Consider the following 144179-nt stretch of genomic DNA (forward strand, 5'->3'; position numbering starts at 1 on the left):
CAGTACTAACTCGACTCGAACCAAAACCCGACATGTCCTGCCTGGTTGCTTTTAGAACATTTTTAGCCACAACGGCTTGTTTTGTTTTCCAATTAGAGTGGTCGATTGGAAATCGGATTGCATACTGAGTTAGGTATGCTCTTATCATACTGAGTAAACTCAGTTGGGCCCACCTTGAATGTATGTGCCTATTAGAGTGGTAAATTGGAAATCGGATTGCATACTGAGTTAGGTAGGCTCTTATCGTACTGAGTAAACTCAGTTGGTCGCACCTTGAATGTATGTGGTATAACGTCCATCCGTTTTTCCATCTAATTTAAGGGGCCCAAAATTGAAGCATATCCAAAGATCAAGTGGATCATACCACTGGAAACAGTAAGGATAATGATTTCCACCATTGAAACCTTTCTAGGCCCGACAGTGATGTTTATTTGTCATCCAACCTGTTCATAAGATCATTTAGAAATAGATGAAGGGAAAACACAAATATAAGCTTGATCCAAAACTTCAGTTACCCCCAAGAATTTTTCATCGGTAGATGTTCAATTCAACTGTTTCCTGTGGTCTGGTCCATTTCAACATTGAATATGCTTCATTTTTGGCCTCAAGCCCTAAAATTATCTGTTAAAATGGACAATTCAACTGTTTCCTGTGGTCTGGTCCATTTCAACATTGAATATGCTTCATTTTTGGACTCAAGCCCTAAAATTATCTGTTAAAATGGATGGACGGAGCAGATAAAGTACAAAAATTATGGCGGAACTCATAGAGTTTACTCAGTAAACTACGTAAACTAAGTGTAGTGAGTTACCATGCAATCCGCTTCTGGTAAATGGGCCTTAATGAGTGATGATTATTTGATCTTATAATTGAGTGGTGATATCCCTTTCAATGATTTTGCTACATTTTTTGTTTCACCCACAAATAACTGAAAAAATGGTAATTTTATAATGTCAAAATGTAATTATTACAATTTAACTTACCTACTTTAAAAGTAGGTTTGACTGTGGATTTACGAGCCATAGTTCCTCTTTTAAAAAACACCACAATGATAATGATGGCTCATTCACTTTGCATTTCATAGTAAATTGAAAAACAAACAGGCCTGAAGTGTGTAATGAGCTTTCTATTAAGATCTCCCAGAGTCTCACTCAAAAAATATAAAATCTTTCTTTTTTGGAAAGGTATGTTTTACTGAAAAAGTTGCACCATTTTCATAATGTTTCCCTGATACTTTCCGCAGCCGGGTATCTAAAATATTATTGACAATATCAATATATGGGAAATGTTCCCATATACCAAGACATTGATAACAATAGTTCATGGAATTACCGATACTTTGAACACAACACTTTAACAAAATGATTAAGAAATGTGAGAACGAAACTTTGGAGACATATATATTTCTGTAAACCTAGAAATAACACTCAGCTATTCCAATTCCACAAATGGAATTAAGGAATGTGATCCACGACATGTAGGGACTAAAAATTTGCAACAGCTGCATGTGTACCTTATTTTAAACAGTCCAGATAGTAGACCCACTATTTATGGTTTACTGAAGTATAAATATACTCAAGTCCAGTCAGGATGGATTAAGTTGATTACAAATGGATGATGAACATGCCCAAAAAGGCCAGAAAATAATAATAATAATCAAATCGAATTATTCGAATTCAGCAAAAAGATTTTCATATGTAAGATGAATCTGACTCTAAAATGGGTTCCATGCATAAATCCTTGTACAGATGATGTGTTTATGTATCATCGATCAAAATCTGCCTGAGTATAAGATAACTCATAAACAAACTCCATGGATCAAAGCATCAACTGATACTCATGTTTGAGTAGGTACAGGATGAGTCAGAAGACCTACGGATAAAAATGATACGAAACGGGGCAAACCGTACCAGTCTTGCTCTCCAGGCAAAGAAACTGCTATTTAGAACCAAGCTAAAAGGAGGTTTGGTATTCATTAAAAACCACATACGAACCAACATTTCTGAACTTTCTTTCCATTTCAGTTCTCTTTGGGCATGCAAGCCAACGTTTCAGACCCAAAACCCAGATAGCAAAGTACAACTCCTTAATACTAGATCCTGGTATCATAGCACAGTCAACACCATTGATTATATATCCATCCCTATAACCACTAGATCACAAAGAATAAGCATCCCAGAATATAACCTGAGGGCTAGACTACTATCTGCATTTCCAACCATTTCTTGACAGCGTGTTTGGATGGTGGACTTTCCATAAAACTCACATCATTAGTCATACAATCGAAGCTGTCAAATCATAGAAATCCATCTTGGATGGACAGAGGTGCATTGACAGGGCAGAGTTGCGTGGCACCCAACGTGATGTGTTATATCCACACAGTCTATTCATTTTGCGAGATCATTGTTTGGAAAAAGAAAAAATTAAACCGCATCCAAAAAAGAAATTGACCACACCACAGCAGTCGGGATTGAACACCTGCCACTAAAAACTTCCTGCTGCCCACAGAAGTGTTGGATGAAGCTGATATTTGGGGTCATACCCTAAAATGATATTGAAAAATGGATGAACGGTGTGGATATAACACATATTAGGCAAGTAATATCCACATGTATCTAATCACCTCAGTACATTAGATAACTATCAAAAAATTAAAGCTATGAGAGAGGTATTGGTATTACATTCGGCTTTACTTCATACTGTGGTAGTGATAATCGTTACCTATTTACAGTGGACCACGCTTTACTTCGTACTGTGGTAGTGATAATCATTACCTATTTACAGTGGACCACACCACATTACGGTGGAACTCCAACCAAACAAGCCCTGAATGTTGGTTACTCATCCACCATACACAGCAAACGTGTACAAGTCAATGCAGACTGTCCAATTCATGGGACCCATAAATGACAATGGAGCATGTCCTGACTCATGACCGTTCAAAGGACAAGTGAAGAGCAATACTGAATGGCCCATATTTAACAACCAAATATCAAATGGTTCAGATTAATCAACCATTTCAATTTTTGAGATATACTCCATCAGAATTTGGGGGACCAGGCAGGACAGATTGACTTACATGCACACCATATACATGGTGGGGAAGCCACAGCCATTTAAGAAGTGGAGAACTGGTTTAGCAGCCTAGCCCGTTTTAAAAAAGAAAAGAAAGATTACCAACAGATACTAACTAAACAAATCAGTTCCCACTCCCAGACTGATTCACTACTACTAAAGCAGAAGAGTAAACAATCCATACCAAATCTAGCCAAAATTTCTATCTGAGATCAAGTCTAAGGGAATTTAAGTAGGCACTGAATCTAGATACTAGAAGTCTACAAAGTAAGCTAAAATAAAAGGAAATCTAACATCTCTAATAACTAGCAAATACAGCAAACACAGAATAGAAATAATCTAGTTCAGTTGGGTAGACAGTACAAGGAATGAAAAGAAATCTGATCGAGATCAGAAAACCTACCAGAACTCCCTGAACTCCCCTTTCAATAGACTCGTCTAGCATACACGGACCGCATGTCTATAGATAGATAGATAGAGAGAGAGAGAGAGAGAGAGATGTAAGATCCCACGGAGCTAGAAAAACCCATCGGCCGTCACCTAGAAGAAAGCTTAACCACTTTATCCTGCAACAGACTTGCCTCCTTTCTCTCTCTACCTTGCATACGGATGGTATCGGCCACCCCCACTATAGCCTCCCCTATTTCCAAACAACCCACCTCCACCATAGCCGGCACCTGGGCCAGACTCATAACTACCTCCATATCCCCCATAGCCTTCGCCGCCTCGGCTATAGCCGCCTAAACCCCCTCCTCCGCTATAACTACTGCCAAATCCTCCACCATATGATCCAAGGCGACTGGAGTAGCCTAGGGAAGATTCTCCTCTGTAACCCCCCAAGCCGCTTCCACCAAAACCTCCATATCCACCGCCAAAACCTCCATCATCATACCCGCCATAACCTCCGAGCCTAGCACTGAGACCTCCTGGTGTCCTATAGGAAGCAGGGCCAAAGCCGCCGCTGCCACCCCCAAAACCACCAAATGAGTCGCCAAATCCACCAAGACCATCACTGAAAGGACGTGCCCTATAGTCGCTACCAAAGGACGATGGAGGTGGGTTTGAGGGTTTCTTTGGTTCAGCCTTCTTGATCTCCACCTACAACAAAGCAAGAACATTAACCTACATCCTACCATCTGTAAGCTATTATGAGAGACTCGGCTTTGTAATACCTGCAGATCTGCAATAACCTTTTACCTAAAATAAGGACTCATGAAGTGCAATTGACAAATAAGATAGTATGCAGAAACCATTGAAAAATATCATTAATAATAAAAACCACGTGTGTTATTGTCAAAACCCAAACCACTAGATATACTGGCTGTTTGGGCAAAGGCTGCAATGAACTCACCTGAGTACCAGCAAGGTCAAGCATATTGCCCTTGGTTAACATTTCATCTACAACTTCTTCACTGTCAAAGATTATAAAACCAAAGCCTCGGGAACGACTGGTCGCATGGTCGCGAATTATCTGGTGATCCACCACTTTCCCATACTTGGAGAAGAAATTCTTGAACTCATCTAATCATTTCAATGTTCAAATGAAGATATGAAGAAATAGAACAAACTATCAGATCCCAAATCATGCAAAAAGTTGAACTCACAGATCAAACTTATGAAGTGCATTGAATACCTTCCGTGACCGTAGAAGGAATCCCGCCAACAAAGATCTTCTTTGTTTTGAAATCCTTCGATTGTACAGACCCTTTCGGGATAGTCCTTTTGATTTCAACCTGTCAGCCCCAAAAACATTCAAAAGGTAAGTAATTGGAATTTTGTAAAGTTTGGCAGGGGCTATAAATAGGAAGTAAACCTTCCTCAAAAAGTTCCTCAGCATCTTTCACATTAAAAATAAGAGGAATAAGCAACATGACTAATGATTTTCAAAAGGTGCTGCATTATCACCCGAGGTTCCCAAAAAACTTGATAGAAACTTATAGTAGAAAAGAAAGCTATTACCACATACTTACTTGTTTACCATTGATAACATGGGTTTCCTCGATCACTTTGTCAACAACAGAGGGATCTGCATAAGTTATGAACCCAAACCCTCTTGGCTGCCCCGTATAACGATCTTTCATTATCACGGAATCCGTTATTTCTCCATATTTGCCAAAATGCTTTGTGAATGTAGCTGATTTCATGACAATACAAAAATGGAAAAAACCAATCAGAACTTGAAAAACTACCCAAAAAAAAAAAAAAACAGAGGTATTATTGTTGATATCACCATCATCAGGATCATAGCCTTCTCCACTATTTGGGGTCAGCTTGATCGTGAAGATTGAGCAGACTGAAGTACTATAATTGGAACATTGACACCCCCCCACCCCCCAACGGATGGACTGGTGAATTGCAACAGCCGAAACATGTTACTAAGTCGCTGTGATGTGCTCTGTGTGTGTGTGTGGGTGTGTGTGTGTGTGTGTTCAATATTGTATCATCCAAGAATAATAACTAAAACAAGTAATCCCAAATACTTGAAATATAGAGCATCCAACACTCAAATATCATAGCAACTGCCAAGCACGCCGCCTAACCAACACATGGATGGGGCTCATTGAATAGCTGCTGCTTTGGCCAGCCCATGATACATAAACAAAACAAATTTTGACGATCTTAGACATCCATTCAATGGGTCTTCCTATTGATGGCAGATGAGCATTTTGGTTTTCCAACCATCCGTTTCAAGGACATTGGTTGGATTGGCTGGATGAGGTAGGCCCACATCCACAGCAAACTGTTGCAAAGTTTGGGGCCTATACGTCAGAGATCACATTTGCCATTTGTAGAAAATAGGAGGGTTGATGTGGAAAATATGAAAGATTTTGATAGTATTTGCATATTCCTTTTTGCTATTTTAGGCCAAATCTTTATCGATGAGATTTATATTATCTTAAATAAATTATAAATTGATTTAAAATTATTTAAGGTTGATTTCAAATCAATCTAATAATTGCAGGATTTTCATTAAAGATTCATAGCAATTGTCATTAGGGTCTGTAAAAGAGAGGTTGGTGTGAGTTTTTTCAAGTATTGTAAGAGAAGTTAGAATATCAATAAAGTTATTCTCCCACATTACTCTAATATTCCTTCTGATTGTATACTAATTCAGTTTTTTTGCGATTCAATAGTTGAGATCTAATTGATTTGATAACCAGGTTGCGCCTTTTTGGTGATAGAGCAGGTCATCTTTGGATATTTTCAACTCTACATGATGTCCTAATGGCTTCGAAGGGGATGACACACGAAAGGTTTGCCCAAGTAAACTAATTGATCCTCACACTCGTAGAACGAGTCGATCAACTCACGCATACATTAAGCAATTCCACCAAGTGGAACAGCTCCAGCCTCTAGCGTTAAGGGAATCAGGGGACCAAGGTTAGGGCATATGATCATGTAGGTCTCCACTATGGTACAAACAAACAATGAGGCCCCAGCTTGTGAAAACATTAATAACCAGGGTGACACACGATATAACGAACATTCATATTAGGATGGGACACGTGTTGGGGAAAATGTAGCTGATGTGTGTGGTGATAGGGGCGAGTAACTGATTATCCATTTAACTAATCTATCGACACCTTGAAGGGGACCAAAGAAATTCAACTTCAGTCACCCTGATCAGATTGACCCTAGAGGGTTTGCTTTTAGCCAGTAACAACCTATCCCTAATCAAATCCCAAGTAAGTGCATCCCCAACAATGGGGAGGACATTGCACACTGAATTATGCCACTTTCATTTTCTCACCAGCATGTGCTCTTAAAATGACACCTCATTGAAAAATCATTTATTCCCTCCCTTCCAAACCTCCCAAGAAAGCACGAATGAAGGATCCGCCCCAGCAACTCATGTCTCTCCTCAAATGGCCAAACCCAATTCCAAAAAGCAAAAAATTAAAGAGGTCACCAAGTTTCTCATTATGCGGCTCAACTAACCCGAACAAAATTAAAAAACAGCCCCCGATTCCCAAAGAGAATTCACCACCCTACAACGTAGGAATAAATGATGAATCGAGTGAAGAGAAAAAGCCACATCGACTTAAGATGATCGAGAGTCTTACCTACTGCGCTCTCTGGGGAGAAAGAGAAGCAGAAACATGCCATATCCCCTAAATAAATGACTTGAAACAGGACTTCAATGAGGAGATACTAATGGCATCCCTTCTCCATATCCAAAAATTGATCCCCTATCCAAATAGGACTCAACTTACACGCATCTGTGTGCTAGATAAGTAGAATTAATTTCTTTGAGTAGTCCACCAGACCACCAAAAAGAATCAATTTACATGCATTCATATGTCTTCTATACGTCATTAATTAAGAGGTGGAGTAAGTGAGCAGTTATTGAATTACAAGAGGAAAAAAATCGTAAAAAGAGAAATAAAAATAAGATGGAGCAAAAGAGAGAGTGGCAATGTTAGCATCCCATGTCAACAAAGGACTCTAGTTTTCTTTTATTATACTATTCATCTTAATATTTTTGACCGGTCACTTCTCTTATCTCGCATGCCACAGTGGGCGGCATCTAAAACACTGTTTGTTGAGAACTTTTTAGACAAAAATACCAGAGCTTTCAATGTAAGGAGAGAATGAAAAGTGTAATAAGTTCATAGAAATGCATGTGTGAGGGATTTGACAGGGATTTAACACTAGGAATACCTTGAACATGAATTAACCCAAAAGGTCAAGATGGTCCATTGAATGCAGGGCTAAATGTAAGATGAATATTGACTGCCAGTCATAACTTCAGCTATAGCTTCACATTTTCTTAACAATGGGCTTGATCAATGGACCAACCCAATTTTAATGCCTAGGAATTTTAATGATGTAACCCACCTAATGAACGGTTGAGATCTCCCACGTGTCCACTACACGTTTACACTTGACATCTCATGCAATCCTCTAGCAATTCACCATAGCACTTGCACTTTTCTCCCCATCACAATCACCACCCCAAACACAGGTCCCTAGATGACCCATTGTCCTGCAAGAGCTTTCAACATGGGATACTGATCTGGCAGCCTTCTCCTTTGCTATCTCCTCCTATTTTTTCTCTTTTCATGCTTCTTTTTGTAATTCAATAACTACCTACTTTCCCTCCCTCTTAGTTAAAGATATTTGGAAATCATCTAGGTTGCATGTAAAATAATTTTTTCCATTGACCCAGTCAACTACTAAAAGAAATTAGAAAGCAAAAAAATCAACATCAAACCATCATAATTTTGTACTAAGACACATACATGGAAGGGCAACCCTCGTTTCTTACTAATTCATCAAAAAAAAAGTTACTAGTAGGGTAGCAAGAACATAGAACATTGGTCCACTCTTCCTACCCAGTAAATTTTCTCATCTCTCATGGCATGCTCATCATGTGCATCAAATTTGTGTTTTGTGCATACTTTTTTCCACAGATATACTAGAGCAAATCATGCAAGCAGAGGTGTAAGAGGCAACATTTCTCCACATGAGGGATTGAATAATGCACGAATCCTGAATATGGGCTGCCCAAAGGTCAAGTCAATCCATTCATCGGAGGACCACACATACATGATGAACAAAGATTATCAGCTATAATTTTTCTAACCATCTGCTTGCTTATTCAATAGTGGCTCAATTGATCAGCAGATCAGCACACTTGATGCCTCGTCCAAATCTCCCACGTGTGCCACACGTGTGCTCGTGACATGAGTCGCCTATTGATTTTAAAAATAAAAAAATCAAAATCAAAAAAACAAATGAGTCGCCTATTGATGTCTCCATGAACAAATCAACATATCATTTGCACTTCAGTCTTGCCATGCTAAACCTAGGTTTTCCTCCAATGTCATGCCATGCCATCGCTTCCTAAATTGGTCGCTTGATGACACAACACAGTGGACATGGTAAGGCCATGTCATCGCAACGTGACAATTGGCTCACCACGAAAATCACCACAACAAGTCAATGAAGTTCATAGCGTACAACTGGCTCATCAGTACCACAAACATCACCACCTTTATCACTCTGGCCAATTGCTCGACCAATGCTAAGGTTCTTCATTACATTAAATAAGACATAAATAGACTCTTTCACCATATATCATTCCCCAAAACCTTATGATCATCACCTTAGTAAGCTCAGTTCTTCCACTTCAACTGTTATCAGCCATTGGATAGACTGCAGAAACCCTTACCAATCCATTTGGAACAATTTGGACTCTAATGTTGGATATTTGGACGGTCCCTCTATATCAGGTAGAAGTATTGACCATGCAACACACAAGGAACCACTTGAATACCAATAAGTGTAGCAGGAAATAGAAAGAAGAATGGAGAACCACAAAAAGTGAATTAGGAATGTCCATATCAGAATGGACAGATCACACACCCAGAAGGGGAAACACTCTCTCTAAGCATAAACTCTTATTAATATTTTTTTTAAAGGTTTAAATATACATGAAAGTTATAAACCCAATTTCTTAACTGTGTAACAATAAGATCCTAACTTTTAAGTCCGCAGGACTCATAAAGCAACCTACAAACCGTAGCTTTCAAGAACCTTATAGACCTACTACACACCAAAAGAGATTCAAAATTTGTGTCAAACTTCTCATGCAACCAAGATCTTCTAGAACTTCCCAAATAATGATATAACAAAAGAACCAAGGATGTGTCTAGAAGTTAATGTATTTGAAATTAGGCAATAATGACCATTTAGTGAAATTTGGTATGGAGAGGCATTCACTTACTAGACATAGTTTGACCCATAAACAAGCTGAAATGAGCCTTTCGAAAAAGCACCAAGACTTTTGAGTGAAACAGTGGTAACTGGTATTTTGGACTCTTTTTTTACAAACTGGACCTCTAAAACACCTTGATTGAATGAATTCAACCGGCAAATAACGTTAATATACATACTACCTATGCCACGCCACTTTTATAACTTCTCTACGCCACTTTTATAACTTCTCTACCGGTGTCTAGAATTTTGAATGATTCTATGTCATCATTAGTCACTTAATGGACCTGTCACACACCAAGGACATCTCATAACCTAAGAAATACACAGATCATGGTATGGTCGTAACGTGCTCGATAGTAGTCCGAATTGCCTAAGATCATTGAAAAGCAAAGTCTGACCCTCCAGTAGGGATCCATCATGATGAAATGGGTTACACAAAAATAACAAAGGAAGATTGATTGGGCTTCCACACGATATGGTTTAGGCCCATCTTGGACTACAGCATCATGTCAACTGATCAAAATATTCCCAACACTGACGATACACAAAAAACATAAAGGGCAGAGGTCTGCTAAACGATCCAACACATGTACATAAGGATGCCCATCTAGCCAATGTCATGTATGCCAACATGCAACATGGCTATTAGATCCAAGCCATCAGTCGCCGGTGACCCACCATGCCACCGATGCCACAGCTGGAAAATTATACTGGTCTAATGATCAGGTGGGCCACAGTTTTCTTCTAATAAAAAGAATGGAAAAGTTGAAAAGGTTAGCCCATTTCTTTAAGGGGTGCGCTCGGGTGGTACCAGACAGATGCATGGCCCTTGATGTGCATAAAGGCCATGTATATCAGATCTGTCACTCTATATTACCCCCGGCGCTAAAAACCAGACTGATCCAACAAACAAGTGGTCCACAACACAGGAAACAATATGGGAGGGGACACCCGCACTTGATTTACACAGCATCCCACATGAATCTCAAAACAGTGTGGTTTTCAGCCTAACCCTTCATCCAGACCAGATGACTGGTCTGAATGGCCTGGATCTTTTATACACAACACGGTGGCACACTCACAAAGCAAGGGTATGCGTTCCCCTTCCATCTCGATCCCCGTGGGGTGGCCCACCTGATGATGGGTAACGTGTGCTAGCATGTATGACGGACGGCGTCATGTGGGACCCTAGAAATGAAGCAAGATCAACGATGCAAAAACAAAATTAAAACCAGATAAATTAAAAGCTCAACACCGAACCATAACTCCACCACACCTACCACATCAACAAAACCAGATAAAAAAATGGAGAAGAAAAGGGATTCAAACCCTAGAAAGGAAATCAGAAAAGAAAAAAAAAAAAAAAAAAAACCCCAAATTAAAAGGGAAACCCATAATCTGACCCAATCAACCAAAGGAAACGAAATAAAAGCAGGAAATAAATATGCTATTAGGAACCCTAGATATGCAACAGCATCAGCTGAAACTAACCCATGCTCGTATCTTTTGCAAGACCTCCGATGAAAATCTTCCTGCAACAGTAAAATAAATCAGAATATACAAGATCATACATATAGAAAACAGAAGATTCAAGGAAAAAAAAATGACCCTGGGCTCGCTCCTTCGCCCGTCTTCGAATCGTTCGATTTCGAACCCATATCGCCTGAGAGAGAGAGAGAGAGAGAGAGAGAGAGAGAGAGAGAGAGGGCGGGGGGAGGGCGAAACTAGGTTTAGGGTTGGCGTCGAGAGAGAGGAAAGTAGGGTTAGGGTTGGCGTGAAGAAAGACGAGCGTTCGAGATGCGAGCTACGAAAGCTTTCCACCCTCCACACGAACCTTTATTAACCCGCAGGCACGTATGCAAACGCAACACGTGTTTAGCATATCGCTACCGGGACGCGGATTCCCTGCGCTGAGATGCTAGGTGGGGCCCACCGTGTTGTTTGTTAGAAATCCACACCGTCCATCCGTTTTGAGATCTCCTTCTAGTACATGCGGCTAAAACTGAGATGGATCCAAAACTAAAGTGGACCGCAGGAGAGGGAAAACATTCCCACCAGGACTGTTTATAACGTCATTCCCACAACACGTACATCCTCTTGTACGGCGCACTTGATTTTTGAATCGCCTTATTTTTTAGTGTCTTAAAGTGATCTCTCAAAATGGATGAATGGCGTGGATTTCTCACAAAAATCGCGGTGGGCACCACTAAGCATCCCCGCAGCAACTGGGTGCAAATGCTTTGCTGGAAATCCGCGTCCGTGTTGGAGTTGGCGTTCCCATGTGAACAATGGACTTGCCTCATCGATACGTGAGATGGCAAATGAACATAACATGGGCTTAAGATTTTTTAACGATGAATGTTCCATTACTACTTTTTTCTGGAACATGGTTTGCCTAGATTTGGATCTTCTTTCTTTTTTTGAACACATTAAAATAACCATCCAAAATGCATGGAAGGCATTGATCAAATGCACAACATTGTGAGGCCAAGAGAGCACCATACAATAGTGACCTCGCTATCGGCTATGCAATCATCAAAGTCAATGTTGTTGCCTAGTATCTTAAATCTTTTTATAACAGAGCCCATCCTCTAGCAGATGTCGTTGCCAACAAATGCTCAATCCCATTAAGAAAATTTTTAAAATCTATATTGATTGTTGAATAATTTGCAATTGATACTTGATGGTATTGAGGATTCTTCGATGTTGTCGATTGGTTCTCGATGTATGTTGATGCCATCGAACGTAACATTGAATGCGCGCAGAATTGCGAAAGTGCACAATTAATTTTCCATTTTGATTGCGATAATATATATATTGAGTGTAATCGGGATCAGGATAATGGTTAGCGTTCTTTAAACATGCTTAAGGGTTTAAGAATGATTTTGAAGGGAAAAAAACTTAAACTTTTCTTCTTAAAGCTTTGATCAGTAAAGTTTTCATATCTTGTAATTTCGTTACTCATTGTGCATTATAACTTTGTGGCATGGTGTTTTTCGAAAGGATTTTTCCACATAAATTCGGATTACCTTCTTCGTTGGAAATGTTTGTGTGATGGGGATTATCTTGTTCTATTCCTCTCAATGTGCTTCCGTGAGTCCCAACAAATTGTAACTCGGGTTAGACTAGGTGGCTATCCCTCGAAAGTGGATTGCCCGTTGAAGGCGTGATGAGTAAACTCAATGTGGCTCACCCAATCTATATATATTATCCATGTCATCCATCTGTATTTCTATATCATTTTATGGCATGAACCCAAAATTAAACCATATTTAGATCTCAAGTAGATCATGGCACGAGAAACAAAGGGGGAAATGATTTCTACCGTTGAAAGCTTCATAGACCCCACATTGATATTTATTTATCATCCAACTTGTTCATGAGTTCATGCCAACATGGACAAAGGGAAAAGATAAATATTAGCTTGATTTAAAAATTCTATGACCCTCGAAAATTTTCAATGGCATGTGCACCCAATTCAATCATTTCATGTGAAGTGGTCTATTTGAGTTTTGGATATGCTTTAAATTTGTGATTATGTATTAAAATCAATTATTAAAACATACAAACATAATGGAGACACATACATCACTGTGGTCCCAAAATGTTCACTCATACACACTAAAGAGCATTGAGTTACTTAGTACGCATTTGGCTTCCTGCTCCCCCTAAGAAGTAGATTGGGTGTTATCCTCAACGTGAGGCCCACCTTGATGATATTTTGCACATCCATGCCGTACATCCATTTCTTTGAACCATTTTATGACATGGTCCCAAATATTATGCAGATCCAAATCTCAAGTGGACCACACTGAAGGAAACAGTGCTGATTGAGTGCCTCGCCATTAAAAATTCTAAAGATCCTATTAAAGTTTTCATAATGCTTATTTGAATTCCAATATGCCGATAACGTCTAAAAGATATGAATGAAAGACAAATACAAAAATTAGATTGATCTAAAACTTGGCCCATAAAAAAATTAATGGTCGTACATCAATGTTTCCAGTGGTATGGTCCACCTTAGATTTGGATCTTCTTAAGGTTTTAGATCACATCCTAAAATATGATAAAAAAGCATATGGACAGCATGGATGTATATCAAATATATCAAGGTAGGCTCTACATAGTTAGGGACCCGTTATGATGTTTGTGTGAAATCTACTATGCCCATGATTATTCGAGCCCGACAAAAAATAAGATAGATAAAAAACTCAAATAGGCAACAGTAGAGAAAACAACGGGGATTCAATGACCAATGGCAGATAATTAGTACGGCTACAAAAGTTAATGACATCATAAGATATTTGGATAGCATATAAACATCAAGGTGGCGTCTAGGAAAGTTTTAATGGTAGGAACTTATTTTCCCAAATTCTCTTCTCATGCGGCCCGCTTAAGTTTTGGATACACCTCTTTTCTTCTTTTTTTTTGCCACATGCCTTAGAATGGACCTAAAAAACGGATGGACGAGATAGATTTCTCACAAACACAATGCCCATACTTAGCACCGAGGGCAAGAAAATCCGTATAAACCCAAAGCTCTATTTGCCCACTCGATATTCGTGCCAGTCCGTTTCATCAACTAATCAAGGACATGAACCCAAATACAGGGATGTCGCGTTGGTGGATTCTCACTGTGGGGCCCACCATAATGTATGTGTCTTATATCCATGATATCTATCTATTTCTCTATATTATTATGGCCATGAGCCCAAAAATGTAGCAAATCCAAATGTCAGGTGGCCCCATCATGGGAAGCAGCAGTGATTGGTTGTTAAAAGTTTCTTGAGGGCTAAAAGTTTTGGATCATATTTGTGTGATCTTACATCTAAATTTTTGTGACCATATAAACAAGTTAAATGGCAAATAAACATCTCACTTGTTGCAAAAATATTGATTTTAATAAAAATATTTTAATAATAAAATATAATATAATATAAAAAGCTGTTTTTTGAAAAACACTTTTCTACGGGTTTTTGGAATAGTCCCACATGGAAAAGAGAAGAGAAAAACCTGTGATTTATATGAAGGAAGTAGAGTATTATAATATTTACTTACCTAGTCCGTGGACTATGGACCTTGCGCGCGCGTGCTCGGGCTCCGGCACGGTCTCGGACTCGGGCTCGGCCTCGGTGCGAGGGCGTGGGCATGTGAGGCAGTGTGGCGGTGTGGCTGTAGAGGCGCTAGTGGCGCACTTCGCACGTCCGCATCGTGTCGCAGAGGGTCGCTCCTTCGCGACCTTGAGCGAACCGGAGCGAGACGTGTGCGAGTCGCGGTGCGACTAAGTGGCTATGGCGGGTGGCTGGTTAGCAGAGAAACTAAAGGACTAAGAGAGAAATCTCTCAGTGTAAATAGAGGGATTGAAAAGAGTTGTTGTAGCAGAAACTGTAACAGCTGAGCCATTAGTGCAGGGTCCAGCTGTAACTGCTGCATGGCTAGCCCAACAGCTAGAAAACGGCCAGCTGTTGTTTCACAACAGTCAGCATGCAGCAGCTTAATAGTCCATGCACAACAGTCAGAAAACGGCCATAAAACGGCTAGTTTTCCAATAGCAAAAAATGGCTTAATGGAATTTAAATCTCTGGACCATAACCCCTTAGCCACCATAGCCTATAAAAGGAGAACCTGGATGGGTTTCCAAACCATCTCAAGTCACTCCAGCAAACCTATACGAACTGAGACAGACAGCCCCTCTCTACTCATATATTATAGTGTTTCTAACAACATAGCAAGGCTTAAACCTTAGCTTGAAGAACAGAGCATCGGTGTGGTCTAGAACGGTTCAATTGAACCAGTGGCTAAAGATTTGAACTGACCTGTGCAGAAGTCAAAACTCTTTTTCTCTTCTTTTCTTCTTCTTTGGGATTTTTTCCTTTATACTGTAATACTGACAGAAAGTGTGTAATTGAGTTCCATTTAGTAGGCCTTCGTGTTTGTTGAATCCTAGAAGCTATTTACCTGTAACCTACCAGCATACTCAATTCACTTGAGTAGGGGCAAATAACGCTTTAAGGACAGCGTTTCAGACGTGCTTCAGCCTATCCTGATTTCTGATTAATTTTACACTTTTCGGTTTCCATATTATACAAAAGTACATTAATCTGTATAATTTCCAACATCACTAACCACCAATAAGGTTTTAATGGTAGTCATTTAATCACCACTAACCACCAATAAGGTTTTAATGGTAGTCATTTAATCACCACCATTTCGTAAGAAGTCCAATTGAAATTTCGATGTGTTAAAATTTTGGGCTCTTGCAATGTGCTAATTTCTTTAGAGAGCCTTTAGTAGGAAGTTCCTGCACAAGGATATTGGCTGGATCCCGGTGAGATGTCTGTGAGAAATCCACTTTGTCCATCTATTTTTCAAGCTCATTTTAAGACGTGATAAAAACTGAGGTAGATCCAAAACTCAAGTGAGTCACATGAGAGAGAAAATCGAGGAAAGAAATTTCTATCATTAAAACCTTCCCGGCCACGTTGATGTTTATATGGATATATGCCATCCAAACTGTTCAGGTGTTTCCTGTTAGGATAAAGTGAAAACACAAAACATTTTAGGATCGCAAAATGAATGAACAAAGTGGAATTCTTACAAATATCATGGTAGGCCTCTCGCAAAGCCTTCTGCATAAAATCCACTTCTCTAAACTGATATCGGAAACGGATAGATGGAGATGTGAGACACATATATTATGATTGCTCCACAGGATCCCTGAAGCGGGGTCTAAGCGTGGGGAGGACCAAAACTAAAGTGGGCCATACTACAAGAACTGATGGATGAAGAGACCACACAAATATCATATAGAACCAAATATTTTGTGGCCCACGTGAAGTTTTTAATGATTAATCACCACTGTTTCTTGTAGTATGGTCCATTTGGAATTTGGAACTGCTTCATTTTTTAGATCATGCCCTAAAACGGGCTTTCAGTATGGATGGACGGCATGGATTTAGTCACATACATCATAGTCCATAACACAGTCAAGGTCCCACCCACCTGGGTGGATCCGGGTCTCACTTAATACCCTTGCTTAATTTTTTGGATCATGCCCTAAAATGAGCTTTCAATTCAGATGGACGGTGTGGATTTAGTCACATACATCACAGTCCATGACACAGTCAGGGTCCCACCCACCTGGGTGGATCCGGGTCTCACTTAATCCTGTCCCCTTAAATTTTGGATTTCCATCATGTTCGGACTAATGTCTGAAGAAGAGCTGACAGAATGGATGAACGGGTGGATATGCATGCTTGTCTTGTCCTATGGTTCGGTAGGGCCAACGAGTCGGAGCATGGAAGATATAGCCATATCCTCGCACGTGTAGTTGCGTGTAAAGTGCATGTGGGACTCGCAGGACTCAGGTTAAGATTCTCAAATTGCAGAAGGCATGTAGAAATTAAAATACACCCTAATGGTCCACCTGAGATTTGAGTCTTCTTCTTTTTTTAACACATGGCATAAAATGATATTGAGAAATGGATGGATGGCATGGATATAAATTAAATGGATTAAGTTGGCCGACAAAGAGAGCTGCATCTAATCTGCTCCTACCATTGAAACGGAATGCCTCGTGGGCCCGTATATTTCCCATTAAGCTTTTCGTAGAACTCGAGAACTTAGATGGGGCCCATCATGATGCTTGTGAGAAACTGACCTGTTCATTCATTCTTCAAGCTCGTTTTAAGAGATGAGGAAAAAAAAATGACCTTGATCTAACACTCAAGTGGAGCACACGGGGGAATGGTGGGAAAAAATTAAAATGCCTACCATTAAAATCTTCATGGGCTCAAACTTGATGTTCCGAACCGTTTATAAAGTCATTTCTATTGGGATAAACCAAAAACATAAAAAACTTAACCTGATACAAATTTTTCTAGGAGGTATGAATGTTTCAACTGTGGTTGTTCAATCCTTGTTGTTTCCTCTTGTATGGCTCACCTGAGTCTTGGATCTAGCTCATTTTTTGTTGCATAATCTAAAACAATGTTGTAAAAAGGATGGAGATGGTGGATTTAGTCCTACTTAGTTCCCAACATATGAACTTATTGTTAGAAATGTAAGATACAACGGAGGATAGAAGAAAACGATAACGAAACGATCAGATCTATCGAGTTCTATGCTCAACTCGAATAGTCAATTTTTCAAGACAGATTTGCTACATTTTTTCTGGAAGTTCTAGCAATTGCAAATGAAGAAAATCTGCAAATTGTCTTCAGGATACAATGAACTCTCAATCCGATTTTTAACACGAAAATTTGCACATTTAAGTATTGAACAGATCTCTAGTTTTGACACTGATATGCCTTAAGACATTCAGAAAAAACTCAGCAAGAGATCAGATCGAGAGTAATTGCATAGAAGATGACATAATCTTAAGGATAAGAGTATCCACTTCTGGATTATAGTATCCAGGATTTATATCAATTGAAAGGTTATGGATTTCTTTCTAAAGAGGTGCTAAAGTGTTTCTTCAAGAAATTCATACTCATTCACAGCAAATAATTGTCTTCCATGAAAGGATATGATTCTCTGTCCTATGACTGTTATTTTTGTACCCATTCAAACAGGAGCAATTATCTAACAGGAAAAACTGTATCCACATAAGTGACACGTGACATAGGTGTCACATGTACAATCATGTCACAATTACTCTCAATCAATAAAAAATGTAATAAAATAGCAGGGTAATATGGCCCAAAGAGTTTGAACCGTGTGCCAAAAAGACTAAGACTCTTTTTGCTCCTTGCGATGGTACGCAAGTGCACGCGCGTGAACCGTCCTCGATGAGATTTGAAACCTGGTTGCATAAGCAAAAACCCTTTCTCTTACCGACTGGTTATACACACTATTTATGAAAAAGGTTAAATAATTAATATATTTATTTACTTTCTAAAAATAACTTTTATTTTTGAAATTTATTTTTATTTTAAAAAATACAACACTTACTGCTAAAGGCGTTTAAGGCAATCCGCGTCTGTCTGCCACATGCAACTGACCTTGGTGTTGTTGTGTTGCCCTCATGGGCCCGCCATGATGTAAGCGTTATATTCACACTGTTCATCTATTTGGCGAGATTATTTTATGGCATTAGCCCAAACATAAGGTAGATCCAAAGCTTAAGTGGACCACAACACAGAAAAACAATAGGAATTGAATGTATACCATTGAAAACATTGAAAATTTCATAGGGGCCACAAAAGTTTTGGATCAAGCTTATTTTTGTTTTTTCCTTTCATTTAGGTTTGTGTCAGAGTATGAACAAGTTGGGCGACAAAAAAACATCATGGTGGGCCCTAGTAAGTTTTCAACGGTGGGCATCATTGCCCCCATTGCCCTCTGTGGTGTGATTCATTTGAGCTTTGGATCTTCCTCATTTTTGGGCTCATGACCAGAAATGATATCTCTAAAAGGATAGAAGGTGTGGATATCACACATAATGAGAACTTGCCTAATAAAAAATAGGTGACGCTAGTTCCATCGGTTTTTGCCTTTATTTACATAGCCGGCATATATATAGTATATTTTTTAAAAAATATTATCCAATAATGGAAAACTGGATACAACTCCACTATATTTTAAGGTTACATGCACTTGACCACATAGTACAATTCCCTATATATGGGCAGGTGTAGTCACTTGTAGATGCATGTATACCTGCACAAACAATATGTAAAGGATAACAGAGGAGCATATTGCGTCTGGGACCCTCTGATGCCCGAGTCAGGCGGGCAGACTAAAAGTAGAAGCATGACTTGAGCTAGGATTTTTGTTCCTTACCTCCCGTCAATTGTAGTGGGTGTACTTATAGGATCTTTACGCCATGTCGAGACCTGCATATCCTAGTGGGATTCGTTAGATTTGATAGAGGGTCCCTATTTGGATGGGGATCTCCCTCAAGATCTATCGTCGAGCTCGCCTTAGTTGGCATGATCTTTGGCCGCGTTGGATTTGATCCCTTAATTTGAGGTGGGATGTTCACTTCATCTTGACTGCGGTCGACTTACTCAACTATGGGAAGGGCCCTTTGCACCTTAACTTTGTCTTCGAGGAGCTCGGCTCGAGAGCGATCTCTCTATCGGGAGGTTTATTAACAATATCTTCCGAGCTCCTTGAGTTCTATGCTTTGTTGTCTTGGACAACTCGCTCTATTGCTCTTCATATGGTTGGTTTATCTTTCCATATGGCAGACCAGTTCGATTTTTCCCATAACAGTTGCCCCCTTAAATTTCGAGCTCATCATGCACAAGCTTAGGAGTAGTAGGAGTCCAAACTATTATGGAAGCACTTAAATTGAATTGCAAACTACAAGTAACCCGATCTTTTGTTTAAAAAATAAAAAATAAAAACTTCAAGTTGAACCTAGGTTTGTCGTTTAATGATGAGGATGGGAGTAGAAAAGACAACGCTCAAAATAAGACTCAAAAAAGATACGATAGCAATTGTGAGATATGAGGGGGCGCCCATTAATTGTCATGCATCGTCCAACCCTTAGACGAATCACAAACAAAGAGTGCGAAAAGGTCGTCCTATTGGCCGAGGTCACCGAGCTAAAGGCACAGGCCAACAAGGCAGAGGCACGCCTAGCTGAGGTGGAAATTAGAGTTGTTGAGGCGGATGCGCTTTTCGGGGAGGCCAAGGATAGGGTGGCAGGGGGTCGAAGTCGAGATTCTCACGAGAGAAGCGGCTACTGTGGAGGGTTACAAGGCCTCTAAGGGGCACATGATAGAGCCGGAGGAGATGTTCAGCACTAGCTTCCATAATTGTTGGGAGGAGATTCAACACCAATACCCCGAGCTTGACTTGGGTTATCTGGACAATGATACTAATGAAGTCTCTGAAGCTGCCACTCCCAAGACCGAATAGCCCTCGCAAACTTAGGCTTCCACTATATTGTATTTTGATATTTTCTCTGTAGGCAATAGCCCTGTAACATTTTCTCTTATTAATAAAATTGAATTTTTTTTCTCGGAACTTTTGTGTTGCCTTGTGTTTATGATGTATAGCGTAGCTTGCATATCTTTATTTGTGTCAGTCCCTTAGGGTCAGTAGATCATAGTTAAAAAAATATTTTTTTTATTCATAGAGGGAGGTTTACGAGTAGCAGGGACCTGAGGTGCATTGTTAACTTCGTATGCCAAGGTGTCTTTGTAAAATTCATTGGATCACTGATAGTAGAGCTTTAGGTACTCGGCATTCCATGGATGGGCAAGGCTTGCCCATGCATGTCCTCCAACTGATATGTTCCTGGTTGAAATATACCAATCACCTTGTAGGGCCCTTTCCAGCTCGGTCCTAAGGCTCTTGAGCCAGGCTCCTTAATACTCTAAAAGATCTCTCGGAGTATTAAGTCCCCTGCTCTGAATCTTCACACTTTAACCCTCAAGTTTTAATATTGAGCAACTCTATGTTGATAGGCAACGACTCTCATTTGTGCTTTATCCCCGAGTTCTTCAACCAGGTCGAGATTCAACAACATCTGTGCATTGTTTTCCTCTGGGTTGAATAGCACAATTCACCCTAAGGGGATTCCAATTTCCATTGCGACTATTGCCTTCGCACCGAAGACTAGAGAAAAGGGGGTCTCCCCTATGGTCGAATAAATAGTTGTCTGATATGCTCATAAAACATGTTGTAGTTCATACGCCGAAGCTCCTTTGAATTTTTGAAGCTTGACGAGCCTTTAACTCGAATCACTGAACACATGTGCACTTTTGCGCACATGTCATGGACCCAAAATCTAAGCGGTCCATGTGATGTGGCACCCCATGAGACCCATAGGGACCAATTTTCACCTGGATCCAAAACTCTAGTGGGCCATAAAAATGAGATATGCAAATCAAGAGATGATACTATTTTCTTTTTCCATGGCCCACTAAAGTTTTTGGATCAAGGTAAAAGTTAGGCCATTGAGGTTTCATGAGATGTTGCATCACGTGGATTGTTCAGATTTTGGACTCAAATGTTTGATGAGTTATAAAAAAGAACCAGTGCGCAGCTTAGTATTCCTCTCTCTGTATATATGTATAAATGGTTTGGATAGCATATAAACCTCAAGGTGGAGCTCAAGAAGGTTTTAACCATAGGAATTTCTCTCCCCAATTTTTCCTTTTGTGTGATCTACTTGAGTTTTTGATCCACCTCATTTTTTGTCACATTTCCTAAAATGAGCTCTCAAAATTAATGGACAAAGTGGATTTCTCACAAACATCTCGGTGGGCCACATGTTGTTATCAAAGATGAGCCAACCCAAAATATGTTTGGAAGTTATCATACCAAACTATATACCTTTCTTTAACAGGCACGTGGCCTAATCCAATCTAATCCCACCGCGCCAGTTCATCATAGAGGCGAGAGGCGTCACGGTCACTGACCATCTGCGTCCACTAATCCATAAGGTGGCCAGTATCCTCCTCTCATAAATAAGGGACACAGATTATAGGGTGACCCTAAAACCACTTAGCTTAGTGGTGTTGGGACATAGCTTAATTATTTGGGCCAGCGTGGTACTATCAGAGATGGCATTAGCTGAGTACAAACTCCCCCGACAAGTTTCAAACATGTTTTGTCTAGCCCAATGAAGGATGATTCCCTGCAAAGCTTTTCACAGGAAGTTTCTAGGCTAGAAACCTAGGTGGGGCTACATTGATGTTTGTGAGAAATCTACCCTGTACATTTGTTTTGTGATATCATTTTAAGATTTGAGCTCAAAAGTGAGCGGGGTCAACAGTGATGTTTACATGCCATCAATGCCATTCATAACGTCATTCTTAGTAGGATGAATTGAAAATACAAATATTATCCTGATTCAAAACTTCCGTGGCCTCACAAATATTTTAGCTGTGGACGTTCAATCCTCACATTTTCGGCCCAATTGAGTATTGGATCAGGCTTAATTTTATCCACGTCCTAAAAAAAGCTCAAAAAACGGATAAATGGGTGAATTTCTCACAAACATCATGGTGGGCCCGACCTAGGTTTCAAGTGCAGAAACTTTATGCGAAAGCCTTTAGCAGGATATCCACCCACGTCACCAAACTTCGGGTCACCACGTAGTCTATAAGTCCATTGGTATTTAGCACAAGCACCATCCACAGGAGCCATTCATTCTAATGGCCATGCCGCCATTCATGCTCTAAAGGCATAAAGAGCTAGTGGTGGAGTAATAAGCCAGTCACATGCCTTTGTCAGTTAGACATGTAGCAATTCAAATCAAACCGTCCAAATATCAGGACCCATGTATTTTGTTGGTCGAATGCCGTCTGATTCTCGACTTCCATTCGATTTAGCCATCTGATTGGATGCCTACCAATAGTCCAATTAAGGCATCACTTCAGTTTATTTTGATTTACAGGTTTACCCATTTGCATTTTTAAAGTGCATATGCATGAATACGCGATTCGCCAGAGTATCAAATATTTTCTTTTTAAGTCCCAAGAGGAGATATCCAACTATCCAGGTATGAGATGGATGTCGTTGCCTGATTAGCTTACATATTCAGCAAGGAAAAAAAAAAATCAAAATGGGGTTTTACTAAATCAGGTAGACTTTTTGGGGTCCACCATGATGTGTGGGTTTTATCCATACCATCCATCATTTTCACCCACCCAAAAACGAGGCAAATACAAGGCTCAAGTGGACCACCGCACCATAAGAAGCAATGGTGATAGGGGCGCAAACCATTGAAACCTTCGTAGGAGCCATCATGATGTTTATCTTCCATCTAACCTTTTCATGATATCAGCTTGATCCAAAACTTTTGCAGCTTCCAAGAAGTTTTTAATGGCGTGCATTCAATCCCTACACAAACCGAGCTAGCTCGGTTAGCTCACTTGGCTCGACTCGAAAAAACTCGATTCGACTCCGTTCGAAGTTGAGTTCAAGCCGAGTCGAGCTGATTTTTTTAGCTCGAAAATGAGTTCGAGCGGGCCCCAGCTCGACTTGACTCAGATCGAACCTAGCTCGAATCAAACTTGGATCGAACCAGTTTAGTGACTCAGTTACTTTGATATTGATGTTGCTCACTAAGTGTTTGATGAAATGACTCAATGAAGTGTGGCTGTTGGCAAGGAAGGTATGCACACGAAACAAATATCCTTCTTTTATTGGTTTTTATGTTCCTTAGAAGGTGTTTGATAAAATACTTGTAAAATCATTGCCACCGTTTCACATACAGTGGGATTTTGAACGTGCAGTCCAGGTGTTTGTGGAAATGCTACACAAGTGAACTCGGCTCAATCTTGGCTCGAACTCGGCTCAAACTGGCCCGAATTGCTAACCAACCGAGCCGAGCTGGCCAATTAGGCTTGAGGAGCGAGTTCAAGCCAAGGTCAGCTAGTGGCCAAGCCGAGGCCATCTCGACTCGATGTACACCCCCCCTACTTTTAGTTCACACACTAAAATAATATGAGAAAATGTATGGATAGGCATCATGGATAAAACCCATACATTATGGTGGGCCCCATGGAGCCTTGCCTAGACAGGTTATACCCAGGCAGGACAGGATGCAATTAGCTTTCTTATAAAAGTATTTCTTTTCCTTTTTTAGTATTTTTTCTGATTTAACAAAGTATTTTAACTTGATTTTTTATTCATTTGTTATAAGAAAGTCATATATTTCTATTCAAAGATTATATTAGTGAAATTGATATTTTTTAGAAAGCCTCACGGTACTCTGGAAAGTGTGATGGATAATACACGTGCATGTAGAAGTTATTTGAAAGTTGCATGGAAGACATACAAGTCAAATCAAACTGGAAAATAGTGTCATCGGACATGATCTCATGTTGGGCCGGCCCACCCAATCAATGGCATTTATGTGTTTTAAATCTCAACAGCTACAGTTACTTTGGTGATCTAGTCAAGGAGATTAAAATAAAGGATAAAGATGAATGACTCCCGACCCTTTAACCAAAAGAAATTTTAAAAGCTCTTCATGGCTTTTTAATGAATAAATTACGTTGTTTACAACCGCCATAGCCCATCGAAATGCACCAACAACAATTGCTTTGCATACGCCGGCATAACATCCATGATTTGATTTCTTGGATGAGCTCAAGCATCATATTAGTAGCTAGAGAGGTCTAATTATTTACGTGGACCATCTATCATGTGGGGCCATATTTGAATGCTCTTCTCTCTTAAATAACTTTTGCAATCATAATCATCCAATCGGTGAGTTAGGGCTTGTTTGGGAGCGTGGATTTGGAACCCCTAGATTTGGAACCCTAGGATTGGAAACCCCCTGATTGGCAATCCTCCCAGTGTGTTTGGCATCTGGAGTGTGAATCAAATTTAATTCATATATATATATATATATATATATATATATATATATATATATATATATGCATGATATATTTACAGAGGTTTGAATTTAATTACTAAATCAACTTTAATATCCTTAATCAGTGAGATATATAATTTTTGACACTATGGTTGTGATAAGCCCACTGAAATATATGCTTTGCCTGAAAATGATGAAATTCCAAGTGTCGGATGGACTGCAATCACAAGATCATGTCTGAATGATGAACCAATGATTTTTAATCGTTGATTAATATGGACAATGTTTGGATGGTGATGGACAATGTTTAGACGGTGCTGATCATCATTAGTGGGCCATGTGCCCAATAGAATGATGGTGTACAGTGATATACATGTCATATGGTTGGTTTATCTTTCCATATGGTAGACCAGTTCGATTTTTTCCATAACAGTTGCCCCCTCAACTTTCGAGCTCATCATGCACAAGCTTAGGAGTAGTAGGAGTCTAAACTATTATGAAAGCACATAAATTGAATTTCAAACTGCAAGTAACCTGATCTTTTCTTTAAAAAATAAAAAATAAAAACTTCCAGTTGAACCTAGGTTTGTCGTTTAATGATGAGGACGGGAGTAGAAAAGACGGCGCTCGAAATAAGACTCGAAAAAGATACGATAGCAATTGTGAGATATGAGGGGTCACCCATTAATTGTCAAGCATGGTCCAACCCTTGGACGAATCACAAACAGAGAGCGCGAAAAGGTCGACCTGTTGGCCAAGGTCGCCGAGCTAGAGGCACATGCCAACATGGCAGAGGCCCGCCTAGCTGAGGTGGAAATTAGAGTTGTTAAGGCGGATGCGCTTTCCGGGGAGGCCAAGGATAGGGTGGCAGGGGGTCGAAGTCGAGATTCCCGCGAGAGAAGTGGCTACTGTGGAGGGTTACAAGGCCTCTAAGGGGCACACGACAGAGCCGAAGGAGATGTTCAGCACTGGCTTCCATAATTGTTGGGAGGAGATTCAACACCAATACCCCGAGCTTGACTTGTGTTATCTAGACAATGATACTATTGAAGTCCCTGAAGCTACCACTCCCAAGACCGCATAGCCCTCGCAAACTTAGGCTTCCACTATATTGTATTTTAATATTTTCTCTGTAGGCAATAGCCCTGTAACATTTTCTCTTATTAATAAAAATGAATTTTTTTCTCGAAACTTTTGTGTTGCCTTGTGTTTAAGATGTATACTGCAGCTTGCATATCTTTATCTGTGTCAATCCCTTAGGGTCAGTAGATCATAGTCAAAAAAATATTTTTCTTTTATTCATAGAGGGAGGTTTACAAGTAGTAGGGACCTGAGGTGCATTGTTGACTTAGTATGCCAAGGTGTCTTTGTAAAATTCATTGGATCACTGATGGTAGAGCTTTAGGTACTCGGCATTCCATGGATGGGCAAGGCTCGCCCATGCATGTCCTCCAACCGATATGTTCCTGGTCGAAATATACCGATCACCTTGTAGGGTCCTTTCCAGCTTGATCCTAAGGCTCTTGAGCTAGGCTCCTTGATACTCTAAAAGATCTCTCGGAGCATCAAGTCCCCTGCTCTGAATCTTCACACTTTAACCCTTAAGTTTTAATATTGAGCAACTCTATGTTGATAGGCAACGACTCTCATTTGTGCTTTATCCCTGAGTTCTTTAACCAGGTCGAGATTTAACAACATCTGTGCATCGTTTTCCTCTGGGTTGAATAGCTCAATTCACCCTAAGGGGATTGCCTTCGCACCAAAGACTAGAGAAAAGGGGGTCTCCCCTGTGGTCGAATAAATAGTTGTCCGATATGCTCATAAAACATGTTGCAGTTCCTACGCTCAAGCTCCTTTGAACTTTTGAAGCTTGACGAGCCTTTAACTCGGATCACTGAACACGTGCACTTTTGCACACATGTCATGGACCCAAAATCTAAGCAGTCCATGTGATGTGGCACCCCATGAGACCCATGGGAACCAATTTTCACCTGGATCCGAAACTCTAGTGGGCCATAAAAATGAGATATGCAAATCAAGAGATGATACTATTTTCTTTTTCCATGGCCCACTAAAGTTTTTGGATCAAGGTAAAAGTTAGGCCATTAAGGTTTTATGAGATGTTGCATCACGTGGATCGTTCAGATTTTGCATTCAAATCACGTTTGATGAGTTTTTAAAAAGAACCAGCGCGCAGATGAGTATTCCTCTCTCTGTATATATGTATAAATGGTTTGGATAGCATATAAACCTCAAGGTGGAGCTCAAGAAGGTTTTAACGATAGGAATTTCTTTCCCCCATTTTTCCTTTTGTGTGGTCTACTTGAGTTTTGGATCCACCTCATTTTTTGTCACATTTCCTAAAATGAGCTCTCAAAATTAATGGACAAAGTGGATTTCTCGCAAACATCTCAGTGAGCCACATGCTGTTATCAAAGATGAGCCGACCCAAAATATGTTTGGAAGTTATCATACCAAACTATATACCTTTCTTTAACAGGCACGTGGCCTAATCCAATCTAATCCCACCATGCCAGTTCATCATAGAGGCGAGAGGCGTCACGGTCACCGTACCATCAGCGTCCACTAATCCATAAGGTGGCCAGTATCCTCCTCTCGGAAATTAGGGACACAGATAGGGTGACCCTAAAACCACTTAGCTTGGTGGTGTTGGGACATAGCCTAATTATTTGGGCCAGCGTGGTACTATCAGAGATGGTATTAGCTGAGTACAAACTCCCCTGACAAGTTTCAAGCATGTTTTGTCTAGCCCAATGAAGGATGATTTCCTGCAAAGCTTTTCACAGGAAGTTTCTGGGCTAGAAACCTAGTTGGGGCCACATTGATGTTTGTGAGAAATCTACCTAATACATTTGTTTTGTGATATCATTTTAGGACTTGAGCTCAAAAGTGAGCGGGGTCAACAGTGATGTTTACATGCCATCAATGCCATTCATAATGTCATTCTCACTAGGATGAACTGAAAACACAAATATTATCCTGATTCAAAACTTCTGTGGCCCTACAAATATTTTATCCGTGGACATTCAGTCCTCACATTTTCGGCCCACTTGAGTATTGGATCAGGCTCATTTTTATCCATGTCCTAAAATAAGCTCAAAAAACGGATAAATGGGTGAATTTCTCACAAACATCACGGTGGGTGCCACCTAGGTTTCGAGTGCAGGAACTTTATGCGAAAGACTTTAGCAAGATATCCACCCACGTGACCAAACTTCGGGTCACCACGTAGTCTATAAGTCCATTGGTATTTAGCACAAGCACCGTCCACAGGAGCCATTCATTCTCATGGCCATGCCCCCATTCATGCTCTAAAGGCATAAAGAGCTAGTGGTGGAGTAATAAGCCAGTCACATGCCTTTGTCAGTTAGACATGTAGCAATTCAACGTCCAAATATCAGGACCCATGTATTTTGTTGGTCGAATGCTGTCTGATTCTCGACTTCCATTTGATTTAGCCATCTGATTGGATGCTTACCAATAGTCCAATTAAGGCATCACTTCAGTTTATTTTGATTTACATGTTTACCCATTTGCATTTTTAAAGTGCATATGCATGAATACGCGATTCGCCAGAGTATCAAATATTTTCTTTTTAAGTCCCAAGAGGAGATATCCAACTATCCAAGTATGAGATGGATGTCCTTGCCTGATTAGCTTACATATTAAGCAAGAAAAATAAAATAAAATAAAATCAAAATGGGGTTTTACTAAATCCGGTAGACTTTGTGGGTCCACCATGATTTGTGGTTTTATCCATACCATCCATCATTTTCACCCACCCAAAAATGAGGCAGATCCAAGGCTCAAGTGGACCACCGCACCATAAGAAGCAATGGTGATGGCAGCGCAAACCATTGAAACCTTTGTAGGAGCCATCATGATGTTTATCTTCCATCTAACCTTTTCACAATATCATGTGGTATGAATGGAAAACACAAATATTAGCTTGATCCAAAACATTTGCAGCTTCCAAGAAGTTTTTAATGGTGCGCATTCAATCCCTATACAAACCGAGCTGGCTCGGTTAGCTCACTCGACTCGACTCGAAAAAGCTCGATTCGACTCAGTTCGAAGTTGAGTTCGAGCCGCGTTGAGCTGAATTTTTTAGCTCGAAAATGAGTTCGAGCAGGCCCCAGCTCGACTTGACTCATATCAAACCTAGCTTGAATCGAACTTGGATCGAACCAGTTCGGTGATCAATTACTTTGATATTGATGTTGCTCGCCAAGTGTTTGATGAAATGACTCAATGAAGTGTGGTTGTTGGCAAGGGAGGTATGTACATGAAACAAGTATCCTTCTTTTCTTGGTTTTTATGTTGCTTAGAAGGTGTTTGATAAAATACTTGTAAAATCATTGCCATTGTTTTACATATAGTGGGATTTTGAACGTGTAGTTCAGGTGTTTGTGGAAACGCTGCACAGGCGAACTCGACTCAAACTGGCCTGAGCTATTGACCAAACCGAGCCGAGCTGGCCAGTCAAGCTCGAGGACCGAGTTCGAGCTGAGGTCAGTTAGCGGCCAAGCCGAGGCCAGCTTGACTCGATGTACACCCCCCCTACTTTTAGTTCACACGCTAGAATAATCTGACAAAATGTATGGATAGGCATCATGGATAAAACCCATACATTATGGTGGGCCCCATGGAGCCTTGCCTAGACAGGTTATACACAGGCAGGACAGGACGCAATTAGCTTTCTTATAAAAGTATTTCTTTTTCTTTTTAAGTATTTTTTCTGATTTAACAAAGTATTTTAACTTGATTTTTTATTCATTTGTTATAAGAAAGTCATATATTTCTATTCAAAAATTATATTAGTGAAATTGATATTTTTTAGAAAGCCTCACGGTACTCTGGAAAGTGTGATGGATGATACACGTGCGTGTAGAAGTTACTTGAAAGTTGCATGGAAGACATACAAGTCAAATCAAACTGGAAAAATAGTGTCATCGGACATGATCTCATGTTGGGCCCACCCAATCAATGGCATTTATGTGTTTTAAATCTCAACAGCTACAGTTGCTTTGGTGATCTAGTCAAGGAGATTAAAATAAAGGATAAAGATGAATGACTCCCGACCCTTTAACCAAAAGAAATTTTAAAAGCTCTTCATGGCTTTTTAATGAATAAATTACATTGTTTACACCGCCATAGCACATGGAAATGCACCAACAACAATTGCTTTGCATACGCCAGCATAACATGCATGATTTGATTTCTTGGATGAGCTCAAGCATCAAATTAGTAGCTAGAGAGGTCTAATTATTTACGTGGACCATCTATCATGTGGGGCCATATTTGAATGCTCTTCTCTCTTAAATAACTTTTGCGATCATAATCATCCAATTGGTGACTTAGGGCCTGTTTGGGAGCGTGGATTTGGAACCGGCCCCTTGGATTCGGAACCCCAAGATTGGAAACCCCCTAGATTGGCAATCCTCCCAGGGTGTTTGGTATCCTGGAGTGTGAATCAACTTTAATTCAAATATACATATGCATAGTATATTTACAGAGGTTTGAATTTAATTACTAAATCAACTTTAATATCTTTAATTAGTGAGATATATAATTTTTGACACTATGGTTGTGATAAGCCCACTGAAATATATGCTTTGCCTGAAAATGATGAAATTCCAAGTCTCGGATGGACTGCAATCACAAGATCATGTCTGAATGATGAACCAATGATTTTTAATCGTTGATTAATATGGACAATGTTTGGATGGTGATGGACAATGTTTAGACGGTGCTGATCATCATTAGTGGGCCATGTGCCCAATAGAATGATGGTGTACAGTGACCCATGTTACACCTGAAACTATTGAAATGATTTTAGTTGTAATCCAAGCTCTCACCGGATTGCAAACCCCCTCAATGACGGGATTAGAAACCCCTTGGATTTGAAACCCCCGATTATTTTATGCTGCCAAACAATCAAGGGAATTTAAAACCCCCTCCAATCTATAGTGCCAAACGACCCCTTAGTGAAGTGGATGATCCACATTGAGTCTATTCAAGTGGTTAGTAACTGATGTGGAACGCCCCTTATGTGGGGCCCACCTTTTGCACGTTCATCTTAAATCATTTTGATCCGATGAGCGTAATCACTGAATTAATGGTTTGAGAAGTTCATGGAACAAAATTGGAAAATAGATGGGATATGAATCATCAATATATGGTATCACACCAATGCATCACTTACCACGAATTTTGTAGAGAGATGGCTCTACCATACTACAAATATTCGATTCTATCGCATCATTCTCTATTGCACTAATCTGGATCCTCTGCTTGCCATGAACAAGGCACTCGTGTTTTCTTACATCATGATTGGTCCTTTTTTTTTTTTTTTACACGCACACACACACCCCACACACTCACACTAGTGGAATTTCACCACCTATGGGTACTCGAATCCTTGATCGAGAGTCCTTACTATCATTGATGTTGTCAACACTGGCCCAATTATATTACAATAAAATGAGAGTTTTCTTATTTCTGCTTGTAGTAAGCAAATGATTCGGATTTCTATTACACATGCGCAAATAGGAGAGTGTCCCTTTCACTTGTCAAAATAAACATACGTTTCCTCATTTAAGTCTAGAAATCAATCTTCGAGTGTCATTCATGTGCATGAAGAAATGAACTGTGGGCAAAGTTGACATCCAACTGTCATAATTAGCACACGTGTGTTTGCTCATATGATGGGGACATTTTACTTTTTACATAAGGAGAATAGGTTCCGTAAATGTTTTTTTATTGACATGCATGGTGTGCTTGTATTCAACGCTTACAGATTAGGCATCTCTTTCATAATTTTTCGAAAGAAAATTTTAAGGATTTTCACAGCTACGTCCTGTTTCGGAGCGTGGATTTGAAACACCCTGAATTCAAAACTGTTTGATTTGAAACTCTCCTCCAATGCTAGTCATCCTGTATTAGAATCCCTTATAATTCAAAAATAATTATGTATAATATATTTATGAGAGTTTGAATTTAATTATTAAATTAATTTTAATATCTTTAATTAGTGTACCTATATAATATTTGACACAATGGTTGTAATAAGCCCGTTGAAATATATACTTTGCCTAAAAATGATGAAATTCCAAATCTCTAATAGGTCACAAGCACAAGATCACATCGGAGTGACTAACCAATCATTTTTAAGTGTTGTTTTACATGGACAACATTTGGACTGCATATATCATCGTATTAAAGTAATTATAGTAATGTAATTAATAATCTAGTTATTCTGGGATATCATCGATAGGCCATGTGCTAAATAGATTAATAGTCCAATAACACACATGTTACACATGTAACTATTGGGCGGATTTTAAATGTAATCCAAGCTATGTAAAAATTTGTATGGTGGGGCCCACTCAATGATTGAATCCATCATATATTTGATCATCATAGTGGGGTGCTTTGTTGGACACCTAAGCTGTGATATAGATGCGTTCTTTAAGGTTCTCCACACCACTTGAACGGATGGGATGTCTATAAATGTAGCATTTGAACAGGGAATAAAGAGATGAACATGAAAGTTCACATGCATCATTTGTACATGGATAATATTTTACTATATACGTGATCTTTTAGTCACCTATTTTTTTTTACATAAACAAAACTCATTTTATCAATCTGGACTTCTATCTGTATGGACGAACCAATAAAGATGAAAATATTTTTACTTTTTCAGCTACTTTTACCTGAAAACCAATGGTATTTTCGTTTACAACCCTCTCTCCGTGCATGAAAATTTTACTTTCGTGACATAAGTTTTTCACTGTTAAGGAAAAAAAATACACACATAAAAGGTAAGCGTCTGGAGTGCTAATTTTTTCTTTGTAACTGGAGTGACATGTCTACCCAGGAAAATACCTTGGTACTCTGCAGAGTGTAATAGATGATACGTGAGCAGTTACATATTGCATCCATTCCGGGTAAATTTATCATGAACCAAGAAGTACTATAAATGCTCAGTTGTTGGGCATTCCTTGGATGGTTAAAAATGAGAAAGAAAAATCAATGATCAGAATTCAATCAACAAGTGTCCACGAATCAGATGACAGGATTGTCACCATTTTGATATTCGGCTTGCAATTTTGCATCATTGCGTTCCACAATTTCATTAAATTTATTTTTCGCGTGTACCATTGGCAGACCATTGTTGGGTGGCTGACTATCAAGCATCATAGGCAGAGTATCAAATAATGCTTTGATATCATCCATCTTGATCACATTGTAGGGTACAGATTAAACTAGCTGCCCTCATGAGAGGGGCGGAATACATATCAGATATCCAAGAGTATGGTACACGTGTCAGGGATCCAAGCCATCAGGTGGTGTGTTCCGTGAACATGTGATGGAGGCAGCAGCTGGGAATGGGCAGGAGCTTTTAGTGGCCACCGTGATGTATGGGTCTTATCCACACCGTCCATCCATTTTTTTGATATCATTTTAGGATATAAGCACGAAACGGAGACAGATGTAGACTATACAGTAGGAATTAAACTAGCACGAAACGGAGACAGATGTAGACTATACAGTAGGAATTAAACTCTTACCATTGAAAACTTCTCGGGGAGAAATTTTGGATAGAAGTAATATTTGTGCCTTCTCTGCATCCAGGTCCATGTAACTTTATTAATAGGTTGGTTGGCAAATAAGCATTACCGTGGGCCTTAGAAAAGTTTCAACGGTGATAATCATAATCACCGCTGCTTCTTGTAGTGTGGCCCACTTGAGCATTGGATCCGACTAAAATGTGATACTATCTTATAAAACGTTACGAAAAATGGATGGACGGCATTGATAAAACCTATTCATCAAGATGGCCACTCAAAGTTCCTGCCTGTTCCTAGCTGGAGGGAGGTGGGGTAGGACGCATTCTTCGTTCACATGCGATACACCAAAAATCAGTGGAGTGCACTCGCCAACAGAGGAATGTACATAGGCTTTGGACTGTGAATCACGACCTTACATTGATTATATCCATTCAATATCTCCAATCTACAGTAGGAACAATGGAAGTGGATTGGGCGGTATTGTGTGTTGTGGGCCACCATGATGTATGTCTTTTATCCACACCGTCCATCTGTTTTGCAGCTCATTTATGACATGAGCTCAAAAAATGAACCACACCGAAGGGAATGATGGTGATTGAGCACCCACCATTAAAAGCTTCCTGACCCATTATCGCTGCTGTTTCCCATGGTGTGGTCCACTTGAGCTTCGAATCTCCTTCATTTTTGGACTCATACGCTAAAGTTGGCTGGGAAAGATGATGGACGGCACGGATATAAAACACGTACATCATGAGCTTGTCTCACGTGCGAGTTTGCACACACGAACAAAAAGACAATTAAACCCTATGAATCCTCGGTAGAATGTTCACGTAACCCCATCTGTGTCGTGCCCTCAACAGGACCTAGCTAGAGACGGACGGTCCTGACAGGGCTGTGTGGGGCCTATCATGAAGTGTATGTTTTATCCACTCCATGACAGATCGTTTTGGGACATGAGCTGAAAAAAATAATAAATAAATAAAAAGTACACAGAAGACTTGAGTAGACCACACAAGAAGAAACATCGGTGACAATGATATCCAACGTTGAAACCTTCATATGTTCCACCGCGATATTTATTTGCCGTTCAACCTGTTTATAAGGGCAAAGAGATGTGCATGAGAGGAAAACATAAATCAGCTTGGTCTAAAAAAATTTGGCCACCAAGAGATTTTCAATGGTAGATATTCCCATCGTTTCCTGTGATATGGTCCACTTGAGCGTTGATCTGTCTTTGTGAATAAAATACATATATTAAGGTGGGCTTAAGAGAGGGCCTATCAAAACCGTTTGTTTGTAGCTAGGTAGTGGTAGGGGTAGTACCCAATCCACGTCCCTATGTCGTGGATTTTGTTGCGATCAACTGATCATGGCAATATTTGAGACATGCAATCCACAGTTTACCATTCTTAGCTAACGGACCACATGATTATATGTTGGTCCCCAAGTTGTTTTTAATGGTGGGCATTCAAACACCATTGTTTCATGTGATGTAGTTCACTCGAGCTTTTGATATGCTTAAATCATAGGATTGTGGCCTAAGATTAGCAGGTAAGATAGTTGGATGGTGTGGATAAAACTTATCCGAGCCACATGCATGTTTAAGACAACGCATTCACATGTTAAAATATGTATCATCGTAACATGCTATTACAAAATCTAAGCCATCCATGTGGTGAGTTATCTTATAAGATATCTATCCTGTCTTTTTTGCTAGGATAGATAAGATAAACCCTATCTATTAGGTATATTACTTTGTATAGTCTAAGAATCACTCTCATTTATGGCCTTCGTAATCAAAACAAATAAAGAGCTTTATAAAATTAATCTTCTATCATCCATTCATTTTAATATTATGGTGTATTGGATATAGATTATAGGTATTCCCCGATCTACTCTATCAAATTTCTCTATAACTTTCTTTGTCAAATCATCAGGTGAGTAATCCTAACATGTTTCATCTTCATATGATTAAAATAAATTGTTATAATACTAAGGTTGATTGTATTATGATTATGATTGTAAATGACTAGATTGAATTGATTATGTACTGATTAGTGCTGATATATTCTTTAATTATGAACATGTGAAATGACTCTCATATAGAGATATGCATGTGATTGTTTATATGATTAACAAGGCATTAAACATTTATACCTTGCATCGTTGATGCTCATGTATGATTACCTAAGGGACAGCCCGTTGTACTCACTAAAAGCTCACAATATGTGGAAGCTTGCCCAATGGGGGATACGGGCCTTACCCATGCCTACCAATGGTAGAAGCATGCCGAATGTTGATGCGAGTTGTCGATATCTAACTGAAGCAAGTGGATGGTTTCTATTTATACGTATTTGATGCATCATCAACATCATTCACAACATTTGCATTAATTACATTATTCGCATCGTATTTTTTATGCTCGATTGTTATGTTTTACTTGTATATATTATTTTAATTGTATCATACACGAATCATGATGGGTTCACTCACTAGGCCTGGCCAGTTGACGGTATATTGATGAAAAAACCATAAAGATGAAATTGAAGCAGATACAACGACTCAAGAGCAAGAACATGAAGCCAAACAAGTGGATGATACACAAGATTAATGGCCATATCTAACCGAAGATGAGCTTACTTTGCTGGATCAGTATAATAATTAAATGAGACATATGTTTCCTATTATTATTCTAATTTCTATTTCAAATAACATATAATTTAGATTGTATACTTATTGAATAACTTGATGGTTCTAAACAATGACTTAATGAAAGTCTTAAATTGGTGGACATAAATATTTTAGTATGTATTCTTAATTATCATGAATGTGTGGTGGTGAGCGTTTGTGAATGGATTACTGGTCAATATAAGTGTATTGATGGATGTTAATAAGAGCATAGAATTCATATTATATTATGCCTTTATTAAAATGATGTGACTCGCAAATTTAAGTACACTAAGTGTATGAGCCATTGACTGTAACTCAAGTCCGAGGGTGCACACTTAGTATCTAAACTTCGGAGTGTGATAGAAGCAGTCCAACTTAGTGAGACCGTTAAAAGTGTTTGTGATATTTATGGGACCAACAACACCTAAGGATTGTCCTACAATCCCTGCATTTCAAGAGGTGTTGGAAGTTCACACCAATGTCATGAATGCCTGCCAACGGCCATTCAACACCCCAAAATCAAATATATATAATCTCAATTGGTGAAATCACCCTAACTTTAGTTGCAAAAATGGAGCAACTGCTAATTCAAACACTCCTCTTCAAGGGCCTCCTACTCCTCAAAGTATACTTTACGTGCTTCCACTAAGGAAGACCCTTGAGGAAACCTTACATACATTCATGAAAGGACAAACACAAATAAATTAAACAACAATAAAAATCTCACAAGAGCTAAAAACCTTAGTGGAAAGAATTAAATCCTTTGTGCCCAACTCCAACCAAACCCCAAAGGCCAATACGAGGTGCCTAATATCAATTCTTTCAATCCTCTTAAAAGTGGTAAAGTGATAGATAAAAAGATTTCCAAGAAGGTTGAGAAGACTGAGGAATCCAAAAAATATAAGGGAGATGGTGAACTTAGCAATACTCCATAAGAGAAAAAAGATTGAGCCGAGTCGCAAAGTGGTCACTCTATTGATAACTAGGACATCTTATAGGTTTTTCAGCAAGTTAAAATCAACATTCCCTTATTAGACGCCGGTAAAAAATTATGTCATAGATTAAAATTCTAAAGTATCTTTGTATGACAAAGCATAACCTGAATGTATAGAAGAAAGCTTTCTTGGTAAAACAGGTGAGTGCAGTCATTAAACAAAACACTCTTAAAATACAAGGATCCTGAAAGTCCTACTATCCTCTACATCATAGGTAACTTCCAGATCGAATAAGTGCTTCTCAATTTAAGGTCGAGTGTTAACTTGATATCTTACTCGGTATATGAGCAATTAGGCTATGATGAATAGAAACCCACCTAAACAACTTTAGAACTCGCTAATCGCTCGATTAGAATGTAACGCCCCGTGCTTTAGAGTACTCAGGTGTTACCGTGTAATGTAACTTAGTATAAATACAAATCTAGCCTAAGCAAAAATCCACCTACATTCCATTGTAAATCCAACCGTTGAGATTGGTTGAATGGGCAAGGTGTCGAATGTTAGTAATTTGACAATTCATGCAGTGTATCCCAATTAACGTTTAAAGTTTGTTAGGGATTAGGTACATGAATCATGACAATTGATCCACCATGAGGACAACTCTGCTTAGAAGTAGGCCCTACAAATAATAATCATAAATAACAATAGTTCAATGTCTAATGATATAAAAACATGAAATGGATGGTCCTAAGAACCTATAGGGTGGGACCCGTAGCATGATAAAAAATGTGCACATATGTAGAGATAATAATAATAATAGTTAAGAAATAAATACTGATAGTAATAAGTGGTAAAAATAATAAGAATAATGTTAACATTAGTATATGGCTAGTAAAATATTATAAGAGTCATACGAACGATGCATCAAGACCTTTTAGCCATTGGTGCTCGGATTGAAGTTGATCCAACCGTTGAATCAACATAGTCAACACTTAAAGGACGTAGATGAACCTGTATGGCCCACCTAAAGCTTAGATCTTCCTGATTTTCGGTGAGAGGCCTTGATTGGGACCTTTGAAGTGAATGGATGGACTGGATTTATCACAAACATCATGGTGGACCCCACCTGGTGGAGTGCGTGTGCACAACTGGCAGTGCACCAGATTCCCAAACATGGTCAGACGAGCGCTGACCCGTGCTCGCCCAAAAAGAGAAGGGTTTCCCCTCCTTTTTCCCTCCCGATTTCAATTCAAACGGACAGGCGCCCGTGATTCTGATCGTGGCCCACCAATCACATCCCATCTCCATGATCGGAACCGTCCATCAGCTTCAGAGCGTGGGGCTAATCAAAACCCGACTGCTACAACAAGTTTTCTCGTACATATGGACACACAAACGTCGACGTAAACCGGACCCGGTAGCACAATGTTTTCTAAAATGGAAACTGTCTGCACGCCAGCTTGGCGATCCGCGTTAAGGAGAGATCCTCCAATCTCAGTCCTCCATTATCAGACGGATCCCAACTGTCCGTTGATTTCTCACGTGAGCTAGTGTTTCTTGTGGAAAAACCGAAACCAAAAACCTCCCATCCGCTGCTGTTTTCCAGAACACCGGATAGCAGAATCTAATCCTGGCCTTCCATCCTCATATAACGGTCCTAAGAGCAATGGAACTGCTATAAGGGAGAGATGGCTCGGACTGTAGATAGGTTTCTCTCCCTTTCTTAGAAAAATCCTAGAAAAATGCTCTCCATTCTTCATTCGAACCCACTGATGAGATGCCTTTAGAGCTTCGATCTGTTGATTTCCCAAGCTCCGTTTGAAGAACAAAGACAGCACGGTGGCTTCGTTTTGAGGAATGGGGCCGTTGTTCGAAAGCCACTATTGCCGCTGGTCATCTTCCTCGTTTGGGACCGCAATGAGTCACGGTTCAAGTTGGGCCGATTCGTGCCATGATGGAGTTTCCGCATAAAGGAGAAGCAGATGTAGAGAAGAAAAAGGAGAGAAAGAAAGAGAGGAAGGAGAGAGAATCTGGCAGACTCGAGCTAGTGCCCCACTAGCCACTGCACCTGGCAACTCGGGCCGAGTTAGGTCCGATCCATGCCAACAACAGAGTTGGTTTGGGCCTGGTTCGAGTACCACTGGGTATTCCAACCTAATAGGAAGAAAAAGAGTGAAAGGAAGAAGGGAAGGAAGAAACAGAGCAGTGAGAGAGATGGTGGGTTCGGGTAGCAACCCGACTCGTTGCTGAGCTGAGTTGGTTCGGATCTGGTTCGTGCCTGGGGGTCTGTTAAAGTTCTAGCAAGGAGAAGAGAAAATGAAGGGAAAAGATAAGGAGATGAGGAGAGGGGGAGAGAGGAGACAGAGAGGGAGAGTGTGCATTACCGCACTGACTCGACTCAAACCGAGCCAAGTTCGACTCACTGGTGAGTCTGAGCTGAGTTTAGGTTCATCTGAGTGTAAGCTTGGCCTAGTCCAACAACAGAGAAGAAAGAAAGAGGAAGAAGGAAGAAGAAGATAGTGGAAGGAGATGGGGTTGAGGCCTTGGTTGTTGCCGAGTCAACCGGGCTTTAACTCATTAACTCCTTGAGTCGGTTGGGCCTAGCAAGTTGCTGGTTGTGGTTATTCAGGGAATCGAGAATGAAGCAAATGAGGGTGAGGATGGTTTCTAATTGTGTTGAGCCGAGTCAACTCGACTCGAACTAAGTTAAGTTGAGTCAGCGTTTTCTTCCTAAACCAAACCTATGTCAGTGTATTGTTATCATTGTTGCACCATTTTGTTAAGATTATTAATATTAGAAATAGTTAGCCAATGTTGGATTATTTATGTGCAAACTAGATATCATAAGCAAAACTGTAATTACTAAGTGGTATTATTGTATTTATCGCCCTTAAATAGTAACATTAATAGTGTACCGTGATACCTAATAACATAACAATTATCAGGGTCATGTTAGCTTGTGATAATCGCTAGAACCAATGGCGGTTTTGCGATTATCAATATCATTAGTTTGGTGAATAATCGTACATCAATTGGCATATTAAATCCTATAACTTATCTTAGACTTAATTAATCTAAACCCTAGACCTATACTTAAAATGTAAATAGTAAGTTGAGCTTTGGGCCTAATTGTAGAATGTCATAATTCTTGATAGATCATAATATCTGGATTCATTAATAATAACAATTAATATTAACATTAGAAAATATTAATGACTTCCCTTATGGGATTAGTATAATACTTGTTAATATAATCATTAATATTAGCTCTTATTATATTTTCAATGGTAAATATTCCCTTATTGTTACCCATATTATTTAGAAGATGGTTGGTCATTGTAAGAATATTGGATAATGTGGAACGTCTAAATGTGGACCTACGAACCATCATTATTAATACTAAGAGATTAATACTCCTAATATGAATATTACTCAATCCATCGTACAATAATAATGATAATAATATTATTAATAATTTAGGATTAAAATCCTAAAGTTTAAGTTTAAGGCTAAACCCTATGATAGAAACCCTAAATTCTACATTAAAACCCTAAGATAAATAATCCAAACCCTAGGTTATTATCTTAAACTCTAGGTAGTGATTAGAACTTGGACATAATTGTACAAGTTCATGATTTGTGGTAGGATACAATTCTAAGGGCGCAAGCACTTAGTGACACTAGAAGGTGATTCAAAGTATAAGGTGATGATTCTTCCCCTTGAGCTTTCCATTTTCTCACTAGCCTAAGTTATAGTTTTTATTTTAATTTATAATTAATATATCCATTTCATTGTTACATGTGTTAATTGTTGGAATTAAATTGTTATATTACATGCTTAATATTTACCCTGCATACTTATTCATGCTTGTGGATTATTTGTGGATTGCTTATGAAACTTAAACCGGTACATTAGTGGGAAACTCCCACCTATAAATGTACACTCATACTTAGGATTTAACCCGACTGGTTGTGATTGTAATAGACCCTTGGCTTAGTTGTTATGGAATGATGGTTTAAATTGACCATTGACGTGGGCTTACTATCTAGGGTTGTTGTGTCCAATGATTTTTAAGGATGGTCTTTATTGTATTGTTTTGATATTTACCCTATGTGGCATATTTTGATACTCGCCTTATGTGGTTTTGTTTTGATATTTTTCCTATATGGGTTCGATGTTTTATATTGTGCAACCATGTGATGGTAAGCCCCATATACAGTAATTTAATTGGTCACTAGTCAATGGGTTTCCATTAAACATCCTAAGATGGTAGTCTCATGGCCGGGGATGGTGGTCATGGGATATTATGCCCAAGTCGTCAGCCTACGCTGGGTCATGTGTTCCCTGTAGTGGTCATGAGCCTATTTAAATTCGCTGGTTGCAATTGGACTAATAACAGGTTGGCTAATCATGTATGCATAGCAAGACCAGCATCTATTGTTGTTGTACGTGACATGAATTCGCCTGTCTAGATGTTTTACTCTTAGCACAGACCATCACCTATTGTTATCGTACGTATTTGTCTGTCTGGATGTTTTACTTGAGGCATAGACCGTCTTGATGTTTTACCTAAGTCGATGATTACATGGGTAACGACCCTAATGTCCATCTAGATGTTTTACCCAGGACAATTATCGCACTCACGCATCTATGCATATAATAAGACTGCATTTACTCTATTTTGGTTGTCTAGATGTTTTATACTATTTCTTACCTAATGAGGCGGTGTGTAATCTTAAGGGGAATTCACACTGAGTTGGTCACTCATCCATCAAATATGTAACCGTACAGGTAGTACAGGTGCTTTAAGTGATATGCATATTCAAACTGATGAGGAGCCGTTATAATGGTCAAGGATGCGTGGTTATACTTGTCGAGGAAGTTGCGCAATCTTGCGGCTTTCGTTTATATATTTTCTTTTATATTTCTCATGTATGTAAATTTTGTAATTGTTAATGGGGACATTGGTTTGTATAAGTCATTATGGGCAGCTCTTATATATTTAACTGATAATGCAAACTTTCCTCTATGTTTGATTTGTCCATACTACGCTCATCTGCTTACTCTGAATGAAGAAAAAAAATGTATACTCGAATTTGACCATCCTTTAAGGTTAACACTCGGGTTTTTAGGAAATAGGTCATGTACTCGGGTCCTGAAAAGTCGGGGCGTTACATAAAATACCGTAAGTGATGGTGCAAGACATGTTAGTCCAAATCAATAAATTTTACTTTCCAATAGATTTTATCATTTTAGATACGAGAATTGGTCACGAATTCTATCACTCAAAATCCCTATAATTTTGAGACACTCATTCTTGGATACTCCAATTACATTAATCAACTGTCGAAATGGAGTCATGAAGCTATCGTTCGAGAATATGGCATTGGAATTAAATGCACTTAATTTGTGTAAATAGCAAAGTGATGGGGATGAGGTCCATGAGGTGAACATGATTGATACACTCGTGGAAGATGAGCTTTTTCTTACTACTATCTCTGTCCCCTTAGAGGCATGCTGATGTAGAGAGGGTCGCGGACAGTTTCATGGCCAAGATGGATCAGAAAATGCCCGGTTGACGACATAAGTGATCCGGACTATCAGACCTTAGATCGAGTGTATCTCACAATCCAGAATGAGTAATCGAACGTAAAATATATGATTTTGGGGTAGAACGAGCTACTTTAGACACCCAAGCTGGCATAGCCGGGTTATGCAAGCCTTGTGAAATAACCTCGGATCGATGGTTGTTTCCCTATTTTAATTTCGTTTTTACTATAAATAGTAAGTTTTAGTTTGATTATAACTCTTCATCCGTTGGGCTTTACGAGTTGCGCCCATGTGAAAAGAGCTTAGAATAATTAGGAGAATAGATTGGTGAAGCCAAATAGGTCACTCACTATTTTTGGTCGAAAACCTTGCGCACTAGTAGATATTACGACCATCTATAAATAATAAGTTTACTATTTATAGTAAGTTGCGAATTCTAGGAGTTTTAATTATAGTTTGCTTCTGATTTCTTTCCATTGCTTGGTATCCCTATTTAAAAGGTTGTAAACTCATTTATTTTATTCATAAATCAAATTACGAATTTATTATAATTCATTTCTACTTTCTTGCTTTCTTTCCTCGTAGTTTCAAGAAGTCTCTGTGAGGAGTCCAAAGAACTCCATGGATTTGGAGTAATTATTCTCAAGGAAAACGATAATCGACCTTATCATGTTCATCCCCACGTCAATTGGTAGCAAAGCGAGGATTCCCCTCGGGCTGATGGCAAACAACGAAGGTATGAGCCAGAATTCTGTGGACGGTGATCTAGGGATTCATTATTTTATGGAAAGAATAGGAGCTTTCCACCGGGAGAGTCAGTTGACCATGCAAGGGTTGCAGACAACCCTCGACCATCTTGAAGATGCACTACTTTTGCCCCGAGCCCTAGGCGATGCTCCACCGCCCGTAATTGTTATACGACACAACCCTAATTTTCATAGGGCACTACCGGTGGTAAACCGTAGGACTACACTAGATGATTCAAGTTCTAGTGACAAGGGCCTCAACGAAGGCTTTGCCCGATGATCAATCCATGGAGGCAATCATCTAGATCGTGCTGAAAGAGAGTATCGAGGTAAGGTTGAACTTCCTAGTCTTAATGGTTTATTACGCATATTAGATTTCCTCGATTGGCTAGCCGAGGTAGAGAGATATTTTGATTACATGTACATGCTAAATCATAAAAAGGTGAAATTGGTAGCGTTTAAATTAAAATCTGGTGCTTCTACATGGTGGGAGCAATTACAACTCTCACGTGCCCGACAGAACAAGGCGCCCATTTTATCATGGCCATAGATGAGACACATTCGATCACGATTCCTCCCAAGTGATTATGAGCAGATATTATTCCAACAATACCAGAATTGTCAATAAGGAAATAAAACCGTCACATATTACACTGAAGAATTTCAGCAGTTGGCAGCATGAAACGATCTGTCAGAATCTGAGTTACAAAAAGGTGTCACGATTTATAAGAGGGTTACAATCGACAATTCAGGATCGAATTCAAATGCACCCAACCGGGACCATGGATTAAGCAGTTCAATTGGAAGGTAGGGTAAAAGCGCAGCTTGCAAGAGTCTCTAATTGGCCTTATCCTTTAACTCGACCTCTCATAACGGGTCCCGCGTATGACCCAGTGCTGACACGAGAAAAAGAACCATTAGGAGAACGTCCTCAACCTCCTGCGACCGCAAACTGTGATACAGAAAGCGGCTCATTTAGGCCTCAACGTGTAACACCCACAATAGCGGACCCGAGTAGGATTCTAAATCCTTAAGTTTGGCTAAGGTTGAACAATTGTTACCGTTGTGGCCAACCAGGCCACTTATCAAACACTTGTCCTCAACATCCTACATCACACTTAATCATAAACGAATAGGGCACTAAAGGTGAGGCCCTAGAAGAAGACCATAACTTTGATGAACATAAGCAAGCCACTTAGGAATAAGCAGATGACGATGAGCTGACGGTCTAGGATCACGACGAATATCTAGTTGTGAAGCGATTACTGCATACCCAGCGGAAGAAATTACATTTATAGCGACACAATATATTCCGTACACGGTGCACAGTCAATGGAAATGTCTGTAACATGATTATAGATAGCGGAAGTAGCGAGAAGATAGTCTCAAGAGTGATGATGGACAAATTACAACTACCAATGACAAAACATCCTTCCCCGTAATCAATTAGTTAGATTATAAAGATAAATGAGACCAATGTAACTGAACAATGCACTGTCTCATTTTCAATTGACAAAAATTATAAGGATCAAATACTTTGTAACGTGGTCAACATGGAAGCATGTCACATGTCACTCGGTAGACCCTGATAGTCAAACCGTGATGCGACCCATCGAAAACGAGACAATATCTATGTAGTAGTGAAGGGGAGTTCCCTCCTGACCATTCGGAATTTCATGGATGAATCCAAAAAAATCGGCGAGGTATACGCCGTAGTAGTGAAGGGTGAGGAATTGGAACTCTCAAACATTCCTCTAACTTTAAAACCATTGTTAAACGAATTTAAAGAAGTCTAGCCTGAAGATTTACCCGATGGATTGTCCCCCATGAGGGACATCCAACATGACATTGACCTCATCCCCAGGGCTAACCTGTCTAACCACCATCATTATCAGATGAGTCCGAATGAGTATGAGATACTTAAGGGGCAAGTGGAGGAATTGATCCGTAAGGGTCTCTTGAGAGAGAGAATGTGCCCATGTGTCGTACCAGCATTATCAACGCAAAAAAAAGGGAGTTGACGCATGTGTGTCAACAGTTGGACAATCAACAAAATTGTCATCAAATGTCAGTTCACAATACTATGGTTAGATGACATGCTCGATATGCCAAAAGGGGCCAAGGTGTTCTCTAAACTAGACTTAAGGAGCGGGTACCATTAGATTCGTATTCAACCTAGTGATGAGTGAAAAACGGCAGTAGAACATGGTGGTGATGCACTTAGCCGCCTTGCATCACTACTTGTTACGATGCGCAACGTGGTGGTCGACTTCGACTATCTCAAGGAACTGTATGCCGAGGACGAGGACTTCAAAGATTCTTGGATAGAGGTGGCCTCGGTGGACACCTTAGGTGGCCTCTTATGGAATAGCGGTATTATCGGCCGCAATTGGTACATGATGTGGGAAAAGTCGTACAACGTTGTTATGTTTATCAGACCTCCAAGGGACAATCTCAGAATACGGGTCTCTACACCCCATTACCTGTGCCTGACGGTCATTAGGAGGATTTATCTATGGACTTCGTGCTTGATCTCCCACAAACACAACACAGCATGGATTCAGTGTTCATAGTGATAGATCGTTTCTCTAAGATAACGCACTTTATCCTATACAAAAAGACCCTCAATGCAACACACATGGTGAATCTATTCTTCATGGAGGTCGTACGACTACACGGGATTCTCAAGACCATTACTTCTGATCGTGACACAAAGTTCATTATCCACTTTTGGCGGACTTTGAGGACTCGATTCAATACACGACTTCTATTCAACAGTGCATACCACCCATAAACTAATGGGCAGACCGAGGTTTGAATCCCACATTGGGAAACCTCCTTCGTGTATTTCAGGAGAAAAACCAAAGCAGTGAGATTTGTCCTTGTTTGAAGCAAAGCTTGCATTCAACACCATGGTGAACCACTCGACAGGGAAATCATCATTCCAAATTATCTACGGACGAGTGTCTCGCCACATACTTTACTTGGTCGCTCTGCCCAAGCTCCCAAGAATGAGCATTGCAGCAGAACATATGGCAGACGGGATCATGGGCATCTATTTGGAAGTGCAAATTAAGCTACATGCCTTGAACAAGAAGTACAAGGAACAAGCGGACAAGCATCAGTGACAAAAAATGTTCGAGGTGGGTGACCACGTTATGGTCCATCTTCGTAAAAAGAGATTTCCGACCGGGACGTACAAAAAGTTGAAGAATAAGAAAATTAGGCCGGTACCAATCATCCGAAAGATCAATAACAAAGCTTATATTGTTGATCTTCCAGATGATATGGCGATCTCACAGAATTTCAATGTCGCGGAGCTGACCAAGTATCGTGAATCAGAGCAGGACGAGAACTTGAGGAGGGGACTGATGTAGAGTGGGTCGCAGACAGTTTCATGGCTAAGCTGAATAAAAAAAGGCCCGGTCGATGATAGAAGTGATCTGAACCGTCATACTTTAGATCAGGCGTATCTCACAATCCGGAATGAGTTATCGGGCGTAAAATATATGATTTTGGGGTAGAACGAGCTACTTTAGCCACCCAACCTAGATTTTTCGGGTTACGTAAGCCGGATTTGCGAAATACCCCCGCATCGACGGTCGTTTCCCTATTTTAATTCTGTTTTTACTATAATAGTATGTTTTACTTTGATTATAACTGTTCATCCATTGGGCTTTAAGAGTTGCGGCCAACGTGAAAAGACCTTAGAATAATTAGGAGAACTACTTGGTGAAGCCAAATAAGATACTATTTTTGGCTGAAAACCTTGCGCACTAATAGACATATCACAACCGTCTATAAATAATAAATTTACTATTTATAGTAAGTTGTGAATTCTAGAAGTTTTAATTATAGTTTGCTTCTGATTTCTCTCTCATTGCTTGATATCCCTATTTAAAAGGTTGCAAACTTGTTTATTTCATTCATAAATCAAATTATGAATTTATTTCTACTTTCTTGCTTTCTTTCCTCGTGGATTCGAAAAGTCTCTATAAGGAGTCCAAAGAACTCCGTGGATTCGGAGTAGTTATTCTAGAGGAGGAAGGTGATCGACCTCAACATGTTTATCACTGCGTCGCATTCCCAACTTACTTCATGGACTTAGACGATCATATTATTCTAGATGAGGTGAATGCTTTATTAAAATCTACACTGGTACTCGAAAATAACCAGTGAAGGCCTTGGTTTGAAAAATTGCCCTTACCGATTCCAACCCTCTACCTTTGAGTATAGAAGCACCAAAGTTTGATCTAAAACATTTATCACCTGAGTTCGAATATGTTTATTTGGGTCAAGATGATACATATTTAGTGATTTTCCCCACATTGATGAAGAATAAGAGAGTAAGTTGATCGATGCTCACGAAGAACCTAAGATTATCATTAGATGAACTATTGCGGACATCAAGGGAATTGATCCCCTGATTTACACTCACCAAATACACCTTAAGGATAATGTTATAACCTCAAGACAACTACATTGTCAATTAAATTTAAATATAAAAGGCGTGGTTAAGGCCGATGTATTGATGCTATTGGATGTGGTTATCATTCACCATATATCTGATAGTCAATGGGTTAGTCCAACTCAGGTGGTGCCTAATAAATCTAGAATTACCATCGTAGCCAATGACAACAACGAACTCATGCCTACCAGAGTCACTACTGGTTGGAGAATGAGCATTGATTACAGGAAGTTAAACATGGTTACAAGGAAATATCACTTTTTATTATCCCTCGTTGATCATATATTGAAAAGGTTGTCATTCCTATTATTGCTTCCTTTACATCTACTCCGGTTATAATCAATAGAGATCGCCCCTAAAGATCAAGAGAATACCACTTTTACATATCCCTTTAGCACCTTTGCATACAAAAGTATGTTATTCGGTATATGTAATGTTCATTCATGTTACATTCTAGAAATGTATGCTCAGTATTTTCTCTAACATGTTTGGCCATTTTCGGAAAGTCTTCATGCACGACTTCTCCGTCTTTGGTTGTTCATTTGATGATTGTCTCATACACTTATGATTGATTTTGACAACATGTGAATAAAAAAATCTCGTGTTAAATTGAAAAAAAATGTCATTTCATGATTAAAAAAGGAATTGTCCTTAGACATGTGATTTCTACCAATGAAATTCAAGTATATAAGGTAAAAATGGATCTGATTGTAAATTTGTTGGCTCCCAAAAACATATGTGACATTCGATCCTAGATCATGCTTGATTTTATAGGAGATTTATCAAATATTTCAGCCAAATCTTTAGACCATTAACCAATCTCCTTCAAAAGGACTTCACATTCGAGTGGACTAATGCTTTTCGTGAAGCTTTCACAAAGCTTAAGGGCATGTTGACAACCACACTTATCATGCAACAACCTGATCAAAACATTCCTTTTGAGATCATGTGTGACGCTAGCATATATACCATTGGAGCGGTGCTAGGCTAAAGAAATGCCAAAAAACCTTACATCATCTACTATGCATGTAGAACATTGAACAGTGCCCATATTAACTATTCCACTACGGAAAGAGAACTCCTTGCATAAATTTTGCACTTGACAAGTTTAGATCCTATTTGATCAGATCCAAAATCATTATATTCACCGCTGATTTGGCCCTTGAGTATTTTCTTTCTGAGATGATTGATAAGCCCTGCCTACTCAGATGAATCATTTTACTACGAGAATTTGATTTAAAAACACACGATAAAAATGGAGTACATAACGTAATGGTTGATCATTTATCACAACTTATACCTTCAAACTCCATTAAAACAATACAAATCAAGGATACATTTCCAGATGAACTATTATTTTCACTTTCCCAACTACCTTAGTATGTTGACATTGTTAATTAACTACCCTGTGACATGTAAAATTTCAATTTATTGGACGTCACAAGATAGAAAGAAGTTCTTTGTTGATGTATGTTAATTTTTTTAGGATGATCCATTTTTTGTTCAAATATTACCCAAACCAAATAATAAAGAGACGTGTTGTTGACCATGAACAATCTATTATCATATCCTTCTGTCATTCCCAAGCATGTGGAGGTCATTTTTTGACAAAGAAACCTAGCGCCAAATTTCTACAATATGGTTTATATTAACCGACAATGTTCAAAGACACCCACGAGTTTTGCAAGGCTTGCGTGTGATGTCAAAATTTGGGTGAAATATCTCGTAGGAACATGATACCCTTAAACTCGATCTTAATTGTTTGAATTTTTTATTTTGGAGCATTGATTTCATGGGACCGTTGCCTTCCTCTTTTGAATATATTTACATTTTCCTAGCAACTATATTTCAAAGTGAGTGAAGGCGATTCCATATAGAACCAATGACCATAAGACAATTATACAAATTTTAAAAGAGAATATCTCATCTAGGTTTAGAATACTATGGGTCATCATCGGTGATGGAAGCTCCCACTTTCTTAATAGATTATTTGAGAACTCAATGAGAAATTTATGTTATTACTTACAAAGTGGCTACACTCTATCACCCACGAACAACTAGCCAAGCTAAAATTTTTAATAGGGAGATAAAATAGATTCTACAAAAGACAGTAAACCCGGAACGTAAGGATTGGTCTTTACGACGAACTGACTCATTGCGGGCTTACTGTACCGCATTCAAGACCCTTATTGGAATCTCTCTCTATGGACTTGTTTATGGGAAAATACGCCACTTGCCGGTAGAATTGGAACATAGACTATACTAGGTAACAAAGAAATTCAAATTTAACTTGGACAAAGCAAGCTCTCTATGTAAACTCCAACTCGTGGAATTAAAAGAGATCCAGAATGAGGTGTATGATAATTCAAGGATTTACAAAGACTAGATGAAAGTGTTCTATGATAAGAACATTTTTAGGAAATAATTCGAGCCAAATAAAAAAATGCTTTTGTATAATTCTCGACTTTATCTTTTTCTTGGTAAGCTAAACTCCAGATAGACCGACCCTTTTATTATTAAAATGATTTATTTGTAAGGGGCTATGAAACTTGAGAATCCAGCAAATAACAATGAGTTTAAAGTTTATGGACAGAGGTTTAAGTTGTTTGTTGAGAAGTTTGTTTCAAATGATATGTTCATGCCTCTGGAAGATCCTATGTATCAGGATTGATCTTCTAGTTTGATGGAGATCCATTTCCCTTACTTTTGTAGTCTAGTTTCTTTCATAGGATAGGTTATTTTAACTCAGATATAGGTTATTTTAACTCAGATAATTAGATTTGGGAATGAATTTACCATCAGATCAACAATAGTTGGCACTCAAAGGTCATATTCTAGTTGACATGGCCCACCCGAGTTGTGCATCTGCCTCAGCCTTGGTTAGACAATGCAAGCATAACCTAATGGATGGCATGTATTTGATTACACACCTTGGTGGACCCCATTCTAAGGCAGTGCGTGAGCACAGTTCATGTGCACTAACGATGCACTAGACTGCACGTCCAGTCAAAGTTGGGTTGACCCATCATTTACAAACAAAGGAAGGATCTTCCTCCCTTTTCTCTCTTCCCGCCCAAAAACAACTCAAATAGGTTGACATTGGCTGCGTTGTGGCCCACCATGATCACCAAACTGGGAGATCCAAACCGTTCTTTCGATCTAGGAGGTGGGGCCTACCAAAGCCACGCCGTCTGTGCGCATTCATCCACCCGTACATGCACACAATCAAGGGTCCAAACTAGCCGTGTATGGTGGATTTTTCTAAAAACGGAAATCCCGCTATGAGAAAAGAAAAGAAAAGAAAAACTTGAAATTTGGCTATCCTTAAAGGTTAACACCCGGGTTTTTAGAAAACAAGTCGTATACTCGGGTTTAAAAAACTGAGGCATTACAATATAATACTGGCATAATGAATTGCCCATCATTCAGTGCATTGAAGTAGACACGATGATCATATTTACTTCTGATAAACCCTTGACTCGCTATGAAAGCATCGAATTTCTTATAATATTACTTAGGCGATTATTTCAAGCCGTATAACGACCTCCTCAACTTATAAACCTTATTCTCCAACTCATGTATCTCAAACCTTTCTGGCATCTTCATGTAGATCTGTTCTTCTAATTTTCCATGTATAAAAGCAGCCTTTACATCCATCTGTTCAAGTTCCATATTATATTGGGCAACCAGCGCCAACACAAATATAATAGATATTTGCTTGATCGAGGGCGCAAAAATATTGCCGAAGTTGATACCCTAATTCCACGCATAACCCTTCACAACTAATCTGGCCTTGTACCTGTAACACCCTAAACTTTTTAATACTCGAGTATTGAAAGTTCTCGAGCGTTACCGTGAGATTCAACCTATCAATCTATTATGTACATGGATACAGTACCAATCTATTTAACCTGACCTTACATTGTATTCCAAATACGAATTAGACCATTGAGAATGATCTCCATCCATAAGACCAAGCCATCTGACCGTTGAATTTAAGACATGACCATCTATCAGGTGATTTGACGTATGCACGTTCCTCTGAATGATCTGACGAATAACTCTTTGTCTGTAATGATTTAGATATAAGTTCGCATGTAAGAGTTGCGTAGGAAGATACATACGACCCTATAGAACCACTAGATTTTCCAAAACTCTTATATCAGCAAAAATTACGAAAATGACATCAACCTAGACTCCTGAATTCTAGAACACCTAGTTTCCATGATCCGTTTCATATAAAAGTTTATATTGTGCCTATCGATCATAAATTAACCATAGATCAAAATTCAACCCTTAGATAATTGTATAAGTGGCCCAAATTAACAGATCAGCTGTAAACATTGATTTTGATGTCCATCGAGTGAAGAAACTGCATAGGCAGCTGTAGTTGGACATTTCCCTTCATATGAACGGAGTAGATTTCTCCAAAACATAACCGTGGGCCCCACAACTGATAAAGAGAGTAGACGTGTGCGTACACTAGTGGTGCACCAAACCGGATATCGGGTCAAATCTAGTTTGACTCAATAAAACCTGTATAAAGAAGGGAAATTCCTTCTTCCTTTCTCATTCACGGACAACCATCTGTTGGGATGAGTCGTGGCCCACCACGATCATCCATAAGGATGATATGAACCGTTCGTCGTGTTCAGAAGATTGTTCCAAATAAAACCATATCACCCCTACACCTTCATGCAAACACACGTGCCCACAGTGGTAATCGCATGTGGTTGAGATACCGTTTGCAACGCAAACAGATCGCTCCGTTAGGAGACTTCGTGGCCCACCATCAGCGGCCCCTTGAAAGATCTGGATCTTCCATCTTGTAGACGGGTTAAATCCGACCAACACCCCAACTCCTTCCTCACCAAATCCACTCAAACGATCGAACAGTTGTTGCCCCAAAAACTTCCTGCGAATTGCGCCCGGAAACCAGAGCAGTTTCCAACTCTATCACATAAGAAACCTAAGGAGAGCCATCTGAATCCAATCAAGGCCATCCAAATCCTACTAGAGGAGATCCGATCCCAACTAAGAATGCCAAGAAAGTTGGGAGATCTCCGCGATTCCAGGAACAGGATTTCTCCGCAAATGCACCAGTAGGAAAAAAGGACAGTCTTTCTCATGCTGGACGACCCGATTCTCGAACCTGGCTTCAATCCAAGCCGTCCAAGTTACATAGAAGGCGGTTTCGACCCTAGCCATACTGTCTGAATACACCATCTTTCCTCACGAAAATTGCATCTCCGAAAGATGCGTCCGTAAGAGTCTTGAGAATTTCATTCACAGAGGAGTTGCGTGACCGAATTATGATCGTTGTGGGCCAGGAATCATCAGCACCCGATCAATCAAGAGGGAGTGCGAGCGGTTTCCGCACAAAACCAAGCAAACTTGCGCAACCGTTCACGTAAGGTTTCCTCCGCGTACAGAACACGCAGGACCGATAGCACCTGCGTACGTAGAAGGTTTTGGATTTTCAGAACCTTATAAATACACCCCTCCCTCTAGCAGACGCACACGACGGAGAGAAGAAGAGGGAAAAAGAGAAGCAAGAAAGAGAAAGAAAATAAAAAGGAAGAGAATGGAAAGAAAGAAAGAAAGCGAAAGAAAAGAAAAAGGAAGAGAAAGGAAAGAAAGGAAAGAAAGAAAGAGAGATAAAGGTTGTGTGATGAGTTGACTTGCCGAGTCAGCCTTTGAGTTGCTACTCCACGTTAGTTCAAGACAGGAAAATGGGTTCTTATCCGGGGACTACTTGAGGCCTTTAAACTTATTAGCAGATATCAAATAATTTAAGGTGAGGGTTTTTCTTTTAAGCTTACCTTAATTTAAGTTGGTTTGGTTTATTCCAATTTTTTGCATGCTTTTCTTTATGTTATTATGATTCTTTCCCTCTTTTCATATAATTTTATCACCATCAATTGTTTATCATTGTGAAAATTTTAGTATGGTTTTGATTACATGTGATCTTTATGAATTTATGCGGGACGATGGATACAAGTCTTGCCTTTGCCTTATTAATTGTATGAGTTTGCGCTTGCTACTATTCTCTTTTAAGTTGGCCCTTGCCACTCTCCTTATTATTAAGTTGGCCATTGCCACTCTCCTCTTGTTGATTTAGTCATTGCTACTCTCCTTACTATCGAGTTGGCCATTACCACTTTCCTCTTGTTGAGTTAGCCATTGCTACTCTCCTTACTATTGAGTTGGCCATTGTCACTCTTCTCCTTATTGAGCTAGTTATTGCTACTCTCCGCTATATTTTGTTAGCCTTGTGCTATTTACCTTTAAGGCTTTGACATGTATCTCGATATTCCCAAACTTCCATAATTCAATGGATTTCTCTATTTGTTGCAAATACTATGTTGGGAATCCCTCTTATAGCGATCAAATAAATATCGCAGGCGTAATGCATTTTCGGTTGCGGCCCTGGGGTGACACATAATTCTATGTTTCATGAGTGATAGTGCACAATTTTGTGTATGTAAATCATTACACGTGTTACATCAATTCTTTTCTTTTTGGGGGTTGGATGTTGCATTTACTCGCTCAACTCTGGTCTTTTCTTTTGGGAGTTGGATGTCGCAATTAGTTGCTTCAATCCGGGTTGCGCGATTCACCCGATCATGTGTTGTGTTCATCTTGGGATAACCGCATAGATTCATATTAAACGTGGGATATACCAGCGAATCTCCGTAGTATGGGTTGCGGGGCGAATTGGATAACTATAATTGTATTCCACATTATGGTGATCACTAAGTGTGATAAATCGTATACATTTTGCTAGGCATGCATCTCATATAGATTGCTTGTGCATTGCTGCATCTTTCAGTTGTGGAGTACGAGACGTATAAGAACCTTTACATTGTTTTTATGAATCTCTTGAATTACTATTAATCTTAAAGGATGACCATCACTATGAGTAGGGCATTGGCCCTCTCCTAACCATATAGATGATGCAGGTGATGTACAGTTTGAAGATTTAAAGGATCATCTCGCTATACAAGACTATACTGAAAGAATATGAAGATAATTTATTATTTAGTTTTATACTTCCACTGCGAACTTGATTAATGTAATAAGCTTCTATTGAGAAGACATTTGATTATTTATTCAATTTATTTACTCTGATGAAATAATCAATTTAGTTGATTTCATTCTTGTAAATGTTACCTTCATGAATGTACCTGGATGTAATTCGAATGGAAAAAAATAAGGTGCGATTTTTAAGGCATCCAAGTTTTACATTATTAATACCCGGTTTTCTCAGGCACGAGTATAAACTCTGGTCGTGAAAATTCAGGGCGTTACAATACCTATTCCGTTTCTTTTGGTAAATTCATTTTGATCTGATCGTTTTTTGTATAACGAGTCCATCTCGTCTTTCATCACCACTATTTAACTTCTCAGCATCTTTTATCTTCTAATGCTTTTAAAAAAGTAAACAGATTCCCCTCATTTGTAATGAGAGCAAATGTAACATTTGAGTAATTTCTATATTTCACTGGTAATCTGTGATCACTTGGTGGATTTCTTCTCATATGTGGCTGCTTCACCTGCTTATATGCATCTTTTGTGGCTTGACTTCTACCTGCGTCTCATATTTTTCGATTTCAACATCAATTACCATTAATTTACCTATTTCATTGTGTTCATCTTTGCGAAATAAGGAATCCTCATAAAACATAACGCCACGGTTAATCATGATCTTCCGTGTGACCCTATCATACAACCTGCATTCTTTTACACCACTGCCAAAACCCACAAAGGTACACTTATTTGCCCTCTGGTCTAACTTATTATCTTGACGAACATTACATGAAAGTAAGCATTACAACCAAATACACATAGCCCCGATTAGTCTACATCATGACCACTCCACACTTCTTCTAGAATTTCACAGCTAATAGGCATGAACGTGGATCAATTCACTAAGCAACAAGCTGTATTAATGACATCAATACATAGTTCATTGCCCAATTACCATTACTCAATATGCTTTGGCTCTCCAAGATAGTCCAATTCATTCGTTCTGCCACACCGTTCTAATCTATTGCATACCTTACTGCATTGTGCTTAATAATCCATTTATCTTTACAAAATGAATAAATTCATTCGAAGCAAATTCACCACCATTGTTTGTTTTCGATACTTCCAACTCTTGCCATATCTGCTTTTCTACAACCGTCTTTCGCATCTTGAAAGTTGCGAAAATATTGGATTATGTTTCACAAAGTAAACACAAACTATTATAAAGTGAATATTTGTGAATGAAATAAAAAATGATGACCCTTCTCCATAAACAATAGTTGACGACTTCATACATCGGAATGCACATGATCAACTAGCTATTTACTTATATATTTTCAAGGCTCAAAAGACAACCGTGATTGTTTATTATATATATAATCCTCACATATATTTAAATCAACACATTTAATTTGAGAATTCAAACAATGATTAAAAAATACATTCATGCCGTGATCGCTCATATGGCCCAGTCACGCATGCCACAAATGTGCCGATATGGACTTCGTTATAAACGTTGCAGCTCCACCTAATACGGTATTCCTGATTAACTTGTAAAGGTCATCGCTCCACTATGCCTTCATCACAATGATTGTCTTTTTAAAGCTTTTATGATATGATCAAGTCTGGTGATCTTACACACAAATGTATCGAGAACTCCTAAAAATATCAAATTCTTCATTGAATAAAAAAACATGTCTTACACCCGTTAGGATACACTCCATCTCATTAGACATCTTAATGCATACTGATCTGACACCAATAATCTTACATGCAACATCATTACTCAAAAACACTTGACAACCATTACACACACTGTAACTGGCGAACTGACTTCGATGAAAGGTCATGTGGTATAAAGCTCCCGAATCTAAAATCCAATTGTTGCTGAGATATCCGAATTTGGATACAGTTAGAACGTCATAACCACTTGACTCCTCACTAGATTTCATTGTATGGACCTCTTTTGGCGAATTTTATAATTTCTATGCCTTTTAGGCTTTAGGATTTCGACGATCCTTGTTCATATGCCTCAACATTCCATAGTTATAGTACTTCATCTTCTCTTTACCTTTAGACTTGGACCTATATCAAGAATTTTCTCTCTCACTTGCACTTTCTTCTCCTAACAACCAATGCATTCGTATAGGAACCCCGCCGCTATAATTCTTTCTCAATTACTTCGAATGAAGGGTTGAGATAACAATTTCGACATCATTTATCTTTAATCGTAGCATATATTGTTTACGATACTCTCGTATAACTCTGTAAGAGAATTCAACAAAATTAGAGCTTGATTTTCTCCGTCGATCTTCACCTCCACACTCATTAACTTGCAAAGTAATTGATTGAACATGCTAACGTGTTTATTAAAATTAGTCCCTTCCACCATCTTCAAAGTATAAAATTGTTTATTCAGATACATATGCTTTGAAAAATATTTCATCATGTACATGCTTTATAGTTTTGTCCAAAGGCATGTGATGGCCTTTTGATCGATGACATTATAAAGGACATCATCTGTCAAATATATTTGTATCAAGGTAATCGCCCTCTGGTCAAGTTTTTAACTCTTCATCGTTCATAGTTGCATGATGCTTTGGTATGCCAATGAGTGCTTGTTGCAATCCTCAATGAAATAGAAGGCCTCTTATCTTCGTTTTATATAGTTCAAATTTATTTTTCCCATTGAACTTTTTCATTTCATACTTTGCATTAGATCATTTCATCATCATGTTGCAGATTCAAATTCAAATCTCAACATATATATATCTGATACCACTTGTTGGGGAACTGTGAAAGTAAACTTCGAATTTGAATCATATAACAAGAAATAAACACAAACAAAGCATACACACGAACGCATAATTTTACATGAAAAATCATTACAGGAAAAAGCCACTGTATACAGTGACAAGCAAATCTATTGTAAAAATGAAAGTACAAGAGATAAAATCACTTACGGATACAAAAACCCTTGTTTTATTCCTTTCAAACCCTATAATTAGTTTATCCCTCGTTGTTTTCTATCTTAATTTTGTATTACATGCATATATAGTGTTATATTCATGATAAGAAACAAATCGTGTAATTATGCAGAATCATGCGTGTCATCGATCTAAGCATCAATTGACATCGATCAATCAATCCTTATATTCAATCAATCAAACATGCTTAAAATGTCTGGAAAGTTAAAATGGATTTTTTGACACTTGCCGACGGACCCAAACATTCAAGGTTAATTGATTGAACCTATTCAAACTTGTCCAGAGACCATTTTATTCAATCCAAAGTTCACTTGATCAATCCAACAGCTTGTTCAAATGACCGAACTCTCCTATTCCTATACCCATGGAATAGGTATAGACGACAACCCATGAGTGCTATGCCTAATCCATCCATCAACTTGGCAACTTGGCACCACATTATATTCGTTTTCCTAAAAAAATCAGGTCCACTGAATACCGGGGCCCAATATTGGAAGCTGGTGGTTGGGTAAGAGAATTTCAGCCAAATTTTGTCTGAATCGCACACTTATGTTGCTAATTGTAACCCAAATGATCAGTGGATTAACCTGATTTTTGGGCCAGGGCATTAATATACTGGTGCCGCTCTGATGGATGGATTGGATCTCTGACCTATCATGCTGTGCGGGCACACGTGGCGCGTATCCACAGGCTTCATGCACATGCACGTGGGCTTAAGTACGTCTCACGTGATACCATATAAATATAAGCCGTGGCTCTGATGTGATTCTCAGATGAGCGGCTGTGATCACGACACACGTGCGTCGGAGATGACAAGTGCGAGACAGAAAGGAAAGACAAAAAGAAAAAAGAAAAAAAATTAAAAAAAGAAAAACCAGAAAACCCTACCCTCTCCTTCCTACACACTCCCTTTCAAAGGGCGCATTGTCTTTCGAGTCTTCCCATCTCCCCCCCCCCCCCCCCTCTCCGTAAAAACCACATTTTTCAAAACCCCCCCAAATCTCCCCATTTTCCTCTTTCATTTACAAAACCGCCCTCCCTCTCCCTCTCCCTCTCCCTCAGCAGGAATGGCAGGCGGTTTTAGGGTTTCGATCCCGAACAACGTGAAGAAGACGATCCAGCACATAAAGGAGATCGCAGGCAATCACACCGACGATGAGATATACGCAATGCTCAAGGAATGCTCGATGAATCCCGACGAAACCGTCGACAAGCTCCTCAATCAAGGTATCCTCTCTCTCTCTCTCTCTCTTTCTCTCTCTTTGTGTGTGTATCGTCTCCCTTGTCTTTGATCTGTTGTGTGTTTGATTATTGCTCTTGGCCTGGATTTGGAGGAGGGTTTTGGGCTTTCGGCCCAACTCGGCAATTAGAATGTGGAAATTGAATTGGGATTTGATTGGGTTTTTTTGGGCTTTCTGCCTAACTCGTTCTTGTTCGTTTATGTTGTTGTTGTTTTTTTTTTTTTTTTTTGGTTTGTGGTTTCCGGAAAGAAAATGGGGTTTCCCGTGTTCTGTTGGGTTTTCGGGTTCCATTGTTCCATGAAGATTTCGATGAACCACTCCTCTCTGTATTTTGATCTTTTTGGCGCGTGGTTCTTATTTTTTGCTCGATTCAGAGGTGCGTTTTGTTTTTAGTTGAAAAAATATGCTGATTTGGGTATGAGAATTGAGCTGGGATTTGATGGGTTCTTGCGTGTGATGTAGTTTCTGTGAGGAAAGGTTAGTTCTTTGATTTTGTTGTTCTTGGGTTTGCAGATTTTGGAGGGAAAGTGGGGTTTTGGGTTTGTTGATGTTGATGGGTTTTGTTAGTTTTTCAGGAGTTTCGTTGTTGTGCGTGGATGTCGATTTATCTCGATCTTGCTATGTCTGTCATTTCAATTCATTCAATCTACTGGGTCTTCCATTCTTGTTTTTGGGTTCGATTCAGAGGTGCTGCTTAAAAAAATAATAATTTGGTGGGAGCATACCTATTTGGCAGTGAAAATCGTACTGGGATTTGATGGAGTGTACGGCATTTGATTTAGTTGTTATTCGATCTGTTCGGTCTTTTGTTCTTGTTTTTGGATTCAATTTGGAGTGGGTTTCGTTTCTACTCTTCTTCTTTTTTTGGAAGAACACTGTGATTTGGTTGTGAATATTCAGTTGGGATTTGATGGGGATTTCAGCATGCGATTTAGTTTCTGTAAAATGTGTTTGTTATTGGATTACATTATTTCCGGGTTTGTACTTTTTTGGGCTGGAAAGGGCATTTACATTCTGATCTTGAACATTGTAATGAATCTTGTTCTCTCTCTCTCTCTACTTATATATATATTTGAGAATTACTAGTTTCTAATGTGATTTGGGTTGATTCGGAAGTGTTGCTGTAGCTTATGTAAGGTCAGGTTAGTTCTTGGATCTCTTTCTCTTTTCGGATTTTTCATTTTTGGAAGGATAATGGGGTTCTGGGTGTGTAAATATTGATGGGTTTTGTTGGGTTTTCAGCTCATGGAAATATACTTTACAGTTTTAATATTATAATATTGATTTCTGTTCTAGTCATTGTGTTGTTGGCCAATATTAGTAGCACTCGAGCTGTCTCGATTCATATGATACATTCGTCTTTTTTACAAGCAAAATATGATAATGATAAAAACTCTCTTTTTTGATTGCTAACTAGTGAATGGCTTTGCAGATCCTTTTCATGAAGTCAAGAGGAAGCGCGACCGGAGGAAAGAGGTAAATGTTTACCTTTTACTCTCTGACTTACCATTTCAAGCATCATCTGCTATTTTTTCCTGTTCCCTCTCTGCCAATGAGAATATCTCATTGTGCTTTTTTTTTTTTTTGGTGCTGCTACAGCTGCTCTAGTTATTTTATTGGCACCTTTTGAGTATTGAGACACACATGCTCCCCCCTTCATCATTTTAACCATTCCCTTTTATTCATGATTTCATCATATGCGTACTCACAAGGGATGTTGATAAAGCATACACTTTCTAGCTTCTTGATTATGGTGAAAACTTATCGAGTTGCTACCTGCATTTTGTTTGTGAAAGCTTTTTCATAGTTTCAAATTGCGCTTTCAATCAAGCTTGGAATGCTTTAGAAGTGATAAAGTGTGTTTGAGTTACAAATCTGGGATCTTACTATTTAGATTTTTAGTTCCACCTTGAAGCCCTTTTTAGATGAATCCTACAATTCTATGATTTGAATCGTATGGTTTACAATATAAACCCTGACTTATGATTCAAATCATAGTTGTTTTCTTCTATTTTAAGCTTTACTTGGCTTTCATTTTACATTTTTAAATTGGTGGGGGCTTATAATTGATGACTTCTTAATTGGTTGAAAAGCCAAATCGATGTGTGACTTATCTGGAATGTTTTTATGGATGGTTGCGATTATGTTGATTTACATGCATCGTGGTAATGATGGTTATAAATCAAATATCTTTTTTGGTCGGTCTACAAAATCAAATGCCGCTTTTCTAATGTGATTGTATGCTCAAGAAAGGTAAAAAGAACACACATTATTAGAGGATTCTTGATTTTTTAAAGGTAAATTTCTTGAATGATAAAAAATAAAGGAAATACGAGAATCCTCTATCTTGATATGGTGGTATTACTTGGTGCATATTAATGGGAATTGGATGATTGATGAGCTATTATTATTATTTTTTCTGATTTATTTGTGTTTTTGCAGTTTTTTTTTTTAAATTTTTATAAAGAAAATCATATAACATATTTTGATTTACATTACGATTTGTGATTCAGTACAATTCAACCCTTATTATGATTTGCAATACGATAGCAACAACGATTTTAACAACATCAAGTATAGCTGAAAATGAGGACGTTGAGATGGATGATTGGCAAGACAAGGATGGAATTAGAAATGAATGCTCTTGAGGGAACATAGGTGTAGCAACAATAGGTAATAAGATAAGGGGAAGTATAATGCGGGGGCATTTTCACAATGGGTTCGAGTGGGGTGGCTTGTGGGATGTAGGGGCACACTCGGGGTGGGCAGCCCGTGGAACCCATGAATTTGGGGCCCGTGTGAGGCAGGTGGCTCATGTAAGGTGGAACCCATGGATTTGGGGCTCATGAGGGTGTGGGACCCATGGATTTGGGGCTCATGAGGGTGTGTGACCCATGGATTTGGGACAATTCGAGCTTTTAGTGCAAGTGGTTAATTGCCCTGCATCAAAGTAGGTTTAGATGGTTTAGTCATGTGCAATGGAGACCAAATATTGCTTTGGTTAGGGGTGAGTTGGTTCTAGTTGAAGGCTCTAAAAGAGCAAGGGAGGGCCCAAAAGGACGTGGGTGGAGGGAGTAAGAAAAGACTTGATAGCCTATGGTCTAATTGAACTTATGGCCCTTGATTGAGTGGAATGGCAGATTGGATTCATGTAGCCAACCCCAATGAATGGGGACAAAGCTTAGGTGATGATGATGGTAATGATATTTTATCCTTGGCCTTCCATAGGTGCTGTGGTAGTTGCTGCTGCTTAGGCATTAGTGTTTGTGTTATTTCCTATTTCTCCAAACACTACAATACTTTTGTCAATGGGGTAGCTTGGATGCATAGAAAATAAAATCTGTTGGAATATTAATTCAGTGTTCTCCAGCTGGAGTAGCACAGCTGGTTTTGGATGGCTCCTTTGCTGTGGATGACCTTGGTTCGACTCTCCATGACAAGGTATTCTATAACGGTAACAGTGGCCGTAACGGCCACCACCGTTATTGTTACAATACGGTACGACCTTTTTTTTTTTTGAAAAAATCTGTTTCAGCCCTATTACAGACCTACACGTGTCAATTTTTTCCGAAACGGCCGTTACGATTGTCTTGGCCTTGTAACGCGTAACGGTTGCTATTGTTATGTAACAATATTGGCATACCATACTCCATGAGCTTTTGACGGTGGATCATAGGAGGAAGGGAGAGAAGTAATTAGTCTATAGAGCGAGCGAATTGAGAATGTGCCGGATCGGCACAACCACCAAATCAACGAATCAACTTCATTAATTGAAGGATAGTGAACAATGAAGTGATCCAATAGCCTGGCAAGTTCAAAAATCTCCATTTCCGTCATGTTCCTACAGCAAGGACTCCAAACAACTCCACCTCTGAGCAAAGTATAGCAGCCTGCCACCGAAATGAAGCGGTTTGGGGCAAGACGAGCGACTCTAGGGAAGAGATCCTGAAGCGTGCTATTCCCACATTATATATCCACCAAAAAACGGATCCGCCTATCATTACCTACTGAGAACATTATGCCTCCACGAACCAAGTATTTCGTTGTTGCGATCACCTTCCAACTACTTGAGGCTTTGTATAGGGAGGACCTCTTAATGAACCAATATCCTACCTCATATTTGTTGGCAATGACCTCCCTCCACAACCTACCAGCCTCAGTGCCAAATCTCCAAATCCTTTTCCCGAGGAGACCCCAACCTTCTGAGACCAACTCGTCTCAATTCCACCGGCTGACATACCTCATCTCACTTGAGAGATGAAATTTCCTTCCTTCTGTGTTTCCTCTCCACAAGAAACCCCTCTCAAGCTTCTCAACACTATTGAGCATTGATTTGGGACACTTGAAATGAGACATGAAATAAACTGGCATGTTTGAAAAAGCCATTTTAATAAGGGTCAAAAGACCTCCCAAGTATAGATACCCACACTTCCAGCTTGTCAATGTCCTTTCAATCCTCTCAATGAACTTATCCCATAAGTGTTTTGGTGGCTTACCAATACTGAGTGGGAGACCAAGTTATGTGGAGGAGAAAGATCCCGTTTTGCACCCAAATATGTTTGCCAATTGACCAAGCTCATCCTTGCTCACATGAATACCCAACATTTCTGATTTAGAAGCATTAATTTTCAGGCATGATGCTTCCTCAAAACAAACTGTGATTTTTCGAAGATTATCAACTGCCTTGTGCTCCGCATCATAAAATAACAAAGTATCATATGCATATTGAAGGTGGCTGGTGTGAGGATCAAGAGTTGAAGTCTTGAACCCATTGAAGAGACTGTTGACCACCCTTTGTTGAAGCATCAGACTAGGAGCTTCACCCACCACAACAAAAAAGATACATATTTTTATTCGTGGAAGGAGGATTCCAAGAAAGAAGGCTTTTTACTTGGTTGAGTGTTATTAAAAGAATCCAGGATATGTAATTTTGGTGTCGGAGTCTCAAATTCCATGTTTATGATGAAGGCAATTGCATACTAATGTGCCACATGTGTGAGATCCACGCAATGGATGATGTTGGCCAGAACTCTAACATGCCCCGTTGCAAAGTTGTCGCCTGTCCATTCATTCGAGTGGACTAAGAATGTCCCTTGAATATATGCCCCTTTATGCTAATTTCACCTATAGACCTCTTTCCTGTCGACATATCACATATGTAGGAAGCTTGATCCATGCAAATTGTTGCCCCCATAGTGCATATCATATGGCGTGAAAATTAAGTGGATCCAGTGTTTTTATGGCTATGATCATCCATGCTGAGAGATTCTTGTGGATCACTGGGCATGGTACATGTGTCCTACATGGTGTCAATGGATGATAATCAAAATGTTACACGTAGGAAGCTTGATCCATGCAGATTGTTGTCCCACAGTGGCTTTCACATTTAACAATGGTGGATGGGCTAGATTTGATTGACGCATCTCTCATATTGTCCCCTTTGTGCCAGAATTGCCCGTAAGCCAGACCTAGGGATGACTGAAACAGGGGGTTTACAAGAGGCTACCCATGGTCTATTTGGGAGGGAACTGGGAAGGGGGTGTTGGGAGGGAGGGGAAAAGAGAGGAAGAGACCCAAGGTTTGAGAAGAGGAAAGAAGAAGAAAAAAAGTTCGACAATTGTATCCTAGGATTTTAGAAAGAATGCAAGTTTCAAGATTTTCATGGAAAATTTCCTTTCCTGGATCAGGATTTGCATCCCTTAAAACCATGGAAAAGAAATTCTTTTGTAATTTTTTGTCATGCATCCAAATGACCCCATACAATATGATAAATTTCCTGTTAGTCCCATATTGTCCAAGTCTTCTATACTTAATGCTCTGATGTAGGATGGGTGAAACTAACCTAAGATGTAAGATGTGAGATCAAATACGCATCAATTTCAGCATTCAACATGTAAAATCAAACACATCCATATGATAAATTCAAAAAATTCAGATTAGCAATGCAAATGGCCTAAGCTATCACATACGCGGTGCACTAAGGTATAAAGTATTACAATAGTGGCCCACGTAAAAGTAGGGACTTCCAATCTAGTGTGGGTAGTGCAACATCAATGTGAGAAAACAATCACACCAATAAAACTAGATTTGGGGAACGGGTTTATTAAAAAAATATGATTTTCGTTAGGGGTTTTGGAGTTTAGAGATTGAGGTTTGGGGATTTTGGGAATTAGGGATTTAGGGGTTAATGAATCTAGGGATTAGGGCTTCGTTATAGGTAGGGCTTGGAGGGGACTCATGGAAGGAAAAGTGCCAAAAGGGGGGCCCACACATGGCAGCCTGTACAGATGCGCGCGCGTGTGCGTTCGTTCTTGTGTAGTTGTGGATGAGTAGGGGGAAAGAGAAAGGAGATGGATTGGGTTGGGTTTTGATGGGGTTAGAGGAGTTGTAAGGGAAGGAGGAGGAAAAGTGAAGAAAGGGTGTACCTTGTTGAAGAAGAAAGAGGAAGAAAGACACATTTGAGGAATCTACCACCAAGCAAGCTTCTACCCTTCTACAATTCAATTGGAATGGAGGGTTTTGGAGGGTTTTCTTACAAACCCTAAAAGAAGAGGAAGAACACCTTTTCAAAAGAAGGAAGACTCTTTATTTATTTATTTTTTCCCTCAAGCTTTCCAATAAGGTTGGACATCCCCCCTGCTTTTATGTTAAAACTTTAAAAAATCACAAACATGCCACTCACTTAAGTAACACGGTCCATCATCCAAAATAAGCAAACTAAAACACTTACCATCGATCTTAACCATCAAATAAATCCTCAAAAAAAAAAACATAAATAAAACAAGATCAAGGCCCCATCTGGAACTCGTCTCCCATCCATAAAGAGAGCTGCGTTGATGTAGATGGCCGCCTCCGTCTTTGGTACACCCAAGTAGGTCCTCTGATGTCCCCATCATGCTCTTAATCGTCTGATTTAAAAACTGTGGATGAATGTAACTTTGTTCAGGTTGTAATTTTTCTTCCTATCTTAGCATTTGCTTTGGAGGGTTCTCTTAATAAAATAATGTCACCTTTTGAAAAAAAAGTTGGAACTCTATATCTAGATTTCAAATTACAGTAACAAAATTCTTTATATTTCTTTCTAATTTTGGGAATTGAATGTTTATTAAGGGAAAAAATATTTTTTTGGTAATTAAGGGCCTGTTCGATCTTCCAATTTCCTATGAAATGCACGGTAAATGAGCCATCATTATCATTTCCTGGTGTTTGTTTAATAAGAAATTATGGCTCGTAGTTCGAGAGTCCAATACACTTGTGAAAGGAGGTAAAGTAAAATGTAATCGTTACATATTCACATTACACAACCAACATTTTTACAGTGATTTGAGTGTGAAACAAACTATGTAACAAAATCATCATTACAGTGTATGTGACAATGACCACTGAATTACAAGAGTGAATAATCATGACCCGTTTGCGACCATTTACCATTGTAATTGGAAAACCAAACGGGCCCTAAAAGGTATGTAAATGGAAATACCAAAATTACCATTTGCACTTTAGAAAAAGGTGCAGGCTTAAATCTTTATAAGCTCCTTAGCCCACCTACACAATACATTCATGCAACAATGGAAGAAAAAGAAAAAGAAAAGGATTTTTTGGTAATTAAAAGGAATGTAGATTTTTTTTTTTGAAAGGTGAAATTTTACTTATCAGAACGCAAAAACAGAACAAAGAAAAACAGGCCAACAACAAAAAGATACAGAAAAGAAGAAAAACCTACAAGAAGCTAGAGGAAACCTAAGGAGCTAAAAATACAACAACAGCAAGCGCCACAACTGGGATATCCCTCAATAGACATTACGGGGCCCAGTTCCACATAAATTGGAGGACCCTCATGAATACCCCATCCTCCACTCTCCTCTTGTTGCGAAAGCATCGGCTGTTTCTTTCAGGCCAAATTGACCATAAGACCGCTAGAAAAGCTACACGCCATTTCCTCCTCCCCAGCTTTCCCCCATCCATAGCATGCTAAGCCAGAAGGAGGTTATCAATAGATCGCGGCATAACCCAATGGACCAAAGCAAGAGAGAGAATCCCGATAAAAGGAATGTAGATGGAAATACCAAAAAGACCATTTGCACTTTAGAAGAAGTTGTGAGCTTAAGTCTTTATAAGCTCCCTAAGCTCACCTACACAATACATTCATGCAACAATGGAAGAAAAAGAAAAGGAAGAAAAAGAGGAAAAAGATCCATTTTCTTTCCCTGACTTAAATGCCACACTGAACATTCTTGCCAAAATTTTTCCAGAATCTGTACTTTGATCCATGCCTTTTTTTTTTTTTTTTTGTTTTAAAAAATATTTATTTATTTTTACCTTTTGGTGGTTATGGTTCTTCCAATTTATTTGGTTTGTCCATTAGTAACATCTTTTGCATTGTATATGTTGGCCTGCTGTAGGCTTTTTGCTTCTTACATAGGAGAGTGGCTTTCATTTTTGTTTCTGCAGAAGGGTCACCTCACCACTCTCTGTATGACTACATGACCATTGTTGATGCTAGTTAGGAGTCATTTTTCTGATTGATCAGAGACTGTTGGATTTTTTTACGAAGAAAAAAGAAAAGAAAAAAAAAAAAGAGTCCGTTGTGCAGTGCCTTGTCTTCTTGATACAGATGTGATTCTTTTGCATATGATGCTTTTTTTTTTCCTCCATTATTTGTTGTGAGAGGGAAGGATCTCTTCCACTCAGGGTTTAAATATCTGTTTTGATCAATGTTGTCAAATCGCATATGCCATTGTATGCGATCAGCATATGCTGTTTGCATATGCGATCGCACAATCGCATATGCCATGGCATATTTTTTATAAAATAATAAAAAAATAAAAAATGGAAAAAAATTTTAAAAAATGAAAAAAATCTTAAAAAATAGGAAAAACTTGCCTAATTAGTAAACATGATTGGATTGAGTTATTTTACTTATTTCATTATAATTTGAGTGTTTCATTAAGTTATATATTTAATTACTTATATTATATTATATAAATTTTAACAAAACAATCAAGCTACATTAAAAGAGAACTAATTATTATAAACTTCTAGCAAAGAAATTTTACTGATAAATGGATAACTTGAAACAACTTACAAGTTATAACTTACAACTTAATATACAAAAAGTAAGCACAACTTATAAAATACAAAAAATAAACATACTTGAAGTAATTGTAGAGAGAGTAGAGTAAGAGAGAGAGAGTAATAGATTTAGAGCTTTGGAGTAGAGAATAGTGAAAATGGAAGGGATATGAGTGCCTATTTATAGGCAAAAGTTATCCAAATTGAAAAAATAAAAAATAAAAAAATTGCTTCCACTCTGATTATTAGGAAATATGCGATCGCATATAAAAGTATGCCATGGCATACTTGCCAGGATCGCATATGCCATGATGGCATATGCGATTCGATCCGCAGTATGCGCATATGCGATCGCATTTGACAACAATGGTTTTGATCTTGAATGTGTCGTGTCGGTTTCATCCTTATGTGGCTTGATTTGGTTAGTTTCAGCCAGTTGAGGTTTTGACTCGTCTGACAGACTGAAACAGAGTTGACTCAGTTTTGTTCCAAAATGAGTCGCGAACTAGAACTGGGATTTAAAACCCTGCTTTCATTTTGAGCATTTGAGCATGCGAACAATCGTTGCATTTGTAGTATCATAGTTTTCTTTGTACGTTTCAGTTAATCAAACCATTTAATGCTTGAGTATTTGTTTCTGCAGAGTGTGAACACCAGAGAGCCTACTGATTCTAGGTGGAGATCGAACATGCAGGGGCGAGGTGGGGGTAGGGGTGGTAGGGGGGGCTATTCTTCTCGTTACGTCTCACATGGTATGGGTTTATCTTTTATTTTGAAACTTACATATATATATATATATATATATATATATTCCCTGAAATGAGTGAAATTTCTGAATTCTGATGAAAATTCGAATTAATATTTAAAGGCTTATAGTGTTTGGTCATCTTTTAATGTTGTAATCAGTCTTATGTTTGAATATTTATTTATTTTTTCATGGAAGATCGAAATCTTATCAGTTTGTGTTGCATTTATTTGACCTGAATTTCATGGTTGTAGTGATGTTCACATTTTGCATTTTTGCCATTGCTTTGAATTTGAACTGCTGTGATGTGCTGCCTTTGGAGTGTAGAAAGCTGTCCTCATGGTGGTGCAACCCTTCACAAGAGAGATCTCCTATGCCATGGGAGATGGTTCTAGGTTTAGGTTTTGGTTGGATAGAGATTCGAGGTCGATACTCTTTGCTCGGATTTTCCTAGCCTATTTGGGATAGCAGTTGAGGAGAACTTTAACATCTCTTGGGTGGTGAGTTCAGGGAGGGGTTGGTTCCTGAGCTTCAGGAGTAATTTGTTGGATGAGGAAGTTGACGAGTTTGTTCATATGATGGATTGCATCTAGCAAGCCAACATCTTGCTTCTGAGCTAGACAAATGGGTGTGGGATGCGGGCAAGTTGGCCAGATTTTTGGTGAGATCCTACTTGGTGAATATTGGAAATTCAGATTGTTGTCTAGGGATCTGCTTTCATGCTTATGGAAGTATAAGGGGCCTCCTTGCATTTATGTGTTTGCTTGGCACGTTGGCAAAAACAAGTTGCTGATGATTGACAACCTCAGGAAAAGAAGCCTTCCTATCACTAACGGCTGCCCTTTGTGCCTTAGAGACAAGGAGTCAATGAACCATCTTTTTATTTGCTATCCTCTGCTTTTGTTGTGTGGGGGAAGTGTACTAAGCTTGATTGGGGTTGGATTGGGTGATGCCATCTTTGATAGGAGATTTTCTAGGGGCCTGGTATGGTGGATTGAAGGGTTGCAAGAAGAAGTTGTCTCTATGGCCTCTATCTTTGCCTGCGGTCCTTTACGTGATTTGGGGGGGCCACAACAGTCGGACCTTCTGAGATAAGTCATGTCAGGTGGATGAGGTGATGTTTAAAGCGAAAAGTCTGATTTAGGAATGGGCATATGCAACCAAGATTCATGGGGATTTTCATTGGGATTCATGTTTCCTTATGTTGGATCTCTTGCACGCATCAATCATGCATAAGCTTATAGAAAGCTTAGAGGGCGGTGAAGGTGTGTGACAATGGTGCTCAGAAGAAGATAGAGGAGAATGCAAAAGGAAACATGAATGATACCAATGCCACTAGCTGTACTGAGGCTAAGCTATGAATGCAGTAAGCCGTACCAAGGCTATGCAATGCAATACATGAGTACTGGGCGCCATACCAAGGCTATACAATGCAATACATGAGTACTGGGCGCCATACCAAGGCGATGCAACATAAGGCTTATACAATCAAATGCCAATGCAAGGTGTAATGCAATCATGCCAGTCCTCATAAAAAGTCTACATATCAGTATAGTTCCTCTTTAGGGAAATCACCGGGGTCTAATACACTACATGCTAACTGCTGCTTTGCTAGCCACACAGCCTAGCGAGCGTAAGAGACATCACTACCCGCCTGTGGACAGCCAATCACCAACGAGGCTCGACGGTAGCAGACCCATTCACGAGCTGGTCAAACTCAGCCTAGCTATTGCCCTCTCTCTCAGGCGGGTAAGGCCACACCCCATCCTAACCGACCACGTTGCAGTGAGAGTTGCGGCCTAATGGTATAAGGCCCTCATGCGCTCATGTTTTCCACTCGGTCTCGGCGCTGGGGCGTCCCCTCGGTACCGTAGAAGTTTAGGGGCTTTCACACGGGGATATCCTATGCACCCCAATGCTCAAGAAACATTTCCGGTGTCCAAACCATCCATGATATACCTGTGGATGCTACTACCCTGATGAAGCAAATGCGAATATCCATATGCTATGCAATACCAGATGCATGATTCACACAATCAACCATGCATTAATCCCAAGCATCCACCGTGCTCAAGAGGGTAAACTCTATCCCTCGTGGAGATACCAACATGTCCTACACAATGGCATAACCATGGCCAATCATACCTCAACCAAGCATGCATATGATGCGTATGGGAGTGCGCCATGAAGATGAATAAGGGTGCCAATGAGGTGAATGAGAAGATGTAGTCTCTACCTAACCATGAAGGGTCTAGGCACTAAACCAATTTCTCATAAGGAATACAACCTCCAGTGGGAGCCCATTTACCTGAGGTAACCCATGAGACTAAGCATACAAAGCTAGGGTATAGATAATATGGAAACGGGCTTAGCAAGGGACTAAGGTGGGCATTCAACAACGCTTAGCAACTAATGGACCTAGAGGGGTCCAAATGGGGACTTTCAACCACCATTGCCCCAAGGCATCTAATCCACAAACCACATAAACATAAGGCCTAAGGCCCATATCCAAACCATATGCACATAGGTCCCACAAAAGGCTTAAGGAAGTAGGTCCAATACTACCTCTAACAATTATGGCCTAAGGAGGGGAAACAAGGCCCAAAGCCCAAGTCCCATTGGCCACAAGACCCATACATTTAGGTGAACTAAAGGGGCAGCCCATGGGCACAAATACATGGCCCAAAAACAAGTCTAAGTTGGGTGGAATGGGCCCCTTTGCATCAGCCCAAAAACTAGCACATTTAAGTGGGCAACCAAGCGCCCAAAACCACCTTTATCTAGCCCACAAGTCCATCTAAATGGTGGAAATCAGCCCAACAAATGGTTGGGCCAAGGTGGGACGTTCCAGCCCACCCTGGGTCCACTAGGAAGTCCCAAAAATCTGGTCATACTTGGGTCCACAAGGACCATAAAAAGGGGTAGCCAAACTATGCACTAATCAAGCCCAAAAAAAGGGCACTAATCAAGCCCAAAATATTACCAAAATAGGTGTGCATCATGCACCCCGGCTTTCTCAATAAGGTGGGCCCCACATCTCATACAATTTGAGTCCAAAATAATATTCATTTGTGCCCTTACTGAATTTTCAGTCCATCAACAATTTGGGCCTGCTGAAGCCCAGATACTTGTTAAAACATGTGGAAAATATTTCTATAAGGGCCAACAATATTTACAGGAGGGCCCTACAGATGGAGAAAGAGGGTGGTACACACAAAACAGGTGGGCCTGCTGCTGGGCTGCAGGCCCAGGAGCAGCCCATGGCCTGGGCGTCCTGGCCCATACACACATCAAAGTAGGCTCCATACATCTCTGAGGTGGCCCCACATAGGATGTCCACCTAGGGTGGTCCCACACTCCACGTGGGCCACCATAGAGGGGGGAACGGCGTGGACACAAAACATACATCATGGTGGGCCAACCCATGGACAGTCCACCTTGCCGGATGTCTAGTAGGGGACGCTGGTCCAGCTGGTTGGCCCCACATACATGGTCCACATGGACCTCAGATACATCAGAGGTGGGCCCCCAGTAAACATACACAAGTCTAGCTGGGCTGAGGCCCAAAATTAGCTACAACTCAAGAGGACAACAAGGTAGTAGAAAATTCCAGCAATGTATGTTGCTGTACCAACTTTGGGCATTCCAATGGAGTGGGTCCAGGGCCTCTAAAAATGTGAAAATTCAGGGCCAAGGTCCCTCATCATGTATATAACAAAGGAAAGTCCATAAAGATGACCCACCATCGGAGAATATTTTTAAATTATGGTTTTATGTGAGACAATGTTGCTGGAATTTACAGCAAAGAAATCCAGCATCATACCCATATTGGCCCACTCTTTTGGAGACCCAAATGAGATCAGTTGAGGCTGAAATTTGGCATGCTTATGGGTGGGACATACTCCTTCAAAAGACATATATTACTTGGTACAAAACTCCCCACCAAAAGCTCCCAAATCTGGCCTCAAGTTGACCCAAAACCTGTCCAGACAGTTCTGGATAGCAACATATAACTGGAAAGAATTAAATATAAACATTATTTAAAATGAGATTTAATCCCAAAAAATCATGGGATGGACCACCCCAGTGGGCCCCACAAACATCCAGACCTTCCTCAATGACAAAAACCCCTTACATGTGCCCCATTTAGGTGGATTTTTTTGGGGCCATATGTCCAAGGTGGACTGTCGTGAACGTCCAACCTTCATGGACGGTCCGGATTTTGTTGGTCCACAAGGTGGGCCACACACACATGATTAGAGGTTATCTACAAGGGAAAAACAAAGATCTGGCCATAAGCAGGGCTCCGCCACCATGAGCCCTTCAAAATCAATCACAACCATACATCATGCATACACTAACAAGTACATCTTAGATCTTAAACATGTATGGGTCTAGAATCAAAATCTAAGGTGGGGATGCCACCTTCACCAGGGATCTAGGGTCTAGATGACCCAATCATGCTATGCTATTAAGAAAACTACTATGATGGGGCTCATAGAGAATGGCCCCATGCATGGATCATGCATGCACATGGTGGGCCGTTGGCCACACCCATCGGATTATGTAGGATCTCCACCATTAATTGGTGGGTCCTACACCTCCCTCATGAAAGAAAGAAGAAGATCTAAGCAAGGGAATTAGAATTTCTATTCTAGGAGAGTACCCACCTCTTGGATCTTCAAGCTTCTACCATCACCATGTACCTCAAGCTTCAAGGGTCATGAATCTATGGCCAAGATGGGATTGTAATGGTGAGATGAAGGGGAAATAAGGAAGAAAAGGGGCTGGAATGGAGGGAAGATGGGCTGGACGTCCAAGGCTAGCAAGGAAAGAAAGAAGAGAAAATGAAAGAGAAGGGAGAGAGAGAAGTTGTTGTAGGGGAGTTATGATTGCATGTAAGGTTTTGGGAAGAAAAAAACAATCATGGATTTTCTTGTTTAGAGAAGCAATGATGGGTTTTGGGGAAGAAAACTCATCATGAGTTGCTAGGCTCTAGGTAGGCTAGGTATCTAGCTAGGGTAGCCTTTATGGTAGAAGGTGCATTATGGTGGGCCCCATGGGAAAACGTGTACACCCTACTAGGTGGGTCTCACAAACATGATCAAATACTCAAAATGATGCGCGCCTACAACTTATGATATACACAACTTGGATGGACGCATGGGACGCGGCATTGGAACCGCGGCAACGATGCGGACAAGATGGCATAGGTTTCGGGTCGATCCGAGTTGGGTCAACGTGACCGAATTCAAGGACGACCGCAAACACTATCCGAAGGTCGCGGGTCGCCAGGATTCGACCGGTAGGACCGCGTGACTCAAAGAAACGACATGCATACTTGTTATTGGGGAAGGTCTGGATGTTTGTGGGGCCCACTGGGGTGGTCCATCCCATGATTTTCTGCGATTAAATCCCATTTTAAATAATGTTTATATTTAATTCTTTTCAGTTATATGTTGTTGTCCAGAACTGTCTAGACAGGTTTTTGGGTCAACTTGAGGCCAGATTTTGGGGCTTTTGGTGGGGAGTTTTGTATCAAGTAATATATGACTTCTGAAGGTGTATATCCCACCTGTAAGCATGCCAAATTTCAGCCTCAATTGATCTCATTTGGGTCTCTAAAAGAGTGGGCCAATATGGGTATGTTGTTTGATTTTTTTGCTGTAAATTCCAGCAACATTGTTTCACATAAAACCATAATTTAAAAATATTTTCTCCGATGGTGGGCCATCTTTATGGACTTTCCCTTGTTGTATATATGATGAAGGACCTTGGCCCTAAATTTTCAGATTTTTAGAGGCCCTGGACCCACTCCATTGGAGTGCCCAAAGTTGGTACAACAGCATACATTACTGGAATTTTTTGCTACCTTGTGTTCTCTTGAGTTATAGTTGATTTTGGGCCCCAGCCCCCCCTTTGTATCTTGAATGATGCCTTTTCATCCTTTTGTATAGCTTTGTTTCTTTAATAGAATTTGCGTTAACCTTAAAAAAAAAACTGCTGTGATATTGATGAGGACATCACATTACGTATGCCTTTGCGTACGTATCAGAGGAGGCGGCCGCCCCGATTTCTATGTGGCTAGACGAAAATCCATGTTGAAGATCCCATGTGCATGTGCAAGCATTTGGAAGACCCCACGGCCCACACTGGGAAAATGTACATGGGTGGCTTTAGGGAGCAACTTGGACTGTTGGATTTGAGGGACGTGATGATCGGGCTGTTGTATCGCATGGATTACATGATCGGGCTATTGATCATGGATGATTCTTGTCATCATTAGACATTTATGTTTTAGGATTTAGTTTAAGATTGATTTATGCTGTGGACATGTTATAAGTGGTTTTACTTGATTTTTCATTAGACTAAGGTTATTTTGGTCAAAAGTCATTGAGGAGTTTGAACTCCTTAATGTTGAGTTTTCATTAAAAAAAAGGGAACTCGATTGTTTTCTCTCTCTAATCTTCAAATGATGTGAGGATATCTTTCATGTGACTTGGAATGAAGATCAGTGCAATGCCTATCTTCATCAACGGAAGTGCGATGCCTCCTCCTATCCCCACACTCATATATCTTTATCAACAATCGAGGTTTTTCTTTGAGTTTCATCTTTTCTTCTTCTCCTTTTCTCCAAAATCCATCAACAACCTTCCAATTCTCCCCCTTATACACTTTTCTCGACAACCTTCCAAGTGGGGTGTGTACTAACAAGCTAACCACACACACACAAAAACAAGCAAACAAACCCGACACTACGTCATAAACAAAGAAGAAACATCAGTAGGCTTTGCTGCTTTTACAAAAGATGCCCATTCTAAATAAGTTACATTTTGCTTCAGTTCTTTTTGAATAAATTTTATTGCTTGCTCCAAAAAGAAAGAAAGAAAAAAAAAAAATAGTAACTATACTCTTCTGATCTTTTATGGACAACCTCGGTGACTTAATTGTTAAGTTGGTACCATCGTCGAACATTTATTTTTTAATGCATGGTAATCTAAAGTTTACTGCTGAAAACTTCACATAGATTGAATTATACTCTTGTGATTGAAAATCTCTTTGTTGATACTGCTGAAGATTCAAACTCAATGTTGTTTCTGAATGTAAACCTTGCATCTTAATGGCCTCGGTCAGATGCTGGTGGTGGAAGGAACATTTATTCTGGAAAGGAGAATGGAGTCAATATAGAGAGAGGCAACACTTCCACTTCACCTGTTTCACAGGACACAGAAAATAAGGCAACGATTCCAATATCTAGGTAAACTTTAGTCAAACTTTTCCTTTGTATTGATTTTTCATTCCCAGGCAACTAAATCATGTTATTAATATTGTTAAAAGCTTAAAACTGTCATTCCTTGAATAAATTTGAGGCAGCTGATTTTAAGCACTTTGATTATGCATTATATAACTTGAGCCTTCATGCACTGTTTGTTGGACCAAGCAAATGGTTGATCTGACATCCCGTTTTTCATATATTAGATATTAGCGACTGATTTAACTTTTAAATGTGTCATCTCTTGAAGCCATGTAACTGGAATGGCCAATGGACTCACTAATGCAGCACATGGGAGTTCAACTCATGAGCACGGGTCACAAGTTTCAGGAAGCAGTGGTATTCCCACACCTGAAGAAAGTTCGGCGGTTGGTGACAGTAAGACAGGGAGTGCACCACCACCTGCCGCTGATTTGAAAAGCACCCCTGCAACTGTAACAGGCGGGCCACTCGGACAGCCTGCACCAAGTTCTGATCAGTTCTTAGCTACCATGATTCCTGCATCTGTGTCAGGAGTCTACTCCTCAGCATCTGATCCTGTGCTTGTGCCGTCTCTTGATACGCGCGTCCCTGGTGTTGTTGGTACAATCAAGCGTGAAGTAGGCAGTCAAAGGACAGTAGTCGAACTGACTTCTACTGTGACTGCCCTGAGCAAGTCTGTATCTCATGATGTAGCAGATTCTGAACAGTTGTCAGCCTTAAATGAAAAGGCAGCTTCAGAAAGCAGGATCCCCTTTATGCATGGGAAGATATCAAGCAAATCACAGGGAGTGGAAGGGAACCAGCTTGTTGAGGCATCTCAGGCTGTATCTTCAGCTTCTCATGCTGGCTTTTCGTCCAGTAGGCCTTCATCTAATTATGGGAATAGGTCCCAACAAGTTATTGGGCCTCAGAAAGGTAACACATACCCATCACGCATGACTTGATCTGCTACAGTATCTCCAGTTTTGCTCATCTTAATTTTTGAAGAAAGCTTGCAATGATGGTTCTTTTGCATATGGGGTGGTAAAATTTTTCATGCTGTATTTATGTTTTGTGCTTACACGCACGCACGCAAAACCCACCACCCCCATCAACTTCTTATTTTCTTCCTAGCAATTTGGTTTTGGCTTTTAAATGATAAATTGTTAAAGGTATTGCAACCGGCTGCCAATCAGACATCAACCTTCCTCTTTTACCTTGGCTCTTGGAACTCCTTTCACATTGAAACCACTTCCATTCCATCACGATCCTATTCACCCCCAGCTCAACTCACACATGCATGCCAGAGGGTGAGCAAGCAAAGTAGGGGGTCATGGAAAGGCAGTTTCTAAGCAAACATTTAAGAATAAAGCATCCACGCACACAAAGGTCATGGATGATACACCCATTCTGACTGCTACATATTTGAGAAATAAATATTGTTGTATGTTTGAGGAATTGTATGCTTATCTGAGTTAAATACATGGTTCTACACTTGATGCATCTGTATATTTTGTTCTGTTTTTGGAACAGTAGTTTGTTAGGCAGCTCCTATCTGCACCACCCTGTTTGTAACCACGCCCATCCTTTTCACTTTTGGTTTTAGAGTAGTACAAAGCTTGTACTACTATATAACGAAAAGTGGAAGGGATGCATGTAGGGGTGTACACGAGTCGATCCGAGTCGAACTAGGCTCAACCCGGCCCGGTCCGGTCACCAGCCAAACCAAGCCCCGAACCTGGCCCGGCCCGGTCACCGAGCCAACATGTCCAGCCCGAACTCGGCCCGGTCAACAATCGGGCGAGCTCGGGCCGAGTTCGGACCTTACAACAAGTTCATGGGAAGGGCTTTGGCAGGTAATCCGCGTCCCATTACAAGGCCCTCGATCAACAGTTTAGATAGTTGAACTATAAACTCCACAAAAAATCTAACTAGTCAGGACATTATAATTCCTTTTTGTATTTGGATGAATCTAGGCCGTTCAAGTTAGGCCGTTCAACCGCTGCCATTCAAGGTGAGTGGCACGCCTTGATCTGGTGTCTGGACCTAACAACAGATCATTTCCCCAAAAAACATAAGAGAAAAATTCTGAAGCATGTACTGGCCTGGTCCAGGATCGTCTCAACTGAAAAGTTGTCACGCATGACAAACGACTGGTGGTAGATGTATGCAAACACGGCCATCACCATCTACAACAAGAACAAACATAATAAATACATCACATGTGACAGCAGGAAATCAACAAGCAGGCATCATTAAATGATTCGAATTCCATGGCTGTGAAGTTAACCCATACAAAAGAAGAAGAAGAAGAAGAAGAAGAAGCATGCAAAAAAAAACTCAGGGAGTAACTAAATGGCCATTTTGCCTCTAACATGTCAGAGACCAAAAAGGAAGAAGTGGGAAGATGGATACTTTGCTGAGGAGCAGGGTTTGGTGGGGTCGGGCTGCTTGCTGTTGCTGGGGTCGGGCGATCTCAAAAAGGTAAAGGGGAAAGGGACGGGTAGGTAGGGGCTTGAATACACACACACACACACACATACACACACACACCCCACTCGACCGAGTCGGGCCGAACTGGGACCTATTCGAACTCGGCCCGAACTTAGTTTCGGGTTGAGGAAAATGGCCCGTCCCGACCCAAACTCAGTTCCGGGTCGGGCCGAGTCGAGCGAGTTAACCGGGCTAGCCCGGTTCGTGTATAGCCCTAGATGCATGTATCTAGCAGTCAAATTGGGTGCCGCTAGCAGTTCCCTTTTATAAAATGAATGTGTTTAATAAACTTTCATATTCACAATGATAGCCCGTGTTTCTCTTAAGGGGGAGTTCACTGTCCTGATGCATTTGGAGGCGAATAGTGCTCTGATGCAAACATTCTATGCCAGCGAGGCCCATGGCATGGTTAATCATGTGGATGGTGGATGCTCCAAAAGTTTCCAGATTGGAGTATCCTAGCCATCTAGTGATTCCAATATTTGACCTTTCTCCAGACCATTGCTGTTTTCACCTTATTAGCTTTTTGTTTGTCTCCAATGTTTGAAAGATTAGGACCTTCCAATTTGTAGAGTTTTGGGGCATAAAAATAAGAGCTTTGTTAAGCCTACACCCGTGTTCAATGAAGCTCATGTATACATTACGCATGTGCCAGCATGGTATGATGGGTCCAAGATCCAATCCATCCATCAGTAGCCAGAATGGCACCATTATGTTGATGTCCTAGCCTAAAAACCACGTTGATCCACTGTCAGGTGGGCCATAGTTTGCATTTGCAAATGTATGGTTATGAAAGACTTGGCTGAAGTTTTCTAACCCATCCACTAGTTCCCAGCCAGTGTTATCAGTGTCTTGCGATATCACTGTTACGTCCTGCGATATGTCTGTTATCTTAGTTGGGCGATACAAACCCAGCTTTAATATCCATTTTTCATGGTATCGTGCAATATATTGCATGATATCATGATATATCCACTCTACCTTTATAAATTCTTAATATATTGTGCGATATATTGATACTGAGTGCAATATCGAAAGGTATAAAAGGAAAATATGCCATTTTATATGGAAAATCCTTAAAAATTCACATAATCAATATTTCACCTTCTTCTTCTTCTTCTTCTTCTTCTTCGTTTTTTTTTTTTTTTTTTTTTGCAAGAAAAAAAAATTCCTAGTACATCGTATGGCCATTTCAACCAGTCCACTCTAGTTTGCTGGAAGATTTTTTTTTTGAAATTTCTCCGAAATCGTGATTGGAAGCTTCTTGGGGCTGGGTTTTAGAAGGTGCATATTTTTGAGTTTTGATTCATTTATTTTATTTCAATTTTATATGTTGTAGATAGTGTCAAATGATAAGAAATCCATGATTCTTCATGTTTTGCATGAAAAATAGCATGAAAAGTTACGGATTCAGAGCTTCGATTTTGAGATTTAGGAGAGATGGGCCAAGTTGCAGAAAATTGGGTAAAAATCGAAATTTTGCCAAATTTTCCCAAATCGGTTGCATTCTTAGTGTCCAAACACAATATCAAACAATTATTAACTTGATCTAATACATTCTTGGCAATTTGGGGATTTTTTTGAAAACAAATTATTTTTTATTAAAAATAATTGAAAATGTTAAAAAAATATTTATTTTTTCGAAATCCACAGGTATATTTCTAGTTTTCTACCTTATTCTTTTGCTTTTGAATGTAATGCTTGTGTTTCTGCACATGTCTTCTTACATTTATAACTTTTATGAATTGACTTTGAATATAGTTGCACAAGTGATTGCACTTTTCTTATTTTTTTTTGAAAATTTTAAAAAAGAGGAAGAACAGAAAAAAAATCGGCACAAGTGATCCAATTTGCTTTTTAACCTATTTCATTATAATTTGTGTAATTAGTACCTAAGTTTCTGTTTTGTGTTTGGTTGTTCTTCCCCTTCTTTGTTTTATGTTTTTGGCTTTGCCTAAAATTCTTCATCTCTCAAAAAAAAACTTTGAAGTTCTAATTCACAAACAAGTAACAAGTAAACAAATAACAACAACTTCAAATCTGTCACGGTTGGGTGAATGGCTTGGGTTGTGGGTTTTCTCCCCACAGGCACGAGTTCCCGTGGATTACCCGATGCACGTGGTTGGCGGGTGATTGTGTGTATCCGCAAAGAATAGTCTCGCCTCAAAAGGGAGGCGGGGACACCCTGTCGTCATTAAAAAAATGACTTGTTAAAAATACAAAAAAATTTATTGATAAATAATAACTTGATGAGTTACTTTATTTGATGTATAAATGGCAAAAAGTACAAATAACAAACTAAGTAATAAAAAAAAACTGTAAGTTACACCTTACAAACTTACAATTATAATTTACAGTTTACAACAACAAGTTATAAAATACAACTTATACTAATATATACATTGATCCCTCTCTCTCCCACTGTGGCACATTGCCACCACCATCATTGTCATGTCATCATCATTACCATAAAAAAAAAAACAACTTGTCAAAAAATAAAAAATGAAGTATAAATGGCAAAAAGTACAAACAACAAAGTAATAAAAAAAGCTATTAAGTTACAACTTACAAACTTACACTTATAATTTACAGTTTACAACTACAAATTATAAAATACAACTTATGCTATTACATGCATCTTCTTCTTCTTCAACATATACTTCATCTTCTTCATCATCTCACAGAAGTTGCTCATCCACATCCAATGGTCGATCATCTTCTTCTTTTATCTCTTCAATCTCATTCTCATCTTCTTTGCCTTGACTGCTACTAGGCATCGTGCTACTGCTCGCCCCTTGACTGCTACTAGGCCTCGTGCTACTGCTTGCCCCTTGACTACTACTAGGTCTCGTGCTACTGCTCGCCCCTCACTCTTATTATGCTCATCTTCTTTGCCTTGACTACTAATAGGCCTCGTCCTTTGTCCTTTACCCTTTGCTCAACCACATCTTTGGGATGTGGTTTACACCACCTATCCATTGGCTTATGTCCATGGTCTCTTTTGGGTGTTGGTTGTTTAGATCGCCTTGCGCATGTAGGTGGTGTAGTAGCATCTAAATCAACAATATCAATTTCTTCATATGCTTTTCGTTCTGTAAACTCTTCTTGGATAACCACAATGTCATGCCTTTTTCGAGCATGCTTGTCCATGTACTACAATATTCCATGATTTCTTTTTAGACCTCTAGAGTAATATTGGAACGTGCACTTGCATTTGATCCAGGGGTGTGCAAGTTGTTGCTTGTGCTAGCCAATTCCACCGGAACTTACAAACCTGCATAGATCACATACTATAAATGATTTTTCGGTAGCACTACGATAGCGCCCGTACTTCCAACCCAGGTCATTGGACTTGGGTCTCAAAGAAGAAGATTGGGAAGAAGACGTAATGAATGAGCCGATGTTGAGTCAACTAAGTAGATACTAAATATTAAATAGTAATCGAAGAACTTTTGTAAATACTACTATACTTCTATTATTTTCAACTACTAATGTATTAGAAACTTCAAACGAGAGAGAGAGAGACTATAGTGGTGTTATACAAAGTTGTGAGAGAGTCTCACTATAGTGGCGTTACACAAAGTTGTGTGTGTGTGAGAGAGTGCATATGCGATCGCATGTGGCAGTATGCCATAAGCATGTGATTACGCGAACGCATACTCATGGTATAAAGCCATATGTGATCAGATATGATGCACATGGCTTATGCTATCAACGCATATGCGATGTGGTCCACTTTATGTGATTGCATAATCGCATGATAACCCACTGATCATAATCGAGTTTAATTGAGCTACTGTTGAATAGGCGCATGCAAATCTAAGTTACTTATTGTTGGGTTTGGGTCTAAACGGTGATGACTGATGAAGTATTTGTTGTTATTTAATACTTCACTCAAGGTTTTTTCTTCTCTATTTCTCAATAATACCTAGTCTAAGCCCAGCGGATTTGTTACCCGGCATCATTTTGAGAAATTTCATGCCATGTCTCTTGAATCGATGGAAAGTTTATGGTTTCTTGATATCTATAATCCTATTATCCCTGCATAAATGGGTTATACAAACTGTGTACACTCTGTCTGCTGTGTACACATTGCTTTCATCCAAGTGGTCCAAAAGTTCAGTGCATTAATAAAGCATTCAATCTGACTCTGGTGGGGAGCTAGTTTTAATGCATCCCAGACAATCTTTGAGGTTTATAGGGCAATTTTATAATGGTCTTGTTCTTGCACTCATTAGAGAATGTTGTTCCAGAACTAAAATATTGCGAATTGTTTTGAAATCTGTAATGACACTGACTGTTTTGGACTGGAATCTGCCCCCAAATGGGTTGGGTCAGTGTAAATGCGGTCAAATATGTGGTTGTTTATTGTTTGTTAAAATTATGCAAGTGTGCTAATTAAATCTCACCCATAGCCACTGTACTAGTATCAGATTGGCTAATACCACTGTGTTGGGATCCTATATTTTTAACTTAAGTAGATTTTTGGGGTGAAGGGGGTCCAACTGGTTGGATTGAACTACCCATGGAAAACAGGTCGGATCCAGTCTAGGTTTTAAGACAATGTTACTGGCAGTATTTTCGTACAGTGGCGACTGTGCGATTCAATTACTTAAATGGTGATGCAAATTCACTTCCTTATTATTATTATTATTTTTGTTAAAATAAGTAGAACTAAATGTGACTGAATTTTCACATAGTATGGTATATACTGGATTTTGTCATCAGTTTTAAAATGCATATCAACCTTCTTGCTTTGTGTAATTGCTGTACTTCCTTTTTCAGATTTTTTTTTGGTGTGTGTGTGTGTCTATTTTTCCCTTTGACAAATCTCGAATTTTAGATTGTGTAGGTGTATTGTTCCATAATTTTCGTGTCTTATACCTAGTACCTGTAATTTGATCTGCATGCACTGGTCTTGGTATTTTTTATTTAATTGTTAAACTGCTTATAAAGATGTAATTGTTTGAACTGCTTTGAATCCTCTGTGGGTAATATTGACTGTGGGAAGTTTGATTCGGGAAACATTCTTTTCTTTCAGGAGTTGGTCCTAGTAAGGAGTGGAAACCGAAGCCGACAAACCCCAATATTGTTCAATCCTCAACTGAGGTTGCACCAGTCACAGTAGAAGTCAGTGCTCAGTCACTATCTGCATCCAGTGCTGCAGACCTAGAAGTAACAGCGAAGCTGCAAAAGAAGCTAGAGGATTTGCATTTCTCAGACAGACAACATGTCATCATTCCGATCCATCTTCATGTCCCTGAAGCTGAGAGAAGTGGATTGAGTTTTGGAAGCTTTGATGCTAGTTTTGGGCTGAATGCAAGCTTCGCAAATGGCCCAGATACTGACAAGAGCCCTACACCTTTGTCTGAGTCGTCTCAGGTGATCGAAGAGTCAGTTGAGGAGCCTTCTTCAAGGTCTGAAACTTTTTCCCACCTATTATCATTTTTCCTATCATGTGTAGTGTACTTTCAGCTCTCTTGGCTCATCGTATTTGAAGGGATATTTGTTCATCTTTCAGTTCTTTTGAGAGGTGGATTCTGAAAGACCAAACGTCCTGAGAATCGTAGATTGATTATGGGTTTTGAAAGACCTGATCGATGTCAGTTTAGATGCAACTGTGTAAGATAGGTCCTATCGCAATTCTAATGCAAAGTATGAGTATTTTAAGTCTTGGCAAGAGAATATCGGCAATAATTTCCCAAATTGTGGCAGCTAGGTATAATTTCCCAGCCACCAAATACTAATGCAAATATTTAATCACGAATACTAACATTCCAAAATAGGATCTGAATACCTCATCTATTTTGCCAGCAAGTTATATAAATCTTCATCAGATTCGTAACTTCCAACAGGCAGATGGGGCTTAAACTTAAATATTTCCATATCAATACAGCATTGTAGTCAGCAGGAAAGCCCTCTTGTCTACCCCCCCAAAAAAAAAAAAAAAAAAAAAGAAAAAAGAAGAAGAAAAAGAAAAAAACGTTAACTTATCTAAAAAACTCTCCTAGTACATATGAAAACCCAAATATACTCTTTGAATGAACCCTAAACTATGCTCCTTTTTTTTTAAAAAACCTCAGCCATTGGTGAGATTCAATCTCAACCTTTATAACTAATGTTAGCTAAATTGCTAACGCCCATATGTTTTCTGTTTTGAATCCTGCGGTCCTGGTTATAGGTCTTTTGCGATCTGGATTGCTATTTTTACCATTATGAAGTTATGGTCCTTCCTTTACTCCTAATGTAAGAACAATAATGCCTTCTATATTCAAAGCATAGAGATTTATACTTTAATTTATGCAACAACATGCATGTATATATAACATTATGCATGTGGTATCTATAATATTATATTTCTCATTTTATGTATTAAGTACGTTATCATCATCGTCATCTTAGCCTTATCCCAACTAATTGGGGTCGGCTACATGAGTTTTGTTTTGCTCAACATATGCTCAGTCAAACCATAGGTCATCAATTGTTTCTTATTACCTAATGTAGGGGCATTTTCACATCGGGCTCGAGTGGAGTAGCCCGTGGGATGCGGGGACACTCGGGGTGGGTGACCCATGTGATTTGGAGCACACAGGGGAGGTCTCGTGTTCGAGACTCCTCACCGGGGATAATTAATGCGCATTTCACACCGAGCTCAAGTGGGGTAGCCTGTGGGATGCAGGGACACTCGGGGTGGGTGACCCATGTGATTTGGGGTCCATGAGGTGGGTTCGACTGAGGTCCTAACCCATGCGATGTGGAGCCTGGGCTATGAGATAAAAGGATTAATTCCCCATGCTCTAACAGTTCGAGCTTTTAGAGCAATTGCTTAATTATCTTGCATTAAATTTGGTATCAGAGCTTAGGGTTTTTATAGGAGAATGCATTGCATGTTTAGGGTTTAGTCTTTTCACGTTTATTTTGCACCAAATTTCATCATATAGGGCTGTTTAGGACCCATCATTCACAACATGGACTGTTGAATTTTCTGTTGTCAGAAAATTCCAAATTTTTATGGCTGAATTTTCTGTTAACAAACTCTTTAGGTAGCCATGTTGCTGGAATTTTAGTATTGTGTAGTTTCCCTCATATAGAGTTATATAAGATCATTTAGTCTCATTTAGACGCATATAGTTGCATTAGAGGATCTTTAAGTGAGTGGTATCCCCGCATGTACTGGTCGTGGTTTTGGTTTGCACCCTATACTAAACATGGAGCAATTGCAAGAGTTCGTGAATGACCTAACCTGATAGTTTGAGTCTTCGGGTAGACGCTTGGAACAATGTATCGACCAACGCTTGGATCAGTTTAATGTGCATGTTACCCAATTAGAAACCACCATTGAGGTAAATGCCCAATCGCAAGCAGGTGGTTAAGAGGATAGACCTAGGAATGGAGGTGGCCAAAGAAATGATCATGGGCGCACACCCGTGCACCCACCCCGTGAGGGACATCATGATTATTATGACCCAGATGCACAACTCCTTAAGGGAGTTAGAGTAGATGCCCCTACGTTTGATGGCCTCTTGGACCTTAAAACTTTTCTAGATTGGTTGGTGGATATGGGCCACTGTTTTGAGTGGTATGACATGTCAGTTACTCGTCGGGTCCGATTCGCCAAGATGAAGCTTGTGGGCCAAGGAAAGAGGTTTTGAGCTACTGTTGAGCGAAAGAAATAAGGGTCGAGGGAGCTCCAAATAGTCCATTGAGAAGAAATGAAAGAAACTCTTAAGGAGAAGTACCTCCCTTTCTTTTATCACTTGAGGTTAGTTGAGGAATGACAATCTCTTCGACAAGGTTTAATGAGTGTGGCGGAATACATTGAAAAGTTAGAAGAGTACATGACCAGGCGTGAGGTTGATGAGGATCCTGTACTCTTGCTCGATTTAAGACGGGCCTCCGTTCTGACGTTAAGAGAATTGCTTGCCGAGGACATAGACATTCTTGAACAAATGTATCAAGTAGTGTTGGAGGTCAAGCAATACCTCAAAGCATCTGTGGGAAGATGGTTTGAATATCGTGATTTTGGCACTAGGGACAACCCTTCTGGGGATAAAACTGACATTGGATATCGGTACAAGCCTTCCAGTAGTTCTCAGTTTAGGTCCAAGGATGATAAGGGTAAAGAAGTTGTCGGATCTAGCTCGCGTAGAAGCGATGCGACTAGGTGTTTTAGATGTTAGGGGTTTGGTCACTTTGCCCACTAGTGTGGTATGAAAGAGGGCACCAAGGTATTCCTTATTGAGGGGCAAGTAGAAGTAGTGCCCCCAGAAAGTGACTGTGAGAAGGAAGAATATGAGCTAGCAGAAACCCCTAGTGATGAGGAAGGAGGAGCGCAAGAGTCCGTGACCCTTGCAGTTGTGCGTTGCGCCTTTGCACAAGCAAAGAATACCGACGATTGGTGCCGCAACACGATCTCCGATACTTACATAAAATGTGGTGATAAAAGCTGCAAGATGATCATGGATATCGATAGTTGTGCCAACGTGGCATCAACTGGCACTGTGAGCCGTCTGGGCTTGAAGCTTGAAGCCCATCTTCAACCCTATACTGTGTCTTGGGTTGATGAAACTTTCATTCTAGTCTCGCACCATTGTCTTGTTTCTATTCAGTTTAGATGATATAAAGACACATTTTGGTATGATGTTGTTCCTATTCAGTTTGGGACATAAACCTAGGAAGCCTATTGACCTTGTCCCTATGTCCCTTTCCCATAGGCCATCAGAGTAAGCAGAGCCATTTGAACATCATATTCATTCATTGCATCAAGAAATTAGGTAAAAGATCAATACTAGTAATGAACATTACAAAATTTCTTCAGACCAACATAAACGATTCAAGGAATTCAATGTAGGGGATTCTGTGATGGTCCGCATCAAGCCAGAGCGGTACCCTCAGGGAGCCGTATGTAAATTATACGCACGTAGCACTGGACCATTCAAAATTATAAGACGAAACGGTCTCAATGCGTTTGTGGTAGATCTTCCACCTTCTATGAGAATTACTTCTACATTCAATGTGGAGGATTTAGTTACATTTCAGGGAACCACTGATATATTGTCCAGCCTTTTACTGAACCAACCCGATTCCCCATACTCGTCCTTTGATCCATGGCCTCTTCCCGACCCATCTTCCCAGCCTCTACCTCCCATGCCTACCCTTCCCACACCCAGAGAGGAGATAGAGGATATCTTGGACCATCAGATAGTATTAACGTCGGACGGCGGGTTTTAAAAGAACCTGGTCAAGTAGAAGTCACGCCCAGCTTCAGATAGTACGTGACTTATTGAGGAGGAGCTTCAACGAGTTGATCCTGACATCTTGGAGCGGTTTAGGAGTTTTGTTTCGCCAGTGGTGAAATCTTCGCAGCTAGGGAGAGTTGATGGGGACATCTCGCGCACATGCACGCCCCCCTACGCACGTACGCAAGGAGGGCCCCACTTTCGATCTGGATCGATGACGACGTCCATGGAGGGCCTCCTAGTTAGATGACTGTTTTGGTTCCTTGGGGTGGACCCGATCATCATTTGGATCCCACCATTAGATCTCATGATCGTGGCCCACTACCATAGATGATCTAGGACTTTTAAGTTTTGCTTATTATCATTATTAGGAACATCATGAATGATCTAGATTGCTTTGGTTGTTATTTTTGGTTACTTCGTCTCTAAGTAATTGTGTGCGCACATGGCGGAGCTTTTGGGGTATAGGGTTTTCTTATAAATAGGCAACCCCTTGTAGGTTTTTATTCATTGAAGATGATTAATAAAATTCTACGTTTTCTTGCTTCACTAATTCTCTGAGTTGTGGAAATCTAATTGGGTGCAAAACCTTCCCTTCTTTGAAGGGCTAATTGCCGTGGTGCGAAGCCACACCCATCCCAAATCGCCCCCATTTCCTACTCTCCATATTCCTCATCTCCTACAACCATCCCCTTATCAAATCCACCTACGTTTGCAGCTAATCTTTCCCCTACAATATATTTCCAGAATCTGGCCCTGCAAGAGGGTTGAAACTTCGACGGAGTACTGTGTTCAAACTGATCATCTGTTTGGCCTGAAATTTGGAGGGAAGGTGGCCCATCCTTGACTAACCAGGCCCTAGCTGGTTGATTCTAGATTTGTGGGCCCCACACATGTGCGAGCCGCCATCCACGCACGTGCGTCAGGCCAGTTTGCTGTCCACACGTGCGGGCTGATCACAGGTTCCCTCTCGTCTCTATTTCACTCTTATTTCCCCTTGTTTCCATAACCTTAACCCTAGATCATCTCAAATCCCTAAGTCCTATTCCACTTTTGAAACCCTAGATTTTTCCGAATTGAAACGAGAGAATCCCTTGGATTGAGAAATAATCCTTTGTTTGTGTGGATGAATCTACTATCCTTTGAGTATTGTTTGGTCTATAATTTTTAATTGATTCAGCCCTAACATGTGTAGGCTTGGACCCTCGTAGATTCCCCTTGTTGAATGCTCGACTTTATGTGGGATGTAGAATTATTGTGATTGTTTCTAAATTATGACGATCTAAAGCCTGAAATCTTGCACATCATATCTAATTTTTGTGTCCTGCATCAAATTTGGTATTAGAGTGGGAGGTCTCGTGTTCGAGACTCCTCACCGGGGGTGATTAATGCAGGGGCATTTTCACACCGGGCTCGAGTGGGGTAGCCCGTGGGATGCGGGAACCACACTCAGGGTGGGTGACCCATGTGATTTGGGGCCCACAGGGGAGGTCTCGTGTTCGAGACTCCTCACCGGAGGTGATTAATGGCAATTTCACACTGGGCTCGAGTAGGGTAGCCTGTGGGATGCAGGGACACACTCGGGGTGGGTGACCCATGTGATTTGGGGCCCACGAGGGGGTTTGGCTGAGGTTCTAACCCATGCGATGTGGGGCCTGGGCCATGAGATAAAATGATTAATTCACCATGCTGTAACAGTTCGAGCTTTTAGAGCAAGTGGTTAATTGTCATGCATCATTACCTCTACTCATGTCCTTTTGGGTCGTCCTATTGCCTTTTAGAGCCTTCTACTTGAACCAAGTCACTCCTGACCAATGTAATTCTTGGTCTTTGTCATGGAATCCCAAATCGGTTACATAATGGTCATAACCGCTACGCATTACAAGGTCAAAACTGCCGTAATTGCACTGTAACAGTTTAAAAAAAGAGTTGTAATGGCTGTTACAGCCCGTATCATAACGGTATCGGTCGTGGCAGTTACGGTGACCATTACCGTTATGGAACACCCGGGTCTCTGTTACACATGGCCAAACTATCTAAGTCTGCTTTTCCTCATCTTATTTCCTATTTGTACTACTCATAGGTTCTCTCAAATGCAATCATTTCTAATTCTATCCTTCCTCGTCTTGCCATGCTCATCTTATGAACATGTTGTTCCTTAACTGCCTAACATTCTGCCCTTGATATCAATTTGCATAAAGCAGTATAATGTGCATTTGTAATGTATGTAATGGAGTGACCCACATGCCTACCTGGCTACCCCTGGTGTACTACAAGTTGGAGGAAGTAGCTAAATGCACATCCGTTTTTGTACCACGTATGATGTACAAGAGTGACCTGTTATCCATGTAACCTTGCTCCCAACCAGAATCCTCTTGAACACTGCTTTTGCCTGTATCACTTCTTCCTTTTTGTGTTTGCAGTGTTCTTACTCTTTATTGATGTATTTGTGTTTTATATTTGACTAAGAGATTTTATTTATTTAATTTTGTATTATTTATCACTGAATCACGATAACAGTTTGCAATTTGTTTTAATTATTAAATGCTTCGTAATTTCTATCTCGACTTAGCTATTTGCTTTCAAAAGAGATAATCTTTCTCCCTAACAATTTTAAGGTTCTATTATTATTATTATTATTTTTCCTTTTGTTAAGCAAATAGCTAGGACATTGCTATAATGATGACAGCGATGATTGTTTTCTTGGCTTCAGTAACCAGAATGCATCCTCAACAGCACAGGAAGGAGATTATTCTGATAATCCACAATCCCCCCCACACATGCCGGAGAATCTAACATCCAGTGAGGCTGATGCTTCGGCTGGTATCCCTCCAATGCCAGAATACGATCAGTCCAAGCCTGAGACAGTGTTGCCACCAGGAGGTACTCAGAGCTCGGTGGTTCATACCAACCCGAGCTATTCTACTTTCGGGGTGGTGCCACCTATGCTTGGGAGCCAATTCCCTCCATTTGAAAGCTCTGAGCCTCAGGCACGTGATGCCTCTCGCGTTCCAAGCTTTGTTGTAAGCCTCCATTTCTTTTGGTTCTCATGAGAATCTTCAATTCTCTCTCTCTCTCTCTCTCAAAATTTTTTTTTAATGCATTCTAACAGCCGTGTTTTAAGTTTGACTGTTGGCTGCCAACTGTATATTGTCGTCTGGAAAGAAATAAGGCATGAGACATGGCTGGGCCAGGGTACCTGAAGGGAGAACCTACTGACCAAAATCCCTCATTGTTATTATCATAGAAAAGCAATTAGTTTTCTGATTCTCATATTTTTTGTATACATTTGTAGACTATAAACACCTACATAAATTGGATCTGGTCATCACCATGAATGTATAATTTAATAAAATAAAGAGATAAATTGTATATGACAAGTAATTACAGTACATTAGAGCTATTTGAATATCATATGGTGCTTTAAAAATGTTGAAGTTTTTCCCTATGTTTTTGACATGTCTGAATCAGTGCTCCCCAGCACAGCAGTTATTTATTTTAATTATTTTTTAATATACAAAATTTTAATTTTTTTTAATTTAATAAAAGAAAAAAGAAAAAAAGAAAATGGATTGTCCTTGTTAGATAAGCAGTAGCTGTATAATCTGTATCTAGTTGAAGTCACTTGCCAATTGTTAGTGTAGGAATTGCAATTGGTATAATTTAAGGGTTTGTTTGGATGCAAGAAAAATCGTGTCCTGGATAAGCTGTCTGGTTTAGGCTAGCTTCCCATGGGAATTGAGAAAACTAAGGACAACCCGCTCTTTCCTTAGAACTTGCCTCTCAGCAAGTATATTATGACTCTTGGAAAAATGTTGAATAAAGGTGAGGAAAGCTTATCCCCAGTTTGGCGCATGTAGGAACAAAGTGTTCAATGCATATGCATCACTCACAAATGCGTAATGTGTCACTGTCCGTGTTCAAGCATCCCACATGTTCAATGTGTGTCACCATAAATCTTTTAGTCCCCCATGTGATGTGGTATGGTTATTTTGTGCTACATGTGCCACCCTCCATCTTTAAGCTTCCCAAATGTGCCACATTCCATCTTTACTCCTGTTCCAGCATGTTTGACAAACATTGTAGTGACTAGCTAGTCCAAGAGCATGATATAGATATACTAACCAAGACATGACCTAGAGAGTATCTAGAACACAACTTTTCTTGCAACCAAACCCAAACAGCATGATTTCAGGCATGAAATAGTTAACTCGGATTTGCAACTCGAGATTATCAAGAATATGTGGTATCATTATAAATTCCCCCCTTTTCCCCCTCCTTGTGTGTGGTATCCTACAACCAATCAGCTGCTATGCTAGCAATCACAATCCCCTGCTCTGTTTACCATGGGCAATCATGCCAAAGGGAAGCAACTCATGCTGTAACCCAATCAAAACAAAATGGAAGAATTTTGATTTGTAGACGTACATTTTCTTGAAGGCTCATATTGTTAAAATTAAAATTCTCCAGAGATGCAATGGAATAGTAATCTTAGGACTAGTAAATGCATGGTTGTACGATGAAATGCATGTTTGTATGTGTGTATACGTATGCATGTATGGATGGATGGATGTATATAAGAATGGATGGATGGATGTATATAAGCATGGATGGATGTGTGTGTTTGTGTCTATATATATATATATATATATATATATATATATATATATATATCTGTGTGTTTAACTGTTTATGTGTATGCGCACTTGCATGGATGGATGGATTGTGCATGTGTGTTTGCATATATGTATGTGCATGGATGGATGGATTATGCATGTGTGTTTGTATATATGTATGTGCATGCATGGATTGGATGGATGGCTCCACCTTTTCCCCATGTTTCCCCAATGTTTGCCTAAGTCAATAATACATACTTTTAGGCCCCATTAAAGGGAAACTTATTATTTGATTCTTTAATATGCAAATATGTGTATTTTGCAATTATATGATTCCTCAATATGCAAATATGCGTATTTTAGCATCTCCTGAAGTTTCAATGAAAAATTCCACCATTTCCTCATGTTATCCCAATATTTCCCTCAGTCAGCGATACATTCGTGGGTATCAACGATACCATCGGCGATATCAATTCGTGTCTGTATATTCCCAGCCAGACGTATGTAACGATACTGATACTACGAACATTGCTCGTGGTAATAATAATAATAATAATAATAATAAAAAGACTGGATTGATATCCAACAACCTACGAGCTGCCATGCTAGTAATTTTTATCCGCTGCTCCTTTTACCATAGGCATGATCTCATGCTTCAACCCAACCAAAACAAAAAGGAAGAATTTTGATTCATAGATGTACCTTTTCTTGAAGATCAAATTGTTAAAATTCTCCATGGATGCAATGGAATAGCAATAGCAACTGCAGCAGCAGCAGCCTCAGTAGCAGCATCAGCAGCTGTAGTGTTTCTTTCTTTCTCTGTTTTTTCTCCCTTCAGAAAATTATTTCCCTGTAGGTGTTTATGTTCAACCCAAGTTGCATCTGTGCTAACAGATCATATGTGTATAGCATCTGATCCAACTGAAAGGTTGGTTCCACCATGAAGATCACCTGGGAAAAAAAGCCAGGGTGATTCAATCATCAGGTTGGCCACATACATAATCTGGATCGGATAGGTGGTCTTATATTGTTTGTGTAGAGCACATGATTATCGTGTTGGCCTGATATTTGTGAAAGGTCTTCATGGTAGGTCCAGCTTTTGAACGGTTGAAATGTTATACATGCATTTTTTTTAAAAAAAAATTACCATTGTCATTCGCATAATTTTCCACACTAACGTGCTGGTTGGACCAAAACTTGTGGGCCAACTAGTTGAATTAGAGCACTCTCCTTTTGGTACTTCTTTTTGTTGTTCTGTAGATTTGCTTTATGTTTATGATCAAGTACTCGATGTTTTTTGCAATGTCTTGTTTTATTTTAAATTTTGTTCCATATATTGGCAACTCACTATTCTATTAATTAGGTCCAGCAACCCTTTGACCCATCTGCAAGCTATTATACCCAATTTTATCGACCTGGTGGTGATGGTGATGGTCGCTTCTCTCCCTTTCTCTCACCTGGTGCTGCCACCAAGTATAATGGTAACATTACAGTGTTATCTTCTCAGACCGGCCAGTCTCCTCAAGAGGTTTGGAAATTTCAGGCATTCAACATTCTTTGTTCCTTTTGTTGCAAATATCTGGAATGCTTTGTTGGGAATACTTTCAGTTTTCAAGGAATCTGCGTGTTATGCATTGAGGAACTAACTTTTGACACAACCCAATTTCTTTAGGGCATGTTTGGAATCGTGGAATCCGAGGGAAAAGAAAGGAAAATATTACTCGACGATTTCCATGAAAACTATTGAAACATGGATTCCAAGTTTAGAGATCTAGTTCGATAACAAATGGAAGTGTCATATTCCTCTCACTAAACGCATCTAATTTCTTGTGCCAAGGATCCAAATTATGGAAAAGTGTAATGATTGCTGGCTGGAACCCACCCTTTTCTCTGTCCAAACAACACATTGTCACATCAGAAGAAAAAACACTTCCTTTTCTCTTGTTTGGCATGGAATCCATATTTCCAAAATGGTTTTAGATCTCTTTCTTTCGAGAGGATCCAATTGCTATCAATTATGTTAGTCACGAAGCTGTCAATGACTGTACTCTTCAAAAAAGAAAACAAAAAAGAAGAAGCTTTCAATGTCTGTGTTCATGGTACACATGGACCTTTCATCTGTTGGGCCCTATTGTGGATAGGCTTACCCAAAATATTACAGGCTTCATAATGATCTTATGATCCTAGCTACCGATGGGAAGACTTGTGGATTACAAATGGGTGGTGAGGATAAAGCCAACCAATGGATGACATTCATTGAGAAAAACGAATCCTTAAATCATTTAGGATCATCTGACTGTCGTGATTTCTGATGTATGACCTATCCACTATGTGGTATACTAGATTGATGGTCTGGATCTTGTACATTGTGTCCGAATTCCCATGGTTATTAAGTGCTTGAAGCATTGGATATTTCTCTTTTTCCTCTTCTTCATGACGATGCAATCATTCACGTACCCTTGAGTTGTTAAAAAATGGCACATGTGCAATAGAACTCGTGTAGACGGCACACATGTGCCAGCATGGCACATGGGTGCGAGATTCATCAGGTTGGTCCACACTTCTACATGTTTTCCCAAAAGTAAATCTGATCAACTCAGCATATGGGCCCCAATATTCGAAACAGGTTGATGGGTTAGAAAACTTCAGCCAACTTTTTAGAACCGTACATTTGTTTTACAAACTGTGGGCCATCTGACCTGTGTATCAACCTGATTATTGAGGTGGGGTATCAATATAGTGGTGCCTTTTCAATGGATGGATTGGATCTTGGACCTATCGTTCCATGTTGGCGCATATGTGGCTTGTCAAAATGGTTATAAATTTCTTCAAGCCTTTTTATTTATTTATTTATATATATATATTTTTGGAAAGTTAAATTTCTTTAAGGCTATGTAGATGTTATGAGAAAATTGGAGATGCGTACATTTGGCATGGTTTTATTGTGCTTGATTTTACCTGTCACTCATTAGAGCAATCACCACTTTGTAGTTTCATTTTTCAAGAGAAAAGGCCTAAATTTTCACGGTTGTATATCCTTAATGTTTCTATAGGGAAGTGGAGCGTGCCTACTATTTCTTTCCTTTTTGTTTCATTGTCAGGGACTCTAATCTAGTAGGTGCATCTCATCTGTATCAGAATCTGGATATTTCATCAAGCCCGTCCAACTGCAGATGGACCATCGTCCAAAAATCCCTCCTATCAGATGATCCTATCTGGTAAGAGGGCTAAGCCTAATTGGAACATGGAAATGGTTGAGAAAGAATTCCGATGGACGGTTTTCGTTAACCCAGTGATAGGATTGTCCTGTCGGAGTGATTTTTGAATATGGCCATCCACGGTTAAGGCCCACCAGATGAACATCCCGGATCTCGCATGTATGTGCAAGTTCTATTAATTTAGAGGTGCCGATGATGAAGAGAACAAGAAGCGTTAAATTCCATATAGTTTACCACTTGAATAATTTTCTCCAATAAATTTCTTTCTGCCTTCCAGTTCAGTATTCCATCTTTTATGTCTGTCTTTTATATTCTTTACAAGCAGGCACTTCTGACTACCAATGTTCGCATATCCTTTGTCTGATGGCAGAGTGGGAACTCTCTTGTTCTGTCTACGGCGGGCCCAACTCCTCTCGTCACCCAAGCTGCTGGGGTAATGCAAAGCACCATACCTGTAACTCAACAACCGGTTCCTGTTTTCCGGCAGCCTGCCGGTGTACATATTTCTCATTATCCTCCTAACTACATCCCATATAGCCAATACTTCTCCCCTTTCTATGTTCAACCGCCGACAATTCATCATTTTTTAAACAATGCCGCTTTCCCTCAACAAACCAGCAACATATATCCATCTCTGGCAGCTGCTGCAGCAGCAGCTCCCACTGCTGTCAAATACTCACTTTCTCAATACAAGCCCGGAACCAACGGTGGAAACTCACCCCACATTGGAATGCCAGCTGGGTACGGACCATACAGCTCCAATCCGTCTGGCTACAGTCCCAGTCCTGCTTCGACCACGGGTAACTCTGCTGGCAATGAGGATCTTGCTACATCTCAGTATAAGGAGAATAATGTCTACATGATCGGGCAGCAGGTATTTATTTCTCTCTTTTTTTTTAAAAAAAAAAATTGGTGAAAGTTCTCTGTTATTTAGATGTGGTAATATGCAGAAATCGGTTTTATTTTGAGGTTGTTTTATATGAGAATTGATTACCTACAACTGCATGTAGGATTACCGAAAACCTCCTTTTACAAGAATTGTCCTTGAAATATATGATATTTCCAAGGGCAAGCTTGGAATGCCAAAGTTTGAAGGCATATAAAAATGGATTGTAGCGTACAACTTGTAGTAGTTGATCAGTCATTCTGTATGTTGGAAGCATTGTTATGTTTAAAGGATTAATGTTTGCATACACCTTGATTGATGTTATACACCTTGATTGATGTTGAGTTCCTATCCACCTTGTTCCATATACTAATATGACTTTTGTCTGACATCAAAGTGATTCAAAAGGCAGGTCTGACCATGAAGGTCACCTGGCAAAAGAATCAGGTTGATCCACCCCTCCGGTGGGTCCCATGCATTTGCTGAATCAGACCGTTGGCTGCTGGGTGGCCCACCTGTTGTTCGGATCAGCATAATTTTCCCAGGTATCTTCATGGTGGGGCCTACCTTTTAGATAGCTCGAATTTCATACACATGGCACTGTATCTTGTGACCATCCATTGAGGAATGTGTTAACACTCGTCTGGAAAAGATGCGTGATGTGTAACAAGACTAGACATGGCAAAAAGTAACTAATGCTTTAAAAGTCAGGGTTCTTTTTTCAACCTGGCTGGAATGCCAATCTAGTCATGGTTTATGTAACAACTTAGACATGGATCTAAGCTGGTCTCAAACTTGAGTATGAGGTTTATGTAACTTAGATATGGATGTTTTTTTTTGAAAGATAACGATTTATATATTAAGAAGGAGAAAAAGTACAAAAAACAGGAGAGAAGATCCGCTGAGATAGCAGAAACTCCTAAACTCCTAGAAAAAGCAAATCAGAATCCTTAAAGGCATCAACATTAATGGCCCATTCAATCACCAAGCGTTTAGCTTTGGAAGCTACAACCTCGGCAGGATGTGAACAATTCCCAAAACATCTATCATTTCTTTCTTCCCAAACGGAACACCAAATAGCAAGGACAACCATTCTCCAATCTGAGTCCTTTTTTTTTTTTCCCCTATTCTGATGCCATGCCACGCTTTGAGAAGAAGATCCGCCGAGCCTGAAATACACCAGTTGATTGTGAGTATTTGGACTTAGACATGGATGTTAGCCGGTCTTGAACTCGAGTATGGGTTTGAGACATGGAAACCTGACTTGTTGACACACTGTATAATGATATGGAAGGGTATGAATGTATCAAGGTGTGTTTGGTCTGACGTTTTCTTTTTCACCCAAAAGAGTTAATAGTCTGAGAATTTGGGATGTTTGGTCTTACCAATGCGTCTGTGGAAACCTCAAGCAACATGGTTCTTTTCCAATTGGGTATCCTATCCGATTCAAGTGTATTCAGATAAGACAACTATGTTATAATTCAAGTAAATGTTACAATAAATGTACTTGAAGTCAACTAAGGAATTACACTAGTATAAATTGTTCATACCAGAATTTCTCTAGTTTTAGAAAGTTCCCGATTTCTGTATTGACTCGGAGGATCAGTTGTAAAAAAAAAAAAAAACCAATCAAAGCCTGTGGATCCGATCTGTGGAACCGAACTTAGAACCGTGAGTTTACAATATATTTTAGTTGTATATTTGACTCATGATTTATGGTTTACAATGCACCCTTTGCTTGTTTTCATAAATGTATTTTTTCACACCATATACAATATCTAAACCATTCAAGTGGATCACAACACGAATGGACATGGGCTAAATTATAAAATAGAACATGCAATTGGGCTGGATTATAAAAAGCCCAGAACCGTGGAACCGATCCGGAATCGAACCGGTTTTCACAGTCTGGTTCTGGTTCGGTTCTAGGGTGCTAACGGTCCGGTTCTGAAAATCCTGGAACCGTAAGGAACGTTTCAGTTCCGGTTTCACCCCAGAACCGGACCGAACCGAACCGAACCGTGTGCACCCCTAATAATGGCTGGAGACTATACATTGTTCTTTGAAAAGCCCTAGTGTGATGTGTACCAAAGGTTATCCATCATCCACCTGGCCAATTTCTACTACAAAACAAACACATTGTTGCGTTGGCCCAATCCCCAAGCCTTGCATGTGGGTTGATTTGGAATGGAGCTTTAGTCAGGAACCTCATTAGTGGTCTAGGGTCTGATACTCATTGCTGTCAAATGGTCCTAACTATCCAACGTGTGACTTTTATCCAATAAACTTGAGTACTTGTTTATTTTCCTCATCACTTTTAACCGTCCATGTGTTTGACATAAGAACGTGACTAAGAGAATCCTATTACCATGAATTTTGGCCTTTAGATACTCCATGTGGTTGGTTATCGAATTAAACCCATTTTCAATGTATATGTTAGATATGAGACCATGGCTAACCAAAGTCCATGAGAAGTACAATTTATATGGGCACTTCAAAAGAAATATAGTGTTAACTTTAAGTATATGCTCTTTACTTGAATTGTTGCTCATTAGCGCTAATATGGTATTGAATCTCGTGTACAGTGAAAATTGTTAACCTTTTATCTGCATCTTTTTTTTTTTAAAATTGAATTTTTTAGTAGAAAATGATCTAGTGAGCTGTGGGTGTGGATGCCTTGCCATGCACATAGATGCATTTGGACTTGGTATCTTTCACATCACCTATCTGGTTTGTCCATTAGATCTATAGACTTTTTTTTTTCTTCTTTCATTAGTGTGCGAAAACTACAAAAATCGATCAGTCCTAAACACCATGGCTGGATCTATCTTCTATGAATGACCCTGTCCATCAATATCTGCAAACCATCAACTGGACAATTTGGGTCATCTGATTTGTATGATTTTTTAAGGCAACCTATGAAGAGTGGGATTGGATGTGATGGATGGTCCAAATAGGCGATGTGGATGCCAATGAGTCCAAATGCAACTTATTGCACGGTAAGGTTCTGAAACACTCAACCAGTAGATCATTACATTGGTAAACACCACCACCCCCCCCCCCCCCCCCCCAAAGGCATATTTGTAAATAATCCCGCCCTTTTCATTATTATATAACCACTCTCCATTTACCGTTAGGGTTATTAATTTGGAAGTAACCATGGTTAGGTTAAAGTCTAAAAAGGATTGTCTATCCCTTGCCTACAAGCATAACTCTCTCTCTATGAAAGTTGTTGCCCATCTCTTTATCCATCTCCACCTTTTGTTTGCAAGAACCCTAATTTCTCATTAGCTAGGTCTCACTGCACATTCCCTGGATTAAAAAGTAGCCCAGCACATATACAAATGTTTTGTTAGGAGATGGGCAAACTAGGCTCACACGGGTTGCATACCCCACTTTATTTGTCAAAGGATTTCCGTCTGGATGGTACCCCCTCAACGTTGAAAGGATATTTGGCAGGGCGGGGCCGGTCATGGATGTAGTCATGCCCCGGGATCGGAATACCGGTGCTTACCGAGGATTTGCGCTTGTTCGTATGTCTTCCGAGGCGGAGCTCGCAAGAACAGTAACAATGTTGCATGGTGTTCGGTTCGCGGGCTGTCCCCCCCCCCTCTGGTTTATCAGCCTAAGCCTGTCCTTCCCTCTCCACCTAATCCACTTCCCCCTCCATCTCCTCCCCCTCCACCGCCTCCCCCTAACTTTGCGAATCCTTCCTTTAAGGAGGTTCTCTTGATCCAGCACCAACCGCAGACTTTCCCTCCTCGTCTCACAACCTCCTCTCCCAGTCATGCCCTTACCCCTACACTTCCTCTCCCAGTCCCGCCCCTTCCACCTCTAAGTTGGGTGTCCCCATTATCATCGATTCAATGCATTTTCACAGAGCCAAGGAAGATTTAAAGGATTTGGTTGTGCTGGTCTGCAAAGAAGGAGCATCGATCTCTCGGGTTAAGGGACTGGTTAGCAGAGACTACGGGATTCCACCCAGGGAATTACAAGCTTAAACCGTTGGGATATAATGAGCTTTGGCTCAAGGTATGTCTTGGGATCAGTTCAGAAATGGGCGATTATGGCCGCTCACCTGCACTTTGGAGGTCCAGTGGCCACAATTATGAGATGGGAAGAATTCTCGATATTCGGCATGGAATGTGTTTGGTTCCAAGTATGGGGAATTCCATTAGAATTATGGTTTGACGAGTTCTTCATCGCAGTGGCCGATTATCTGGGTTCATATGTTGAACTGGATGCAAAGACGAAGCTCGGAGAGGAAGTTGGTGTGATTAGAATCAGAGTCAAAAGAAAGAAAGGTTCGGATTCGCCTTTGTTGGTGAAGGTCATGGTGGAAGATCGCTACTTCGATTTCCTGGTGATTAAGGAGGCACGGGATGATCCGCTCCCTCATTGTGGCGATCTGTGGAGAATCCGCGAAGGCCCATCGCCGGAGCAGACAATGGCTTCCCAGTCTCCGCGGCAAGAACGCACTCAGATCCCATACTCCTGCGGAGCACCATCCATGCAGCCTGACAACGCCTTCTCTGTCAGCAGAAGCTACGACTCGGCGGTCGCCCCAGTCACGACACGTGGAGCTGATCAGACACTTCAGCTGCCTACTCCAGTCCCTCGTCTGGTGAGCGAGCTGATGGGATTGTATACTGCGACGCGTGGCACGCTTCATATTACCCATAAGTCCTTCAACTCCTGTCGAGCCGATAATCCCGCAGTCCCTTCGGTAAGACCGCCGGTCCCTCCCAGGAACCAGCCTTTTACCTAGAAGACTCCCTCTCTGTCGTCAGGGGTATTGATGATATCTCCGAATTCGAGACGTAGTAAGGGACGCGTGGCGCATTCAAGGAGAGCAAGAGAAGGACGCGTGGAATTTGGGGAGAGTGCCAACCCAGCTGCATTGCTGAATGAACGACTCTACGAGGGACACATGGAGGGTGACACGGAGGACTTTCGGAAGAATCAGGGACAGATGGCGATCCCCCAGATTACTATCCCCCTGCCGCTTATTACGTCAGGCGGGTCCAACCCGGATGTAGACTCGAATGTCGACTCTGTTTCAGCCGTCCAAACTTCCCTGCTTTTACCCTTACCACTCCCCTCCCCTTCCTGCTTTACCCCATTGTCCCCTTATGATTTGAGTCTATTTTTGGGTTCTGATCGTCTCTCGGACTCTCGTCCTAGGTCCATTTGCAGCTTGTTTGAGACCCAATCCCGGACTTCTTCACTTCTTTCTCCTTCTGCCTCCCCCCCGTCCGGCAACGCACTGGACATGGGTCCGATCACCCTCTTTCAACACAGTATGTCTTCCAAGCTTTTCATGCCGGAGCCGTTACAAATGATAGCCAATTCTCTGAGTGCTCCTTCGACTTCCGAAACCAATAGATCGGATCTGTTGGCCAAGATACAGAAGAAAAGGTGGATCCGTGAGGCGATTGGTAAGGTGGGACGATCTCTAGGCTTATTGTTCGGGGATAGATTGGAAGACTATCTCGCCTTATTTCAATGCATTGAAGACAGAGGCAGACCAACAGAGAAGCGAACAACGTCAGCAAAACAGTTAGTCAAGATCTCATCCTCTCGTGAATTGCAATGGCTGGAAGCTAGCCCCGGGTTCATCGTAGCTGCAGTCTCTAAATCCAGGAGACAGGGCAATCGAGGAAGTGTAGTGAATCCATGAAGATTATCTCTTGGAATGTGAGGGGGGTTGGCTCTAAGCACAAAAGGAGCCTCATCAAGGCAACAATTAGTAGTAAAAGTCCTGATGTCCTGTGTATTCAGGAAACTAAGGTTTCCATATTCAAAGATTATCCCTTGGCTTCCTTATGGAAGGCCAATGACGCGAAGTGGCTTACGGTAGATGCAGTGGGGAGTTCGGGTGGTATTCTTGTCGCTTGGAAATCTTCCAAATGGGATCTTATCTCTTCTTCTTCGGGCAACTTTTCTTTGACAGTTACTCTTCAAGATAAGTTTTCTTCCACTCAATGCCTTTTGTCGGTCATTTATGGTCCTAACACACGAAGGCCAATGACGCGAAGTGGCTTACGGTAGACGCAGTGGGGAGTTCGGGTGGTATTCTCGTCGCTTGGAAATCTTCCAAATGGGATCTTATCTCCTCTTCTTTGGGCAACTTTTCTTTGACAGTTACTCTTCAAGATAGGTTTTCTTCCACTCAATGTCTTTTGTCGGTCATTTATGGTCCTAACAATCCATCGCTTTTGGAAGCCTTCTGGGATGAACTGTCGTAGGCTAGGCAATCCTTCCCAGGACCTTCGTGTGTGGTGGGGGACTTTAATGTCACGTGCCTTCAGGAGGATCATTCCAGAGTCAGAAGACCTTCTGCTGGTATAGCTCAATTCTCCAATTGGATTCAGCAAGAGCAGCTGATTGACTTGCCGCTTCTGGGGTCGCGATTTACTTCGACCAATGGTCGGGCGTCCCCTATCCAATCCCGCTTGGATAGATTCCTCGTCTCTCCGGAATGGCTCGAGACTTTTCCAATTGTCAAACAAATCGCCATGCCGAGAACCACTTCTGATCATTGTCCTATTATGTTAACCATTGATGAAGTTAACTGGGGCCCGAAACCCTTCCGTTTCAACTCCTCTTAGCTTCGCTCCGAAGGGCTTCGTCAGCAGATCACCGTCTGGTGGTCTTCTTTTCAGGTGAAGGGTTTTGTGGGCCACAAGCTTCTTTGTAAACTCAGGCTTCTCAAGGAGAAGTTGAAGGAATGGCGTAAGGAGGAATCTCAGAAGAGGGAGGCTGAAATTGAAGATCTTCTGAGCGAGCTTCAGCGCATTGACATCAATTCTGAAGACTTTCCGATGTTGAAAGAGGTCTTGACCAAGCGCATTTCCATTATCCAAGTCCTGTCTAACAAAGCTTTGGAAGAAGAAGCGACATGGAGGATTAAATCTAGAGCCAAATGGATTGCTGAAGGGGATAAAAACACTAAATTTTTCCACCAAATGGCCAATATGCATTCTTGGGCTAAGGCTATTCTTAGTATTTTTGATCAAGGCAACAGAATTGAGGACCGAAAGGAGATTGAAGATCTTGCGATCTCTCACTTTAAACACCTCCTCTCTTTTGATAACTAGGTGAGGCCGACTCTAGATAACATTTCCTTCAGCAAGTTGCAGACTGAGGATGCTAATTTATTGGAAGCTCAATTCACGGAAGAGGAGGCAAAGGCAGCAGTGGATGCTATGGGAGGGGATAACTCTCCAGGTCCTGATGGATTCCCGATTAGCTTTTATCACGCATTATGGGATGTTGTTCGGCAGGACGTTCTTTAGTTTCTTCATGAATGCCACACAAGAGGCAGACTGTTGAAAGGTCTGGGAGCCACTTTCATCTCTCTTATTCCTAAAATGGCGGGTGCCTCCTCTTTTGCCCAGTTTCGGCCGATCAGTCTCATAGGGAGCCCCCAAAATTTTATCCGTTCGTTTATCTAAAGTCATTGGAAGTCTCATTTCCAACACTCAGAATGCCTTCATCAGAGGTAGGCAGATCACGGATGGTGCTCTCATAGCCAATGAAGTTCTGCACACCTATCATAAGTCGTAGCTTAAAGCTATTTTCTGCAAACTTGATATTGTCAAGGCCTATGATCACGTGGACTGGGAGTTCCTTTCCTATATGTGGAGTCGGATGGGCTTCGGGGTCAAGTGGAGAAGCTGGATCGCTGCTTGCATCGGATTGTCACACTTCTCCATTATTTTAAATGGATCGCCTTTTGGTTTCTTCCATAGCTCCAGAGGATTGCGCCAGGGGGATCCTCTTTCCCCTTTTCTTTTTCTGATAGTGGGTGAGGCTCTATCCCAAATGTTAAAAAATGGCTAGGATCAAGGCCTCTTTCATGGCATTAAGATGCGTGGTATATCTGATCATCTTACACTTATTCAGTTCGCTGATGATACTCTTATATTCTCTGAAGCCTCAGATGTGAATATCGAGCACCTCCTCATCGCTCTTCACCGTTTCGAAGCGATCTCGAGCTTAAGGATCAATCTGAACAAATCGAAGCTTCTTGGTATTGATGTACTGCAGAAGACCATACAGAATTTTGCCTCCACGCTTGGTTGCCGCATTGAGTCTTTTCCTTTGTATTTCGTTGGCCTTCCTCTCTCTGTGGGTCCCCCGTCGAAGAGCATGTGGGAGAGGGTTACCAGTAAATTTCAAAAGTACCTGGCATCCTGGAAATGCAAGTATCTTTCTTTGGGTGGTCGATTGACGCTAATCAAAGCAGCCCTCTCCAGTCTCCCCCTCTATTTCATGTCGTTATTTCAATGTCCGGGGTCGGTGCTCAAGATCATGGAAAAATCTCGAAGGGAGTTCCTATCGTTTAGTAAAGAGAATCAGCTTAAATTTCATTTGCTTGAGTGGTCTCAAGTGTGCGAAGGATTCACTGAGGGCAGCGCGAATGTTAAGATCCTGAAGCTTATGAATTCCGCTCTGTTGGGCAAATGGGCTTGGCGATTCGCTTCGGAAAAAGATGCTTTGTGGAATTTGATAGTTAAAGGCAAATACGGTGCATCTCATGGGAATTGGTGGCCTAAAGACAGTTCATATTACAAGGCGTCCCACATCTGGAAAGGCATACTTAAGACCAAAAATCCCGTCATAGCTAATAGTCGGTATGTGTTGGGAAATGGTTCCGCTACTCGATTCTGGGAGGATCTTTGGCTTGGAGAACAACCTCTCAAATTCACTTTCCCGCGGATTTACCGTCTCTCTCCTGACAATCACATCCTCATCCGCAGATGTGGTTTCTCCTCCTCTACTCAATTTGCTTGGTCGATTGATGCTGATCAAAGCTGCACGATTACATTTCCAATTCCAAGATCATCCCCTCTCAGCCTGACAGTATTGAGTGGATGCTTGACAAGTCAGCGACGTTCTCAGTCAGATCTCTATATGCCGCTCTTTACTCTGCGGGCAGGCCTCTGTGCGATGCGACTCCTTTTATCTGGAAATTTCACGTTCCTCCTAAGTTCAGATGTTTCAGGTGGTTAGCAGCAAGGAATATGATTCTAACTATTGACAATCTGGTTAAGCGTGGCATGCAGATAGTTAACATTTGCCTGTACTGCATGTGTTAGGCGGAATCGGTGAACCATTTGCTGGTTCACTGCTCCTTTACTTCTTCCATCTTCTCTCATTTTTGCGATCTCTTTTCCCTATCCTGGTGTGCCCCGGAGTCCGCTGCGGAATTGTTAGTAGCGTGGAACGCGGTCAAGCTTTGAAAAAGCAAATTGAAGATCTGGCGTATGTCTATTCTGGCGATTTGGTGGGCGGTTTGGATGGAAAGAAATGACCGCTGCTTCAAGGACAGATCGTCTTCTGCTAAAGCGGTGGGGGCTAGGGCTAAAAAGATGATTTTAGAATGGGCTGTCAATGTTAAGGATTTGAACAATGTGGATTTTTCTTTTTTAGGTAGTTAGGGGCTTTCTGCTATCTCAAGCAGTTCGGCGCCTTTTGTTTCTTTTGCTTTTCTTGTTTTCGTTTTTTTTTTTTTTTTTCCTGATTAATGAATTTCAGTTTCGTTGCTTTTTTTTTTTTAAAAAAAAAACTAGGCTCACACGGTGTGTGGACTGGCCTGCAATTTTGGGCTAAGGATTACATATGGTGGGAAACCTGATAAATGGCCGAATTTCACTAGTGACATGATGGCACTAGTGACATGATGGAATGTAGCAAGTTAGTACACATGAATCCCTGCTGTTTCGTGACATGCATGTTGGTGCGACTCGGTTATTAAGCCAATGACATCTCGATGCCCGAATTGCAAAAAACTGTATACCCACGATCAATGTTTTCAATATCAATGATATCGGCCGATATATCCCATGATATATCTTGTTTCCCACCCGTGCGATACAAAACGCACAGGTATTGCCGATATATCCCACATGTTCGATCCGGTAAGCATTTTCAATTTCCTATCCCTTTTTTTTTTTTGTTGAAATTATGTTAAATCAGTGTCAAATGGTTACAAATCCATTGGCTCTTCATGTTTTGGATGAAAAATCATGGAGTTGGAGCTTTGATTTCAATATTCATTGCTTTTTCATGTTTTTTTTTTTTCGAAAATTTCCTTCAACCAATTGTCAATTGAGATTAATTTCAAAGTATCCAGGAGTATTTGATGAAATGATTATCATATACACTCTAATTTTGAAATTTGAGTGTAGATGGTCCGTTTTGATAAAAAATTGAAAATTTTCCAATTTCTCCCAAATCGTTTGCAATGTTGCACTCCAAACATGAAATCAAGCATGCATGAGGGCTAATCTACTTATTTGTTAAGACCTCGTCAATTTTAATGAAAAAATTAATAAAAAATATTAAATTATTATTATTTTTTTCGAAATTTCCCCTCAACCAGCTGTCAATTGAGACTAATTACGAAGTATTTAGGAGTTTTTGATGAAATGGTCATCACATATACCCTAAATGTTACGTATTCAATTTGAATGTAGTTGCATTAGTTCATTCAGACAACGCATAGCTTAGGACCCCATACAAAGGAAACCTATTATGTGCACTTCTTTTTTGAGATGTTATGATTTAAAAGTGTGTAAAGGTCTTTTTTAATAATCCTTAAGTGTCATTGAAAAATTCAATCATTTCCCCAATGTTTCCCCATGTTTCCCAAAAAGTGTGATAAATTATCCGATGTAAACAATATATCCCGTGTGATAACTGATACATATCTATATCCGAAGGCTGCAATACATAACACTATATTGGTATTTCGAACACTGCCTACGAGAATGGAGTAGCGAGGGAAAGAACTTGTTGATATCAACCCTGGTCTCTTTCAAAAACTTTCAGAAAACTCACACACTGAAATATATTCAAATGACTAACTCCACCACCATCCCCTTTTGTAGATCTTGAATGAATCTTTAATTGAAATCCCCCCAACTACGAGAATCAATTGTAATTTATTACGAACCAATGTAATATTCCTCAATGTGGTAAAAGCTTAATAAAAAGCAAAATTGGAAGGTGATTATATTTCTAAAATCAACCCATATATGTAATCATATCAAGTACACCCTCATCACATTTTTAAATCAGTCTCTCATCTCTCCCCAAAACAGTAAACTATAATAATTGATTTAGGCCCTCAAATTTGTAAATGATCAGCCCAAAAATCAGCACATGTTGGGCTTATGGTGGGCTATGGGCCATACAATGGGGCCAAGTGGGTTGGGCCCTGCTTTGGGCGTAATTGGGTTGTGCGCCTACATTATTCCCCTCGGGTCGGAAAGAAGTCGAATCCAACGAGTTGGACGCTTCATACAAGTATTAGAGGTTCGGATTCAAGTTTTTCAATTTATCGCCTATGATTGATGTGCATTCAAAATAGGGCTTGTTTTTCCATTTCACCAAGTATTGCCTGTCTTGGCTTCGTCGAGTGTTAGTAGTCTTCATTCGCAACACTTGTTCAACTTCTTCATTTTTTTTCCTTTGGGAGTTGTTTATCCATATTGATGATGGCTTCATTTTGCACGTCAGATGCCTCACCATGATACTTGAATAAGTCTACCACATTGAAAGTTGGTGAAATATTTAAGTCATCTGGCAACTCAATTTCATTGGCATTGTTACCCAACTTCCTCGTGACTCGGTATGGACCAATCTTATCAGACTTGAGTTTATTCTAAGTTTCCCTTGGAAACTTTTCTTTGCGGAGATAGACCATAACTAAGTCATCTTCGTTATATATCTTCTCACGCTGATGTTTGTTCATAGCTTCCTGATACCTAGTGTTTATGTCTTCAATCTTCTTCTTTATTTAAGTTTGCAAGTCTTGGACATGCTTGACGAAAGCATCAACATCTTCGCCCACTTGATCATGTATTGGTGATGGTACTAAGTCAAGTACATGATGTGGACTTCTCCCATTTACAATCTCTAATGGAGATTTTCCAGTAGTATGATTTATGAAGTTGTTGTAGGCAAACTCGGCTTGATATAAAGCCAAGTCCCACTGAGATACGTTGTTGCTTACGATACTCCTCAAGACATTACCAAGGCTCCTATTGACTGCCTCGATTTAGCTATTTGTTTGAGGATGATATGCGCTAGAGAATTGAAGGTTAGTCTCCAAGCCTCCAGAAAGTGTGCCAGAAGTGGCCCGCAAACTTTGAATCACGGTTCGAAGAATTGTCTTTAGTGCCCCGTGAAGTCGCACAATTTCTTTGAAAAATATGTTGGTAATATGTGTAGCGTCCATCGTCCTTTTGCATGGAATGAAGTGGGGCATCTTCAAAAAATGGTCCACCACAACGAAAATCGAATATGCTTCCCTTTGAGGCTTAGGAAGACCAAGAATCAAGTTCACAGAAATATCCATCCAAGGCACCACTAGAACGAGAAGTGGCATATAAAGGTTGCTATTTTGGACATGACCTTTGGAAACTTGGCATCGTAGCAATATTGTGTTGCGAACCATTCAACGTCACGCCACATACGGTGCTAGTAGTATTTTTCTTTCACCATGGCCGATGCTTTATCCCTTCTAAAGTGTCCACCCAGTCCTCCATGTAACTTAAATATGATCTTCTCTCACATCGATCCTTTTGGAATGCATATGCGAGAACCCTTGAATAAATATCCATTGTGTGAGATGAATTCACACTTTGAATCTTGGCAATCTACGCACCTATTGAGTACTTTGCCAAAAATGGGGTCCTCTTTGTATTGTTCCTTTAGTGCCTTGAATCCAACTACCTCCATGATGAGAGTTCCTAGTAGAACCACCCTTCTACTCAAAGCATCTGCCGCTTTGTTCCGTCTTCCAGCTTTATAATGCGAAAGGAAGGTGTATTCTTGTAGGAAAGCCTTCCACGTCGCATGACAATAACTCAGCTTCTTTTGGGAGTAGAGATATCTCAACGCCTCATGGTCTGAGTATAGAATGAACTCCCGATGAATCAAGTAATGTCTCCAATGTCGTAATGCTTGAACCACTGCATAGAATTTGAGATTATAAGTGGAGTAGTTCTTCCGTGCATCATTAAGCTTTTTGCTAAAGAAAGCGATCGGCTTTCCTTCCTGACTCAACATTGCACCAATGCCAACATTTGAAGTGTTGCTTTTCACTTCAAAGACTATTGAATTCCGGAAATACAAGAACCGGAGCTTTTGTTATCTTCTTTTTCATGGCACCAAATCTTCAATCTGCTTAGTGAAAACTACCTAAGGTTGGTTGGACTTTCTCTGGTGAAGGATATCACTATTGCACGATGTTGTTCGGTTTCCAGGCCGGGAGCTGTGTGGTCTCCACCTTGTAGAAGGAACTTGTCGGATGCGTAGGTGGATGATTTTACCCAACTTCTACCTCTGCTCCATAACATGACCCTCCCCTAGTGAGAGGGATGCAATGGCATGGCGAAAGGAAAAGTCTACAATTTTCTCGCTCTTCTCATTCTTTGAGATGATAGCTCTTCTTCAGCCAGTGCGTTTGGTAGCCACACTGCCTTAGTGTGGCATTACGGTGCCCCACCTAAGGTTGTGGCCTTTACTTGGCTGGTTGGAAGAAACAGGGTTCTCAGGATTGACAACTTGTTGAAGAGGTTGATGACCATTATTAACGTTTGTAACCTGTGCCTTCAAGATGAGGAAACGATGAATCATTTGTTCATTCACCGTCCCTTCGCCAAAGTGATATGGCAAGGTTTCTTTGATCTGTTGACATTGATTGGGTGGTACCGGTAATATAGAGGGGTTTTTTCCCTTCTGTGGCACAGGGATGGAGCCGGGAAGGAAGGGAGATAAGTGGAGACTGGCACTTTTTGCCTGTCTTTTAGCCCTTTGGGGCGAGCGGAACAATCATTGTTTTAGGAATTTGAGCGGCTTGGCCTTAAAGGCCTATAGGAAGGCGGAATCTAATATGATAGAGTAGGCTTCCAGAAGTTGGAATGTAGTATAGTGCTTTGGTTTGGTCTTGGTCTTTTGTATAGTTTGCAGGTCATTCTTGGGTCTCAGGCTTGCATAGTCATTGCTGGGCCTAGGCTTGGTGGTGTTTGTTCTTTGTTCTGTAGCCTTTGACTTTCTTTCTTTAATAATATCTCATTACACTTCCAGGAAAAAAAAGTTGCTTGAGCTATTCTAGAATTCCACTCATGGTCCAGGGATGTTGCCTCGATGTGGATTTATGAATCACTGTAGAAAGAACGCAATGATTGCAAGAGCCTAGGTCTCCAATCAATGGACTTATTTCTCAGCTATGTTCATTCTCTTTTAGCTTCCTTTTGAAGGTTGTATATTTGACAGAGTGGAAAGTCTGCTAAGTCTGGTTTCTCTACCACATACCATTTGCAGTCTGGCCTGCCAGATTGGACAGTTGGACCAGTGTGGGTTCCCGGCCACATGTACAACTTCTGAGTGCTTGTGTACAAGCGTCATCCATTCTCTGCCAGAATAACAAGCCTCTCCTTTCGAAGATGTTTTTTCCCCCCTTTGTTTTTTAGAGCAAAATTTTTGTAAAAAACCCACAAAGCGAAGAAAAAACAACCCCATGTTACCCGGAGTAGTGAAAAGATCACCGGGCACACACTACCTGGAGGTAGCGAAAAGATCTGCTTCTGAAGAGAACGTGAGGTTTAGTTCCTTTGTTGCATGATCCTTCTAAGTAGGTGCTGATCCCACATTGAATCACTTTTGCGCTTCCGCTTTTTAGCCGTTTATACTTGGTCTTCAAAAGATGCTTCCACACTCCTGCACCCGAATCTTTTGCTGCTTTGCTTCACTCGTCATGCAAACTATATATGGTTCACATGCCCTTTTATACAGCCGTAAGGGGGGGTTTTGCTGAGGAACCGTAAAGGGGTTGCAAATACTGGAAAGGGAGGTTTATATATATATATATATATATATATATATATATATATATATATATATATATCACACACACACAACATAACTAAAAGGGAGGGGGTTAGATGCAATGCTCTAAAATTTTTAAATAGTTGTACCCAAATAGTTGGGGCAAGACTTTGATGATGATAATGATTAGGAAATATTTAATGATTTTTTGAAGGTATATAGCTTTTATAGGAAATACTTGAAATCTATATATCATATCGTATTTCCAGATTTTTCATTTTTTATTATTTTATTACAAGGGGGCAACTTCTACAATTCTTGATTGATTAGGGTGCAAATGGGTAGGATTGAGCAGGGTCCTGGACCTGACCCATTTTATATCAGGTTGGAATTCTGGATCTAGACCACCCATTAAAATTTGGGTCGGCTGGGCCGATTCCAAGTCAAGAAAGCCGAGTCTAGGTATTCCTGACTCATTTATATCAGCAGAACATTGTCCTATGCAATCTTAGATAAACTTGAGAAGAAGTTAAGAACAAATCCCAGTATAAATGGTCTTGAATAAGCCATCCTCAAAGTAGATAAAAAAGACAAACATCCATGAACAATATGTAATAGTCAAAACACGTAAGAGAAGATTTAATGAAACTGAGTATTCAGGTGCATTGTGTTGATATTCTTTGTAAGACCTCTTTGTTTTTTTATTTTTTATTTTTATTTTTAAAGTACAACGGTATATTTTCTTTTTCTTTTTCTTTTTTTGGGTTGTAATATCACAAGGGGAGGATGTTTGTAGCTAAACAATGGGTTGGTTGTTCCTGTAATATGCTAATGCCACCATCCCATTTTGTATCACTCTAGAAAACAGACAGTTCCGCAGATAACGATCATGACCCTATTTTGATGCAGAGCGAAGGTTCGGCTGTCTGGATCCCTGCCCCAGGCCGTGACATTTCCAGCTTGCAAGCAAGCTCTTTCTACAACCTCCCTCCTCAGGGGCAGCACATGGCCTATGCTCCCACCCAAGCAGGCCACGGTGCCTTTGCTGGAATCTACCACCCTGCCCAGACAGTGGCGGCTGCAACAGTCCACCCGCTGCTGCAACAGCCCCAGACCATGGCTGGAGCCGTCGAGATGGTGGGCCAACCTGCCGGCGTCTACCAGCAGCCGCAGCGTGCACAGATTGGCTGGGCCAATAATTACTGAAAGGAACTTATTGGGGTACCGCCATGGAACAGGAAACATACGGCAGATTCACCAGGAGGCCAGCCAAGAAGAACAAGACACCGTCGGTCTGATCTGAGAGTGTAAATATATATTACATAAATGGTGGCCGAAGAAAAAAAACAACAGGAGAAAAATAAAAAGACAGAAAAAAAAGGAAGTCGTCGGTAGGTTCGCATTTTGGAACTTCAGATTTGCTTTTGGGTGGGAGGTCGAAAAAGGGTGAAATTCACCTAGTACTGATATTGACCATTTTTAAGCATAGTTGAAGAAGTTAATGTGCAGGTCCTTTTCCTTGTGCTATGCTGTTTTTTTCTCCCCCTTTTATCTCTCCTTGTTCTTCTTTTTCTTTTTAGTTTTTTGAATTACCGTGTGTGTGTTTCTTCTTCTTTTTTTTTTTCTGTGTTGGGAGGTGTTAGGAACTTTTTGAAGGTAAGATATAAGGTTGGTGGGGTTTTTCATTCATTTCCACTTGTCTTGCCTGTAAAGTAAATTTTGATAGTAAGGGAAATGTATTTGCACTGTTGTAATCAGTATATGAGGATTAGGATTTCATTCCTTCTTCGTCTTCCTTCTTTTTTCTCTCAACTGACGGTGGAGCATACTTTTACCTTCTTTTTCCTCTCGACTGATGGTCAAAGGCATGTCTTCTCCTTCTTAAATGTCTGTTTGGACAGCCTCAAAATTGCAATTTAATTGCCAAATTGTAATTTTTCGTATTTCGAATTTGGGGTGGTTTTCGTTTAGATTTTGGGATTATCTTAAATATTGGCAGGTTGACAGTACTAACATGACAATACGGATGCAAGTTGTCAAGATCAGAGATTGTTTTGGTGGTCCCACAGGGACCTCTATGCCCGTTTTGGACATCCGAGCTGTTGATCAGGTGGGGACCATGTTTTGGATGGTCAGCCCAAAATTCAGTCTGTTCATTGTTTCAGAATGTGTGTTGACAAGATTGAATTTAGGTATTCAGCGCATGGGCCGTTCGGCTGATGGACCCCTTTAACTTAGATCTTTCATGGGCTCCGTTGTGTTGCTCAAGGAAATGTTATTGCGCAATTGTAAATCTCCCAAAGCATGTAAACAAGTGATAAACATGTTTGGCTAAGGGCCTGTTTGGTAAAACTTATTTTCTGTATTTATCACTGAAACATGTTATTTTTAGTAATTTTCTTAATTCAGACTGTCTTTTAAATCTAAAATCTCAAGTGCTTAATTCAAATTCTCACTGAAAAGATTTGGGTATTTTTTTAAGCTTGCAATATTGTTTCAAGTATTTATTTTTATAGAAGTAATGTTTATATGGCAAAGATCTTTACTCATGATGTATGTGATATATCCTCCCCGCATACCTATTTTTGGATCATATCAGGGTGTGAGCCAAAAAATTGAGGTCGACCTAAAGCGCAAATGGACCACACCACATAAAGTCGTGGGGATAGGATAATGATGCCCACCATGATATTTATTTGCCAAAAAATAATCTGTTCATAAGGTCGCTAGATGAAGGCAAAACAAAAGTTTGAAGTTAATCCATAACTCGTGGCCCCCAAGAAGTTTTCAATATGGTAAAGTTCAAACCCCACTGTTTTCTATGGTAGCGTTCAAATCCCACTGTTTTCTATGGTGTTGTCCAATTGAGCTTAAGACCTGTATGTATTTATTTATTTTTATCTCATGACCTAGAATGTTCTGAAAAACATGGAAGAACGGTGTGGAGCTAGCATATACGTCATGGCGGGGAGCTATAGCGGATTGAGATCGCCTTTGATGCCTCCAGTAGCAAGGTGGTTAGTGGATGGTTCTCTGTGGGCTTCATCATAATGTATGTGATTTATCCATGCCGTCTATTCATTTTTGGATAATTATTTTAGGACATGAGCCCAAAAATGAGGCAGATTCAATTCTCAGGTGGACCACAACACTGGGGAAAATGGGTGATTGAACACCTACCGTTAAAAACTTCCTAGGCCCACTATAATGTTTATTTTCCATCCCATCCTTCGATTAGGTCACACATATCTGGATGAATGAAAAACACTAATATTAGTTTAATCCAAAACTTGTGTAGCACCAAATGAGTTTTTAATGGTGAAGGCTGAATTACTGTAGTTTCGTGTGGTGTGGTCCACCTGAGATTAGGATCTGCCTCATATTGGGCTCATTTTCCAAAATAAGATGGAAAATTGGCTGAACAGTCTAAATTTCTCATAGACATTAAGGTGGGCCATCTCGTTTTTTTCCGATGGCCAAAGACGCATATACGGATTGCATCAAGATGGGATGGCATATATAGGTGATGTGGGTTTGGATACGGTGGTGAGATTCATCCCAATGATGTGCTTGTTTATCTACGCCGTTCATCTATTTTTTCAGATTATTTTAAGGCATGAGACAAGATAAGAGGTTGATCAAAATCACAAGTGAACCGCGGCAAACGAAAAGTGCTGATTGAATGGCCACCGTTAAAAACTTCCTAGGGCTCACTATAATATCTATTTTCCATCCAACCTGTTGAGTAGGTCACACAGCAATGGACAAAGGAAAAGCACAAACATCAGCTTGATCCAAAAACTTTTGTGGCCCTGGGAGGTTTTTAATGGTGGGTGCTCAATTACCTCTGTTTCCCATTTCCCATGGTGTGTTTCTCCCAAGGCGTCTCATTTTTGGGTTAATGCCCAAAAATAAGCTGGGAAAATGGTTGGGCCATCTTATGTTTTTTGGATGGCCGAGGAATGGCATACACACCTAGGTTAGGTTACATGGATGATACATTCTGGTGTTCTATTGGCCCCACCATAATAAATGTGTTTTATCCATGCTGTTAATTCATTTTGTTAATTTTTTTAAAATCATGAGACAAGAAAAGAGGCCAAGTCAAATACCAAGTGACTACAACACAAGGAAAAATAACAATTTAAGTCATACATGGGATATTGTGATTGCCTGACTTGACAATTGTTGAATGATAGATGATAAAAATGGGATATTGTGATTGCCTGATCTGACAATTGTTGAATGATAGATGATAAAAAATTGGTAGCACAGTGAACCAATCATGTAAAATATTTGATATTTGTGGTTCATTTATTTGACGGGACATGAATAATTTTTTCAAAGCAAAGTATCTTTTTAAGTTACCGAATAAAAAGCATGCTGTAGGTGAGACCCTAGAGATGAATGACCCAATATCCACTAGTGTGTCGTGTATATTAGTGCACTGATTTATGTACTTTATTTATCAATCACGTGACTTTTGGTGTCATGTAGTCGGTTGAGTCCTTAGAAGTTGAAGACCGAAGACACAAGTGGATGTCATTAATGAGCAAAAAATAGGTAAATGCGATGCCTCGGTGACCTTAACCCTTGACTCAAAATAACCTAAACATATAGATGACATTAAACATAATAGCTAAACCTTTTATTGATCATTTCTTGAGACATATGAGCCTAAATTGATCATCCTTAGATTGACTTTAGAAGTCCCGTGTTATTGAAAAAATTGCACAATTTCAGCAACTTTTGGTCCCACCAAATCCACATTCGGTCTAACTGAAATGGTTAAAACATGATATCGGGTTGGGATAGAATTCTGGGTATTTCAGTTGTAACCAAGTGCCACCTTCGGTCTCACCGAAAATCACTTTCGATGCGATCGAAGACTACTTTGCGACTGAAAGTGCCAAAGTTTGCCCGACAGTTTTCCTGTCTAATTCAGTGCGACCGAAACTAAATTCGGTGTGACTGGAGATTAGTCGTTTCCGTTGATTTTATGACCGTTGGAATTTGATTTTTTTATAAATTGGATCTAGATTTTAGGTGTTTGGATGAGTTTTGGTGCAGTAGAAGTAGGTGATTCCGTGATCATATCCCTCATCTCAAGTTTTTAAACCAATGAGTTATAAGTCATATTCAATTCCTTAAGATTAACACTCTAATGAGCATTCTAACTTCCTCCTAAAAGATATGCTTGAACTCAACAATTTCTAAAGATTAGACCTAAGCATATTGGTATTTGTCTAAATCCTCTAGAAGATCCATCTAGGTGAATCCCCTAAGAATTATAACTTCTCATTAGTTGTAAGAGATTCTACCCAACCTCTTATTACCTTGGTTATTAAATGCAAGCTGTTTGATCTTGGTTCTAAAGCACCGACAACGTATTAACATCATGATCGATGGAGCAATTGAGAAATAGATTCAAACACTTGATAGCTTTGAAGAAGTGACTCAAGTATGACGTATCAAAATGGGCTCAATCAGACAAGTTGTCAATTGTAAGAGTTTAGGTACGCTCATTTATTTGGTAGGATTGAGTATAGAATTTGAATTGTCAACCTCAACTAAGTTCTTGTGCAGTACCTAAATCAAGTCCTTGTCTAGGCCACTGGACATGGATGTGTATATGTTAGTTTACGAGTGAACCTCCGACAGGAGTAAACATAGGTCGACAAGAATAAACATAAGTTATTGGATTATGACCGAGGTTGGTGGTTAGTTGATAGAAAACCTACTAAAGCCTCTTACGGGAGTCTCCAGTGGAAGTGTACATCAGTAGATTTTTGTGCAGGACCGGTGTTCGTGGCAAGTCCATAGAAAACCACGTAAACTCTCTTGCGGGAGCCGGTCCTTGTGTAAGATTTAAAGGTTACAGGTGAACCTGATTTAAAACCTTAGATAATTAAATCCAGTATACTCATGGGTTGAGTGCGTTCGCTGAGAGTGGAGAGAAACCGAACCACTATATATGCTTGTGTTTGGAATTGTCTTTTGAGCATTTGTTTAATTATGCTTATGTAATGATTGTTTAATTATATGTATGCGTGATTACATTAATATTAGGAGTTGATAGGTAGCACTTCCCACATACACATGTACACTATAATGTTTATAGACTAATTGTTTAATTGTTACATACTTTGTATTGTATATGATTAGATCTTTTAATGGCATGGAACTCTTATAGTTAATTAGTTTACTTAGATGAGTTTGCATATTAGTTCAAGTAGACAATTGTGTTTAAAATACATAATTTTTGTTTGGTCCTAATCAACCCCCGTAGGACATAACCATCATTCCATAGCTCCACCAAGCTTTTGCGCATAGCCATGGTATCATATACCATGTGTAATTTCAACATCATCATGTGTTGTTAGTAATCTCCCGATAAGAAAAGTTATATGATGTTATACTTAAGTATGTGTCAAATCTCAGGATTTCTTTGTCCAAGTGGGCCCATTGGTTTTATTATCAATAATATTGTCATCACAAGGCTACTTTGGATTGACAATGCAAAATAATAATAAATATTATATAATTATAACATTCAAATTGGCCTTTATAAGTTAAAAATGAAATATTGTTGTACTTTTCTAATTAGTTATCCAATTTAAAACACCAATTAAAGGGTTTTGATTATTCTATTAAGAAGAATATAGTACAAGGTCCCTCAATCAAAAAATTATGTTTGTGAAATGTATATGTATTAGGCATTACGTTTGAAAGATATATATCAATTGGGCATAGTGTGCCAAAAGTTGGGGACATGACAATAACATGTTTTGTTTCATAACCTATAGAAGATAGAATTTGAGACATTAGGCGCAAATATGACAATTATTAATTTTCAATTATTTATGATTTGTGTTAACCAAACGTACTTTTGTAAAAAAAAAAAGTACTTAATTTCAAATGTTAGAACTTTTTTCAGACAAATTACCAAACATATTTTCAGTATTTATAAGTACTACAATTCAACACTTTAAGTTTTTAGCAATTAAATTAATTTTTAGACCTAATATTTCAATTTACCAAACGACACCTAGGGTCAAGCAATTCAACAACAAAGACCATTAAGCTTGCATCCACCTATGAGCTCTTAGATTAGTAAGGGGTGTGCAAATGTTTGCCTGACATAGGTCCAATTAATGGGCAATTTACCTTTTTATCCCGTCCAAAAAATACTAAGACTTGTTCAAGTAGCTGTCAAAATTGCATAATTAGGTATATTTCTAAAATAAAAAATTATTGCAAATGTGGAAATCGTTCCATCATCATACATTTACGTCTCCTAACGTTTTCCCAAGAGATGCTTCTTAAGCGGCACACATGTGATTGTAGTGTGCATGTTGATGATGGTTAGGTGCATTTGCCCTCTGGTTTAAGATTTCTGCCTTAAGCTTGATCGAAAAGTATATACTCTTATAAAAAAATGTGGCTAACTTTGATGATGTTGATGTATTGTCTGTTAATATACTTATATGCCTTATGGTCGGAGTAAAATATGAACGCATACTGAATGAGGCAGTGCAATTGTTGCTCAACTCTGAAAACTAATAAACTAGAGTATGTCAGGGGCATAATGAATTTTCGAACGAGAAGAGAAATGTATAGAGACTAGAAAGAACACTAACGAAAGCATTGTTGGGCTGACAATGATATTTAGAGATGAAAGGTAAGGGAGCGAATTACATTAGACACCCCAAAAGTCTCAATCATAATTAATAGATATTAGGCATGTATTGACTCAGTAGTCCCAACTATAAATGATGGATATTAGATGTTGTGCCTACGGACTCTTGTGGAGTGTTGTAGCTAATATGTGAATCATTTGTACCTTAAATAATTGAATAAATATACTAGCGGACCCTCTTTTCTAAATATCATGTCAACAATACTTATGTTACATGTGTGCCAACTTTGAACACTATTTATATTCGACATAACTAGGATGTGTCTTCAAACATTTTCTTCATAACAAGTCATGAACTAGTATTTACAACTTTGATTCAATGAAATAACCCCTTATTTATGCACTTGGCAATGGAAGCTATCAATATTTGAATTAACATTTTTAGATAACAAGCTATGAAAACTACAGACGTCATTGGCATTCCTTGATATAGACATGCACTTTTCTTTGATCAATTATGATGGTCTAAACAAATGTAACCATGGCCCTTATGAATGTAAGACCTTCATTAAAGGTGGACAAAATTTCAGAAGCATTGATTTAGAGAATGATTTTAAAAAACATCACTATGCTAGCTATTTGGTCATTGTATCGTCCAATCATAGGATATGAAACTGATTTTTCACTAAGGCTGTTAGCATGCCAGTTTGGAGTTGAGTCTTAGTGTACCCATACTCGGACATATCTGACTCCGGGTGTTGTGAATTGTAAGTGCTATAGTTTATTGCCCCTTTTTGTTATCAAATTTGTAGTGCTAAAGACACTGTTATGAAGCTTGCATATGTGAAGAACAAAGCTCTACTCAAGATCAGCTTTGATTGACAAGCACTGTTCACAAGTCAAGACTCAAGAAAGTGAGATTGTTCGACTTAATTCAGGATAAGGATAATGCAAGATCTCAAGCAACTTTCAAGTTCATCCTCAAGATCTCAAGAAGCTTTCAAATTTGATCTACATCAAGACTTCAAGCTTCATTACTTTCAAAGGTCACTCGTCTCTAAGTTTCAATGTCCTTACTTCACTACTGAGGTATGACTGACCTTAGGTTGACCTTTAGAGTAGGCCATTTTGGATACATAATTCATATGTTTTATATAAGTGAGTTTATTCTGTTCTAAGACTAGTCCTGGACTTTGTTCGACTAGTCCTAGCACTGCTTCAACTTGTCTAAGAATTTCTTGGATCAGTCGTAAGTTTGTTGCAAAATTTGAAAATTTTCTGTTAGGCTTCGACCAGTCTTAAGGACTGTTTGACTAGTCGTATGAACAGTGTCAATTATTTCTTCGACCAGTCGTAGTCCTACGACTCAAAGTAAAGTGTTGAAATTCGGCTAGCTTCGACTAGTCATGAGCAACCTACGACTAGTCGTGAAACCGCCAGATCTTATTGCGTCTGAATTTTCAAATATCTGTTGGTTCTACGACCAGTCGTAGAGATCTTTAGACCAGTCGAAGACGTGATTTGCTCACCTATAAATAGAGCACGAATCTCAGAATAAAAGATGAAATTCAAGCTAATTTAATTCGGCCTTCTGAGAGATAAGTCTGTGCTCCATTTAAACTAAGTATGCATGTTTAATATTCTCTTTCTTTAGTTTTTAAAATTGATTTTGTTTCTTATATTCCAATTTGATTTAAAAAAGAGGAAGTTTCATTTTTCCTTTTTCTGGAATCAAAATCAATTAGAGCTAGCCCCATTTGGTTTAATTTAAAATTTATTAGAGCCTAGAACTATTATAAAGTGAGTATTGGACATTGAATTTTGACATTCAAATCTCTACTCTGATTTGGTTCTTCTGGGCTGCTACAATGAAGTAGAAATTCAGGTATTTTATGTTTATGTAATTTACTTTCATTTGATTTTTTTTTGGGATTTGCCAAAAAAATTTCATTGTATTGGTTATCTGAGAAGAGCCAGGAAAACTCAGAAGAGAGGTTTTTTAATCGTGTAAGCCCACAGAGAAAGACACAATTGTGAAGGTTTTGGGTGAACCTGAAAAACCTATCTTTGATAGTGAACGCTGATATCCCCTGTGTGAGGATATTAGGAGTGGAATAGCTGTGTGGCTGTTTATTAACAGTTGGTGTACACGCAGGTGAACCACTATAATCCCTTATGTTTTGTGGTTGTGTGATTTATATTTCATATATTTAATTATTCATTTGTGGGATGTATATGTGGATGTGAATGTTTTAATCATTTCATTTCAAGCTTAGTGGGGAATGTTGTAATAGTTTAGATTTATATTTCTACAATTTATCTCTTGCTATCTCTTTATTAGTTTGAGCTTCAGTTTCTCTATTTGTTCTAGTAAGGTTGCCCTGCCATTTTTATGGTGCATAGTTGTCCTTAATTATAACAATCAATATTTTGAGATTGCATTGAGCATTGTGTATTAATTTATTTATTTGGCTATCTCTCTTTCTTTATTTCCGCTGTATTTATTTTAAATTTGGTATAGTCCTTTAAGAGAAATGTATAGAGACTAGAAAGAACACTAACGAAAGCATTGTTGGGCTGACAATGATATTTAGAGATGAAAGGTAAGGGAGCGAATTACATTAGACACCCCAAAAGTCTCAATCATAATTAATAGATATTAGGCATGTATTGACTCAGTAGTCCCAACTATAAATGATGGATATTAGATGTTGTGCCTACGGACTCTTGTGGAGTGTTGTAGCTAATATGTGAATCATTTGTACCTTAAATAATTGAATAAATATACTAGCGGACCCTCTTTTCTAAATATCATGTCAACAATACTTATGTTACATGTGTGCCAACTTTGAACACTATTTATATTCGACATAACTAGGATGTGTCTTCAAACATTTTCTTCATAACAAGTCATGAACTAGTATTTACAACTTTGATTCAATGAAATAACCCCTTATTTATGCACTTGGCAATGGAAGCTATCAATATTTGAATTAACATTTTTAGATAACAAGCTATGAAAACTACAGACGTCATTGGCATTCCTTGATATAGACATGCACTTTTTTTTGATCAATTATGATGGTCTAAACAAATGTAACCATGGCCCTTATGAATGTAAGACCTTCATTAAAGGTGGACAAAATTTCAGAAGCATTGATTTAGAGAATGATTTTAAAAAACATCACTATGCTAGCTATTTGGTCATTGTATCGTCCAATCATAGGATATGAAACTGATTTTTCACTAAGGCTGTTAGCATGCCAGTTTGGAGTTGAGTCTTAGTGTACCCATACTCGGACATATCTGACTCCGGGTATTGTGAATAGGTTGGATACTACATTTGATATGATTCTCTTTTAAATACTAATGACCTAAATCTTATCAGAGTTGGATTCTCGTCGGGCACCCATCAGGTCTCATGATGGTACTCTATAATTATATTTTTAATTGTTGTGATGCCCACTGTTGTTAAATCAAATATTTAAAAATGATCTTGGTTGAAGGTTAGTCGAAATAAGACCATTTAAAATTTTTAACTGTCCTTTAAATGTCCACAAATCCAATAACCAGATAATCAAATAAGTAAAAAAAATGGGTTTGTAGTACATATAAGATATGATTAATAATTATGACCGTTTAAATTAAGTCACTTGTATTTCATGTATAAATACCTATGTATCATTTGTTACACTCCCAGATGGTATTAAAGTTTTTCTCATAAATTTGTACTTTATAAAGTCGTTTCTTCATTCTCATGCAAATAAGATATACTATCAATGTATTCATAGCTCAACTTAACTTGTTTAAATGGTAGATCTACCGTGTTTGGTTAGGAGTAAAAAAGTAACAACAAAAGAGAGATATTACATGGAAAATTGATGTACATTTGATGAACATGCAGCTTAAAAAGATATCCAACAATCTGAATTCAATAATGTCCAATAATTATATGTTAGGTTTTATAATATATATGATTTTATTAATATGCCATCTCTAGTGTGTTTGACTATTCTGATGGCTTGGATTAGTTGTATATCTATAACATTTGTACTATATCTAAATGTATGCATTTGACAGGTAAACTTGTATATGGACTTATACTATTACAAGTGTATATGTTTGCTAGGTCTATTCTCCTTTAACATGAAGAGAACTTCCAATAGCCATATATCATATTATCTATTTAGTATTAATATGAGATACCTAATTCATTGGACTCGATTTTTAACGAGAGAGTTAAGATATTTACACATCATTCACATGTTAATGTATTATTGGATTAAAATAATTTCTTTTTTATTTTTGTTAAAATGCGTATATGTCAAGATTTTTTATAAAGTCTCTCACAATTCTCTTACATCATTTAACATGGTATTAGAGTGTTATTTATAATAAATTACGAGATTAGAATTTTTTTTAAAAAAAGATATGTATCTGTTAGGAGTTTTTACAATCTCCTATAGTTCTCTAACCTCATTTATAGATTACGTCAAATAAAATAAACATGAATGCAACATCTTGTTATTTAACATTGAATCAAGGTAACAATGCTGATATGTCATGCTCACTAAAACATCACGATCTATTCTCATTAACCAAAATATTAACAATTATTCCATTTTTTATGATTGTTATTGTTTTTTCAAAGATTCATTTGAATCTTATTAGATATGTATATTATTCATATTTGTTAATAATCGCAAATTTTATTTTATAGCACTGGTTATATGATCAACTACATATGCTCATCAGATTATTTGCATCCGTTCTCATATGTGATATCTTTAGCATCGGCATATATAAATATATAATGATCAGATAGAATTCATATCTCCACTGAAAAAATCCGCATTCTCTTCATTTCTGTCTTATTGTCTGAATATATAATTGTTAACAGAATTCATCAATCTTCTAAGAAAAGCCGCCATATGTTCATTTTCGTCTCTGACTTGCTCACCATTCCTCATATATGAGATCTAGTTATTGTTCATCTCTAGCATCCTCACCACCACATCATTTCCTTTATGAGCATGTTAATGTAGAATCCAAGAAGGCCTGAAGTAGAGTAAATCAGTTAAATATTAATACATTCACTAATTTAAAGGATATGAGTTCTTCCTAAGTTGGTAGGATTTTTTCATACATACTTGTAGGAGATATTTTTACTCTAAAATTAATCAATTTTAGTAGACTTGGATATCTCATTTAACTGTAGGCCTGAGTACCTGCTAATAACAAAATTTTTAGTTGTGATCTTATTTTTAACCTAACTATGTATGAACATCTAGTATAAAACATATTTATTTAATATAAGAAAATTTTTCAGAATGAGCTCGTGATCCTTTGAGTGTACTTCCTATTCATGAATTCCTATATACAATTATATGCACAAATTTAATTAAAATTAATAATTTGGTTTTCTCCAACATCTTATGCATTGGTTAGAAAATTTTAATCATATGCTGTATGATTAAAATATAAAAATAATAAAAAGTTTATACTATATTTTAAATTAATTATCAAATACAAGTAAAATTAAATAATTTATAGGAAGAATAAGATACCAAACAATGATGATAAAAATGATACAAGAAATCATGTAAAAAGCATGGACCATGCAATTTATTTTGGGTAGGTAAAAATGTATTTGTTATGACTTCTAAATTTATACCATTTTCATTTTGTAAGTATAAACACTTCTATTACTTTATTATACGAAATTTAATTTATATATATATATAATATATATATATATATATATATATATATATATATATATATATATATATATAAGCACTTTCAATATTATGCAAGATTACTTTTATTTTTTTAACATAAAGCCTCTAAAAGATGTAAATATTCTTATATTTTTTCTACATTTGTTCATTTAAATTAGATTGATATAATAATTTTTATAATATGAATTTAATTTTTTTTTATACGTCATTAGATACTAAAATTATGTAATAAAAATAGTATAATTGAATGCATTTGATAATTGTGTCTTCAACTTATATAATCTAACCCATAACACAAATTTAGATGTATCGTTGATGCCACCAGAGTTGATATTTTTGTATAGATCATGTTTATCTATACTGACATACTTTGTGGTATGGTGCAGAAGGTCAAAACAATAATATGTAAGATATAGTTTTTTTTACCTCGATCGAATTCAAATTAATATCTTGAATATTTCTAGTATGATGAAAAAATGTCATATATGAATATTACTTTTCTTTTAAAAAAAATTTCCTTTGTATTTATTTTTAGATTTGAATAACAATTATTAATGCAATATAGTGGATATAATCAAAATTTGATTTACTTAGTATTCGTGTTGAGGGCATTGTTTGTTAAAATGCAATTAATTTTATTTTTATTAAATTGAGGTTGCATTGGGATGCACTGTTATATTGACTTGCAATTATTAGTCTCATAAGGTAGAAACAACTAAATTATAATTTGCTTGTATCGTATTTAATTTAAATGTTTTGCCTCAAAATGTTACGCCGATTCAATAATTCTTAGCATCTGATTAATGGTTCTAAAAAAGACAATTACAATGAAAATTGTTAGGGTCCCTATTTTAATATATATGATATGCTCTTTGTAAATTACTTAATTCAACTACTATGTGTTCCACCTGATGCACTAACATGTATGTTGACTCTAAACTATGTTTGGTATTTCTCTAACTAGGAAATCACAACATTGCATATCACTACCAAAATTTTCTAGTTCACTAAAGTAACTTCTACTTTAGCCCAATTTTCACCACATATCTCTCTATATTTGATCAATTAGCATTACCAAATTCATGCGTTTGTACTGTAACTTGTACATAGGAACTAGCATGCCTCTATGAGATGGAGTTTTTTTTTAAAAGTGTCTCATAAGATTGTTTGGACTTGTAAGGAATCACAATTTATATGGTCTTTTTTCATAAATGATTGAAATCCAAACCAAATTTGATATTTATTTTTATGAAAAATGCGTATATCTGAAAGCAAAAATAAACTTAAGAATGATAAAAATCTAAGATATTCAAAGACGAGTCAAGGGCGAGAAACTAATGGTGATATAGTGTTGATGAACCATCATGAAGCAATGCACATAATGAGCTAAGATATTTAAAAATAGTTATGAAACGGTCATTACATAACGGTAATAGTTCAAGTAATTACATGTTATGGATTATAATAGTTTGTCTTAAAAAATTAAACTGTAAAGACCGTTACTTGCGTGTAAGACCGATTTTTTGAGCTATTTTGCAATCTCTTTCAATTTCTCATCCATTTTTAGTAAAAAAATTTTATCTTCAAAGTTAATTTAACATATTTTCAACTAAATTTATTTTTTTCAATATCTGAAGACTAAATTACAAACTTTAAGTTGGTTCGAAAAATCAGGACTGAATTTTAGAGAGAAAAAATTATGTAAATTTTTTTTTTCTTATTGCAGATTTATTGATTCAACATTATTTATATAGTCAACCAGATTTTACTAGATTTTTATTCAATGCAACAATGTTTGTATTATTTTTAGTTATTTTTTAAATATATTTACTAGTTTTTATATAATTTAATCATTTTTTTTTTCTTTTTGTAAAATATTTAGAATATAGATTGCTGAAATATGCATATGAAGTTTAGATTTTTACATACTAAATTGGTATATATATATATATATATATATATATATATATATATATATATATTTTTATATATATATATATATATATATATCTCTTCTTCCTTGGATATTTGGTCATTTTGGTTCATTTTTAGACAATGTTTGGACTTATTTTTAATTTTTTTTAATCAATTTTTTTGAGGGAATGATATTAAATGCTTAAGGATATATATTAATGGGATGAGTTGGTCCATTTTGAGAGCATTTGAGTGGTCTTAAATTAAGCTAATGCTATTGATTTGAATTTAGTTTTGATTTTTTATTAAACTTCTTTCAAAAATGGTGTCAACTTGTTAGGAATATGCATCAATGGGAAGAGTTTTACTGATTGCATAAATTTTAGGTTATTTTACAGGCCATTTAAGATCCTAAATCGGCATGATATTATTCAATTAAATACATTTTTATTTTATTTCTTTAAAATTTTGAGGAAAATGAAGTCGAATGGTTATGCACATATATTAATGTGATGAGTTTTATAAATTTTATAAATTTAAAGCCGTTTGGGTTGAAAGTCGGATCGGATAGGTGGACTCGTAGGATTCGACGATCTACATAATCTTGAAACCTTCGTAAATGCCGAATATACGAAGTAAACGATCAAATCTTTGCCTAACAAATATGAGAGCAGATAGAGTTTTATCACCCATTCGATTCTATAGTTAAGATGACTTTTAAATTACGATTAATAACTTATATTATTCACAGGGTGGGTAAGATGGATAATCAGTATATTATTTTTTTTCTATTTTTTAAAATATTTTTATTCTTTTTGTGATGCGTTCAATGAGAGAATATCTTCCTTTCATAATAGAAGAATGAAGTAGGATATATGAAAGGTTTGAATGAGATAAGTTTCATCCATATCTCATTCAATTTCTATCACATATTACATTTAAAGCTCAAAATTTAAACTCTTAAAAGAATTTAAAGGATAATATAAATGATAAAATGTTTAGGACCCACCTATTAATGGTTATTAACAAGTATGGCATCATATTCAACATTGGGTGCATTCAAGTGGTTCTAAATCAATTCAATACTATTAATTCAAATTGATTTATTTTTTCTCAAATTCCTCAAAAAATAGTATCATATGGTTGATGATATGTATTAATAGAATGTGTTTCACATGATGTATGAATTTTGGGCCATTTAGGGGGTATTTAAATAGTTTAAATTGATTGAACATTATTAATTTGAGTATGTGTTTAAATTTAAATTTAGATTTTTAGTTTTTATTTAGGTAGAATGATGTTGTTTAACATTATATAATTATATTTTAATAGATGCTTAGGGTTAGAAAATTAATTTGGGATTGACGACTTGAGTCACTTGATGACGATGCCCTATGGGCTAATTTGATACAAAAAGAGTTTGTTGATAATTTAATACTTGACTTGTTAGAATTATTATTGGTGACTTATGAGGAAAAAAGATTGGTCAAGAAAGAAATGTAAATATTAGTTGACAATATTGTGAGAGAGTATGTGAAAATATGTATGCTATATTATAATTGATGTCTTAAGTCGAGTAAGTTACAGGGCCTGTCGATGCCATTGATAGACTGTTCGACGTCACTTTCAATGACATCCAACATTGCTCGATCCCATCAAAGTTTTTCGAATTTTCTTCAATTGGTCATTAGACTAACTTGTTATTTTTTTTATGCCATCAAAGATGGTTTGATGACATCGAAGTTTAGTTTGATGCCATTGTACATGGCTCAATGTAATTGGAGAAAATCGAATTTTTCAGTTTGGTCTCTGGATAGTTTGGGTGTTAATTCGAATCCATTGATATGACTTCGATGTCATCGAATGATAAGTTTCGAAGACATTGAAGCATGTTCGATGCCATCGAATTATTCGGCACCGATTTCCATAGAACTGCGATTTTGTGGGATTTATTTTCGATTTAGTTTGTGATTTCTTCTTAGCTTATAAATATGGATGTAAATGAGATTGAGATAGATTTTTCTAGGGTTTCTAAATCATACAAGGGTTTCAAAGGGTGTAGCCATGGTGAGATTCGAGGTTGTTCGAATCGGTTAAGCTCTTTTTCTTTGTAATTTTTTTTTTCATAGTGAACATCTGTCGCTTTATGCCGTGGTTTTTTCCCATAAGGATTTTTCCACGTTAAATCGATGTTTTCTCTTGTTGCTTGGTTTGTGCAATTGAATTATTCTCCTAGATTCTACTCAGTGTGCTTCCGCAATCCTCCAATATGCTATAAAATGCAATTAACATAATAAATTATTAGAAAATAATACTTTACACATTAAAAAGGCGTAAGTTGCGGGGTGACGAAGCATTTAAAAAGAGATATAAGAATAATTTAGCATGATTGTAGGATATTAATAGGAAAAAAACTACTGTAAAGAAGAAAAATCATTGTGCATTTGATACAATCCGAACAAAGGTTTTCATGCTTGGAAGTATGTGATTATAATATTGTTAAATTCAGTAAGGCTTTTGATAGTGAGGTGACAAAGGTGTAGAGAGAGAGAACTTATTCTCGCTTGTGAAGGTGAATAATGTCAATAAAAAACTTACCACTAGTTCAAATAATTGAATTAGCCCAAGTATATAAAATGTGATAAATTTCATGTGTACTGCCACTCGAGAATGATGTTCTAAGCTTTCATTGATGCATCTAAGAAAATGAAAAATAGAATTTATATTTTGAATTTTATGAATAAAATGGTTGATGAAATTAGAAGAAAAATGTGCAAATTGTTATCGACAATGATTTAAAGTATAAATTAGTTAGAAAAATGTTAATGAAAAAAATGAAAACCTATGTTTTGGTTAATATATTTCACACACTATTGACATCATATTGAAAGATATTGAAAGAAAAAATATTGCAAAGTTAGTTGAAAGATGAGATAAGTCACCACATCATTTATAATCATAGCCAAATATTTGTTGTAATGAGAAAATTCATGAAAAGATAGAGTTACTTAAGCTCAGTGAGAACTCGATTGGTTACAAATTATATTGTCCTTGAGAGTTTATACAAGCACAAGATAAAATTAAGCGAGAGTTTATACGAACATAAGAAATATATAAACTTTATTATGTAACTTCTCACATCTACTTCAAAAAAGAACAAATATTTAGGGCCTGTTTGGGCATTTGATTTACGGTGGTTTACAAGGGGTAGGATTGTAAAATCCTCCCCTATTCCATCCCATGTACGTTTGGGCAACCGAGCCACCGCCCCAACTTACACTTCTAAAATCCTTTGTCAGAGGCGGGGGATTCGGGCGATCCCGTGGGTGGGATTCGGAAGACTTCTCTAGCCCATCGTCCCGCAACATGATGTCAAGTTCCCAGATGACAATGAAGGCGGGTAATGGCGGGAATCCTTTATCTATTTATACCCCTTTAGGTAATGGTTGGATGTGGATAGGGAGAAGAGGTCCCCTTGTGCTGAAATGAGGATTAGTGAAACCGTAAGTAAGCCCCTTCATTCGTTATCACTGATTTGGGTTTCTTTCAGGAAAAATCCTCCTCTATCTCTCTATTACGAGCTGGATTTGACCGGATATTCATCATTGTTTGCTCCTTTGTTGCAAGCGGGCTACATCTCTGCCTACTTGGAGCTCTTTGGCCAGAGCGGAGGATATTAATTGTCTAAGGATAAAACCAATTTCCTGTAAGTATCTGAAAAATGGGGCTTTTCATTTTTTCTTTTGTTTTTTACAATATATCGGATGGACCTTGTTCTGAAACGGGGTGGAAAGAAGAGGTAGCCTTGTTGCATGGGACACCCGATTTGGGAGTTTTTCATGAAATTTATTTCTCATTATCTCTTTCATTATATGAATTTGAGATGGAGATAGAAAGGTGATTTCTATCAAGATTTGGGTGTCTTTTTTCATGTCTTTTATACTGTATTGTGTTTGTTGAAATGCATCAAAGATGTTTGAATCTGCAAATAACTGTAGCCAAGTGTAAGCTCCTATCGAGCAAGGCATCACTCCTACCGACAGAACCCATCAATCCAATAGGTAATAAGATGAGGGATGGTAGACTTGGATCGATTAGTCATGTGCAGCAGAGACCAAGAACCACGCTGGTTACATGCAGTAAGTTGCCAGCAAAATATGTTGTATGTCCAAACCGGACTGTGACTCTTATATAATAGAGGTACAAAAGCATATCTACCTGAATCAGAGTTCTACCAATTCAAGTTGGAGTTTGCAGTGCAGTTTTGAGCAATCTAAACTGGAATTTGCCATGTAGTTGGTAGTTTGATACTTGTCAAAAATATTGGTTTTTTGGGGTAGGCTAAATTTTGTTCTTCTTTCAAATTATCCGATTTGAGTGTTTAGGGTTAGCTAGTTTGATCGATTAGTGAAATGCTATCATTTGGCATAATTCAATTTAATGCGTGCAATTTGATTTCTCAGTACCATAAAAGGGTACTAGTAACTCAGTACGTAATCCAATTTCTCAAGCATAAATATCATTCTAATCCAAAACTTATGTGGCCTCGCAAATTTTCCAACGGTGGGCGTTCAATACCAGCTGGCCCAATCACACACATGGTGGGGCACGAATCTAAGGCGGACATCAAGTAGGCCTCATCTTGGATGTGACTGTGTCAAAAAACGAGGCCCATCCAACAATCCCCGATGATGATATTGAGTGCTGACTGTGGATCGTTGATGAAGCTCATCTTAGTTTTTACCATATATTGTATCCTAAGGGCAATCCAAACAGCCCCACCGTGATATCCTATGGCATGAAAGGAATCCCATGAATTCCAAACATAATGTTGGATCCATCCCGGGATAGAGGTGTATACTTCTATCCCCAGACAATCCACTGTCTATCATAAATGCTGCGGTCAGCGCAATTCTATCCCATTTAATCCACCCTAACTCAAATGCCCCAACAGGCCCTTAAACACATTTGAATAAGAAACATATGTTTTATTATTTTTATGTAGTTGTAATAATTATTTTATTAGTGATGTACAATGGTGTATTTAACAATATTATTATTATGTACATGACATACTTGTCATTTTATTTTCTATATATGTGATTGGTAACTTTATTTTAGAGAAAGTGAAAAAGTTGTTAAAATAATAGCTAGATAAGTTTTGCGTTAACAACTTCTTTCTCTACTGTGATAGTTGTAATAATTATTTTATTAGTGATGTACAGTGATGTATTTAACAATATTATTATTTGTACATAACATACTTGTCTTTTTTTTTTTTTCTATATATGTGATTGGTAGCTCTATTTTAGAGAAAGTGAAAAGGTTGTTAAAATAATAGCTATATAAGTTTTAAGTTAGCAACTTTTTTCTCTACTGTGAAATAAATTTGAAATTATTTTGTAATATTTCGTTCAGATCAAATAAATAAGTTACAAGGTGAAACATGTTGTTGATGTCTTAAATCTGTGAGCAATAGAGTCTGTGAATGCCATAAACAAACTGCTTGATGCCATCGAGTAGAGTTCAATGCTATCGAACAAGTGCTCGATGCCATCGAAAAAATTTGAAAAATTCATATTTTCTTCGTAAAATATTTTGGTGATTTCTCGATGCATTAAAGGAATTCGATGTTATCGACAGACTATCAATGCCATTGAACTGCCATCAAATGTGTCATCAAGCGCGTACAGAATTGCGTAAGTGTGAGATTTGTTTCTGATTTTAATTGTGATTCTCGTTAGGGTAAATATATGGGTGTAATTGAGATTTGAGGTGATATAGAGGTGTTCTAGTTTTCTAAATTCGTTTATAAAGGTTTCAAGGGCATACCTTGGCTTAGGAGGAAGATTCGACGCTTGTTTGAATCGTTAATCTCCATCTCTTATAATTTTCTACTTTCATAGTACATCACTGTCGCTTTATGCCATAGTTTTTTCCACAAGGATTTTTCCACGTAAAATTCAGTTCGTTTGTGTGATTGAAGTACTTTTCTTGATTTATCTCCGTGTGCTTCCGCGGTTACGCAACAAGTTATATCAGAAAATAACATTATGAAACAGATTGAATATGAAAGTATAGTATCAATGACTTCTAATCTTAAGTTCGATGTTGAAAAATATTCTGAAAAAAATAATTTTAAACTATGGAATGTTAAGATGACTGGTCTCATGGTTCAACAAGGATTGAATGATGCACTTCTCAAAAAGCGACTAGAATCTATGATAAAGGATGAATGAAACAAGATATTTAAGAAAGTGTAAATATCTATCCAATTATGCTTAATAGGTGAGGTCCTCTACATGTCATGAGAGAAAAAATTGTAGCAAGTGCATAGGCGAAATTAGAAGACTTCTACGAGAAGAAATCTCTTGATAATCGCATATACTTGAAGCTTCAACTGTTCGATCTAAAGATGGTAGAGGGGGTTGATGTTAAGGACCACATTAGTAACTTTAACAAGTTAATTTACAAATTGTTGAATATGGAGGAAACAATGAAAAATAAGGATTGGGCATGTATCCTATTGAATTCTCTTTTGGCTTCGTATGAGTCATTCAATGACTCATTGTGAACTGGTAGATCGATCATTAACATCAATACTGTTATCTCAATCTTTTAAGGAAAACGATGAGAAAGAAAAACGGTGACGTGAGTGCCTCTACTGATGCATTGGTCACGAGGGGATGAAATTATGAGCGGGATAATGAATCTTCTCGATCGAGATTCAAATCCAAAGGCAAGGGTAAAGGAAAGTTTAAGTGCTAGAACTATGTGATGCCTAGACACATGAAAAAAGGATTGTCAAAATCCTAAGGCAAGAAAAGAGAATTTAAAGGCTTCTTTTACAGAGGAAAGCACTGCCAAGTTAGATGAAGGTACGAGTGGTTATGATGTATTGTCAGTGTTCATGGTCAGACACTTATATGATGATCATAAGTATGAATAAATTTTGGATATCGGGGCATCATATCACATGACTCCTCATCGGAGTTGGTTAACCAGTTACAAAGAGTGGAATGGTGGCTAGGTATTTATGAGCAATGATAAATGTGGTGGGTGTTGGATCGGTGTGCATTGAAATGTTTGATGGCATGAAACGTATTTTAACCAAGGTGAGACACGTTCTTGATCTAAGGAAGAGCATGATAGCTCTTGGAGCATTTAAGATGCTTGGGTGTAAATTCAATGACTTTGATCATGTCCTTAAAGTTTTAAAGGGAGCGCTCGTTGACATGAAGGCATGGAGGAGTGAGAACCTTTATAGGTTGATCGGGAGTACTTCATCGGGTGGAGTTGCAGTGTTTATAATGGATTCCATGTCTACATGTATAAGGCATACATGCTTGGGCCACATGAGCAAGCGGGGCATGAAGGTACTTTTTGATCGTTGTTTAATTACAACATTTAAAAGTTTTGATTTTAATATATATGAGCATTGTATATATGACAACCATTCAAAGTTACGACATTCTGATGTATGAGGATCGTCACCTGTTGTTTTTTGTTGAGGATCATCATGGTTCCTCACATTTATTGATAACTATTTCGAGAAGGTATGAGTTTATTTTATGAAAAATAAATCCAATGTTTTCACCAACTTCAAGTAGTGGAAGGTGATGGTGGAAAAATAGTCACAACGAAATGTGAATTAATTAAGAACAAATAACTGTGAGGAATTCACTTTTGGAGAATTCAATTAGTATTGTAAAGTTAAAGAGATCATAGGCCACAACACTGCGCCACACACCAGAGCAAAATGATGTGGCTGAGTGGATGAATCAGACACTCTTGGAAAGGACCCGATGTATGATCAGTAATACTGGGTTGGGTAAGGACCTGTGGACTAAGACTATTAACACAGCTTGTTACTTGGTGAATCGGTCCCCTTATATGACCATTGAATGTAAGATTCCAGAGTAAGTGTGGAGTGGTTAGCAGGTAGACTACTTAAGATTACGTGTATATGATTGTGATGCTTACTCTCATGTACCGTCAATTGAGAGAGATGATGACGCAGGGGAGGACGTGAGGTCGAGCGCCGTCTTCCTCAAGAGGATAACTATTCCGAATCCACGGAACTTCTCTGGACTCCTTACAGAGACTTTTCGAATCCATGAGGAAAGAAAGCAGAAAATAGAAATAAATTCAAATAAATTCGAAATTGATTGATGAATAATTAAAAACGAGTTCACAACCCTTTAAATAAGGGTACCAAGCAATAAGAAAGAAATCAGAATCAAACTACAACTCAAACTCCTAGAATCCGCGACTTACTATAAATAGTAAACTTACTATTTATAGACGGTCGTGATGTCTACTAGTGTGCAAGGTTTGGGGCAAAAAATAGTAAGTGTCCTATTTGGCTTCACCAAACCGTTCTCCTAATTATTCTAAGCTCTTTTCACGTTGGGCGCAACTCCTAAAGCCCAACGGATGAAGAGTTATAATCAAACTAAAACTTACTATTTATAGTAAAAATGAAATTAAAACAAGGAAATGACCGTCGATCAAAGGGTTTTTTGCAATTCTGGGCTGCGTAACCCGGCATAGCAGGGTTGGTTGGCTAAAGTAGCTCGTTCTACCCCAAAATCATATATTTTACGTCAGATAACTCATTTCGGATTGTGAGATACGCCCGATCTAAGGTTCGATGGTCCAGATCACTTATGTCGTCGACTGGGTCTTTTCTGATCCATCTTGGCCATGAAACTGTCCGCGACCCGCTCTACATCAGATGAGATAGACCAAAGGGCCAAAAAATACATCTTTCTCGGCTATGGTGGTAATGTGAAAGGGTACAAACTCTATGACCGACTGACACAGAAAATCATCATTAGTCGTGACGTCAAATTTGAAGAAGGATCCTTGTTCCATAAAGATGAGCACGAGGAACCGAAAAAGTTGATTGTGAATCTTCAGTTAGATAGAGATGAGACACAAGCTGAGACAAAGACGCAGACATATGTACAATAGCAGGTGAAGCAACATCTGTGAGAAGTAATCCGCCGCAGGATCGCAGGTTACCGGCAAGATATAGGGATGACTCTAATATCGCATATGCCCTCATTATGGATGAGGGAAATTCTTCTACTTTTCAGGAGGCTCTTGATGAGCCTGATACCGAAAAGTAGAAAACAACAATGGACGATGAGATAGATTACTTATACAAGAATGAGACGTGGAAGCTGATACAGCTTCCTGTCGAGCGTAAAGCGATTCGGTGCAAGTGGATCTTTATGAAGTAATAGGATATGTACAATACAAAGTTGGTAGTGAAGGGATACACTCAGAAGGAATGCATTGACTTCACTAAGATGTTCACATTGATTGTGAGGCAAATATATATCAGATTCATGTTAGCGCTGGTTGTCTAATACGATCTCCAATTAAAATAGATGGATGTAAAGACTACTTTCTACATAAAAAATTAGGAGAATAAATCTACGTAAAGCAAGTAGAATATTTCAAAATAAGGTCGTTACTTGGATATATGTGGCCTTAAAGAAGTTCCAATCACCATCGTTTCATACCGTGTGGTTAGCTTGGATCCGCCTCATTCTGTGCTTATGCCTACGGGTGTGAAACTCATGACCTTTTCCAACACTAACATGATACTGCTGAATTCCAGTTCAAATCTTACCAGTCAAAAAGGTGGGCCCACGGGGAATACAACTGGAAACATGGAAACAGATTGGCTAGTGGTCGGTTCTCTCTGGACCCCACCATGATGTATGTGTTCATCCATGTCCTCCATCTATTTTTTAAGATCAATTTATGGTATAAGCCCAAAAATGAGATATATCACAATCTCAAGTGGACCACATTACATAAAACAGTGTTGTTCTCCTGTCGTGTAGTCCACCTGAGATATATATCCCTCTTATTTTTGGAATCAAGCCCTAAAATGACCCGTAAAAATGGATGAACGGCATGGATAAAAGACATACTTCATAGTGGGGCCCGCAGAGCACCGACCACTAGCCACCTGGCTTGTGGCAGCGAGGCTAGCCAAACCGCCTCCTGGAAACTAGGTCAATAATCCGCTCATTATGTAGGCCATAAGTTTTATTTAGTCAGACCACCAGCCGTCCACTGATTTCAACGGTGGTGCACACCTGATGAATGGACGGGCATGATTTGCTCGTCAAGCTATCTTCATGGTGTAGTACATCGTATGCATAGCTAAGATGTACTGTACAAGCGACACGTCAACATGAATGTGGGCTGCTGCTTCCCATGCAGCCGGTTGCAGGTGATCAGTTCTGTCCGTCCATCTTGCACCGTTGCTTCCTTTGCGTGATCTTCCACATATATTCGACACATGAAACAGCTATTCCTGAATTGGATTGTTTATCGGGTGGACCCCACTCTGGATTGGCCCTGGTTAACATATCTCAGCAATCCACCGCTTAACCTTTCTGATCGGCAGCGTCAAAATCAACGGTCAGAAATGAAAAGGAAATGGTCCACCAATCAGATGGATTGGAGGATCCCGTACATCTGGTGTGACCTTTCCAAGACGTTGCCGACCATTGCCTATTTTCTTTCACACCATCGATGGTTGAAAATCATCGAATCGGTGAGACATTCTCTTACCTCCCGTGACGGTGGGGTCCACCAAATAAACGGTGGGGATCATGCAACTGTTGTTCCACGTGTTCTTTTTAGCTCGGTCGCTCCTTTTCAACGAGGAATCATCACGTGCACATGAATGCACAGTTGCCGATGTTTCAAGTGCGTTAGATAGATACTGACAAGGTCAGTATCCAAATCGCTACTGAAGTGACGTCACCAATATCTGTGGGCCCCACCATGATGCATGTGTTATATCCATACCGTCCATACATTTGGAGAGATTGTTTTATGCCATTATGAAAATAATTAGATAGATCTAAAGTTCAAGTGGACCCCACCATAGAAGAAAGTGGGGACAGTGACATCCACCGTTCAAAGCTTCTTAGGGGCCACAGAAGTTTCCGATCAAGCTTATATTTTTTTTTTTCACTTCATCTGTCTCTATGCTAATTTATGAATAGGTTGGATCTAAAACATACATCATGGTGGGCCCTATAAATGTTTCAACGGTGGGTGTGACTGATCATACGGTTTTCTGTGGTGGGTCCATTTGAATTTAGATCTATATCATTCTCTTTCTAATGCCATAAAACGATCTTTACAAATGGTTGGAAGGTATGGATACAATACATGCATCATAGTGGGGTCCACAGAGCTTGGTGACGTCACTTCAGTAGGGATGTGGCTACTGACCTTGTCAGTATCTAATCCGCGCCCGTTAGAGATGCCGATCCCTGAAAATGGTGGGCCCCACTTTTAACGTTGGAAAATCCACAACCATCCTATCATCAGGCAGACTACCCGATATGGAAACGATGGGCGGTTTTAAATCAGACCTGCGGACGGTCTGATCCTGGATAGTGCATAGGCCCAGATCTTGCACGGTTACACGATCAAGCGATCTGGACTCTACATAACGTACGTTCCATGCCAAATGGTCCATCAGACAACGATCATACTGATGGAATGGTATAACCACACGATCAATCGAATATAGAATGGATGGTTAAGATTGTTTACAGAATCCTGACCGTTTGGACAACTCAGACTTTCTATTTTAGTGGGGCCCATCGTAGATGGTCATGGATCTACATGATTGCTCCGAGCAGATGATCCGAAGCATCCCATCCATTGAAGGAAAATGGATGGCTATGAAAAAGAAGGCCAATGTTCGAATGGATGACAGTTAATGGGCAGACATGGGCTGGACGCAATGGACAGTCCAGATCGATTGATGTGCTGTTTTGGTGGGGAGCGGATTAGGTGTTACCCAGGAAACAGCTGAGTGGGTGTTACCACTACTGCGGGGCCCACCTTCATGATTTTTTTTATATCCACGCCGTCCATCCGTTTATAAAGAACATTTTAGTAACGATTACCAAAACATATGCTTATAAAAATTTCAGGTGGACCACACCACTAGAAAATGTGTTGATCAAGTGCCTTACCGTTAAAATTTTCAAAGGGCCCATCGTATTTTTTTATTAATGTTTATTTACAATCTAACCTGTTAATAATTTCAATAAGATCTGGATGAAGAGATATCATAAATATCAGATTGATCCAAAACTTATATGGCTCACATTTTTATAATGTTTATTAATCACTTTTTCTATTAGTGTGGTCCACCTGAGATTTTTATATTATCATTATTTTTAATTTCATTCTAAAATGAGATAATAAAACATATGAACGTCTTGGATATACATAAAATACATTAAGGTGAGCTTCACACGGTTAGGGTAACACCAGCTAATCCGTTCCTGTTTAGGTGGCCCTATGCAACCATGGAGCACCGTAACTTCACAGCGATGCGGGAGCACGGAATCGTTTCTTCAGAAAAAAGCGTCGTTGGTATTGGCCGATGATACGGTACAGCGAGAAGAACCAAAATTTGGTAGATCCATCTTTACACAGGACACGTGGCAGGAGATTAATCAATAGATTCCATTCATCCATTGTGAAACAACATGGATGTGTTATTTTACAAAACAAAACTTATTAAAAATCCTATCCATCTGATCACTGTAGTTAAATCCACCGCAGTTAACGGTCTAATATTTATTTGGCTTTATTAATGAAAAATGACGGATATTATTTTCCTAATATGTTCAAATTTTAAATAGGAGCCATCCATGCTCGGGAAAATTATCTAGATGGACCCGATCATACACCATCTTACCACGTGTACTATGACAGATGGCTCTATCACATCCGGATTCATCTCTCACGTCTCTATCGCGACATAATGGAGCAACGCTGGACAGGAGCGGATTAGGTGCGGCCCTGACTTTGGGGCCATATTTTTGTATGTATTATATATCCACGCCGTCCATATGTCTTTTTAGAACCTTTTAGTATACCAGAAGAAAATTAAAGTACATATAAATCTCAGATGTACCACGCTTATCAAATAGTGGTGAATGATTGCCTAACATTAAAAACTCCCTAAGATCCACTATAATGTTTAATTTTGGTCCGACCTGTTGGTATGGTCACAAAAATGTGGATGAAGGGAAAAAAAAAATATCATTTTGATCCAAAGCTTTTGTGCTTCATGAGAAGTTTTTAACGGTCAATTACCTATGTTTCCTGTGGTGTGGTCCACATGAAGAATTTATCTACTTCATTTAATAATATTATCCTAAAATGATCTGGATAAACACATAGACGGCGTGGATGTATAATATATACATTAAAATAGGCCCCACTATCAGGGACGAATCGTGTTTGGTAAGGCCGGTGCAGCACCTTATCCGCTCCCACGTTCCACCGCACACGTGCATAGAACGGGCTCTGCCTTAGCTGGTCCATGCTTCAAACGTTAGCCCTACAAGGTGGGATTCACTATATCTACGGCCCTGATCTACCTTTAATATGCCACGTGGACGGTGTAAGGGATGAGGTATCATCAAATGAATATAGAAGCGGATGTACCATATAATTACGAAGCTTTCTGTGATAAATATCACTTCCATTAACTGCAGAAGGGAGAGAGAGAGAGAGAGGGAGTAGAGCAATGGGCCAGCAGCTCGAAGAGGACCCGAATCCAACGGCTGAGGAAGAAGAGACCACATCACCATCATCCTCGTCGTCGTCGTGGTCTTCTTCATCGTCATCAGCTACTGATGGCAGCTGGAATCTGAAGAAGCAAACCCTAATCCAAGATCTCGCCCGTAAGCTAATCAACGGCGAAGATGATGGAAACGGCCTGGAGACGAAGATCCAGGCCGCTCGAGATATTAGGAAGATGGCCAAGACCTCCGTTAAGACGCGATCCATCTTCGCTGTCTCCGGCGTTATCCCGCCGTTGATCTCCATGCTCCTTTCCTCCAACCACGACGCTCGCGAGGCCTCTCTCCTTGCTCTCCTCAATCTCGCCGTCCGTAACGAACGGTTAGATCTCCATCTTCCTTTCTCTGTCCTTTCCTGGATCTCTTAGAAACCCTAGGTGAATATTTTTTTATTGTTGTTTTCTGTGATTAGGTTTTTCTGGGAAGCTGATATTTGAACTTTTTTCCTTTCTAATACATAGAAGCTTTTATTTATTTATTTTGAGAAAATCAGCAGACACCCGTATGGGGCAGCTTAGGTAGATTTCGCCACATGCGCCAGCATGGAACATGGGTCCGGGATCTAAACCGTTCATCATGCGGTTTCCACTCTGTTGATTTCCTGACCCAAGATTCAGTTCGTTACACTGTTTAAGTGGGCCACTGTTTATGAAATAGATGAACGGCTTAAAACTACTTAATCGAAATATCGTGAGATATCTACATATTTCTGCATAGTGGCCCACCTGACTAGTGGGCCTATCTAACTTTTGGGAGGGAATATCTACAGGGTCAGACCCATATTTGATGGATGGCTTGGATGTGGCAACTGTCTGCCATGCTTGGTCATGTGATGCGGTGTAGTAGGTGATATGCTGTCTGTGTGTGGGTTTGCAAACCTCTTTTAGTTCAACTTCTGCCAATGAATTTTTTCTTGGCAAACCTAGATATGAATAGATGAGAAGGGCTTATAAAAAAAAGCATGGAGTGTAAATTTCAATGTCCCGCAATCTCTTGTTAACATTTTGATTAGTATTTGGTGGAATAGAGATCTGATCTTTTGTTGTTCGCTTGGGGCTGTTTTATCGGCTTGGATTTTAGTTTCTTCCTTTCTTACACTGCAAGGCTACCTTCTCATCTCAAGGGCGAGTGAGTACTATGGCACAATAAGATTTGTTTGTTTGAACATCTACATATCTAGGAGGAGTCCTTTAACCACACACAGAGAAGCTTGTAGGGAAGGATTTAGACAATTCAATCTCCAAGTAGTGAGTCTTCTAGCTTTAATGTGTCAATTTATTGCAATTTGGTCAAAGCTCAAGTGCCTTTGAACATTGTCAGAGCTTCTGTGAAATCCCTCCACGCCATTGTGCACATAAATGTTTTCATCCATTGATTTCATTGAATAGTATTCCGTTTCCAAATGAAATGACGCTAGCATCACCTTGTGAGGCTCCCCCTCACACACACACACACACACACACACCCTCCAAAACAAAAACAAAAACAAAAAAAAAAAGAAAAGAGAAAAGAAAAAATGCTCCAATATTTAGATTCAACCTATTGGATCTTCGTTGCTGAATCGTGGAAACTTGTTTCACTTTCTGCATATAAATTGCACCACTACTATTGGAATTCCCCACCTTCCATAAAAAAAGGTCAAATTCTTCTTATTTTCGCTACCTTACATAAGATCCTTATTTATAATATTCACAAAGTAGCAGAACTGCAATAAAAAAACAGCCCAATTCTTATCTATATGTAATAAATCATTGAACTTTCTAAATTAACCCAAAATTTAATCTTAGCAGAACTTGTGATGATGTTTATTTATTTATCATTATTGTTATTTTAATATTGAGTTCGACTATAGTTGCGTGAAGTGTGAAGCGAAGTGGCAACAAATTCAGGTGTGGGAGTGGTGAAGTCTTTGTTTCAAAATGCTAGCAAGTATAAACTACTAGTAAGCATGAGGAGCAGGATTTTAAACATATGCAGCACTTGATTGGAATGATCATGTAACTAAGAACGCAACCATTACAAAATAATAGGGCTTTATCTATATTTTTTGGTGTAGAAGCGTGCAGGTTGACTTAAATGGGCTCTTATCGCGATACAAAGCCAACAATGACAATCACACTGCGAAATGTCCATGGACTATTACGTAGCGCTTCTGGGAGTTTCATGCTCTCATTGCTAGTCCTAGGCCTGGATAAAGGAGGTGGTTATGTCAGTTTGGCAGCTGGTGTGGAACTTTTGCCTCAAGTTTCATCATAAATCTTGACATGGTGGCACATTATTTGTGTAACAGTGACCCAATCAGTTGGAATAAGGCTTAGCTGCTGATGATGACAGTTATATCTATAACGGAAACAGAAGGCAATATACTTGTAGACACCTCAATATCTGACTGCAAATGAGGACTTTTACTCGCATCAAGATCTTACTAATTGAACATTCAGATCTTGCAAATCTGTGGAGCAGGATTAGGTGGCAGTTAAACAAGTTGCTCGAAAAGGGTCATGTAAGTCTTACTAATTGAACATTCAGATCTTGCAAATCTGTGGAGCAGGATTAGGTGGCAGTTAAACAAGTTGCTCGAAAAGGGTCATGTAAGGCCCAATACATCCTCTTGTACCTCGTCTGTGGTCTTGGTGCTGAAGAAGACTCGTGGCACGTGTGTGGATTAAGATTCTTGATTGGGAGAAGATGGTTGGGCTTTGTAAGCTTGACCTCATTATGTCTAGGGGGTTGTTCCGTGCCAGGACCATCCCTACATGTAGCGGTTGGGCGCTGCTCGTATTTTAGGAGACCCCGACCTTTGCCAAAAACCATTGAGCAGCCCATTCTCTCTCGACTCCCCAAAGATCCTTCCACTGCCGAGAAGAGGAAAATGTGACTCTTTATATGTGTGCGTGCGTGCTGGCTGCTTCCCCCGCATCCTTTTGGGCCTTCCAGTTACCCTTTTAGAGCCTTTAACTTGTGATAATTCACTCCTAACTGGCTCCATTCTGTCTCTATTGCACATGACTAAACCGTGTAAGTCTACTTCGCCTCATCTTATTACATATTGCTGCTACTCCTAAATTTCCACGAATGCATTCATTTCTAATTCTATCCTTGTCTTGCCACTCATCCATCTCAACATCCTCATTTTAACTACACTCATCCCATGAACATGTTCCTTAACTGGCCAACATTCTTTCCCGTAATGCATGGCTGGTCTTCTAAGTATATTTGAAAAGTTAACAGAGGTCATTAAAAAACTAGAGCAGGGGAAAGGAATTCCCAATACAGAGATAGCGGCATGAAGTCCCTGTGATTGCATGGTCAAGCACCAATGGATTGGGCTTTCTGATCGAGGGGGTAAACAAAATATTTAGTGCCTTAGCCAAAGACCTCATCTCATTGAAGGTACAGTCCACGTTCCATGGATAGGCCATGGTCCCCTTAACCTAACAGAAAACACAATTGTCAAACACCTCCACTGAAATGGGGAGCTTGGAGAACTGATTGAAAACAATACACTCTCTAACTGCAAGCACAATGGATCTACTCCTCAATTCATTTTGTATTTCGGTGTTGCCGGGTGACATG

At 39.1% G+C, this 144179-nt stretch overlaps 3 protein-coding genes and 1 long non-coding RNA gene across 7 annotated transcripts in view; 3 read left to right on the top strand and 1 right to left on the bottom strand.

Moving 5' to 3' along the window:
- Positions 1 to 3294: 3294 nt before the first annotated feature.
- LOC131255881 (heterogeneous nuclear ribonucleoprotein 1) lies at positions 3295 to 11563 on the bottom strand. Its single transcript, XM_058256800.1, has 6 exons — positions 11407 to 11563; positions 11290 to 11330; positions 5046 to 5209; positions 4709 to 4808; positions 4427 to 4596; positions 3295 to 4173 (listed from the first exon to the last, which is right to left on the bottom strand). The coding sequence occupies exons 1-6, from the start codon at positions 11454 to 11456 to the stop codon at positions 3670 to 3672; spliced, it is 1029 nt and encodes a 342-aa protein (XP_058112783.1). The 5' UTR covers positions 11457 to 11563; the 3' UTR covers positions 3295 to 3669.
- Positions 11564 to 59006: 47443 nt separating this feature from the next.
- Positions 59007 to 113449, top strand: LOC131255882 (GBF-interacting protein 1-like). Of its 3 annotated transcripts, none has more exons than XM_058256803.1 (10): positions 59007 to 59296; positions 60743 to 60786; positions 69026 to 69140; positions 76262 to 76385; positions 76651 to 77297; positions 83896 to 84271; positions 90807 to 91116; positions 94079 to 94237; positions 96298 to 96801; positions 112567 to 113449. In XM_058256803.1, the coding sequence occupies exons 1-10, from the start codon at positions 59137 to 59139 to the stop codon at positions 112861 to 112863; spliced, it is 2736 nt and encodes a 911-aa protein (XP_058112786.1). In that variant the 5' UTR covers positions 59007 to 59136; the 3' UTR covers positions 112864 to 113449. The 3 variants fall into 3 exon arrangements, with proteins under 3 accessions (XP_058112786.1, XP_058112784.1, XP_058112785.1); XM_058256801.1 differs by having other exon boundaries at positions 59008 to 59296; positions 94073 to 94237; XM_058256802.1 differs by having other exon boundaries at positions 59008 to 59296; positions 69026 to 69134; positions 94073 to 94237.
- A 27059-nt stretch (positions 113450 to 140508) lies between these two features.
- The window catches only part of LOC131255883 (U-box domain-containing protein 4), a 9299-nt gene continuing 5628 nt past the window's right edge, over positions 140509 to 144179 (top strand). The window contains exon 1 of the mRNA XM_058256804.1: positions 140509 to 140925. Coding sequence (XP_058112787.1) covers positions 140549 to 140925 — 377 coding nt within the window. The 5' untranslated portion in view covers positions 140509 to 140548. The remainder of the gene's footprint in view (positions 140926 to 144179) is intronic.
- LOC131255884 (uncharacterized) overlaps positions 142060 to 144179 on the top strand; it is a 5279-nt gene continuing 3159 nt past the window's right edge. Inside the window, exons 1-2 of one of the 2 annotated variants that reach the window (XR_009176505.1) lie at positions 142060 to 143072; positions 143161 to 144179. The exon at positions 143161 to 144179 is cut by the window's right edge and continues 846 nt beyond it. This is a non-coding gene — a long non-coding RNA (uncharacterized LOC131255884). Of the gene's footprint in view, positions 143073 to 143117 lie in introns of those variants that run through there. The other variant, XR_009176506.1, reaches the window with a different exon arrangement.

The sequence above is a fragment of the Magnolia sinica genome, chromosome 9 (assembly GCF_029962835.1).
Source record: "Magnolia sinica isolate HGM2019 chromosome 9, MsV1, whole genome shotgun sequence".
Taxonomy (NCBI): Eukaryota; Viridiplantae; Streptophyta; class Magnoliopsida; order Magnoliales; family Magnoliaceae; genus Magnolia; species Magnolia sinica.

Excerpts from the sequence above, each read along its gene's own strand:
- LOC131255882 (XM_058256801.1), top strand. The coding sequence starts at position 59,137 with ATGGCAGGCGGTTTTAGGGTTTCGATCCCGAACAACGTGAAGAAGACG. Across the intron at positions 77,298-83,895 it reads AGTTATTGGGCCTCAGAAAG|GAGTTGGTCCTAGTAAGGAG; the intron begins GTAACACATACC and ends CTTTTCTTTCAG. Across the intron at positions 91,117-94,072 it reads CTCGCGTTCCAAGCTTTGTT|GTCCAGCAACCCTTTGACCC; the intron begins GTAAGCCTCCAT and ends TCTATTAATTAG.
- LOC131255881 (XM_058256800.1), bottom strand. The coding sequence starts at position 11,456 with ATGGGTTCGAAATCGAACGATTCGAAGACGGGCGAAGGAGCGAGCCCA. Across the intron at positions 4,597-4,708 it reads TCCTTCTACGGTCACGGAAG|ATGAGTTCAAGAATTTCTTC; the intron begins GTATTCAATGCA and ends TGAAATGATTAG. Across the intron at positions 4,174-4,426 it reads TTGACCTTGCTGGTACTCAG|GTGGAGATCAAGAAGGCTGA; the intron begins GTGAGTTCATTG and ends GCTTTGTTGTAG.